General features: G+C 35.4%; 16 protein-coding genes and 4 pseudogenes across 20 annotated transcripts; 14 read left to right on the forward strand and 6 right to left on the reverse strand.

Annotated features, from left to right (window-relative positions):
- Positions 1-1,361: 1,361 nt before the first annotated feature.
- On the reverse strand, positions 1,362-3,161 carry LOC125218047 (uncharacterized). Of its 2 annotated transcripts, none has more exons than XM_048119643.2 (3): positions 2,558-3,161; positions 2,244-2,450; positions 1,362-2,152 (listed from the first exon to the last, which is right to left on the reverse strand). In XM_048119643.2, the coding sequence occupies exons 2-3, from the start codon at positions 2,343-2,345 to the stop codon at positions 1,850-1,852; spliced, it is 405 nt and encodes a 134-aa protein (XP_047975600.2). In that variant the 5' UTR covers positions 2,346-2,450; positions 2,558-3,161; the 3' UTR covers positions 1,362-1,849. The 2 variants fall into 2 exon arrangements, with proteins under 2 accessions (XP_047975600.2, XP_047975599.2); XM_048119642.2 differs by having other exon boundaries at positions 1,363-2,152; positions 2,244-2,389; positions 2,558-3,159.
- A 10,246-nt stretch (positions 3,162-13,407) lies between these two features.
- LOC125218056 (uncharacterized) lies at positions 13,408-14,763 on the forward strand. Its single transcript, XM_048119653.2, has 3 exons — positions 13,408-13,546; positions 14,158-14,310; positions 14,391-14,763. The coding sequence occupies exons 1-3, from the start codon at positions 13,415-13,417 to the stop codon at positions 14,580-14,582; spliced, it is 477 nt and encodes a 158-aa protein (XP_047975610.1). The 5' UTR covers positions 13,408-13,414; the 3' UTR covers positions 14,583-14,763.
- Positions 14,764-15,313: 550 nt separating this feature from the next.
- Positions 15,314-18,028, forward strand: LOC148933776 (uncharacterized). The gene has a single exon (XM_089064987.1). The coding sequence runs from the start codon at positions 15,314-15,316 to the stop codon at positions 17,924-17,926; it is 2,613 nt and encodes an 870-aa protein (XP_088921113.1). The 3' UTR covers positions 17,927-18,028.
- Positions 18,029-18,539: 511 nt separating this feature from the next.
- Positions 18,540-19,214, reverse strand: LOC148933777 (uncharacterized; annotated as a pseudogene).
- A 1,280-nt stretch (positions 19,215-20,494) lies between these two features.
- Positions 20,495-23,639, reverse strand: LOC125219233 (filament-like plant protein 3). Of its 3 annotated transcripts, none has more exons than XM_048121148.2 (5): positions 23,396-23,639; positions 22,960-23,081; positions 22,583-22,787; positions 21,088-22,289; positions 20,495-21,013 (listed from the first exon to the last, which is right to left on the reverse strand). In XM_048121148.2, exons 2-5 carry the CDS (start codon positions 23,068-23,070, stop codon positions 20,702-20,704), a joined length of 1,830 nt encoding a protein of 609 aa, XP_047977105.1. In that variant the 5' UTR covers positions 23,071-23,081; positions 23,396-23,639; the 3' UTR covers positions 20,495-20,701. The 3 variants fall into 3 exon arrangements, with proteins under 3 accessions (XP_047977105.1, XP_047977104.1, XP_047977103.1); XM_048121147.2 differs by having other exon boundaries at positions 22,583-22,790; positions 22,960-23,093; XM_048121146.2 differs by having other exon boundaries at positions 22,583-22,790; positions 23,396-23,638.
- Positions 23,640-24,679: 1,040 nt separating this feature from the next.
- NPQ4 (Chlorophyll A-B binding family protein) lies at positions 24,680-26,418 on the forward strand. The gene is made up of 4 exons (XM_048120731.2): positions 24,680-24,923; positions 25,006-25,116; positions 25,727-25,970; positions 26,055-26,418. Exons 1-4 carry the CDS (start codon positions 24,729-24,731, stop codon positions 26,297-26,299), a joined length of 795 nt encoding a protein of 264 aa, XP_047976688.1. The 5' UTR covers positions 24,680-24,728; the 3' UTR covers positions 26,300-26,418.
- Positions 26,419-35,928: 9,510 nt separating this feature from the next.
- LOC125219835 (two-component response regulator ARR17-like) lies at positions 35,929-40,677 on the forward strand. The gene is made up of 5 exons (XM_048121908.2): positions 35,929-36,321; positions 36,395-36,540; positions 39,510-39,587; positions 39,679-39,746; positions 40,304-40,677. Exons 1-5 carry the CDS (start codon positions 36,207-36,209, stop codon positions 40,572-40,574), a joined length of 678 nt encoding a protein of 225 aa, XP_047977865.2. The 5' UTR covers positions 35,929-36,206; the 3' UTR covers positions 40,575-40,677.
- A 5,399-nt stretch (positions 40,678-46,076) lies between these two features.
- Positions 46,077-46,893, forward strand: LOC125223698 (protein DELAY OF GERMINATION 1-like). Its single transcript, XM_048126960.2, has one exon. It carries the CDS (start codon positions 46,077-46,079, stop codon positions 46,809-46,811), a length of 735 nt encoding a protein of 244 aa, XP_047982917.2. The 3' UTR covers positions 46,812-46,893.
- A 5,200-nt stretch (positions 46,894-52,093) lies between these two features.
- Positions 52,094-54,736, forward strand: LOC125218378 (UDP-galactose transporter 1). Its single transcript, XM_048120032.2, has 5 exons — positions 52,094-52,385; positions 53,302-53,551; positions 53,662-53,869; positions 54,076-54,307; positions 54,394-54,736. Exons 1-5 carry the CDS (start codon positions 52,275-52,277, stop codon positions 54,622-54,624), a joined length of 1,032 nt encoding a protein of 343 aa, XP_047975989.2. The 5' UTR covers positions 52,094-52,274; the 3' UTR covers positions 54,625-54,736.
- A 292-nt stretch (positions 54,737-55,028) lies between these two features.
- On the reverse strand, positions 55,029-56,351 carry LOC125223978 (uncharacterized). The gene is made up of 3 exons (XM_048127303.2): positions 56,025-56,351; positions 55,384-55,508; positions 55,029-55,302 (listed from the first exon to the last, which is right to left on the reverse strand). Exons 1-3 carry the CDS (start codon positions 56,313-56,315, stop codon positions 55,152-55,154), a joined length of 567 nt encoding a protein of 188 aa, XP_047983260.1. The 5' UTR covers positions 56,316-56,351; the 3' UTR covers positions 55,029-55,151.
- A 7,437-nt stretch (positions 56,352-63,788) lies between these two features.
- LYM1 (lysm domain GPI-anchored protein 1 precursor) lies at positions 63,789-66,761 on the forward strand. Its single transcript, XM_048120185.2, has 5 exons — positions 63,789-64,550; positions 65,461-65,578; positions 65,649-65,810; positions 65,884-65,915; positions 66,196-66,761. The coding sequence occupies exons 1-5, from the start codon at positions 63,908-63,910 to the stop codon at positions 66,477-66,479; spliced, it is 1,239 nt and encodes a 412-aa protein (XP_047976142.2). The 5' UTR covers positions 63,789-63,907; the 3' UTR covers positions 66,480-66,761.
- Positions 66,762-67,401: 640 nt separating this feature from the next.
- LOC125222864 (uncharacterized) lies at positions 67,402-69,724 on the forward strand. Its single transcript, XM_048125710.2, has 6 exons — positions 67,402-67,772; positions 67,858-67,963; positions 68,278-68,489; positions 68,581-68,608; positions 68,775-68,883; positions 69,447-69,724. The coding sequence occupies exons 1-6, from the start codon at positions 67,509-67,511 to the stop codon at positions 69,526-69,528; spliced, it is 801 nt and encodes a 266-aa protein (XP_047981667.2). The 5' UTR covers positions 67,402-67,508; the 3' UTR covers positions 69,529-69,724.
- Positions 69,725-69,831: 107 nt separating this feature from the next.
- On the reverse strand, positions 69,832-72,747 carry LOC125222863 (WAT1-related protein At1g44800-like). The gene is made up of 7 exons (XM_048125709.2): positions 72,480-72,747; positions 72,329-72,391; positions 71,672-71,788; positions 70,840-71,077; positions 70,589-70,747; positions 70,254-70,405; positions 69,832-70,169 (listed from the first exon to the last, which is right to left on the reverse strand). The coding sequence occupies exons 1-7, from the start codon at positions 72,689-72,691 to the stop codon at positions 69,980-69,982; spliced, it is 1,131 nt and encodes a 376-aa protein (XP_047981666.2). The 5' UTR covers positions 72,692-72,747; the 3' UTR covers positions 69,832-69,979.
- A 6,193-nt stretch (positions 72,748-78,940) lies between these two features.
- Positions 78,941-80,765, forward strand: LOC125219091 (Thioredoxin superfamily protein). Its single transcript, XM_048120958.2, has 3 exons — positions 78,941-79,232; positions 79,473-79,562; positions 80,585-80,765. Exons 1-3 carry the CDS (start codon positions 78,975-78,977, stop codon positions 80,660-80,662), a joined length of 426 nt encoding a protein of 141 aa, XP_047976915.2. The 5' UTR covers positions 78,941-78,974; the 3' UTR covers positions 80,663-80,765.
- A 27-nt stretch (positions 80,766-80,792) lies between these two features.
- Positions 80,793-82,543, reverse strand: LOC125219089 (transmembrane emp24 domain-containing protein p24delta4-like). The gene is made up of 4 exons (XM_048120957.2): positions 82,207-82,543; positions 81,293-81,505; positions 81,145-81,221; positions 80,793-81,049 (listed from the first exon to the last, which is right to left on the reverse strand). The coding sequence occupies exons 1-4, from the start codon at positions 82,417-82,419 to the stop codon at positions 80,905-80,907; spliced, it is 648 nt and encodes a 215-aa protein (XP_047976914.2). The 5' UTR covers positions 82,420-82,543; the 3' UTR covers positions 80,793-80,904.
- A 7,708-nt stretch (positions 82,544-90,251) lies between these two features.
- LOC125220017 (uncharacterized) lies at positions 90,252-91,155 on the forward strand. Its single transcript, XM_048122125.2, has one exon. It carries the CDS (start codon positions 90,346-90,348, stop codon positions 90,979-90,981), a length of 636 nt encoding a protein of 211 aa, XP_047978082.1. The 5' UTR covers positions 90,252-90,345; the 3' UTR covers positions 90,982-91,155.
- A 1,825-nt stretch (positions 91,156-92,980) lies between these two features.
- LOC125220699 (putative late blight resistance protein homolog R1A-10) lies at positions 92,981-93,975 on the forward strand (annotated as a pseudogene).
- A 1,287-nt stretch (positions 93,976-95,262) lies between these two features.
- LOC148933778 (putative late blight resistance protein homolog R1B-16) lies at positions 95,263-99,465 on the forward strand (annotated as a pseudogene).
- Positions 99,466-116,565: 17,100 nt separating this feature from the next.
- LOC148933779 (putative late blight resistance protein homolog R1B-16) lies at positions 116,566-119,232 on the forward strand. Its single transcript, XM_089059827.1, has one exon. The coding sequence runs from the start codon at positions 116,621-116,623 to the stop codon at positions 119,102-119,104; it is 2,484 nt and encodes an 827-aa protein (XP_088915953.1). The 5' UTR covers positions 116,566-116,620; the 3' UTR covers positions 119,105-119,232.
- A 4,744-nt stretch (positions 119,233-123,976) lies between these two features.
- On the forward strand, positions 123,977-126,966 carry LOC148933780 (putative late blight resistance protein homolog R1B-16; annotated as a pseudogene). Its single transcript, XR_016136612.1, has 2 exons — positions 123,977-126,628; positions 126,750-126,966. The product of XR_016136612.1 is annotated as a putative late blight resistance protein homolog R1B-16 (transcript).
- The last annotated feature ends 15,710 nt before the right edge of the window (positions 126,967-142,676 follow it).

Consider the following 142,676-nt stretch of genomic DNA (forward strand, 5'->3'; position numbering starts at 1 on the left):
ATGAGTTAAAGAAGATAGAGTAAAGTAAGAGAGAGGGAAAAGTAGAGATAAAGTTATTTCTATTTTAAGAAAATGTTTCATTTTTAATGGGACAACTCAAAAAGGAAAATGTTTCATTTCTAATGGGACAAAGGGAGTACATGTCATTTCGATTAGGGTTTGTGTAAGTTTATTGCGCTTAAAATTGTCTCAACATCTCATATTTTCCAACTTTTCGTTGCATCTTTTCACAATGGTAGAAGCAGGAGATTACTTCACAAAATTAGCAATCAATCAATGGAACTAATATAGATGTAGATGACGTACGTTTGATTAAATTGGTCAAAAACTATTATTGACCAATAAATGCAATATGGAGTATATGACAATTCATTATTGATTCCTTCAACTTTTAAGAATCATCCACCAACTCCTGACTCCTCTATGAATGCAGCTATGTTAGTATTCTCGAAATTATTGCATCAATTTATTGATAGTATTCACGATTTTAGCTATTACGTACAAGTTGTAGTAAGTCACTAGGTACAAGTTCTATTCTAGTGCATATTTGCATTACATCATTTATTTATGGAGTACTACTACTTTTCAGTTGTAAGAAAAAGCAACATGAAAAAAGACAAAATATATTATTGATCTCTTCATATATAAGCTCACACATTTATCCACAAAATTATACATTGATCTCTTCGGATATAAGCTCACACATTTTATCCACAAAATTATACATCACTTATACATTTATCTACAAAATTATTTCACAGAAAGCTACCAGCCACACGACACCTTATAGCATTCCCGATCAGCAAACTCCTGTCACGCCTTTACTTCCGTGACCAAAAGAAATCAATCACTTGTAATGATAAATTACATGAGTTATATGGTAATGATGCGCTCAGTTGGGAAGACGCTTCCCCTCCAACCAATAAATCGGGGATTCGAGTTCACATGAAAATAGACGGAAAATCATTATTGATCTTCTTCTTTAAAAAAATTACATGAATTGTATTAATGGACTACATGGCCCACGTGCCCAATCTTTTTTATGCAAAAATTTCGCAGCGGTGCAAGCAGGATTGAGAAGAAGAGTGAAGCCGGAGCCTTGTTCATGGCTACTCTACTTCATCAACACTAGCGTCTCCCTCCTTCATTCATCCATCCATGAGCCATCACCTCTGCAATTCCAGCTATGAATTAGGGATTTTATATGCTTCCTGACCTTATAGTATACATGTTCAATTGAATTGAAATCTGCGCTTGAAATTGCTGATCCAAAGTGTATGTAATTTTAGTTATCCATGTTCATTTGTACATTGCTCAAGAGTATTTGGCAAGCCTTGAATGTCTGTGGATTGTGAGTGAGAGGAAAATGTGTTTGGTTGGTTGGTTCTGAAACCGTGTTGAATAAGTGATGCACGCCATACATCACGGTGCATGGAGCGAGCGAGCATGAGTTATTTGCTTAAAATGAATAAATAACGGAACAGCAGGAGGGAGAAGAGGCAGCGGCAACAGAGGCTAAATTTCATTCAGTCATGCAAAGTCTTGTGTGTGATCATTGAGGGTCGAGTGATTCTCTCCGAATTTTCTTTCTCAATTTGTGACTGTTACATTGCTACTGAATTCCATTCCGTTTCTTCATCTTAATTTTTCTGAGTTCATTTACAGCATCCTGAGAATTAAAAGTCGGTTTTCAAGATGATCAACCATATACACAGTCAGTCCTACTACTAAAGGGAGAGCTCATTGACTACTTCTAAATGCTACATACAAAATGTAGTTGCGCTTCTCACTTCCGATCCATTGGTTTAAACCTCCAATCCTCGACCTTATAGGCTCCTTCAAGACTTCTTCACTCCCAGTCCATTAGGGACTCGGAATCAGAACACGAACCCCCACCAATACACATAACTCCGGCACCATCACCATCAGAATGGACAGCAACTTGTTGAGGTAAAAACCTCCACTCCTCGACCAAATATTCTACTACACCACGTCTTTGTTTTGATACCATCCCTTGGACAGTCTTGACGACATCAAGAAACTTAAAACGACCATTAATTTGCTTCACAGTAAATGTTAGAAGGCTCAACTCATGTGGTATGTTCCTCACATTATTTATAAAACTGCCCACCGCGTACATTTCTCCATGACACTGCATCACACACCCCAACCAACAAAAACTGATCAAAACACACACACTTGTAAATGTGTGAGTATATAGACAGGAGAATCTAGCTACTAACCTTGGCATCAGCATTAATTTTGTTAACAATAGCTTCCATCTTTACCCTCAAGTTATCTCGATAAAAAGCATTAGCCAGCTCAAAGTCTTCGTCAAGCGCCATTCCCGTTCCAGCATGAAAGAAGGGCAGGAAACAATATCATACCCCTAGCAGGCAGAAATTTCAAATTAATTGCGAAAAAACGATACAATCGGCAATATCATATCCCTGCAAGTACCAGATTCAAATTCATTGCGAAAAAAACGATTAATTGGCGAATTGGGGGAAAATAAACCCTAATTTGAGAAAAGAGGAAAATTGAATTAATCACCCACCCTGCTCTGTCGAAGTAGCCGGAAGAAATCCTTGCATTCAGGCATGTAAGATTTATGATCCTGGTATGTACCGAGAGATTTGCCCATGAGAAAGTAGGGTTGAAGCAAGCCATATTTGAGTTGCGGGGAATCCTCCAGCGGCGGCCACTCCGTTCCCCAATCCCGTTGATCAACAACCCCAAATCCAAATCCACCGTTTAGCATCGTCGGAAAATTGACAAAAAGATCACGCAGAGGTTTTACACTTAGAGCAACTCCAAGGGTAGAAGGTAAATGAAAAGGGTATATCATGTTTATACCTTCTCAAAAATTGCAATATGCCTTTCCAAAAATCAATCAACTCCAAGGATAAAAAGTATATAGAAAGATATATCATTTAAAAAAAATAAAATAATAGTACAAACATTAAAAAAACATAAAGTGTAATGAAAAGAAGGTAAATATGGTGGTTATATGATTTTACCTCTCCATCAATGGAGAGGTAAAGATACCTCTTCAAAATGGAAAAAAAGTATAATACCTTCTCAAATACCTCTCCCCTTGGAGAATGTTTTTTCATAAAGAAAAGGTAAATATAGTAGTTATATTAGTTTACCTCTCCATTTACTTCTCTCCTTGGAGATGCTCTTACACTCATGGATTGTTGCCTAGTTTTTCTTTTTATATTCTTTTTGCCTTTTCCTTTAATAAAAAGCATTTTTCCATATATATCAAATTCGGCCATATATATGTTTTGCCATCTACAAATAAATATAATAATTTACTAATACTATATATATTATCACATGTCAACATATGTGAAATTTGTGTTTATTATGTTAATTAGATTTAATTGTCTAATATCACATTTTTTTTGTAATAGTATCGGACTCTTATTACGATATCGTGTGCAGATTGTGTTCAAAATATCATTTTTTAAATAGAAAATTTCTAGTTTTAAGAAACAAATAATACTAGGAAAGAACTTCCATTTTTTTTTATAAAAAAAAAAAGAAGTTTTTAATTTTCTAATTTTAAAAAACAGACTACAAAATGAAAGAATTTATAATTTGATAAGAGGGAAGAAATATATGGTTTTTAAAGGTCCAACACACACGGACGAAATTGGGCCATGAATAATGTAGAGTATTCTCTCTCTTAATTTAGGTTTTTTTTCCCAATTTGATGATTATAATACATGTTGATTTAGGACTCAGTTTCATAAAAAAATAGATATGAGAAGATATGTAAAACAAGATAAGAAATATGGACTTTATGTCAAAATATGCAAAGATATGAATTTTTTTCGTTGGTTGTTTGATTGAAAAGAAATTATCTAAATTTGTATAACATATAAATATAACATGGCTTAACTTGAACTTGGTGGGTTATATAAACATGGTTAAAGCTATAATTTTAGTAAGATTGGATAGAGCTCTTGTCTTATATTGGGTTTTGAATTAAGCTTAACTATGATATTAAACAATTAGAAATATCCGTATATAGTTCTCTATCTCAGTATTACTAACTTATCAAACACGCCCCGTCTCCTTTTCTTTCCCCAATATGATTATTATGTATAGTGCAAACTTAATATCCTATTTCTCCCTCTGTGTTTAGGGTTTTTTCCGCCAATTCGATGATCATAATACATGTTGATCAAATCTCCTCTTTGATTTAGGGTTTCTTTCCCCAATATGATTATATATAATGCAAATTTAATCTCCTCTTTCTCCCTCTGAATTTAGGTTTTTTCCCCCAAATTCGATGATTGCACCACTACGTGCTAATATAATCTCTAAGAGCATCCGCAATGGTCGGCTAGCGACCGGCTAGCCGATTCGTCGCGCTAGCCGAACCATTGCAATCGGCAAACACGAAATCGGCGAGCGGATCGGCGTGGGCTGGCCATCGGCTAGCCGCCATTGTGGCGGCCCGATCGGCCAGCGCCGATTTTTGATTTTTTTTTTTTTTAAAAATCATATATAAACGCGATTTTCGTTTCATTTTCATTTGCACCACTTGTTTTAACGAGTTTTCTCTCTCTTTAACTTTCTGTACAAGGGCATCATCGAGCGATGAGTAACGCGGGTGGTAGCGGTAGTGGTAGTGGTGTGGATCCTGAGGAGTACGAACGGAGGATGAACGAGGCTATGGAGGCCTACATGAACCGCGGGATGGAGCGGTACATGCGTATGGTGGAACAGCAGGCGATACCTCGCCCTCCACGAGTTGTCCACCACCGAGCAGTGATTGATCGGGATCACGTAGCTGCACATCAGCGGCTGTACGAGGACTACTTTGCAGAGTACCCGCGGTTTCCCGCCAACATGTTCCGGCGGCGTTTTAGAATGCGCAGGGAGTTGTTTATGCGCATCGTTGGGGCATTGGAGCTTCAATATCTGTGTTTCCGCTTCAGGCACGATGCGGCTGGCAGGCCCGGCCACACCCCTATCCAACGGCGGCAATTAGGCAGTTGGCCTACGGAGGCGCGGCAGACATGTGGGATGAGTACCTCCACATCGGTGAGTCGTCAGCCCTGAAATGTCTGAAGGAGTTCTGTGGGGTGTGATCAGCATTTTCGGTGAGCAGTACCTTCGAAACCCTACTCCCGAAGATTGTCAGAATTTGATGCAGATGCACGGGGAGAAGCATGGGTCCCCGGGATGTTAGGCAGCATAGACTGTATGCATTGGGAGTGGAAGAACTGTCCGACTTCCTGGAAGGGGGCCTACACGACCGGCTACAAGTCAAAGAACCCCACGATAATCCTCGAGGCCGTAGCTGATTACCGGCTGTGGATCTGGCATGCGTATTTTGGGGTAGCCGGGTCGAACAACGACCTCAACGTCCTGAACTCGTCTCCCCTCTTCAACGAGAAGTGCCAGGGCGTCGGTCCAGCCGTCTCTTTTGTGGCCAACGGCAACCAGCATGATATGGGCTACTACTTGGCGGATGGGATATACCCTCGGTGGCCGGTCTTTGTGAAGACGATCCGACAAACAAGTGATGAAAAGAAGGCCTACTTTGCGCAACGACAGGAGTCGGCGCGCAAGGACGTGGAGCGCGCATTTGGTGTGCTCCAGTCTCGATGGGCGGCAATTAAGGGCCCAACGCGTTTGTGGGATGTCGGATGCGTTTCCGAGATAATGTACGCCTGCATTATCCTGCACAACATGATCGTCGAAGACGAAGGCGTACAAATGACTAGTTGGGTCAATGACGATGAAGCCGGTCCAAGCCACGGAACGGCCAACCCTAGTGTACGTCAGGGGGTACCTCTCGATGAAGCCGGCCGACTCAAGGAATTTGCCAACATGCGCCAAGTGGATGCTCATATTCAACTCCAAAAGGATATAATTGAAGAGTTGTGGGCACGGAGGATTGCACGACGATAGTTTTTTTTCTTTATTATGCATGTAATTTTTTTTTATCTATGTAACTTTTTTTAATGCAATTAATGAATTTTCCCGTATATGGGTCGTAAATTTAATTCCGTATTTTAATCGTAATTTTAATTCCGTAAATGTAGTATATTTTGAATTGTTTTTTATTGCGGCTGGCCTATGACTGGCCTAAATCTGACGTGGCAGGTGGTTTTTTTAGTATTGCTGACGTGGCAGGGGAGAGAATGGCTAGCCTATGGTTGGCCTAAGCACCATTGCGGATGCTCTAATTCCGCATCATCAAATTCAATCATCAAAAAATTGACAAAATTTACGCCTAGTCGCTTGGATGGGTTCACAATTGAATTTACACTGGAAGATTGATCGTGCGGTGGATATGCGTAGTTTTTCAATTTATTCCTTATTATATTTCCTTCCAGGATACTAGTATACAGTATTTGTCAAATCTATTTTTTTTAAGAGTAATATTTTCAAAGTTTACTTATACGAATACAATAATAATAATAATAATAATAATAATAATAATAATAATAATAATAATAATAATAATAATAATAATAATAATAATAATAAAGGTTATAAAACAACATTGCAAATATATCAAAATAACAAAATTTTGTAAAAGTCAGTCAAAATTTAGCTTACTTATAAAAGTATAGATAACCCCCCCCTATTATAAGGCCCTTTTAAGGGGTGAGTGGCTCATTTCTAATATGGTATCAGAGCGGGTTCAAGCCGGTGATGAATTTATCTCTTTATCTCTTCTGCCCATTTCTAATACGGTTCACCAATCTCTGCATTTTCTCGGAGACGAAAGAAGTTGTTACCTCAAATTCCTTTGGGATTTTCTAGGAATTTTACCGCAAGCCATCTCGATCCAAAACCTGGCTAGCTCGAGAGAATTATTGTTTTGGAGTTTGATTTTGGTTTCTGCTGCAATCTTATATCTATACATGATTTTTGTGGAATTTCGTTTGGATGATTTGGAATTATGCTGGTTTGTTGCGCCAACTTTTCCAAGTCATTTTTCAAGAGCTTTGTGGATAGTGTTTCTGTTGGAGAAATATTTCAATTCCGAATTATAAGAAACAATAGTTTATGTGTGATCATTTAATTTAAAATAAAAGAATTTAATAGATGACAAATTGATTTGCGCTGCCTCACTCTGTCGATCCCATATTTTTCTCTCTCTTCATCCGCGTTACATTGTCGCAAATGATGATGGGAATGTGTTGCCAGACACGGCAGTGGCCCTCCTCTCGGCCGTGAAATTGATCGAGAGAAAGTAGATGACGTCGACAGTGGTATCAAAATTGGGTTTAAATTTTATGGTATAGTTTGGTTAATTCATAAATATTGTGAAGGAAATAATAAAAGAAAATATGAGAAAAATTCAATAATTCCATATTCGAAAAAGTTCGCATGTCTCGAGCCTAAAATGTCAACGAATTTAGTCCCAAATTCTGAAAGATCAGCAAATATGATCCAATTTTTCGAAATCTCTTTTTCCGAATATGATCCCTAGCTTTTTTAGAAAGGTAAACCAAGAACACGCGTTCATGAAATATGAGAGGGATTTAATTTATTAAGGTTTAAACCTCCCCTCCTCAACGGTGAGCGAGTAGTCACGCCTACAGTGTACCATTGCTTGGGCAGTGAGGACCTTAGCATCACCAACTTTGTTGATAGTAAATGTGAAAAGGGTGACACAACTAAAAGCAGAACGCACAACATTCACAATTATTTCTTGAGGATTTACTTTTAATTTTCTAAATTTTAAAATGATTTGAAATTCGCACGTTGCTTACGAATCGAGCTTGGAAATCGAAGTCATAGCAACATCGTCACAATGTCTCCAATCATACAAGTATTATCCCTCGCCGGCTGAACTACATTTATATATCTAGTATTTCTTGTTGCGGACATTATTCAACAAACCCATATTTCACCAGGGTTGCGGCATAAATAATGTGACCATAGCAAAAACTAAACTAGCTACAAAATTAAAGGTCATATATAAGTCTTGAATTATATGTAATAAATAATATATGAATAAAACAAATAAATAATTATCAGTTCGGCCTTGATCTCATGTTTCCAACATCAGACCAAGTTTATCAGATGAAGTCAAATGATAATAAGTATGCACTTCCAACAGTAAATATAGGCGACGTCGAAAACGTCATGTGTCAGTGTGACTTGAAATTCGCACGGTGCTTGCGAATCGAGCTTAGAAGTTGAAATCATAGCGACATCATCACAGTGTTTAATGATGGATTTTGGTCATCTGACATCGTTCAGGGCGCGCGAAAAAGACATTTTATTATATTTTTGGATTTATTTATTTAATTTCCTAAATTGTAGAATGACTTGAAATTCGCCCGGTGCTTGCGAATCGAGTTTAGAAGTTGAAATCATAGCAACATCGTCGCAATGTTTAATGATGGATTTTGGTCATCTGACATCGTTTAGGGCGTGAAAAAGACAATTTATTATATTTTTGGATTTATTTTTAATTTCCTAAATTTTAGAATGACTTGAAATTCGCACGGTGCTTGTGAATCGAGCGTAGAAGTGAAATCATAGCAACATCGTCGCAATGTTGAACTATGGATTTTGGTCATCTGATATCGTTTAGGGGGCGAAACAACAATTTATTACTTTTTGGGATTTATTATAAATTTCCCAAATTTTATTTTATTTCCTTTTTAATACCTAGATTTTCTAAGCGCTTATAAATAGCGTCTCTCATTGTTTTAACCGCATACTTTTGTTTATAATATTAATCTGAAAGGGATGAAATGAGGTGAGAAAGATGAGGATTATGAAGTGGAGAATTGAATCCTTCTTATTTCGAAGGAGAAGCAACAATTGTGACCGGTCAAATTTACAGCTCAATGTTAATAGTATTTCAACACTCGTTTACATCCTTGGGAAAAGAATATAGCCTACCCAGCGTTGGACTATTAGATTGACTCTCATTATTCATTTATCGTCGGTCGTTGCATGAATAGAGGATTAATTATGTACTTTTAATAATTAGTGATAAAATCATCTACAATTATGTAAGTAAAAAAATGAATAAAAATGAAACAAGCGTCGCGCTGTGTTTTAATCACATTTTCATGTACAGCTTTATTTTCTACTATGTCTTCTTACAAATTATAGATAAAATTATAAATAAAGTGTTGTGGGTAATTTATATAAATAGGTAGGTAGGATTAAAAAAATATAAAAATTTGGTGAATATGAATTATTTTGGGTTTGGATTTTGGAGTAAAAGGATAGAGATGACTTTAAGATTAACTTTAATAGTGTAATTATAAGTAACGTTTGGCACCTTCATGCTGGAGCATGTTAGTATCATTTTTTTGATGTTACGATTTTTTAGAAAAATACAAATGAGTATCTCGATAAAAATGGATTATGGCGTATGCAAATTTTAGGACATTCTATTTGTTAGTTACTCCCTCCGTCCGTTATTAGGAGTCTCATTTATGCGTGGCACGAGTTTTAAGAAATGTAAAGAAAAGTGGGTGAAAAAAGTGAGTGGAATAGAGGTCCCACTTGTATATATTAGTTTTAAATGAAATGTGAGTGGAATAAGCTAGTGGAAGGTGGGACTCTATTACTATTTATGGTAAAAGTGAACCAGGACTCTTATTCGCGGACGGACTAAAATGGAAAAAATGGAACTCCTATTCGTGGACGGAGGGAGTATTTAAGAACAACGGCAAGTAGGTTCACTTTTTACGGGGATTCAAAATTATTTATGCTACTTTTTTTATTCTCGTAAAATTTTTAATTATATTGCGAACTACATCTCCATTTTACAGGTCAGTTTCTTATAAGACTCCAGAATTTTAATATAAAATTAATAAAGTAAGAAAAATAGAAAAATAAAAAATAAATTAATAAAAAATGAGTCACACATCATATAGAGAAATATATTTTTAATGTCTATTTTTTTATAAACAAACAATTAAAGGAAATAGTTTCTAATTTTTAGAAATGGAAGAAATACTGTATGAAAGTTTCTAATTTATTTAGTGTGCCACTAAAGAAATTGGGCCATGAATAATGTAGAGCCCAATTGTAATTATATTGTGGAGTAATATATAGGCGGTGTTCGGTTGCCAAGATTAAATCACATGATTAAATATGTATTATATTTGGTTCATGAGATTGAACTCTACAACTTAATGTTGGATGAATAGTCTCATAATAATTAGTCATAGCCTCCCTCTCCAACTGAAATAATCTCACAACTTAATCATATCTCATACTTTCTCCGTCCCATTAAAGATGACCCACTTTCTTGTCCCAACCAAGATGATCCATTACTTAAAATGGAAACCCCTTTATCTCTACTTTATCCCATCTCTCTTACTTTACTCTCTCCATTTAACACACAAAATAAAGTTGCATAAAATCCCGTGCCATCCAAGAAAGGGATCATCTTCCTTAGGACGGAGGGATTAATTATTAGTCATGGCAACCGAACGCCACCATAGAGAGAAAGGCGCGCATCTCTTCATTGTTAGACCGATGATGATATCAATTTATGATATATTGGGGATCCCCTCAACGGCGATGGCGCCGTTTTACAGTAATCCCGATCCTTTTATAAAAAAAATTAGGCGTGGAGCCATGGCCGCCACGGCAGTGGAAAGAAGGGGATCTCAAGGATTCCTTAGAGCATCCACAGTAGGGGCGGCGCGCCTGCCGCCCCGGAATCGCCTTAACCGCGGCGAACTATAGTGGAGGAAGCTTCTGGCGCAGCGTGGACATCTGGGATGAGGCGGAAGGCCCTCCGCCACTTACTCCCCGAGGACGCGCCGAGAGTCGGCTAGCCGCGGCGGTGCCCGTGGCGGTCTATTGTGCGGTGGGTGAGCCGCGGCGGCGCCGATTCTGAATTTTGATTTTTCTATTTTTTTTTCGTTTTCAAAAGGAAGAGAGAAAGAGAAGAAGAATAAGGCAGAAGATGAAAAGTAGGGTTTTGAATGGGTTAATTTTAGGCTTTCTTAAATGAGGAAGAATATAGATTAATTTTGGGCATTTTTAAATGGGTTTTGATTACTTTGGGAATATGAGTCCAATTAAAATGATTTGGTTTTTGGCCATTAGTTTTTTTTTTAATATTAAATTATGTATTTTTTCTAATTATTTTTTGGCCAATAATTTTAATATTCATTGAAAAAATAAGTAAAAAATAAAATAAAGTTAAATGTGGAAAAAAAAAAGTGTCCAACTAAATTTTTATTTTTGTGGCTGTAGAAAAAAAAAAGTGATTTGTCTGGGAAGTGTCCTCCATGAAGTGATGCTCTTACAATTAGGGCTGGCAATTTTTGACACGACACGATAATCCGACACGAATCCGCACGAAATTATTGGGTTTGGATCAAGTCTTATTGGATGCGGGTAATTATTGGGTCGACCCACTAAGAACACGGACAAAATCGGGTCGGATGCGGGTTGGATGCGGGTCGGGTCGGGTAACCCGTTAAAAATTAATATTATTATTTTTATTTTGAGTAAAGATAAATTTGCAAAAATTTTATACACAAAATGCCCTTCAAATTTTAAAAAGAATAATATTAATTTATTTTGATTAGATAGCATCATTAATTACATATTTTTGTGACTAATTTGACCTTATTTATAATTTTTCATTTTTCATTTGTATTGTTGTACAATATGTACCAAGACCCTTATTAAAAGATGAAATTTTAGAGAGAATAACCATCCATAGTATTTTAATGGAATAATAATGGAATAATTTTTTATTCATTTTATTTAAACTATCACAATGATATAAAGATAAATAAATTGTTTTTTTTTTTAAAGTATAAATTAGGAAAACACTCTTTTGTTAGGAAATTCTCTCATATTATTTTTAAAACCATTGATATTTTATCATTAATTTCTAACTTTTAATTTTGAAAATAATATTATACATATTGGTTGATTATTCTATCTAAAATTATTAACATTATAATATGAGTCATTCAATGATGAGACATTGTTGGACTCAACACATATAATAGTAATACAACATTCAAATGTATAGCACTTGCTCCAAAAATTGATAAGATCATGAAAAATTATTAGTATTACTATATGATAAATCACAATATTTTCAATATTTCATTTACTGTATTATTTTAATATTACTTTTATAATTATTTTCATAGTGCGTAATAATATCATAATAGAGATGGTATGATGATAACATGTGGAACCCAACATGTAAGTTGTAACATATCCTTTAATTATATGACTGCTATATAAATTGATATATTTAAATATTATGATAAACCACAACAAATTTTAGACCCATATTATAAAATTAATTTATGATTAATAATCTGTTATATATTATACTGCATCAAATGATACATAAGAGCTAGTTCGACGATAGAAGGTTGTTGCTATCAACGTCTAAGCGTGTGACACTTCAAGTATATTAGTTAATATATTCAAAATATATAATTATGTCTTCATTCATGTAATTTTGGATAATAATATTAAATGACCATGTAATGACCCTACTTTGCATATTTCTTCATGTGTTATAATATATAGAAAATATTTGAAATTACAAACTTCAAATTATATTTCAAATTACAAAAATTAAAGTAGTCGAAAGAAATGAAATAATACAATGTACGTGAGAGATCCAAGTGAAAAATAAAACTAAATCAATTAGTGTTTAGAATAAAGGGATAATTTGAATAAATTTATGAAAAATAAGTTTATACTTATAGATACAAAACGTTAATTCAGATATTATGTACTAGCAAAACTAATCAACAAATAATTTTATAATATAATTTATTTTACTATTATATCCTTTTTATTTTGATTCAATAAATTTAATTTAATTTTTAGTATTTTCACTCTTTTTTGTTTTGTTCTTTTTACTTCTTTAGTTCTTTTATCTTGTTTCAAATTTTTTTGTTGGGTTTTGGAACAAAAGTTATGTATTTGGAACAAAAGTTATGGATTTTGTTGGGTTTTTTTGGATTTTGTTGGAGTTTTGTTGTTTAAAATGGAACATCTTCATGCTATATGGCTTTTTAAAGTCTTGATCATTTTTTGAAGCAATATGTAATCGTGTTGTTATCGTGCTTAGGTTGTTGTCGTGTTGTTATCGTGTCGGGTCAACCCAAAGTGGTTCATGTTGGTATCGTGTTCAGGTCGATATCGTGTTCTTATCGTGTCCAGGTCGATATCGTGTTCTTATCGTGTCGGGTCAACCCAAAGTGGTTCGTGTCGTTATCGTGTTATCGTGTTCGGGTCGTGTCCAGGTCGTGTCCGGGTTTGAAGGTGGCGGGTTGGGTTCGTGTTCGGGTTTGGGATTTCCTTAACAGGTTGGGTTCGGGTTTGGCCTTATTGGGTTGGGTCGTTATCGGGTTGACCCGATAACGACCCAATCCGCACGATTTGCCAGCCCTACTTACAATGCCGTATGTTTGGATTGCTTGGCCCCTACATGGCAATGGAGGAATCTCTGGGAAAATACGAGAATCGTAAATCTATTATGACTCCAGACGAGTACATGGAATGCTGGAATTTCTTCCGTCTAGTTCGAGAGAGCAAGGTAATCTGATCTCCTCTTTCTCCCTCTCAATTTAGGTTTTTTTCCTCAACTCCTTGATTATAAATTTATAATACATGCTGATTTAATCTCCTCTTTGATTTAGAATTTCTTTCCCCAATATGATGATTCTGTGTAGTGCGAATTTGACCTCCTCTGAATTTAGGTTTTTTTGTCCCCAATTTGATGATTATGATTTATGATACATGCTGATTTAATTTCCTCTTTGATTTAGGGTTTCTTTCCCCAATATGATGATTCTGTTTAGTGCAAATTTAATTTCTTCTTTCTCCCTCTGAGTTTCGGTTTTTTTCCCCTAAATTCGATGGTTGCAACACTACATGCTAATATAATCTCTGAATTTAGGCTTTCTTTCCCTGATGATTATGCTTAATGCTAATTTAATGCTGATGATTATGAATATATGGTTAATTGTTTTGCTTCCATTTTAGAGACTACTACTAGATTCCAGTGTCACGTTTGTTTATGATTTGAAAAATTATTTAGCAGTAGCATGTATTTATTGATATTTAATCAAATCCACTACCTGCACCTATATCATTCGTTTTGTTACTATAAAATTGAGAATTTTAATTATGATATGTTTGTTTCAGGGATATGATATTCAATCCTTCCCTTCTTGCATAGAGGACTGGGTTAGCCATGCATTGGCACCAATCCCCATGGATCTTGTTTGTGGATCTCGCCGACCCCTCTATTGTGACGAGATTGCACGTGCACTTGAAACGATCAATGCTGAGGCCGTGGTATGTAATTATATATATTGATGAGTGTAGTCTGCTTGTATAATCGTCTTATCATTTGCATTTGAATAAACCTGCTGCAGTGGCATGGCGAAGCGTATGAGTTTGGTGAACATGTGAATGTTGTGAAATCCAATTTTCATCCTGTGACCCTTCTCACATTTACTGTGAAGAGAGTTGGTGATGGTGAGGTCGAGACCGCCCAAGCAATGATATTCCGTAAGCGTGACTGCATAAGGCTGAGTGTCATGGAGTGGAGGTTTAAACCCAAATAAATTCATGTATGTTGTTGGTTTAAATATACATTGACAAGAACCACTTGTAAGATGGCGATAACAAGCAGAATTCAGAGAAGAATTACACTAATGATCCAAAATGGTGTAGGAAGAGAACGAGGTGTATGTATGAACAATTGTTGCTACAAGAATCACGATTTTATTTATTCGTAAACCAAAACCCATGTTTCCGTACACGGGTTAATTCTATTTGTGTTCTAGGCTACAATAGCCATTCCATCTTAATACTGCGTTTTTTTTAGCTTCCCAGTTTGGGAGAAACGCATGTCCGTCATGCGTCTTTCGTTAATGAAACGCATCAGATACATGCGTCTTAGGGAAAGACGCATGACCCTCATGCGTCTTTTAATTTTTTAATTTTTTTATTGAAAGACGCATTACCCTCATGCGTCTTTCCCTAAGACGCATAAGTGTCATGCGTCTCTATTTTGAACATAAATCGCGACAGACAGAGGCAAAAAACCATTCTGTGAAAGATGAGAGAAAAAAAGGAGGCAGCGCGATTTTGAGCCAATTTCCGGCGATTTCGTTAATTTTGCCGGCGATTTCTTCCATCTTGTCGTTATATTTAGGTAAGTTTATCTCTTACTCTTAATTATTGAATAATATTGTTAGATTAGGTTGGTTTTCCCTGATTTATTAAATTAGGGTTCATAGGAAAAAAATTGTCCCTAATTTTTGTATTTGTTATATTTTCTTATGCAGAAATCATGCAAATATTTGTGAGTTTGTATTGGGGTGGTAAAATAGTTCAACTTCCACACTTGGGTATTTGTTATGATCCACCTCGGGCGAGAGGCTCCATTATATTGAATTCGTGCGTTTCGTATTCTGAATTAGTTGCAATGATATGTGGTGCAATGAGAATAGATATGAATCAACACGTCATTCAAATATCATGGAGACATTGTCTAGTCTTTGCATCCACTATGAGTTATATATGTACTGAGATTTACACTGATCAAAGTGTGGAGTTTATGTTCAACGATGCTCAAAATTCTACTCGTTGTATTGAATTGTTTGTTGAGTATTCACCTGTGAGAAGTTCAGAAATCACACCAAGTGTTGATTATGGCGTTGTTGATTGTGGTATTAGATCATCGGCGAGGGTTGAACATGTGAGCTCTGATCGTGATATGAGTGTTGCAGATGCTGTTAATGTTGGTGTTGGAATAAATAACGACTTAGATGTTGCAGATACCCTTGATGATAATACTCGCATTGTACGAGATAATGATGAACCATTGTCGCCAGTAACATCTGAGGCAGATGCCAGTCTAAGTGAGGATTCTCTTGGTGATGCTTCTTATGATGAGATAGTAGTTTGTAAACCCGTTGTGCAAGGTGAACAACCACTTCCAAAATACGTTCCCAAGGGGATGAAATTCTTTCGCAGCTTACCAAGTGGTCCTTCTGAGGTACCTGATGAAGTTGGTAATGAACACAGCAACATGTACTGGGATGAGAGACATCCATATCGGATTGGTATGGGAACAAAATTTGACTCCAAGCTGCATGTGAAGACGGCTATGACTATGTGGAGTTTGTGGCATCAAAGACAGTTTAAGGTCGTTGAGAGCAAGTTAAGAAGGTGGCATGCCGTATGCAAATTTCCAGCGGGAACGACAGAAGATGGGATAGCTATTATCAGCGAGACCGACGCTGAAAAAGCGAATGAATGCTCGTGGAAAGTCTCTGTTACACAAAGGGCTCATGATGATCTTTGGGAAATTAGGAAGTGGGTGAGACGACATACTTGTGAAGGTCATATTGTGAATAGAGGACATGCTAACTTTTCATCAGCGATGATTGCTTTGTGTATACGACATCAAATACAAGAAGATGTTTCTTTCAAGGCCTCGAACATAAAAACCTATATTCATGAAAGATTCAATGTGGTGATCAGTTACAAGAAGGCATGGTATGCACGGAGAAAGGCTTTAGAGATTGTCTTTGGTGGATGGGAGGAATCATTCAGACAGTTACCAAGCTACATGCTTGAACTGCAGTCACAGAATCCAGGCACAATTGTTGAGTGGAAGCACAACGAGCTGTTGAGTCACGGACGTAAAAAGGTGTTCAGTTATGTTTTTTGGGCATTTGGAGCTGCTATACATGCTTTTCAGCTGGCCCAACCGGTTTTAACAATTGACGGGACTCACCTCCGAGGAAGATTTAAAGGTAAATTGCTTGTTGCTTGTGGTGTTGATGCTAACAAAAAATGCTTGTCTATTGCATATGCCATTGTTGATGAGGAAACTGGCGACAGTTGGACATGGTTCTTGAAACATGTCAGAATTCATGTGGTGAAATACCAGAGGGAGGTGTGCATCATATCGGATAGGCATAAAGGAATTTTCAAGGCTATGGATTCTGATGAATGGAAAAAGGAGCCGAAATGTCACCATAAATTTTGTTTGATCTATGTGAGGGAAAATATCTTGCAGAAGTGCAAGGGTCCTACTGTGAAAGGCATGGTGTGGGCATTGGGTGCTACAACTCAAGAGCGTAAATATAAGAGAAGGCGGCGTGCACTGCATGAGGAAAGCCCTGATGCGATACGACAGCTGAATAGGGCCGGAAAAGAAAATTGGTCTCTTTGTTACGATGATGGACTTAGGTGGGGGGTTACCTCAACAAACATGTCGGAGTGCTACAACAATGTTTTGAGGGATGTAAGAGAGTTGCCAATTAGAGCTTTGATTGATCTCAAATTTTGGAGAACAGTGGAATGGTGGGCACAAAAGAAGACAAAAATACAGCACACCGAAGGTCGGTTAACACCGTGGGCGAGGGACAAACTTGCTGAGAATGATGCCAAGGGGCAAAAACATCACATTTCTGTACTTGACCGAGGATTAGGACATTACCAAATTCGAAGTCAGGCACGGTTAGAAGATGGGAAGCCAAAGGGCAACAATGTACAGAAGGTGCAGTTTGAAGATTCTAAGTGCACTTGTGGGAAGTGGCAGACGTGGAGAGTTCCTTGCTCACATGCTTGTGTAGTTGCTAGAGATAGAGGTATCGCTATGTTTGAGCTCATATCTACAAAATTCCACAAATCTACATGGGAAGCACAGTATTCTAGTCCTCATCCATGGGATGCACCAAGACACGAAGATTATTGGGCTAAACCTGGATGGAAATTGGACATCACCCCTGAGCAGTTGCTTCCTCGAAGGCGTGGCCGTGGTAGAAAGAAGAGGATACCTAATCAAATGGATGTCCGCGAGGAAGGTGAACCGAAAGCTCCCCGCCGTTGCAGGAATTGTGGGCAAGAGGGACACGATCGAAGAAATTGCTCAGTCGGTCGTGTTATGTAGTTTCTAGCAGCCTATATGCACAAGTAAGTTTTTATAATATTTCTTGCTTTAAGTAGATAATAATGCTGACATAATAACTACTTTCTTGCAGTGTCTTGAAGAAATGAAGGTTTATGCTGCTATTTGTGTCACAGTGTGTGTTTATGTATTTGTTTTCTATAATTGTGAACTTTTGTAGACAAATTCCAGAAAACAGGGTCACAAAAAATGCAGTAGCGTTATTAGTGTTGGACTACTTTTTCTATAATTGTGAACTACTTTTTTTTTTTTGTTTTTTTCTCACTATACCAAATCATATTAGTATTTCCTTAATTAATATGATTAGCTTATTTCCATCATAAAAAAGTATTCAATTAAACTATAACTAATCTCTACCATAAGCAACTTGATGTTGTTGCTGTTTATTTTTAAAACCACGTAATATGATGATTTTTATTTTTAAAAAATTTGGCAAGAATTCATCTTAAAATATAACACCATAAACCTGTTAATCACGTAACAAAACAACACTATATAATGAAAAACAAGTTCAAGAAAAAACCAACACAAAGTTTTAAAAAAAAAAGACAGAAGTACACAAAATATACATAACATTACATCCTTCCATAAAGAGCTACTTATACGACGATGGTGTGTATTTCGACGGTTCAATCCCCTTGTTCTTCCTGGATGAAAATCTCTTCATCACTTTGCTCACATACTTCCCAACCCCGGTACGTGATGAACCCTTCGCAACTGGTCGAGGTTGTACGTGGATGTTCTGAACCTCTTCTTCCTCATTTTCCTCTTCTCGGTCATCATTTTCTTCTTCAAATTCATTTTCTTCTTCTCCTTCTCCTTCTCCTTCATCATCATCTTCTTCTTCAACTCGTTGAGGAGCCACGAACTGATAATTTTGGAAGTATGAATCGACTGATGTTCGGGCTCCACTCCATTGCGGCTCATTTTGGCTTTATGAGTATGGGCGACGACTCCAATCAAGCTCAGGTTGGCTTGGGGAATAGAGGGGACGCCCCCACTGTGATTGCGACTCCTGGCTTGGATAGAAAGACCATTGAGGTGGGTCATACTCTGGATTCATAGGCTCTGGTTGCACATAATCCCACTGCTGCTGCGACATCCTTATCTGTTTTGTGTTACCGTGCCCACCAGTTCGAGCACCCCCCACTCTATGACTTCGACGTGGTGGAATGTCTTGTGGTTCAAAAGGTATGACCACATCACGGTGTTGGGAAGCTGGGTACTCCATGACATCGGCGTGGTTCGTTGACTGAAGGACTTGCCTAGCGACCTTCATCGACTTCCCACATTCGATCACGCCTCCAAAACCAAACATGTTAAGCCAATGCCTCACATTGGCATGAATATCCACATCCCATGTCTTACTTTCCGTCCGGCGAACTTTGAAAATATGTGATGTGCCTTCCGTCAGTAGTTTATTTGATATGTGTTTTTTCTGAAGATATAGAACTGACGGATCTTCAGGTCCATATAACAATTGCCCTCTAAAACTTGAAGTTGTCATCTAATCCTACAAGATTTCACAAAACAATAATTACAAACAAATAATTCACAAAACAATAACTACAAGATATCATTCTAGTGTGCCTGTTTAATACAGTTGCTCCAATAATAAACAAACTTTAGTAGAACTTTTATCTCATACTATGCAACTGAAGGCATAATGGTTAGGGGCCTAATGATGGTTAGGGGCCTATCCCACAAATAAATTAAGAATCCACCCAATTTAACAACCCAATGTAAGATGAATTTCTCACATTAATTTCTGAATTTCGTCCATAAATTAGAGATAAAAGACTTAACAAAAATCTCAAGATTCAACAATCATTCTTCACTAATACGATGAATTTCACAACTTCAATAATTGGATAAATTTCACAAACATATAGAATCAATTGCTTGCATATCATCAACAAACACCCGTTACAATTAACAAAACATCAAATTATCAGCCTAATTGAACAATTTAATCAAAAACCCTAATTTACAAAATCACCTAAAACCAAAACAAAAAAGCCAATAACCAACCAATAAGTGAAGAATGTTGAAGGATTGAAGAAAACTTACCAAAATAAAACGAAAAATTGGAAGAAGTCGCCGAAAATCGCCAAGAATCGCCGCTGCCGTTTTTCCCCTGCTGCGCGTTCTGCGTCTGAGTTCTGGAGGGGTGTCTAAATTCAAAGTAAAGACGCATGTGCGTTATGCGTCTTACCTATAGACGCATGTGCGTCATGCGGCTTTTAAAAGAAAAATTTAAAAATTGATAGACGCATGATTGTTATGCGTCTTTAGTTAAAACGCGTAACCCTGATGCGTTTCATTAACGAAAGACGCACGACGGACATGCGTTTCTCCCAAACTGGGAAGCTAAAAAAAACGCAGTATTAAGATGGAATGGCTATTGTAGCCTAGAACAAAAATAGAATTAACCCTTCCGTACACCTTCTCGTTCAATAAAACATTCGCGAATTTGTTTGTTCTTAAAAGTCATTCAAGCAAAGTATATATCTGTCACTTGCATCCATTTGTCTATGTGAATTAAAGAAGTAAAACAGAAGTACAATCATAGCTTCTTAAATACAGTAATAATCTAAGAGCGAAACAACCAATAAAAATGACAAAAATGAATAGGTGATGTTGAAGAGTGTGTCCCAACTGTGGAGTATGATATGATTTGAATGACGAGAAACATATAATTAGCATAAAAAAGAATGCAAAGTTATAGAGTTTCTACTTTCTATCTGTAAAAACACACTACTCTTGACCATTATAATGATCTGCCACGCTCTTACTTCGAACGAAAAATTTCCCAAAACTGTTCCAATTCTTGGCAGCTGTCGATGACGAGGATCGTATTGAATCCTTGTTCCCATTCGCATCGCCATTCGAAGGTAACCTCCAAAGCTCTCCTATGTCTGAACTCGATGGATCTCTAGAGAATCCCGGTATGCTTGAAGTGTCGATGAAGAAGTCTTCTAACGTCGCTAGAGACTGGAGCTGCCTCCCGAGCGATGCAATCGTTTTCTGGCACTCAGCAAGCTTATCTGCAGCGACAGCCAGATCCTCCTGCGATCAGAAAAAGTGTTATAATTCGATACTGCTAATGATTCTATACGCGTAAAAGGCGTAAAAGTAACTACCTGCTTGACTTTTGGTTCGTTGTTTGTGTGCGTACTTTGCTGGAGCTCGAATTCCCGGATAATTCTGGTTAGTTCGCTCTCCAGTTCTTGGCATTTCGTCGTTAGTTGTGCTGATAGCTTTCGTTCTTCTTCTATTTCCGATTTTAGTGAATCAACACTTGAAGTCATAGTGTTGAGCTGTGATTCGAGAGACTCTTTTGTCTCGTAGGCTGCAGTTAGTTCGTTTCTTAACTCGGTCTGATGAAGCTCGGATTCGTGGATCGTGCTGGCTAGTTCGCTCTCCAGCTCCCGACACTTTGTCTTGATTTCAGCTGATATATTTCTATCAACTTCTAACTCTGCCTTTAAGGAATCAATGCTGGAAGACATGGTTCTTGATTCTTCTTCCATGGTGCCAAGCTGATACTCAAGTGACTCGTTCGTCTCGTACACTGCAGCAAGCTCGTTCTGCAGCTCGTTGCACCTTATTTCAGCTTCTATACTCCTGCTCTCAGCTGCCTTGAGGGCATCTAACGTTTCGTCTAAAGCAATCTGAAGTTCTGATCGCTCTGCTTCCGACTTTTCCAACGTGTTTTCCAAGTCAGCTACTCTCCGAGTCATGGAGTCGAGCTCGGGTATCACTGGCTCGTCCGAAGAAGCTTGTTCAGAAACCGATTCACGCGCTGCAAGGCGTTCCATCTCGAGAAAATCATCCATCATATCAATCTCGAGAGAGCAGGCAGCAATGCTCTTGTTGGTTGATGATGGAATTTCATTCTTGAACTGAAGTGGAGGCGATTTATGCGCCACAGATTGGAGCCTACGACACTCGGCCTCAAGCTTAGCGACCTTTTTGATGCTCTCGAGATGCACCTTGCTAGCAGTCTCCGCAGCCCGGGTGCTCAAGTCCCTCTCGATGGCCACAACTTCCAACTCTCCGCGACAGGAAACGAGCTCGTGCTTCAAGGATGAATTCTCCTTCTCCAGATCAAGTATCCGCCTCTCGAAATCAGCCCTCTTCGCCTCCCAGTCTCTGCTAGTCTCCGCCAAAGCATCCGCGATTCGTTTCTCCTGCTCGTCCCGTGCTTGCCTCAGCTGCCGCACACACTCCTTCAGGGCGCCATCGAGATGGCTGTTCTTCACATCCAAGCTCAGGTTCTGCTGCACCGCGACGTCAAGCTGCTGCTTCACCGCTGCCACTTCATTTTCTGCCTTTTCCCAGCCTTACATGTAAACAAAGTTAAAACAACATTGCAAATACATCAAAACATCAAAATTTTGTTTCTCTTCATAGCCTATCTTAAGACATTAATCGGGCTCCTTCAGTTTGGAAGATTATATCTATTTCATGTCGGTTCATGAGATCGAAACCAACAACATAACAACAAAATTAATCTAACAACAAAACAATTTCATTTTCCCGCGATTCAATCTTAACGTATCTCATAGTATATCTCGCTATAATACTGTCAAAGCAATCGAACGAGACCTTATTCAATAGTGATAGAATGATTACCAGCAACAGCTTCTTCAGCAACTTTGGAATGCTGTTTAACCAACTCTTCCTTTGCACCAACATTCACAAGAGCAGCTGATAGCTTTTCGGTTAGTATCTTCACACTTTCCTTCACTTCATCATCCTCATCAATATCGATCTTCTTCGCTTCGGATGTCACCTCAGGCGACTGCATATCTTCATTTGCTGATGCTCGTATCGCCTCCTGCTGCAACGAAACACGGATTATCCATTTTGTTAGCAACAACAGAGTCCTCTATTCCTTCACATGATTGCAATGTGCCAAGAATCTTCAACACTAACCACTAAACACTAAAAAAACAATCTTTTCAACAAAAACTACACAAGTTTTCAAGAACTCAAACAATAGAAACTACCTGATCTTCTGAGAATCTCTCAGAATGTGAAGAGATGGATTCTGAGCTCTCACTTTCACCACCACTCTTCTCAGAAGATTTCTTCTTCCATGGCCATTTCCTTTTCTCCATCTTCTTATAATCTGCAGATTTACCTAACTCAGTAAGTCAAATTTCCCAGAAACAGATAAATTCACACCATAAATACTCATACAAACACTATCACAAAATACAAAATCTTACAGCTGATTCAAAATCAAGTTTCCCAACACAACACTAACATTTCAATCAAAGGATTCTATGTCTCAACTCATGAATGGATATGCCATAAAAATTCAATCTTTACAAACCCCAGCATTCAAAATGTTCGAATTTGAAGAATTCAAACTAAAATTACTAAAATGTTCAAGAAAGGTAAAAAGATGAATATAACAGTAATTCGCAACAGAAATCTTACATTAGATAAAAAATCAAGGAAATCCCAGTTGCAAAGATCCAATCTTGGAATGAATTTCCACACAAAAACGAATGAATTTTACTACTTTCTCAAGAACTCAGAGGCTGTTCAAGTTGTGTTCTGGTAAAGATATGGGGAGCATCTTGTTAAAATAAAAGAATAATAATTTTCATTTATTATAAGGTTTTGGTATTTAAATGATCGAGGAGCAGAGCATGTGATGGTGACGGGATACATGTTTTCAAAGCGAAGAACGAGACCACTTTTGCAGCTTTTCCTATGAGTGTAGTAAATTAAATAGTGATTGTGTTATTTTAATATGTTGAAATTCATTTATTTGGATTTTAAGGATGAGTTATTCCCGCCCAATAAGGTGTTTTCGTATGCAAATCGTTTTCTCATTGGTTGTGTGTTTGCTTCTACTTTAGACTTTGGTTGGTTGGTTGGTTGGTTTAGTTGGATGGATTTATAATGCAAGAATCGAGATAGTATTAATTGTTCGAGTATAGTATATAAAATCTACTCTTTCTCTCTGTCCCGAGTCAATATTTTATTTCAAAGTTAATTGCTAGTAATATAAAGTCATAAAATTTGATAAAAATTCTACTTGCCACTTTCAAATTTGAACAAGAAATCACAAAATTTGAAAGAAAAAAAAATCTTTTGTACCACATTGGTTTTTTTTCGGACAAAATCGATGTTAAATTGGTACACACATTTGATGATTTTGATAAGTTGGAAATAAACAATGACATGAATGTGATTTGGTACACATGTAAAATTTATTTCAAATCAATTGTTTAGATCATAAGAGTCCGTTTGGTTTGCTATATAATAGCATTTAGCTGATTTTAAATGTGAATAACTGGCGTTTGGTTTGCAATATAGCAAAACTGTCTGACCCGGCTAATTGATGAAGGCCCACTCAAAAAATGCTGAAATGCACATTTTACATTCCTGCTTCTACACCTCCGATAGCCAAAATGGATTCAATAAAGCAAATTTTTTAATGGGTCCATCCCTTTTCATGAGTAACACTATATGGCAAACCAAACTAACCCTAAAAATATTTCAATTTGAAATTGGTTTCGATTTGCACATATTTTTCATTTCATCATTTGAATAGTTGAACTAGAAAATATATATACTTGATTGTTAATGAATGTCTCGTGGATACCTTCACTACCATCACTCTTCCTCATACCCTATCCACATCACTCCCAATTTGTGTGACTCACAAAACCTCACTAGATTTTGTGCAATAAATAAAGCAAACAAACCTTAACCATTCACACACACACACACACACATTACTAGTATTACTACAACTACCATGGCTCAAACAATGCTGCTCACTGCAAACCCTTTGTTGAAAGGTGATCAGCCATCGCTCATCCAAAGGCTTAAACCTCAATCCTTCTCTAAGCTTTTGCTCTCTCCGAGAATTGCTAATTCACCTCTTTCTTCCTCTTCTACAATTGTTGCTATCTTCAAATCCAAAGCCAAAGCCCCTCCTCCTGCTAAGAAGGTTTAATTTAATGTCTCAACTTTTTATTTTTTGGTTGAATATAACTTCAATCTCAAAGGGTCTTTTTTTATGGTTTTTGAAGGTAGTGGTGAAGCCGAAGACTGAAGATGGGATTTTTGGAACATCGGGTGGAATTGGTTTCACTAAGCAAAATGAGCTTTTCGTTGGCCGTGTTGCTATGATTGGATTCGCGGTAAGTTAATCGAGCCGTTTCTTTTCGATATGAGATTTAAGGAATTAGGTTGGTTTTTGCGAAAGAATCACTATTTCATTTACTTGTGAGGTTTTAAAAAATATGAATTGATTAACTTGGGAATGAATTGGTTTTAATTTGTTTGTATTATGATAATTACTATGATTTCAATTTAAGTATTCCCTCGCTTCCTAAAAATATGAACTTTTGGAATGACAATGTTTTTAATGCAAAATTAGTAAAGTAAAAGAGGTGGTAAAAAGAAAAAGTGTTAATGGAAAATGAGTCACTCCTAGAGAAAGAACTTTCCTAAAATGGAATAACGACCCAAAAAGCCTACAGGCTACATATGTACTACTTGTTGGGTTGATCATTTTTCAATTACGACGGCCCATATATAATATTGGGTCAGTTCAAGTTTCAACCTACAGCCGTTGACCCGTTCTAATATCACGATAGAAGTTCATAAATTTTCATTTTAAAATTAATCAGTTATAAAGTGAAGTAACTCATCAAACTTATAATAATAGTACTATTACCCATGAATCCATTTATTTCACTTGGCTGTCCAATTTTTCATTGTCTAATTCAGTAATTCATATGATTGCAGGCTTCTCTATTGGGTGAGGCAGTAACTGGGAAAGGAATCCTTCAACAACTAAACTTGGAAACTGGGATTCCAATCTATGAGGCAGAGCCTCTTCTTCTTTTCTTCATCCTTTTCACCCTTCTGGGAGCCATTGGTGCCTTAGGAGACCGTGGCCGGTTCGTCGACGATGTCCCGGCCACCGGTCTTGACAAGGCAGTTATAGCTCCTGGAAAGGGCTTTAGGGCCGCCCTTGGCCTCGGAGACGGTAATCTCCCAACTTTCCCCCCATTTTCTCAATCCCAACACCCGTAAAAATTCGATATATTCAATTTTTTAAATATGTGAACAGGTCCTTTATTTGGATTCACAAAGGCAAATGAATTGTTTGTTGGAAGATTGGCTCAACTTGGAATTGCTTTCTCTTTAATTGGAGAAATTATAACCGGAAAGGGAGCACTTGCCCAGTTGAACATTGAGACCGGAGTCCCGATTGGTGAACTCGAACCACTTTTGTTGTTCAACATCGTCTTCTTCTTCGTTGCTGCAATTAACCCGGGGACGGGAAAATTTGTTACCGACGAAGAAGAAGATTAAATATATATCTACATATTTTTAACTTTTCTTTAAGTTTGTGTGTAACGTTTTGTTAGTGAATAGTAGAACACATTTTAATTGGTCATTTTCATGTTATATATTTGTCGACTTAAAAGTAACTTCATCGACACATGCCTTGCCTATTTGGTAATTCGTTTCATCTCCAGCCAATGGAGAAAGGGTTTGAGTCATTATGACAATGTGAGTTATCAGTAATTGCTATTAATTTGCTTAACTTAAAAATGAAAATATTTTGTAAAGTTTATAGCTAGACCACTAATTAATTAAACCAAGGGTTCCATTCCTATATTTCTTCTGTTACTCTAATGCAGACGAAGAGTATATACAGCTATGCATAATAGTATAATACAACAAAACAAATCCCCCATATTTCTACATATAAAATAAATTATGGAGTAACTATTTTTATTACTATATTTTTAAATAGGGAACTATAGTTACAAAATCGAAGCTTGGGCTAAAATTATCCTAGAAATATTTCACTAAAAAATTCTATTTGGGCCAATACATAACGCCATCAAATCATTTAGGCCCAATATACGTGAGTTTTGCCTCTACACAAAATGGATGGATAGTTCAACGATAATTGATTTCCGACAATCGTAAAAAGATAAATTTCATGATTTTAAAATTTAACTTCAACAATTTAAATATTTAACATTTTCTTGATTATTAATATATAAAATGAGAAATCGAATACACACAGAGACGGAGCTAGTAAGGAAGGGATCACGGGCCGGCCAATAACTTTTTGTTTTTTTATAAAAAAAAGGGTAATTTGATAAATTCATTATTTTTTAATAAATTTAATATTTTTTGGTATTCATCCCAATTTTTCCTGGATTGAGTCGTGTTTTTCCCTCTTTGCAAACAATGGTTACCATCTCTGAGTTTCTACTTTTTTTTCTGTCTGATAATAACGTCGGCGCCTACGTGACTTTATCTTACTATATTTTTCTCTCTCTCTCATCACTTTTATCCCCTACCGCAAACGCCGCATCTGCTTCGGGTGATGCCCTGCGATTTTTATTAGTAGCGAAGCCAAAAATTTACTTCCTAGGCCCTCATTGGCAAAATCATGGCTTCGTCACTACCTACACCCATATGACTACGTCCTCAAGAAAATTACTCTCTCCGTCCACGAAAATTCGTCCCGGTTTGACCGGGCACGGGTTTTAAGAAATGTAATAGAAAGTGAGTTGAAAAAGTTAGTGGATTGTGGGTCCTACTTTTATATATTAGTTTTATAATAAAATGTGAGTGGGAATGAGTTAGTGGAATATGGGGTCCACTACCATAAATGGTAAAAGTGAAATGGGACAAATTTTGGGGGACGGACGGAAATAGAAAACTGGGACAAATTTTCGTGGACGGAGGGAGTAATAATTATTGAAAAAACAGAGAACAAAGAAAAAGCAAGAAGAAAAAGGGTATGGCGCACTATTTTATCACATGAGATATTACCGCAAGCAAGAGCTAGAGAAAGGACTAGGCAATAGCATTGTGCATAAAAAGATTTACAAATATTGGTGTTCAATTCTCCAAATTTTAAATAAAAGTCATTCGTGGAAATGGAGCCCACAAAAATTTGGGACAATTTTGATCTTTATAATTTGATAGATTATGTTTTGATCTTGTCTAGGTATACTTTCACAAAATATCACAGCAACAAAAATGACCAATAACACAACTTTAGTGACACCATGGAAAAGTCCCAAAATTTACATCTTTATCCCGAAAAATTTAACTACCAACACATGTGTCTATTGTTTTTTTTAGTGACTCAATTTTTGTAAAACCAACACATTTAACTATAAATTTTTGAGACACATAAAACTACTGATTTTTATTTTTTTTTACATTTTGAGTCTTTTTTTAGTGACTCAAGATTTATATTTTCAAACAAGGGGAAAATTTTGAAGTCACAAATTTATGTGTCATTCTCAAGGAAAAGGGAAGTGGGCTCAATCGAAGAATTTGCCCACCAAGATATAAAGAGCAAATTGATATATGAGACGAAAACTTTGGGCATGCCCCAAATATAGACATGATTGGAACCACTAGAGAATAATTTTTCTTGGAATATCACATGTGATTCTTTTGAGGTTTTATTTTTTCCCCAACTTGATCACATGTGAAAGCTTTGTAGCATAATAAAATTCTAAAGAGAAAAGGGAAAGATCAAAGATTGGTTATTAAGTCAATAAGAAGATACTCTCATATTTTGGTGATATCATCTCATAACAATTGGTTGATAACTTGACATTATATGGGCCAACGCTAAATATTTGTTTTTGTAGGGCAATATATTCTGAAATTTGAGTTATGAATTTTGTGAAAATAATTATAACGTGTTTTATAGTGATGATATTGGCTTTTATTACACAACCGATCAAACAAAAACACTGAAGGGAGAGCTTTAGCAGCATTCGTCGCTAAAATTGATATTTATGTCTAAATTATTTTTTTATGTCCGCCCCTGCACACGTGGCTATCATGTCAATAGTACAATATAAAGATGAAACACCACATTAGTGTAGAGAATCCTATCATCCATATTTGAGTCAAGATTTTAACTAAAAATCCATATAAAAAGTGCATCATAGTCAATATTCCAAGATTAATTATGGGAAATGTGGGAGCAAAGGACATGCTTCACTTTAGTTTGAAGATCACACAAAAGATTTGCTGAGATAAACAAATTATATCTTCCCCGATTGCATGCATTGATTTTATTGGCTATGCTAAATGTTGAATCAATTGCTTTTTAAAAGAAAATATTATCCGTGACATTTCGAGTAACAAAGATCTTTGTGGTTGAAAATGATGAATTTTGAGATACATTTAATTTCTTGCATGTTTCGTCTGTAAATAGTGTAGATGAGATATGTTTCTTGCATGTTTTGCTATAAATAGTAGCTTCTCCAATACATTATTCCATTTTTAGGGGATTTTTCACGACGATTCACATAAAATATCAAGAATTCGATGATGTCATATGAATAAGAAATCAATGCATTAACTAGTAATCCCCTTGTTAAGACCATATGTGTCTCCATGTTCATTTATTTGTCTTTCATTATGTCTTATTTTGTTATTTTGGAATGTTCATCATTATATATGTCTAAATTCAAGTTTATAAAATTTGGTTGGTATATTTAATTATTAAATAATATTTAAAAATAGAACTTGCATTAATTGCACTAACTTTTTCATCTGCATTCGGTCGCATTTTTTAAAATTCATGCCGTCAAAACATAAGACTATGTATTTGCTGAAGGATAGAGTAACATCATCAATGAAGATAGCTTGTTTGCAACTTCACTCTATTAATTGTTCGATATTATAATAATAAACGTGCATCGCATATAAATCCATAAAAGTATTTCATGATATGTTGTATTGATTCTAATGTACTTAATAAATAATTACTAAGAGATAACATAAATTCTTGAGTTTTTTTTCTAAATAATATAGCATGTGAAATATTTCTTCCCAAGATCTTCATCTAAAAAAATATGTATATGGTCAAACAATGTGTTTGTGACAATTATTCATTCAAAAATGATACTATTGAACAATAGGATAAATGTAATACACTATTTAGAAATAGGATAAGTGTAACCTTTCATAGTTTAAGCATAATGAACACGCTACATTTATAGGCGTGCAACGATGAAATGAAAGATAAATAATTTTAGTTTAAATCAAATTCTTTTTAAAATATTAGTTAATTGATTTCGACTTGGAATGTTGTACGAACAAATACTATTAATCTATTATGCATCAAATTTCACAAAGAAAGAAGAAAAATCTAAATGGTTCACCGTTCAAGATTATATGCTAATGGAAATTATATATATATGACCTCTAAACAATGAAATGTTGATCGAGTAAAAAGTTCGATTTCATACAAATTAGGAAAAAATACTAAAAAATGATAACTAAAAAATGTGAATTTACATCTAGATATTAAATATTGATACGGCTTTCAACTTTTTTATATGTAATATTATCTTGAGAAAATTTGTCACTTTTATCATAATCATTGGATTAACTTATGATCAATTCATAACTTTTAAATCCTTCGAATTAAATCATAATTTTATTATAATCCATGATCGTTTTACGAAACTAATTTTTGGTAAAAGAAGGGCTTCATAATTGCCCATAAATTAGTCTCATATATGGCAAATTAAAATAAAGTTACGATCACTATACAAAACTTAATGTATGTTTAAAGGAAAAAAAAATCAAGACGCAATTATTTATGCGGGAAAATTTTAGAATATAACAACAATTTAGGATGCAAAAGAAACTGTTCATAAATTAATGATAAATAAATTTAATCATTTGCATTTTTAGGACACTCTTATTTGTGTCCTCTAATTTTAGTTGGGACACCAATAATATGAACGAAGCGTGGTGCTATATTTGTGTCCTCTAATTTAAATTTAGAAATATAAATTAGCAACTTTATTTTTATAATTAGAAAATGTCATTAACGGGGTTTTTGCATTGGAGTGGATTTTAATTCACAGTTTAAAAGGTTTGGGATTACCAATTACATACAATAAACTAAAAATATTATTTAAATACACAAATTTCCAACTATCTCACAAATGATTTTGTTATAATTTGATATAAATGCATATATTTAAGAGCTTTGAATATGATTGGTTGGTTGTCCTCACTATTCTCTATATACGTCTAGCTATTTATCGAACTAAGTTTACGGGAATGAATGAATGATCATATCACTTAAATTTCGTCATCTGTTTATATCGAAACGGTTCAAATTAAAAAGCATCATTCATGGCAAATAATGAAACAATTACTACTTTTTTTACTAGTAGTTCTCACTTCTCAATATTGTAGAAGAGGTCATATATATAGTTTTGGGTCCAAGATACACTTTATGGACATAAAATTAGGGCCGGAGAAAAATACCTAAAAAATGATATATCGCTCGTATCGTATTGAAAAATATCGAAAAATTATCGAATTTTCGGTATATTGTAAATTTCGATACGATAACGCTATGAATTTTCTTATATCGCGATATATCGTTTTATATCGAATATACGATATATATCGTACATATCGAAACATATTGAAATTTAAAATTATAAATATATATAAATCTATTTAATTCATTAATATATTTAGAAAATATATATATGGAACCCTAATAAGAACACTATTTATTTTATTTTGTTGAAGTTTTATTAATTTTTGTGTTATTTTTCAATTTTGAAATTATATTTTTCGATATACAAGTATTCGATACGAAAACGATATTTCGATATATCATTCTTAATGATATATCGAATTTCGGTACGATATATCGAAATATTGATAAGATAATGATATTGATATTATCCATATCGAAAGTTCGATATATCGAAACTTTCGATACGATAACGATATGAAATTCTTTCATATCAATATTTTCGATACGATACACGATACAACATTTTCGATACGATATATCGTATCGACCCACCCCTACATAAAACTAACAAACCATAAAAATGGCTTAAACTCCGAATTAATTGGAGGAATGCAAAGCCTGGACCACGCATATTAGACTTCGGTACGTGTAGTTTGAATTTTCCATATTCAACTAAACATACCAAACTCTTGTATACTTGGCATTGGCTTTGGGCGCCATGGTACGTGCGGAGTCATGGCACGAATTTTTCTTTTCCTCAATGCGTACCAAAGTCATGTGTGCCCTATCTTGACTTGCCATGTCAACCCTTGTATGTATATCATGTATTTATTCACCATGATCAATAATCTTTATTACTTTGGATCAAGAAACCACAAATGTTAAAAAGAGGATTTAGGTTGTTAATCCTAAAATCTCATCGTTGTTGGAGTAGAATAAATGAATGACACTATATGTGGAGATACTTGCTGCTACCATAGTAACGAATGTTGTTTGAGGTATACACTGATTATGAAGAAAACATAGGATTTCAACAATAACGATCAGCAAAGCTCATCTTCAATTTCCCGCTGCAACTGATTCCTCCCATAGATTTAACACTGAATAGACAAAATGTAATTGAATATATTGATAACACTCCTAGTATTTTTGTAAAAAAATAAAAATATAACATCTTCTTATTGGAAAAGATAATAAGGAAAAGGGATGAAATTGTAATTGATTCAAGTGTCGGAGAGATGTCGGAGCGGGTGAAAATAGCAGCAGGCCATGTGTCGGCTTCATGATGGTAACACGTGGCAGAGAGCAAAAGTAGGGGTCCCAAATTGTAATTTTCCTAAAGTCTGAATGGTGGAAACTTTGCGCAGTCTGAGAAGGAATTAAACTTTAGATAATTGCAAGCCCACCCCCTCTACCCTCCTGGGCCCCACCGCAGATTCCACTAATTCCAGATTTCACTTCAAAAAGCCGGGGACCGCTAAAGATTTGTTTATTTTCAATTTGGCCCCACACAGATTTACAAAATATTTGCTGGTGGGTCCCTGCACATGTACCTTTTTCTCTATTTCTTGTCTCCCTCACTATAATTGCATAAGATTTTGATTCTCAACCCCCAAATCCACCCCTCTATCCACGCTCTGTCTCACTATTTCTAAATAGTCTAATTATTACTTTTGTCCTAATTTATAGGACTGTAATAAACTCGGATTTCAATTTACATGTCAAACTTTAATAGTATCTAATATATGTAGATTATTGAATTAGTGATTTATTCTTATCTTGCACCAATTAAGATTTTGACATTTACATAGATAATTTAATTACGTGACACTGTTGTTAGATGTTATCCGAAACTACGTAGTAATATTGTAGGTATTGAAATTTGAAAGTACATTATTACGTGAAATTTACTTCTATTATATTTCATTTTTGCCGCTATCAATGTTATGTTTATCTATTTATACATTCATAATTTTGTGAGAAGAATGGTTAAATATTTTAAATGATTGTGATCTAAAACCCAAACACAAAAGTTTGCAATTTTTCATTTTTAAAAAAATGCCTCACACACAATAAGGGATATGAATGTACACTCATTAATGAGATTAGGAGAATCTTAGTGTACACTCATTAATGCTCCCAAGATTGCCCATAAAATGGTTGAGTTTTATTTATTCATATGTTTGTGAAATAATTACCCATGTTCTCCTAATTAATTCTCACCCTAGAGCTATAATTTGCCCCACTCTCCATCTATTTCATGGGAAATATTCATTTCATGGACCCTTATTACAAATTCATAGAATAGGGTACATTTGAACAACACGAGGTCGATGACAATTTTATAAATATGGGTAAACACACATCATTTATGCATATATAACTTTTTGTAGAGGATGTCGGTTAGTTTTTCAATTCCTTTTGGATATGGTCATCAAATAGGTAGCATGTGTAGTAGGATATTGTATTATTGTTATTTATAATGAACAATATGCATGATAATTTAAATTGATTAGAAGGCCATGATCAATGGAAGTAAATGTTCTATATAGATATAAATGTAATAAGTGGGCACTAATAAAATTCCATAGTTAAATGATGTCAATCTTCTTATTAGATTTGGGTCGACGCCGCCCAATTTAGGATTTTGATTTATTTTTTGTTTTCAATTATGATTCTATTTTTTCTTGCAATTTGTGTTTTACATTTTTGTAATAGAAGAGTTTATTGCTGTATTGTTTGTTATGCGAGTGTCACTTGCATTTGTTGTTTGGTCTTTACTTTGCATTGATGTTGTTGTTTGTTAGTTGGTTTATGTCAATGGTTAGTTTTTTCTATCATTCGTTTAATGTTTTTTGTTGTATTAATTTTATTATTATTTATATTGTCATCATAATTTAAGTGTATTTTATATTTTAGTGAGTAATTATAAAATGTATGCTATACTATTTATCTTTAAGATCAATTTGATAAGGTAGATAATTCATTGTTAGTGTTACATGACTATATTACATATCAAAATAGTAGTACTAACATATATTTTCATAAAAAAAGATCTACGGAGTACTTCATAATAATTGGGTAAAGGCTTATAAATACAAGAGTATAGCCCATAAGTGGTTCAACCCATGAGCTTAAACAGTCAAAAAAGTTTCAATTTTTCTACTTTTGGTGGTCCAATATCAATAATATTCCCACGAGAAATCGACACCGAACTGATTTTTTTTAAAGAGTGACATGAATTATTAGTTTTTCCATTTAATTTATTAGGTGACAAAATCGTGGTAGAGTAATGTGGAGCTATAATTGGTTGTTGGCAAAATCTACTCATTATTGGTGCAGTTAGATAATTAATTGATTGAATAGTTAATTAATTAATTAAAAAATAAGAAAAGTGTGAAAAAAAAAAAGTCAAGAGGTGTACATTGTTTTTTGGAGAGATATATGTAGTGTAACGTCCAAGCAATTAACTTAATTAGGTAGTCAATCACTTTAAAAAGGTCATGGGATTGGGATCTCACCCAAATCAAATCTTGATTCTATTTTTAAGACAAAATGAGCACACAACATCTCTCTTGATTTTTTTAAGAATCAGTCCTAAGATCTTTTTAAGGCTTTGCAATTTGTCTCATTTCCTTTTGTCACACTTTTATACCAAGTCGTGTGTGTGTAAATATTCAATGATGTCGTGTCATCTGTGTGATGAGTTTCTAGCATTTCAAATTCTTTTGAAAACTAAAATTCAGACTAATTTAAATCATGATTTATATATATATATACATATCGTGCGAGATAAGAAGTCACACTTATTCAGTAATAAAGGTTTTAGAACGATTTTAGATATTTGTTATTGTGTATTAGTGTATGTAAATCAAAGCTTGATGATCTTTTTGTACATTACATATTAATGCTTTGATTTTTATGCAATTTGTTAATTTGAGTTATTTTGGTAAAAAATTATTGTCAAATTTAGAAGAATATTACCATCGTTCTAAGGAATGCTCAAATGCAAATAACAAACTTAAAAGATAAACTACACAAGGATTGGAATTAAAATGCATCAACTAGAAATAGGAAATAAATATGGATATCTCAGATCACGAAATTTCGCCTTGTCAATTTCAAATTTAAAAATTCTAGTAGTTAGATTGTACTACACGTCTCAATTCAAATCGTTGAAACAACAATTATCCATCTTAATTCAAATTGATATTTATCTATATAACTCAAAAAGGCAAGTGTTTTGGCAAATTAAAATAAACAATTATTGTAAATTTTTTAATGTGTCACTAATTGTGAATTGAAAATTTAACTAATCTAATACTAGAATTGGGCCAAAATAGAATTAGAGTCTGAAATAAAGTTGAACGGTGATCGAAGTAGACTCTTAACTACTTATCGATATAAATGTTTAGGGAATTCATCAAACGAGTTATGAACACGAGTTAATAAAACGTGGATCTAGTCGCCGACGGATTAAAATGGCAAATCAAAACCCTAACCGCGAACATAAAGAATTAATACTAATTTAATTTTTTTTCTAGAAAAATAGAGAAATAGGGGTGGAGATGGGCCCCACAAGCTGATAGATAGCAGCATGAGTAGTTGTACCAATAAGAGTGTCCAAAAAAGAGAATCTAGTGAGAAAGATCACTCACACACATACACACACACTGCGTGTCTTGTTTGTGTGTCGTTGTAGTAAATCACTATCCTCTTACCATAACCATAACCATAACCATAACCCAACATTTCTCTGCACACACAGTTTTTGCTTCTCTACTACTCAATAAAACCCACACCTCTCTCTTTCTCTTGCACCATCCACACACACACACACACACACACATACTAGATCATAATAAACAAATTACCAATTCACCAACAACAAATTCAATCACACAAACACACAATTCTTGAAATTAATCAGCTATGGTTTCTGAAAGAGATGAAGAAGAGAAACACCTCTTCCATGTATTGGCTGTGGATGATAGTAATATCGATAGAATGCTCTTGGAGAGGCTCCTCACTTTCTCTTCATACCAAGGTTCAATTTTCTCTCTTTCGCTCTTTCTCCTCTCTCTTTCTCTCATACTAAAAGTGATGAATTTGTGATGTAGTCACTTGCGTGGAATCGGGAGATAAGGCACTCGAATATTTGGGATTGGTGGATATTCATCAACAAAATCAATGTGAAAGATCATTGCCATTATCTTCTCCATCTTCCACACAACTTTCTTGTGATTCTTTATCGTCAAAATCAGAGGTAAATACAATTAATTACCCTTTTTTAAATGTTTTTTCACAAACTCATTTATTTCCTTCATCTTATTTGTGCAAATTCACAAATTCATAATATTAAGGTCAAAGTGTCAGAAAAATCATGAATTTTGGTTTGTCCTGCAACTTTGCAAACCAGTCAGTAAAACCATAGATTTTAACTTTTTTTTTTGTCAATTTTCTCATGACGAAATATATATTCTGATTTCCTACTTAGACATATGTTGTTGATTTGGTACACACGTGTTTTAAATTGATGACATGGTTGCTTTATTTGTGAAGTGTGCTGAGAAAAATGATATAATTCATGGATAGTCTTGACCTCGTAGAGTTTTCAGAAGTCGCACCCTAATTAGACCCGAGGGAAAATTGAGAAAAACTTAATTCTACAATTAACTTTTTAAGTTGCGGGATGAACCCGAATTTATCCAAAATTCATGATTTTAGTAACAATTTGAACTAATATTAGTACTCCACCTGTTTTATACTTTCCAATATCCAACCGATAAACCAAAGGAGCCTGAATGTTATCTTATCATTGAACCCTCCATATTGTGCATATATCATATGGTTTCATTGCACATGGGAGATATCATAAGGTAGGAGTGTTTAACTTTGCAAGAATAATAAAAGTGATAATTAAAAAACATTTTAATTTTACCATGGTACTATTGAAATAATGTGCGGTGGAGCAGAGGTAACTTTTTTTTTCTAGGTTTTTCGAGTACTTCTCCTAAAAGAGGCTACAGTTCCATGATTGAAGGATGAAAATTTTGACAGAGTAAACATGCCAAAATTAGTAAAAGAAAGTTAAAGTTGGTAAAAACTTTGTGCTTTTAAAACCTAAAGCTGCCCCATTTTCCTCCTTTTTCAAATTATTAGAGCACTCCCAATGGAGTTCCCTAAAAACTCCCTTATTTCTCCCTAACTCCTGCCACATCAGCGCCACATCAGCACCAAAATTTATCCCCAGTTTTTAGCCAAGTGCTACATTGGTTTCTCCCTTATTTCTCCCTTATTTCTCCCTAACTCAACATTTCATTTTTACATCATTATTTTTTATATTATTTAATTTTCCCTACAAATGTATTTAATAAATAGACTAATAATGAACAATTCATCGTTGTATTAATCATTGGAAAATATAATACAACGAGAAAAAAAAAACTACAAATAAAAAACGCAAATAAACAAAGATTTAAAAAAAAAAAATCTAAGACGGAGGGGCCGGAGGGGCGTCGGGATCGAGCCCCAGCGTACTCTGCAGGTGTTGGATGCATTTCCAGAGGGCCGCCTTTTCTTCAGGGGTCCCGCCGCCGGTGAAGTACAGCGTGTACATCTGGGTCAGATTGGCGACATTGCTCGAATAAGTGGCTTTTTCTAAGTCGATGACGGATTCCGACGCGACTTCCGACGTTGCGCCCTTCCCCTTCCGCCTCCCCTTCGCCTTCTTCACTCCCTCCGGGCGCTCGTGCGGACCATCCCCACTCAAGTCGATGTGGGCCGCGCTCCCCTCGCTCTCCGAAACGCTAAGTCGCGAGCGCACCGATTTCCCGTGCAGCGCGTCGTGCATTCCCGTCCGGAATTTGGGGAGATCCTTCAGCTTATCGTAGATGTTCCAATACTTGAAGCCCTTCGTCGACAAGTACTGGCTACTATACATCCGGATGGCCTCATCTCGGACCATGTGCTCGTTCTGGCCACTCGTCATGTGAGTCATCAAGTTAGAATAAATACCGTTGAAGTGCCCGCAGTCCCTCATGAGGCGCTCCCAATGCCGACGGATCGCCTCGCTGCCATGGTCCTTCATTGAGGCAGTCTTGTGGCTCCTGTACTTCGCGGCAATCCGCTCCCAGAATATGATCTCAGTCTGGTAGTTGCTGCGCTCCGCGTCCTGTGACGTGTCCGCCCAGCAGTCGGCTATCAGCTCGGACTCTTGCAGAGTGTAAGTAGTCCTTACCCGCTTCGGCCTCTCATCGGAACCCGTATCAGTCGCAGCCGACGACGCCGGCGCCTTCCCCCTCCCGCTCCTAGAAGGCGGCTCGGTGGGCGTTTCTTCCACCTCGAAGTCCTCCGCGCTCAGTGTCGCGGCCTGAGATTCTTGGTCGCCTGGGGTTGATCCGGGGGTGTCGAACTGGGGCCGATACACATCGTCGGCTGGAAAGGGCATTCTGCCGGCAGAGTTGAAGTACGGAGAAAGTCTCCGCGCCGGAGGAGTCTGCAAAGGAGACGGACCCCCGTATGGAAGTTGGCCGGGAGGAGAACCCATCGCCAACAACGACTGCATCCACTGCTCGTTTGCTTCATCCGTGTTGGGAATTTGTGAACTCGACTCTTTCCCCTTACCCTTATCCTTACCCGATCGGGAACTTTTCTTCCAAAAGCTCATAATTTTGATGAAAATTGAAGATTGGGAGAAGAGATTGAAAATGGAGAGAATGAAGATTGTGGGTGATGAATGGAGGAAGTGGAGGAAATATTTATAGGGGTGGAATGTAAAATAGCCGTTGGGTTCAAAAAAAAAAAAAAAAAATTTTAATTATCGCCGATTATCGCCGAGCGTCGCCACAGTGGCCGGCGATCGCTCGGCGATAATCCGGCGTTAGAACGCCACTCGGCGAAGCAACGGCAACATTATCGCCGAATTATCGCCGACTTCGCCACAATGGCCGGCGATAATTCGGCGATAACCGGCGATTTATCGCCGAGAATTCGCCACCTCCATTGGGAATGCTCTTACTGTAGTAATATTCTCTCTCTGACATATGATAGTCAAATCAGTAACAATATTGAACTTTTAGAAAATATTCAAATTATTATTATTATTATTATTATTATTATTATTATTATTATTATTATTATTATTATTATTATTATACCATGCGTTTGTATTATTTTATTTTTTTTAATTCTACATAAGCAATTTAATTTTGTAAAATTGTGATCAAATTTCAGGTATCAAAAGTTAACCTGATCATGACAGATTACAGCATGCCTGGAATCAGTGGCTATGATTTACTAAAAAGAATTAAGGTTGGTTACTCTATAAAACATAATAAATTTAACAAAGAAATTTTTTTTGCTCTTACCAAAAGTATAATTTATTTGTAATTCATTTTTATAGGATTCTTCTTGGAAAGATGTTCCCGTTGTGGTTATGTCATCTGAGAATGTACCTTCAAGAATCAATATGTAAGCAAAATCACAACTCACTCCCTTTTAGTTATCATTTCAAAATTAATTTTCAGCCCTTTGTTTGCAAAAATCCAAAGGTGGATGCATCTCCTTTGTTGGATTTGTTGCAACACATATTTGAAATCCACGAGGGACGAATTTTTTTCGTGTTCGGTACTTTTATACTTTCTCTATTAACGAAAAATATTGATCCATCAAAATTAGTTTCATTTCTAATTATGAAGATTTTTTCACCACTTTTTCTCTTTCTCTGTCCCACTTTACCTATTTTTCTCTTTATTATGTTACTTTAACATTTACGTATCATATCATCCACAAATTAGACAATTTTTTGTAGACGAAGAAAAACATATTAATACTATGTTCTCGTGAAGAAGAGAATATAGCATTCATGATAACCATTCTCTCTCTATATTACTTCATCCGTCATATTTTAATTGATTCATATTTTGGTAAAAAACCAACCAATTTAATCAATTTTAATTTATTTTCTATTTATTAATAATTTCGAATTTTCTATAATTAATAATCTATGGATTATGATTGTTAAACAGGTGTTTGGAAGGAGGAGCAGAAGAGTTCTTATTGAAACCTGTGAAATTAGCAGATGTGGAAAAAATCCATTCTAATCTTATTAGTTCAACTAATTATAGTCCCTGCGAAGAAAACGGTATTGCCGAAATTGAAAAATCTAACAACGCTAAGAGAGAAGGCAGTGAAATTGATAAGAACTGCGGCAATGGTAACAAGAGAAAAGCAACCGTGGCGACATCACTGGATCTCTCCGACAGAAGGCCACGTGTCCAAGAACTGCCGGTTTCGTAGAGTTCTACACGCACGTTTGTTAGTGTATTTGGATACAACATACGATGGCATTGTATGGTTTTCATTTTGGCAACATGAAATGAATGACTAATTGGTACTACAACTTAATTACTTATGAATTATCTATATAGGGATGAATTCTCTTATGGGAATCAACTTTTTTTATATGATTGAAAAAAGAATGGACAAAGAAAATGCTATTATAAGAGGGTTTATATTACATTAATACGAACCGGCGAGTACATTATAGTGGGATAATATTATCTAATTTTCGATATTTTGTGTGAATATTATACAAAGCTCCAATCATAGCAAAAAACATAATTGTGTAACATCGTCGCATTTTCAGTATTTTATGTTAATTGTTGTGGAAAAATCTTTATCATCGGAATGCAATATGGATAAGTTAATTGTATCCAAATTCTGAACTCAAAATTTAGAATACATTGCTTATGCTAAAACAAATACTGAATGTGGGCTTAGGCTCTGTGATGGTGGGGCTGGGCTTTTGCGTGGGCCGAGGCCCCAATCAAATGGATATAACTTTTTTTTTTTGTTTTTAAATGGATATAACTTAGAGCATCAATAACGCCGACGGGCCGGGCCGTAACTCGCGAGTCCCGGCCCGAATTCACCGTTGGAGCTCCTTGCGTCCCGGCCCGGGACGGTCCCGAGGACGTAGTTGCGTCCCGGGGCCGCTCCCTGTTAGGTTTGGTATACTGAAAAGCATGTTTTGAGCAAGTTTCGCGCGAATAGAATCTTGCTTGTATACGTAAAACTCTACAATCCACTTTTAACCCGATTCAGTATTATTCGAGCAGTCTCACACGAATAGAATCACTATTATTATTACATTGTGTTTGCTTGTGCATTTATATGATGTTTTACAAACATTTAAATGCATAAGAAGTAAACAAAGTCTAAGTCTTTTGCTTAGTAGACCGGTTGTGGGCGTCGTCCACTTTAAGGTAACACGGTCAGATCTATGCAATGCTTTGCAAAAGAAAAAGAAGAATTTCACAACCTAGATAGGCTTTGGCTACCTATCGTGAAAGGTTGCAATGTCAGTCCGCATATTTCTAAGCCTTACTGAAATAAGATGACATTGGTGTGGTATAGCACTGAACGGATCTAACAGCAAGACGTGTCTTTATGCTATCTACTGAAAGACTAGGTCTTGATAAAATACTATTTCTTAATCTACATATGTTAGCATTGAGCAAAAGGTATTGATTATGCACTACTTTGACTTATCAAATGGTGCGGGTTTTTCGCAACCCAATAATCCTGATATATTGGGTAGTGGTGATTAATATCTAGCGGTGCTAGGATTGCTATTATGTTGAATCGTGCACGAGGTGAGTCTCGTTTGATAATGTCCTCAAGAGGAGCTTGAACAAGGTTTTATTATTCGGAAAACTGGCCAGTTGGAGTTTTATTACTCTATGAATAATAAATAAATGTTTCTTGCTAAGTCCACTCTTGGAATTAATAAGATATTAATTAATTAAGTCCATAGCAGACATTAATTAATTAATGGAAATTTATATCTTAAGCGCGAGAAATAAATAATAAAAGTGGAAACTCGGAATACTTGTAATTTCGGATTTGGATGGGGAGAGTTCAATATTACTTCTGTAGTGGCTGCTCGTAATATTCCAATATAAGCTTGTATTAAATTGTGGGTTCAATTTAATTAGTAAAAAGCTAATTGGGCGAGCCCATATCCAAAACCTTCCATAGATCCCTGTCTGGGCCCATAAGGAACTTAATATAAATAGGAGAATAAAGGAGACAGAATAATCACAATTTTCATACTCAAAATTTTCGAAAATTTCAAACTCTCCAGCTGAAGGAGATTTCGATTTCTACTCCTTTTCCCAAAAAGATTTCTTCTGTCTTCTTTATTCGAGTCCTAGTATTTTGATAAGATCAGCCCACCCTGATATCGAGATACAGTTCGGGAACCAGAGAGAAGATCCGTGGTCTAGTATTGAAGATCATCACGTGGAGAAGGAGCAAGCAATCGTCGATTCTTTGGAGAATCAAATCGGTAACTCTAAACCGTAGAAATCATGTTTAGGATTTATTTTCTATGAGCATGAATTATTTGCGTTCTAGCATGTAATTATCTGTTTAACATATGAATTGATTAATCGCATAATCAGTCAAATAGATCCTACGTCTGATTTATTTGTTTTGTACAAGTCTTCCGCTGTGCAAGGGGCACCAAACCCCAACACTTCCGAGTCCCGGTCCCAGCCGGCGTTATGCGTGCCCGTGCCGCACCCCATGCGGCCCGTCCCGGCGTTAATTGCGTTCGGGCCGGGCCGCAAGTCCCCACGCATTTTCAATTTTTTTTTTCCTATTTATACACTATATTTGCTCCATTGTTAATACTCTTCCACACAAACTCTCACTCTCAATCCTCTATCATTTCAAGACTTTTTGAGTTCTATGGATTGGTTTAACAGCGACCAGCCAGATGGACGATTTCGTGAACTCCCAGAACTGGCAAGTGCCGCCGACACCCGATCCAGATGCAACGCCTAGTCCCGGGCTGCCTACCAATATGGACATGGAATCGCCAGTTAGCACTGATGAGTACGATATCAGCGATATGGAGCCCGCTCAACGGAGGGGCAAGGGCAAGGGCAAGGTTGCCGATGAGGATGGGCCGAAGAAGTATAGTCCGCAGGAGACAATGTGTCTGACCAAGAACTATGTCGACGTCTCCGAGGACGCTGTGGTCGGCAACCAGCAAAGCGGCAAAGTGTTCTAGCTGCGGATTGCAGATAAGTACAACGCTGGTCGACCCGAAGGCTCGTTCGAGCGTACCTACGTGAAGCTACGCAAGCATTGGGGTCGGGTGCAAAAGGAGATTAACAAGTGGAATGGCAAGTGGACTAACGTAGTCCGGATGTGGCCGAGCGGGCACAGCGAGATGGACCTTGTGGACAAGGCCAAGGCAGATTACTTCGCGGACGGGAAGAAGCACTTCAAGTACTTCGACGTTTGGAAGCTTGTCGAGAAGAGCCCGAAGTACACTGGTGGGGCTGAAGCGGCGGCGAAGAGAACCAAAGTCGCCGCCGGACACTACACTTCGAGCGAAGGAGGTCCGCCAATCGACCTCAACGTGACAGACGATGACTTCTTCCTCTCATCTCCTGGTACTGAAAGGCGTCCGATGGGCACAAAGGCGGCAAAGAGGAAAGCAAAGGGGAAGGCAACTGCGAGCTACTCCGCTATGCCGCCGCCGCCACCCAATCCTTCCTTGGACAAGATATCAGACTCTATGTCGGATATGAGTATTACATTGCGGATGGGCCAGCTGACGGAGTTGACATCGAGGGATACCTCGAGAATGTCGGAGTACGAGCTCGAATTGCACTGTGAGATGATCGAATACCTTCGCGCACAAATGAAGAAAAAGTAGTTCTTTTTTCTAGGATTTGTAATTGTCTTTTTTCTAGGTTTGGTAATTTTCTTTTTCTAGTATTGGTATTTTATTTTTTTTGGATTTGTAATTTTCTTTTCTTATTTTCTGACTGAATAATGAATTTTTCCGGTTTTAATTGTTCAACGTATTCTATTTTACGATTAAAATATGTTGTGAAATGAATAGTTGTGGCCTGAGTTGTGGCCTACGGTGTTAATAGAGTTGTGGCCTGTAACTCCTAATTTAAGGGAATGATGATGTGGAGGAGACTTGCGGCCCAAATCCGGGACAAGGTTAAGGATGCTTTTAGGCAATCTAATGTGCTTTGTTATGAAAATGGATGCTTTGCTTTCAAAAAATATGTTAAAAACAAAATATGACTACTTTGTTTTAGAGAATAAAAGGATAAAAAAAATTGGATACAGAATGTGTGGTTGGTAAAGTTTGTGACCAACGAAGAAGGTACGACAATTAGATATTGACTGAGATGATTTTTGCGATATATGTTTGTAATTTTTTAGTTTGAACTCAAAAAGATCTCTTTAGTTTGAAATCTCCACGTAATTGGAGATTTGGACATTTGGTTATTTTATGTATGCAATTTTATTACGAATAAAAATGCAATTTTAACCAATCATGCGTAAGAATTAGTATAATAATTTTTATGAGTACTCCATTTTAGACAACTAAGGTCTATTTTGTGAATTTTATTGTGGGAGATATTCGATTCCTCGTCAATAATTGGTGCACAAATTCCTCGTAAATGATTCTCACACACATTGAAACTACAAATCTAACTCTATCTTCATCGATGGTTGCATCTTTATTACGTGTTCGGTCATAGTCCCCTCGATTTTTTCTCCAAATATAAATCTGTTATAAGAAATTTATATTTGTCTAAAAATAGAAATTTCTATTTCCCTTCTCCGATAAATATCTCCTCTATTTTTGTCGTTTTCCTTCTCTTTTTTGCTTACTTACCTAGCAAGAAAATACATTGATTTAAATACTCACAACAAGGTGAAATAGATAAATTTTTTAATTGTGGTATTTACTTGAAGTCCGTGGGTGGCATGTGCTACTTCGCTTGCATACAAACAAAATACAACGGTTTTGTTAAGCATATATATGAATATTAGTAGTAATAAAATTTTGTGCAATTAGGTAAATTGAGGAGTTTGGCAGCATTTGCATAAAATGAGCTGTTCCACTTATCTGGCACAAATATTATTGTTAGTGTTCTTGGATCTCATTTACTAATAGAGAGAGAAATTTATCAAAAACAGAGAGATTATTAATTTGTATCTTCGGCCTCAAGTGTAAAAATATGATTATTAGATCTACCATTCTAGTTTGAGTTTCAATGTTTTGAATTGAAAATCATTGAAAATCATCGATTTCGAATTGAAACCACAATTTAACGCTTTATAAATGAAGCTAGCAATTTCAGGACGACGATTACGAATTATGAAACACAATGGTCTTATCGGATCTTCTGGTCAGGCTCTGTTCCACTATTTTCGAACATGAAACCACTTGTCAATCCATAATTTCTTCCAAAAACTTGCAAAAAACGAGAGAAACGCATTGGTTTTTAACCCAAACCGCTAGTTATCATTTTAAAACCGGAGCGATAATTTCAGAAAACATAAGAGTTCTGTTTTGCCATTTCCGTCTGTCTCAATTTCAGAGTCCTATTTCACTTTTAGCATAAATGATAAGTAGACCCTACATTCCACCAATTTATTTCACTCACATTTTATTATAAAACCAATATATATAAGTGGGACTCATATTCCACTAACTTATTAAACTCACTTTTCTTTATATTTCTTAAAACTCATACCCTAACTAATTAGGACTCTTAAGTTGGGACTGAGGGAGTAATATTTTTCAACCGTAAATCCGATGATAGCAATATTTTGTCTAAAATGAAAAAACCGATAGTTTTGAACCGTCATTTTATCGATTAAAATCGGAACCGTAAAATAGACTGTCGGACCGGTTCCGGTTCCACCTATAAATGTGTCCATGTCCCCCGCAATCCAACCGTGCACCCAAAGATGGGAGAAGAAAACTTCCAAGAATTCTACACAAAGTGGATCGGCGAGCAGCGGCAGCAAATCGGCATCCTCCTCCTCGCCTCCAAATCTCCTTCCTCTTCCTCTTCGTCTCCGCCTCTCTCCGTCTTAGTAACTCGCACCCTCGCCCACTACGAAGAGTACTACGCCACCAAATCCAAATGCGCCAAAACCGACGTCTTCCTCCTCCTCTCCCCGCCGTGGACCAGCCGCCTCGAGCACGCCTTCATCTGGATCGGCGGCTGGCGCCCCACCGCCGCCTTCCACCTCCTCTACTCCAAGTCTGGCCTCCAGCTCGAGGCCAGACTCTCCTCTGGCGCCCAGGCCGAGGCTGCTGGCCTGGGCAACCTCTCTGCGCGCCAGCTGGGGCTCATTGATGAGCTGCAGCGGAGCACGGTGAGGGAGGAGAGGAGGATCACGGAGAAGGAGGCGAAGCAGCAGGAGACGGTGGCGGATGCGGAGATGGTGGAGCTGAGCGGTGCTGATGTTGTGGAGGAGGAGAGGGTGGGGTTGGCTTTGAAGGGGAAGGAGGAGGGCTTCGAGAAGGTGCTGAGGAGCGCGGACCGGCTGAGGATGGAGACGCTGAAGGCGGTGGTGGGGATATTGTCGCCGATGCAGGCGGTGCATTTCTTGATTGCGGCGGGGGAGCTGCATCTCAGCCTGCATGAGTGGGGGAGGGAGAAGGATGAGAGAGATGGTGTGCAATGCAATGCCTAGCTTTTGCTTTTCTTGTTCGTGTGGGTTGTTGGCTTTGAATGTGAAATCAAGAAATGAATAAAAAATGTTCTTCATTTCATCATTGTTTGAGTAATTTGATGGTGATTTCTCTCATGTTGCCAAGTGATGTGAAATTCGGATCCATTGCCAAATGATATGATTCGAATCATTCGATGATGGTGACGGAAAGTCGTCGTGGAACATAATGTAACTGATATGGTAGAAGCGAACCCTCACAAACAGAACTCATATAGATATGTAGGCAAGAATGTTGATTGAGACACTATGATCCAACGATCCAACTCTAATTTCAACTTAAAAGAAACGATAGACAACATAGGAATATGTTTGTGCACTTTTCATTGGTTGATTAGTTATCATTGTGTGGTTTAATTGATTATTTATTCAGCAAATATATTTCATTTTATTTATATTATTTACAATTTAGAGTTTATTAGAATTTCAAATTGTGAATAATTCTTTACATGCGTATACATAATTGGGTAATGTAATAGTTTTCTTAATTTTTAAAAATCAGGGATTGTATAGTAAAATTGTACTAATAAACAATTTACTAGTATTAGTTATTTATATACTACGTTTGTACTTTGTACACCCGAACAACAACAAAAGAGATTTAGCCTGGCAATGTGATTCAAAGCACATGCTCTTGCAAATGGTGCATTAGAGACTTCGAAACGATGGAATCCATTTTATCTCTCGATTTTAATTTTCTCTATTCTCGAAGGGGAATAATGTTGAATCCGCTAAGGAAAACTGCTTTAATTTTCAGAAACTACCAGCCCGCATGCTAAGCCGAACTCCCCCACGTGCTGTGTGGAGGCTACGACCTTCGGGCGCCCGCAATAAGAGAGATTTCGGAAAAAAAAGGGTTTAATTTCGCAAGCCTTTCGAAATTTAGGATTAAATTCGCTAACCTTTTGATATATGGGATCGTGGCATGCAAATTTTTCGGAAGAATGGATTTTCGATTTTTTATCCATTTTTTCTTCTTATTTCTTATTTTTCCTTTTATAATATTTATAAATAGACTAAATTACCCCTAATAATTATACTCCAATTTTCTTTTGAATTCTTGTGTATAACTCAGCATTTTGCATCAGATTGCATAACTCAGCAACTCCAATTATATTTTAACAAAATAGGAACTGATAGGCAAATCACAAATCCAATTAGAGATTCAGTATAACCCCATCACATTCCACATTCCACATTCAACCAACAGTGGAGAAGAGGCGGAGAAATTTATGGGACTGTTGAAGGAGGAAGTGGCGGCGCGAAGCACGCACAACAGCAGCTAGGCGGGGACAATGCAAGTTCGGCAAGAGCCTTGAGCGCGACCAACGGCGGCCTTGGGCGAGCTCAACTCAACCTCGATTTGGTCGGCGCCACAGTACAGCCAGTCGGTGGATTCGCGAGTCTGAAATGTTGGACGATGGTTGCATCGCAGTTAGGGATTTGAGGGACAGAGGCGGAAAGTGAAGGCTGGTGAATACAGAGAGGACGACGGCGGCCGCAGCAGCGGTGAACCATCGGTATTTCAGGCGGACTGACGACGGCGAAGATGAGTATAATGTATAATCTAGGAGGAGGGTGGAGGGAGAATGGGAGGAAGAGGATGATGGTGGACTAGCGGTGATTAGCGTGATTTTTATGAATCTGGTGGAAATAAAATTATTGGAGCAAAAAATGTGAAAATTGGAGCAAAATATTAGGGGTAATTTAGTCTATTTATAAATATTATAAGAGCAAAAATAAGAAATAAGAAGAAAAAATGGATAAAACATCAAAAATCCTTTCTTCTGAAAAATTCGTATGTCACGATCCCATATATCGAAAGGTTAGCAAATTTAATCCTAAATTTCGAAAGACTTGCGAAATTAAACCATTTTTCCGAAATTTCTCAGTACGAATAAATTGTGAATATCTTCTTTATCACTATTGAAAATTTTAAACGAAATAGGAGTACAATTCATCAAAACAATTCCTAATAGGTATAACTAATTGTAGGAAAGTTTAGTTAAGGGTATCGTGCATATACAATTATGAGTAAAATATAATTGAAATATAAATTTTTAACCAAAAAATATAATAAATTCTTAAATAGATGCGACCAAATAAAGTATCAATATTTATCAAATATAACTAAGGATCAAATTCAATTATACCATTACTTAAAAGTAATTATAGTTTAAAACATCAAACAATTAATTACACAACCCTTCAATATTACAATTATGTTAAGAACTTTAAAATAGACTAATATAACTAATTATAGAAGGTTTTAATTAAGGGTATTGTGCATAAGTGAAAAACAATTGAAATATAAATTCTTTTACAAAAGTAATCAACAATAATATACTTTTTCAAAAACAAAAAATATATTTCCTTGTCAATAACATAACTAACTAAGTAAAGAACCAAATTTTCCTACCATAATTCATCATTGTATATAGGTAAACTTATTATACAAGAAAATCACGCCCCAAGATTCAAATTTCCATATTAACATACAAAACCCTATATATAAAATGCAACCAATACATGCCACAAAACAAAAACAATTAGTTAAAATGAGTACTCTCTTCGACAAAGCAAAAAGAAGCAAGCGCCACGCAGAAAAAAAGGCGGCGTCTTCGACATCTCGACCACCACCACCCCTAGAGCCGGAGCCCACGCCTTACGGATGGGAACCGAACAACGGAGAAAGAGGATTTATAGGCTATTCCAACAATGATACTTGCAACTATAGTAGCAACACTATCCGCCGCCAGCACAGCAAACCCCTCCGAGGTTGGATTACGGAAGCTACTCCTCTTACCAACACGGACGAAGATCAATGCTTTATCATGTAGTTAGGGTTTTTCTTCACTTTTTATTACTACGTGGTTTTTGTGTTTCTTAATTTCCTGAATTTCATTTAGTTTTTGGACTTGAGTATGTTGTCTTTGTTTGTTTTTCGAGATTATTGAAGGATTTTAATTTACTAATTACTACTATTATTTTGTGGTTTTTTAATTTGCGAGTACTATATTTTTTACAATTTTGGGATAATTGTTTCAAATTGTTATGATTTGGGTAATTTAATAGTTTTCACGATTTTTAAAATATAGAAAGAAAGATATAAATAAATAAATTGAATGACGAAAGGAAAAGATCGAGGCTTTATTAGGTATGATATATTCCATGTTTATTATAGAAATTATGGAGTCGTTATGGAATATATAAACCCTCAATGTTTAAAAAATCATTTCCATTTGACAGATTTTAACATCAATACTCACACCCAAAATTCAATTAGACTCACATTTTCGTATTAACGTAATCTGTGGTCCCTATACAAAATCCTCTATATAAACACTTGCAAGAACTTATAATCTAAGATACCAAGCCAAAAAGAACGGGTTTTTTTGCAAAAAGAAAAGCAAGAAAGGCTCAAAATCCGAGGCTCCCTGATAGGATTAATTAGGTCGCGAAGTGATGTTAAACGTTACTCCCTCCGTCCCAGATAATTCGACCCAGTATTCCATTTCGAGCTGTCCCGCATAATTTGTCCCATTTCACTTTTATCATTTTTGGTTTGGATCCTATATTCCACTAACTCATTCCTACTCACATTTTATTATAAAACTAATACTTTAAAAGTAGGACCCACATCCCACTGACTTTTTCAACTCACTTTCCATTAGATTTCTTAAAACCCGTGTCGAGTCAAAGTGTCCCAAATTATCTAGGACGGATGGAGTTAGGCCATTCGCAACGCTGTCTCTTATCCGTCTCTTAACCGTCTCATCTCTTAACTATTCATGGGCCCCACTGTACTTTTCAGCTCATCTCTTAACTAAGAGACAACACCTGCATCCCTCCATCTCTTAACCATCTCTTATCCATCTCTTAACTATTCATTCAATTTCATTTTTTAATTTTTATTTCCAACAAATTCAATTAATAAAAACACACTTAATTAAATAAAATAAAATCACAATTTAAAGGCCTAAAAAATTATAAAATACATAATTATAAAATACATAATTAAAAAATAATATAATTAAATAAAATAAAAATTACTACCTCCGTCCCCCAAAATTTGCTACACTTTGACCCGACACGGGTTTTAAGAAATGTAATGGAAAGTGAGTTGGTGGGATGTGGGTCCTACTTTTAAAGTATTAGTTTTATAATAAAATGTGAGTAGGAATGAGTTAGTGGAATAAGGGGTCCACTACCAAAAATGGTAAAAGTGAAGTGTATCAAATTTTCAGGGACAGACCAAAATGGTAATATGTATCAAATTTTTAGGGACAGAGGTAGTACAATTTAAAGGCCTAAAAAATTTAAAAATGCATGATTAAAAAATACATAATTAAATATTAAAATTTACAAATTTTTTTTTTTCGAATTTTCAATTTTTTTTTAAAAAAATAAATATATGACGTCATAATTCCGACGCCCACTCGCGGGCCGGCGAGTGGGCGTCACGCCATCGCTTAGCGCGCGCCACGTGGTCGCACGCGTCGTCTCGCCAGCTCGAGGCCGGCCTCTTCCGAACGCGTCGGGCGTCGAGACATCTCGTCTCGTTGAGACGAGACGGGAGCCGCAATGCTGTCTCGATGCCGTCTCGTCTCGTCGAGACGAGACCGAGACCGCAACGAGGCAGCGTTGCGGATGCTCTTAAAAGTTAAATCTCACAAATTATATAGCATTTGATTAATGATAAAGGTTGTTTAAAAATTATATGGTGCAGAACCCTTTGTCTAGGCAAAAAAAATTCCTAAAACTAAAAGAAAATTAAATGCATAAGAGCTAAAAGAATTTTTTGAACTAAGGCCAATAAATATAGTTCCCCAAGAGCATTATTTGGGGATGGAGGCTATATTTGATCTAAGATTTTTTTTTGGATTAGAAATTTTTGATCCCATCCTTTTTAATTTATCGAACTATTCGTAGATTAAATATTCACAAATATATCCTAGATGAAAATACTTTTCACTAAAAGTGGCAAAAATCTAGAAATATTTTTCGTTAAAAGTGGCCAAAATATAAATTTTACCTCTCCAATTTTCACACAATTTGCGTGTAATGTGGGCTTAATGTGCAATAAAGACGTGATTAAGTTAGTGAAGAAATGAGAATCCCATTTTCCTCACACCTTTTGCATTCCACCAATTTTAAAACGCAGTAACAATAATTAACACCACAATTACACTCAAAATAAAAGAATTATACACAAAATTACATTTAATTTTCTTGAAATTAAAACACTTGAGTTCATCATGCCACATCAGTCGGGCAGGCTACCCCCAGCCTATCCCGTCGCCAAATTGTGAAAATTCATCTGGGTTTTTCTCTTGGGCCCGTTTGATCTGAATTTTCCATCTCATTTTCTGGAAAAGTTTGAATTTTTATTCGGAATTTTTTATCTGGGTGATTTGTAAAAAAGTTATGGAGGAGGGTAGGTTTTGTCAGTGGAGTGTAATCCGATCGGTGTTGGCTATTCTTCAATGGTGGGGTTTCAATGTCACTGTTATCATCATCAATAAATGGATCTTTCAGGTTTGATTCTTGATGCTTTGTTAGAGAAATTGAAGGGAATTTGGTCTTGAATTTTTTAGTTTTGGTTTGTATGTGGAGTGGGTTTCTGGATTTGCTTCTTTTTGGGGGGTTTTTTGCTGAACTTTAATCGGTGGGTTTTTACTGTTTCTTTAAATTTTGTTGATTCTCAGCTGGAATTATGGTTTCTTGCCTTTCTGTTATGCTTTATAAATTGAGGAATGGAGTAATTTATAATTCTTGTTAGAAGTGTTTGTTGGAATCATTTTAGTACTGTTCTCAATTTTTTGAACATTGTGATTCTGTACATATTCTGAGTATTTTAGAGCTCTGTTATCAGTTGATGTATCATTGAAGCAATTCTTGATACTGTGTGTGTGCGTGTTATTAAATCACATTTCACAGTAATGATGAAGCTTCTTTCCAACTGTGTGTGTGTTTTCTTGAGATCATTTTTTAGTATTTTACTGCTTTTGGGATGTGATCTAGTTGAGCCATTACCTCATTCAAATTGAAGAAGTTGTTTCCTCTTAATTTCAGTCCTAGTGTATATTGCTGCTACTGTTGGATGGCATTAGGTCAATATCTTTCAAGTCCCCGAGCAATTAAGATGGCTAGGGAAACGTTGATCCATTTGATGCGTTTAGTCCTCATTCAAATTAAAGAACTTGTTTCCTCTTTGATAGTATTAGATTGATATCTTTCATGTCCTTGATTGGGAAGGGCGAGGTGACATTTTGGGTTACCTATATCAAACGAATCTCGGTTAGATTAGATTGATTGTTTGTCATCCCATTGTGTTTGTTAATGAATTTACCTCACATTGCTATGTGGAAATATAGATGATGAATGTCTTTGATTGCAGTTGTCTTTCCTTGTCGTTTATCATAACCATTTCTTATGTTGTTATACTTGGCAGAAACTGGACTTTAAGTTTCCATTGACAGTGTCGTGTGTTCACTTTATATCCTCGGCCATTGGCGCGTACCTGGTAATTAAAGTGTTAAAACTTAAGCCGCTCATTTCAGTGGATCCCGAAGATAGATGGAGGCGGATCTTTCCTATGTCATTCATATTTTGTATCAACATAGTGTTGGGGAATGTTAGCCTGAGATACATACCTGTTTCCTTCATGCAAACCATAAAATCTTTCACCCCCGCAACGACAGGTGAGTAGTAGGAGTGCTGTCATTGGCTTCGATGAGTAAATTATTCTTGTGTTTTTGTGTTGACGATACAATGGTAAAATGCTTTCTGTTTTCTCGTGCTCTTGGAACAGTGTTATTACAGTGGCTTATCTGGAAGAAGTACTTCGACTGGCAGATTTGGGCTTCGTTGATTCCAATTGTTGGAGGGATTCTTCTCACGTCCATCACGGAGCTCAGTTTCAACATGTTTGGGTTTTGTGCTGCTTTGTTTGGCTGTCTTGCTACTTCCACGAAAACCATTCTTGCAGAGTCTCTGTTACATGGCTACAAATTTGATAGGTAATATACGTCGTTCCAGCGTTCTTCCCATCTCATCATTGTCGTTTTTCGTTCTCAATTCTATATGATCAAATTGAGCTAAGTGTTTGTGCTTAATTTGGCCAAATGATGCCGGATTACTTGTATTGATTGTTCGTTATCAAAGTTTTTCGTTTTTTCCTATGTTCGACTTTCGAGTCATCTGTTCTTTTTTGTTCCGTTTGCAGTATAAACACAGTGTATTATATGGCACCATTTGCAACGATGATCTTGGCCGTGCCTGCCTTGTTGCTCGAAGGGTCAGGTGTCGTGGTGTGGCTCTATGCATGCCCTTCTCTTTCCTCGTCTCTCGTCATCATATTTGGGTCCGGAGTGTTGGCCTTTTGCCTCAACTTCTCCATCTTCTACGTCATCCACTCCACCACTGCCGTGACCTTCAATGTTGCCGGAAACCTCAAGGTGAGTGTTTCGTGCCTTCTCTCGCCACATTTATCGTACATATATCGAGTATTTTGACGAATCCAGTTCCTCTCTTTCGTACATAGGTTGCTGTTGCCGTGACATGTTCGTGGCTGATCTTCCGCAACCCGATCTCTATGATGAACGCAGTTGGATGCTCCATAACCCTCGTCGGATGCACATTCTACGGGTACGTGAGACACATGCTCTCGTCCCAATCGCCCGGAACCCCCCGTACGCCTCGGACGCCCCGGACCCCACGAAGCAAGATGGAGTTGCTCCCATTAGTAAGTGACAAATTAGATGACAAAGTTTGAACCTTGTTTGTAGCAGAAAACAGTATTACTTGTAGAAAATGGAAGATTTCTTCTTCCTTTGTTTTTGGATAGACTATAATCAAATGGAGAATGGATTAAGATTATTACATAATCTTGTGCAAGAAATTTCTACATGCTTTCAACTCCCTTCCTACCAAATTTTAATGTGTCAATTTTCTTTTTTGTAAAAATCTATCAGTTTATTTTCTTACTTTATTATATACTACTCTCTTCTACTTTATTCTTTATTTTATTTTCTATTTAATTATCCACACTATTTTCTATTCACTTATTTATTTTAAATAGAGAATTGGAGTAAGATGCAAGAAATTTCAAAATGCTTTACTCCCTTCATTCCAAATTAAGATGCTGAAAACAAAATCCATCGAACCAAAATCTATCAATTAATTTAGAAGGAATGGAGTATTATTCGAAAACTAAGCAAAATGATAGACAAACATAGGGATCAGCTGTCATAAAAAATTACAGAGTGGTGTTAGTGGAAGAGAGAAGAGAGAGAAGAAATCCTAAGCTAAAAGCCAGAAATTTTTGTGCCATCTTGTGGTGATGAGGTATCCACCAACTGCTTTGCTCTGCTTTCTTACACCTATTGCCAAACACTCCAAATTATTGATGCATTCTTCCACAAACACCTCTGAGCTGCTCTTCAAACACAAGCTGCCAATTTTGAATTAATTCAAAGTTAAAAACATAATCTTGAATATTAAATTAGTACTTATTAATTTATATTAATCTCACCAGTTGAGGAATGGAGAAGGCTGCTTCTTCTGGCCTAGGACTAGAACAGAAACTTCAAGCTTCTTAACCTGGCTTATTACAGTATCCATTTTTGGTCCTTGGATTACCAATGCTTCCACTTCAACCTATGTTCAGTCAAATTCCCACCCAAAAATAGTGTTAAATTATGAAGAATAAGAGGCAGTTTCAAGATTAGTTCGACAAATCACAAAATTTCAAATATTCACAAGTATCCCATATGAATAAATTTGGGAAAAAATGAAACTGAACAGACGGATGAAATCAATGGTCTAGTTTGAAAGCAAGGTAAGAAAGCTGCAAAATTGAGTCAAGAATCATCAAGCACTTTCACTAGTCCAAGAAAAAACTTAGGACAAATTGCCAAAAAAATTTCTGAGTCAAACAAATCATAAAATTCATAATTTTCTCATTTCGAAAAAAAAGTAGTTGTTTCCAATCAAATGACAGTACTAGTTCCTTAATAGACCACCTCAATTAACTTTTAAATTCACTAACCAACCATAATTCAATCAAAATATAACTTTTCCGACAATTTAGGAAAAAAATCCAAGTTTTGAAAGCTAAGAGCCTGTTTGGAAGCAGCAGCAAAAAAAAGCGGAAATTACGGCATGAAAACTGACCTCGGGCTTACACGCCTTACACAGAGAGCCGAGTGAGGTGGCGAGGTAGTGAGAGGAGTAGGCGTCGGAAACGACGTGGAGAAGAGTGAAGATGTCGCCCTTGTCGGCGACGTGGTTGAGGGCCCACATCATCGCGTGTTTGGTGTGCGAGGACTGATCCACCACCACCATCACCCTCTTCTTCATCGCAAACATCCCATTCTCTCCGCCGCCGCCCCACCGCTTCGATGCTGACTCCCACATTTGGTAGCCGCTGCCTACCTGCCGCACAAATGAATCGGAACTCCCCATTTTTTGTGTTTTCCTGATTTTTTTGGTTTCTCTCTCACTCTCTCAAAATTGCACTGCACTCTGCATGTATTTCATTACATATAGGGGCTTGCTTGTCTGTGGGGCCCGCTTCTGGATATCAAATAAATTTAAATTTTTTTTTTTTATTATTATTATTTCATTTTTGGTTTGAATAAAGTTTCACGTGTGTTGTCCTCTAGAGTGTTGGAGAATATCAACCCATAAACAAAGGGTGCCCATTATACGTGAAAAAGATTAAGAGCGTCCACAACGGTGGTGTGGACTAGACCGTGTGCCCTAGTCACACTTTGTTTATGGGTGGCTAGGGCGAGGGCTAGTCCACCATCACGTATAGCTAACAGGGAAGACGGGAAAAAAAGCGCCCTAGGACGAGCACGCTAGCCAATTTTATTTTAAAAAAATTTCATACCCATTTCATTTTTTTTCTATGTTTTTTTCTTCAATTCATTTCATTATTGTTTTTTTTCTCGGGATAGCTAGAGCATTGACTCTATTGCTAGATTGTTGCTTGGTTAGGGCATTGGCTAGACCGTTGCTAAACTATGATAATGTGTTAAGAGGAGTTTTAGACTGAACTATTGCTAGCTAGTCCACACCGCTGTGAATACTCTAAATTTTTATTCATTCATAATTGTGATATTATCTCAAGTCCATAAAACAGAATTCGTTAAATTATGATCCATCATATATAATTGTGAATTTGTGATATTATCTAAGTTCATAAAACAGAATTCGTTTTAATTTAAATAATTTTGCGTTGATTAATTTAAAATTTATTGGAGAGTCACGGGAATCACTGAAATGAAAATGGTAAGCAAATAAATGATGGATAGTCAGCTTTGCTGCTGAAATTTGAGCATCTTTTTTTCTGCCCATCAATCACTATCACAAATCTTTTCACAATTTCATTTCCTTCTTTCATCAATACAACCTACCAAAACTATTCACCATGCTCACGAGCTTCTTCCTTTTCTAATTAAATTATGAATTTTCTTTATTGCCAAATCAAAAATTGGATAAAGAAACATTTATATGGAGATTTGTACGTTTGGAATTCCACGGCCATCCATATGCTGGCAGACTTAAATTCAATTCCAAAACAGTTAAATTTTCATTTATCAGATATACTATATCACATCATCTAATCCCAATTCAGTCACGGATTATGAGGTATAAGCAACGTCATTTTAGTCCCATTTTAACCATTTTAGCTCAACATAATTAATATCTATAAAAATAAGACTAATTTAATCATTTTGAAATATACATCTTTTAAAATTAAATTAATCTAAATATAGAAAGTGTTTAAAAATTAATTATTCTATACATTATACTTTATAAGATGGATTCCACAATTAACTAATACTCCTTCTGTTATTCTTTTTCTTTTCCTTTTCCTTTTTGTTTTTTTTTCTCATTTCTATTTTATTTTATTAATTACTACCTCCATCCCTGAAAATTTGACACAATTTATCATTTCGGTCCGTCCCTGAAAATTTTGACACAGTTTACCATTTCAGTCCGTCCCTGAAAGTTTGACACACTTCACTTTTTACCATTTTTGGTAGTGGACCTCATATTCCACTAACTCATTCCTACTCACATTTTAATACTCCATAAAACTAATACTTTAAAAATAGGACTCACATCCCACCAATTTTTTTGACGCACTTTCTATTATATTTCTTAAAATCCGTGCCGGGTCAAAGTGTGTCTATATTTGAGGAATGGAAGTAGTACATATTAAAAAATTTGTACGGAGTATAATTTATAAGTTTTTTTTAGGACGGGGAGTTCTAGCGTAATTTAATTAATTCAAGTCGATTGCATTAGTACTAAATAAATGTAGTATTAGTCGAGAAAACTCTGAATCATGTGAAGTGTCCTGTTTTTCAGGTGTTTTAATGATTTTGTTTTCTTAGGCACCATTTAATCTCTATGACCTATCCTACACCTGCAAAATTAATATTTAATGTCTCTTTAGGCCTGTGCACAGCTTAAATACCGATTCTCAAACAAAACCCATCCATTGGATTATGTAGCTTAGAGCATCTCCAATACAGGCTAGCCAACCGGCTAGTCGATCCGCGTCGCTAGCCGTTCGGTTAGCCGAATCATTGGAGGCGGCAGCGGGCGACCAGCGAAAATTCAGCGTGGGCTAGCCGAACGCGCGTCGCTAGCCGAAGCGCTGGCCGCCATTGTGGCGGCCCGATCGGCCAGCGACGATTTGTTTTTTTAAAAAAAAAAAAAATCTATATAAACGCGATTTTAGTTTCATTTTCGTTTGCACCACTTGTTTTAACGAGTTTCCTCTCTCTCTAACTTTCTGTACAAGAGCATTATCGAGCGATGGATCACAACAACGAGTCCAGTCCAGCGACGAGTGGATCTCAGACTTCCACGGTACCCGTGGGATCTGGATGGGGCCAGATGGGCGGGCAGATGGGCCCAGGGTTTAACGTCCATTGGAATCAGCTGATGGGGATGATGGCCGGAGCGTCAGGGGGTTGGAACATGCCGTGGGGTATGCCGGGCGGCGGGCAGGGGCGGGGAGGTATGCCCCCGATGCAGCAGCAGATGATGCAGCAGATGATGGGTATGCATCCCGGGATGCAGGGGTCACCGGGGGGGACACGGTCTATCGTCCCTCTCTGGATTTTTTGACGGCTTCGTCTCACACGTCGACCCCAGTGGAGACGCAGTTCACTGGCGATGACCTTTTGTCATTGCATGACATGGGGATCGATCTCGGCGATCCGGACACTCCCGTTCCAGCGGGGCGGGCCGCGGCGAAGAAAACGAGGGGGAAGGGCAAGGCGGTCGGCGAGTCATCGCAGCCCGTTGGTGACGACACCCCGGCCGAAGGAAGTGGACGGAGGATGAGTACGCCGGGGTGGCCAGGGGGTGGTTGGAGGTGTGCGACGATCCGCTGGTTGCGAACAACCAGCGGGTCGTCAACATGTGGGCGAAGATTAGAGCTGCCTACATGAGGCACTGCCCGCACGGGAAGGACTTCAGTGGGGAGGAAGTCCGGAAGGGGTGGGAGCGCATCAGGGCCGCGGTCGGCCGTTTTTCGGCGTTGTACGCCAACGCCCTCCGTCAGCTCAGTAGTGAGCAGAATGAGGAGGACGCCCGGAGGATAGCCGAGAGTCAGTTCCCCTTGGCGGGGAAGTACAAGGATTTCCACTTCTGGGAATGCTTTGAGTTGCTGAAGGAGTCCGAGAAGTTCCGTGCGGGGTGCGACGCTGGGTGGCCGAAGAAGCAGAGGCTGAACTATACCGGCGACTATAGCGGCAACAGCGGCGGATCCCACGACCTCCCCCCGGATGCTGAGGAGTTTCCATCCCCTCCTTCATTCGCTGGTCGCCCTCGCCCGGTTGGACAGAAGCGGGCGCAACGGGCTGCGAGGGGAGGATCCCCCCTATCGCCCCATGAGGTCCAGTCCGCCGCCCTCCCACCCGCCCCACTCGAGTACACTCTCTATTCGCGTAACAAAACGCGGGAGCAGATGTACAAGGTCTTCCAAGAGTGGAAGAACGCCACTGACCCCACGGAGAAGATGTTTCTCACTCGATGCTCGAGAGCATGCGAGTTGATTTGGATATCGCGAGGGCACTACAGATGGGGGTTCCGACGTGGGGTCAGATACCCCGGGTGGCGGCAGCGGCGGTGGAGACGACGACGATGAGTAGAGAGTGGCAGGGCTCGTGTGTGGAAGCCCTTTTTTTAAAAAAAAAATCATGTATTTTTTTTTAAATCTTTGTACTTTTTTGAATGAAATGAATTAATTTCCCCGTATTTGTGTCGTAAATTTAATCCGTAATTTAATCGTAATTTTAATTCCGTAAATATAGTATATTTTGAATTATTTTTATTGCGGCTGGCCTATAGCTAGCTTATGGCTGACCTAAATCTGATGTGGCAGGTGGATTTTTAGTGCTACTGATGTGGCAGGGAGAGAGAGGCTGGCCTATGGCTGGCCTATTTGCATTGGAGATGCTCTTATAGTGTAATACATATAAAGTTATAAACTGTCAAGAACAAAATTTAAGAGATAGAAATAGAGTGATTTATTTTTATTTTGTAATCATTGTCCATAAATATTATTGGCAGGATATCTCAAAATAATATTCACGTGATATGGGAATATGAACTGAGTTTCTGATTTATTCACGGCTGATTAACTTGGATTAAATTAAGCTAAATTAATTAATCTGTAACTAATTGCTCTTTTTTTATTAGTTAATTTAGATCAATTATATTAATTAATTAGATAGTGACTAGTTGAGTTTTTCACTATAAAATAATTGAAAATACATTTTAAATTGCATAATTTAACACATGGGAATATGAATAGGGCCCAACCGCAGAGCTATGGCCCAACATGTGCCTGTGATGAATGATTCATTGTGGTAACGTTACACTATCTAATTATATCTCTATGAGTAATTCGTATAAACTTTCTTGTCTAAGTTCATTAAATATCCAATTTATTTGATACATTATAGTATATTTTATTCTATATTATTAACCTTAATATTTTTCAATTTTGCCTTCAATCAAGCATAGAAGAATATTTTCCAATAAACATCACTTAGGCCCTAAATATGGGCCTTTGACAGCCCATATCTGTCACAAGCATTTCTGAACCCATTAAATAACACAAAGAGAGATGCAAATCTACGTAGGCCCAACAAATAATCATAGGAGTTATTCATTTTTTAATTTCTGAAAGATACGTTTGATATTATGTACACGTATTCTGAATTTTGTAGGCCCAACATTTATAGTCATATTGAACCTGTGTATTAAATTTATAATATCACGAGTAAGAGTATTAAAATGGACTTAATTAAAAAATTTGAATATAGTCATGGCTTGGAGTGAAAATAGAAAATAAAGGAAATGTAAGACAAAATTTATAACATTGAAAGCTGACTATATGATTAAAATCACACAACGGGATTATTACTTAGAAATTTGTATTTAAAAATTTTCTGTAAATTCAAATATAAAATCATGAAATTGTACATAAAAAATGTGGTGCGATACACCTCATATCTTAGTCTTTTACCTACTGTCCAAAGAAATATGTTCCCTACCACTATTACCCCTTTTTACTACTACATGAAAAAAATGGAAATTCGTACTTATGTAATCAAAAGTATATGATGTGTGCATCTTATTTTCACTTTCACATCTCAGATCACGCCCCAAGGCATGAGGTCCTTTTTGGACTTTCCGCCCAAATAATAAATAGGAGTATATTTTTTTTGAAATTTTCATCCAAGTATTATGAAATAAGTATGATATTTTCCTCATGTTTGGATCCTTGAAAATTGAAATGGTATTTTATAATCATGCAAATTGCTAGTAAAGTCATGACTTTCGACGTAGTTTGGATTTTTCTGTAAACTTTAAATGTTGCATAAAAAGTTATGAACTTTATCAAATTGTGTAAATTTCTCATCCGACCCGACCCGATAGATTTCTGACACAATTACTTATCTTACGTGGCGTGCTGGTAATGTGACTTGGCAAATGATAAATTTAGGATTCAATTCGAATTGAGGAATTGATGCTACTTTTGTTCTGAATTTGATATGTGGAATTCGATTTGTATATTTACATTTGTTATACTTGTATGTCTGTAATAGTCCAAAGTCAGATATTGCAAAGATAGAAGAGAAATAATGAGAGTAAGTGGAGACTTATCAAGTTACGCCTTCAGCGCGCCACGTAAGATAAGTAATTGCGGAAATCTATCGATCGGGTTGTGTCGTATGAGAAATTTACACAGTGTTATAAAGTTCATAACTTTTTATGCAACAATTAAAGTTTATGGAAAAAACCAAACTACATTGACAGTTTTAAGACTTTACAAGCAATTTACCATTTATAATTAATCTTATTAAGTGCAATATACACGTTACAAATGTGACAGTGCAAACTCGAGGAAGTTTTAAATTTGTACTCTATTTAAAATCAGAAATACAAACACACCCGAACATATCTTTGCTCGACCCACCCCCCACTCATTATAGTTTTAAAATTTTAAATTTCTAAATCCTAATCTACCCAACACATCAACCTCCAATTTGTTCGGCCAGAATCGCCAGATGGAAGGAAGGTTACAATAGAGGCGATGGGGTGGGGGAAGGCGACGAAGACAACGGTCGATGAGGCAACATGGAAGAGAGAAGGAGAAGATAAAAGGAGGTGTGCAACATGGAAGAGAGAAGGAGAAGACAACCGTGGATGAGGCAACATGTAAGACCTTGCAAATGCGTACCTCTCACTATACCTCTAGTCGCAACTCTCATTTGCTATATCACCATTTTCCTTAATTTCTATATTAACCAACAACTCCTACAAATTTATAACCCATGACTCTCCTCATATTTTTCTCCTTAATTTTAATTTATTAATTTCTTTTTTTATCACCAATTAAGTTATAATAAAATCTACTAATATTAGGTCATCCACAAATAGGGTGGAGGATGCGACGCCCTAAGTCCCGCCATACTCCGCCACATCAGCATTCTATCATCCGCCCCTTCCACCTGCAATAGAATGGACTGCTGCCCTAAGTATTTTATTTAATATTTAAATATTTAAACAATACAAAAATTGGAAAAAACAACTTCATTTCATTGAAAGTTCAAATTACAATATATCAATTAATTAGCAAGAATACATTTTTTTTTAATGTTTGCAAATTCATTAATCCTATTTTTTATATTTGCAAATGTTCAAATAGCAAGAATAAAAATATAAAAACACCAAAGGCATATCCTATTGTCAGTATTTATTTTTTATTTTTTATATTTTATGCTTGCAAATATGAAAATCTCTCATTATTGAATTTAGAGAGAAATTGAGATGGGGAAGTGAGTGGAGTGAAATATGTGAAATGAAGTAAAAAAAATGGTGATATATACATAAGAAAATACAAAAAAAAAGGGTAAAAAATGTGTGCATCGTTCGGCTTATCCTCCGTATCCCCCACAATGGGGTGGAGGATAGGCCGGAGGATGAATCCTCCGTGTCATAGTCCGCGGACGATCTATCCTCCGCGGAGGATAATGTGTGCTTAGTCCGAACCTCTACAGTGGCGGACTAAGGGGCGGAGGATGCATCGTCCATCGCATCCTCCGCCCTATTGTGAATGCTCTTATAAATAACACAATTACTCAATTAAAAATCATAAAAAGTAGAAAAGGAAATGAATTTGTATTTATTGAATTTGAAAATCAACCCAAAATTTCAAAGAATTACAAAATCTAATTGCTGTGCGGAGCCCTCCCTAAAAAACGTGACTTGTTAAAACAATTGAAAACGTCAAAAAATGAACAACAAGTGTACCCCACAGGATGTGGAGAAAGAGAGGGCAAAATTGTAAAATTGGCAGATGTGCATAGGATCTTCACTTTTGTACACGATGATCGAGAAGCTGACCACTGTCTGAATTCCCACTCTCTCTCACACGCCCCTGAAACCTCTCCCACACTGTTTCAAAATTTCAGCTTTCTCCCCTCTTTTGATCCCCAATTTCCGCCCTCCCCACCAAAATGCAGCTCCTCGCCGCCCTCCTCCTCCTCCTCACCTCCGCCGCCGCCAAATCCACCATCGAGCCCTGCTCCAACTCCGCCGCGTGCCCCGCCCTTGTCGGCTACACCCTCTACACCGACCTCAAAGTCTCGGAGCTGGCCTCCCTCTTCTCCGCCGACCCCATCTCCCTCCTCCTCGCCAACTCCATCGACATCTCCCTCCCCGACGTCGAGAACCACATCCTCCCCTCCCAGCTCTTCCTCAAAATCCCCGTCTCCTGCGCCTGCGTCGACGGCATCCGCAAGTCCTCCTCCGTCACCTACAACACCCGCCCCGCCGACACCCTCGCCTCCATCTCCGCCGCCGTCTACGCCGGCATCGTCTCCCCCGACCAGATTCGCGACGCCAACCCCACCGCCGACCTCTCCGACCCCTCCGTCATCGCCGTCGGCACCCCCCTCTCCGTCCCCCTCCCCTGCACCTGCTTCAACAACTCCGACAACAACCTCCCCGCCGTCTACATGTCCTATGTCGTCAAAGACGTCGACACGCTCTCAGGCATCGCCGCCAGATACGTCACTACTGTTAGTGACTTGATGAATGTCAATGCGCTTTCCTCCGCCGAGATTAAGGATGGCGACATTCTCGCCATTCCTCTCTCTGGTTAGTTAATTTGGTCAATTTGTGGTCTTTTCGAGCTCAATTTTGAATTTGACGAAAATGGGTGCTCTTACTAAAATGGGGTTAAAGTTGTGAAATTTCTTTTAGCAGATAACCCTGATTGGTAATGTTGTGTTGATGGCCATCTATGGAGTTTGATTAAGCTAATTGATGCTTATTTGAATGCGTAAATTGTGTTGATGGGCATTGTTTAGTTCTCGGTTCACACGGCTGTCATATCGGATACGATTTGGCCCAAAAGATTCCATCTTTATGGTTTTTTCGAGCTCATTTTTGAATTTGCGTGTTTTCTAGCAAGTTGTGAAATTTCTTTAGTAGTTAACCCTGATTGCTAATGATGTGTTGAGGACTATCTATGGGGTTTGAATGCCTAGTTTAGTGATTTGTGGGAGAGTCCAGACTTAATGAGGTAATAAATGAAGGAGGATCTTTGTTGGAGGCTTTGTTTTGAAAGAATGTAACATTCCTTGACTTTTCTAGACAGTCTTGTTTGCTATGTTTTGTTGGTTGTTCTCTGTATATGGATACTTGACTTGGGATCAACTTATTCCGTTTATGGTTTAGTTGCTTGTCGTTGTAGTTTTTGTGTGTTTGTTACGAACCTTAGTACTGTGTCGAAGAACAGCTTTCGTGTACTTTATGGGTGATATTATGCAACTTCTGCTTTACACCTGATCTAAATATATAATCTCTCGTTTATTGTCTCCCTCTCATGTAATCTGAGGTGATTGACGGTAGTAACAAAAAGTGATCACTTAAGGCTGTTTTTGTGTTGTTTTGGTTACTTGTTGTGCTTTGCTCCGCTACTCCTTGTGCAGCTGATATACTCTGTCTATCTTGTTTGGTTTCTACATCGCCTACTTTAACTTCGTTATGCGCGTTTTTTTTATAGCCTGTGCTTCAAACTTCCCAAGATACTCCTCCGACTACGGCTTGGTTGTGCCAAACGGGAGTTATGCTATAACTGCTGGCCACTGTGTGCTGTGCAGCTGTGGGCCAGGCAGTCGCAAGTGAGTGAGCTTTTCTAGCACTAAGAATCAGAGCGATGTATAGCTAATTTCTAACGGCTGATTTCTGCAGCTTATACTGCCAACCGGCTCCGCTGGCAGTGTCTTGTTCAAGCATGCAGTGTAGATACAGCAATCTGATGATCGGAAACATTACCGCACAGCCATCAAGTGGCGGATGCAATCTCACTTCTTGCAGCTACAATGGTTTCGTCAACGGAACCATTGGTTCAACGTATGTTTTTCTGCACTTGATCGTTCCTAGTAACGTGACGACTCTGAATCATCTTATTCTTTTTCATGTGCAGGCTGTCAACGTATCTCCAACCTCGATGCCCAGGTACCGTCGTTGATCCTAATCCGACTTATATGTTCATATAAATTTTGGTCTTTCACGCAACTTTAACTTAAAAATATTAATCGCGAAAATCACGAGTTTTGAATTTGTTCACAATTATCCCAGACAGAAAAATTCTGGTTGCCTATGTGCAATATATTGTTGATGTTATTCAATCAAGGAACGTTGTTTCTTCTTGAATAGATGACATCGTTTTGGCGGTGACGTCCCGATTAATTTTTGTTCAATTGCCATGTCGGATAATCGTTGCTTCTTTGCTCAGGGCCTCAACAATTTCCGACACTCATCGCTCCACCTACATCGCTCCCGGATTCATACTTTGCACCAGCGCCATCACCATCAGAAGCCGGTGGCATTCCATCAACGAACCCCAGGTCCGTAGTACCCTCGACTGGCGTAGCTTTTGGACTCCCGCCAGCAGGTGGACCAGCCGGAAGTGCCTCTGGGGCCTCGGACGCTCGCTCACTGATGGATCGAGTAACGGCCTTTCCCGTTGCCCTCGTGTTAGGTCTCGCTGTCAAGTTCGTACTCTCATCGCCCTTATAAACTCCGATCTCCTCATTCAACTCGTGGGATGGGACCTTATTTTGGTTGGTTTAGGTCTCATGGAATTCAGACAATTGTTGTTGAGAAAATCAGCTTTGGCTGTGCCATTCCTTATTTTCTTTAAAATTCTGCTGTTGACACTTTGTAGAAGAATTGATGTGTAGCTATTGTCCTATTTTCATTTTTTTTTTGTATCATGTTTCATTTAATCCAACAACATAATTTTTGTGGATCGAGTTCCTAATTGATAATGTTTATTTGAGTAGATTCCTAATTAATGAAGTTAGGAGTTCTAATTTGTCCTATTTATAAAGTTAATTGTCTAATAATGCAGGAGTAATATAGAAAACTGAAGAAATTGGATTATTCTATTAAAGTTTTGTATAGACTATAGAGGATGCAAAAATATAGAAGAAATTTGGATTATTATACTTATCCATTTCAAGTTACTCGAGTCGTATTACATTAAAGTTTAGTATAGAGAATGTAAAGATATAGGACTCCCTCTCTCAAACTTTACTAATTTAATTTATCTTTACTTTTTCTTTATAAAGTCAAAATAATTTCTTAAAATCTAGGCAAAAATAAAATGACTTTATAAATAGTGAATGGGAATGAGTACTATTATTTATTCATAAAGAAATGATGTGGTTTATTTGAAAAATAGTATATTTAGACAATCAAATATGTAATGGCAAAATCTATAAACAAATTCAAATGATATAGTGTGAACAATTGAAGAATTAACCCCATAGTATCAGTACTCAATTGAAAAATTAACCGAACTGCCAATCACTTGTTAATAAGAAATAATAGCAAAAGGCCAAAAACATATGGGAGGGGTAATACAGGATTACCTCATAGTATCAGTACTCAATTGCAATAATCCAACTCTAAAGTAGCCATCAAACATTTATCATTACCATTTTTCATAGCCAATTATACGAATTCCGTAACGCAATCACCTTCAAATTTGGGAAAATTCCAATCCTCAGAAACCCTAATTTAGAAAATCAGGAGATAGAAGACATGGTTGGCCACGTTTCAATGGAAATGGCGAAGACGGTGATTGAGGTAGCTGACGTGGCGTGGACCGCCGTCGAGAGCTGCCACCACCACCGCCACCACGACGCTCCGAAGCAATCGCCGCCAGAATCCAAAGAAGGAGCTGATTTGGATATCGAATGCACACGAGCGGAAAACGAACGCCTTCGTCTATTGCTCGAGAAAAATCTCAATCTTCTACAGGAGATATCGAGTTCACCTACTTTGATGCATAATTGCCCCTCCGATGTATGTAATCAATATTCCTTCATTTACATATTTTGAATTGGGGGAAATCAGTGATGAGTTTGTGTGAAATTTTAATGAATTGCAGCTCAATGATCGGATTTTGGGTGCTGTTAAGTCAGAGAGCTTCTTAAATGAGCTTGATTTGCTCCGTCAAAACTCAACTTGCACATTTCCTTTCGATGAGCCATCAGGTTTTGCCTATTTTCTTTGTAAATTAGGGAATTATGTTTAACTTGAGGTGCTGGAGCAAGTTCGATTCCTAGCAATATATTAATGGAATGCATGCTAAATAGTTCTCCTAGTGTTTTTGGTTCAACATGATAGTATGTTTTTTATTCTCTCTCTGCAACTGTTGAAAATTTGTGATTCGTTTAGATATCAGTGGCATGTATGATATATCTGTGCAAAATCTGTAGTGATATGAAGTGGAGATACTAGTCTTGCTCTCGAAGAGTATACGTGTTTAAATTGATGCGTCTTGTTTCCCTTTTTGAAATGTAATCAGGCGCGGATTTGGGGAAAGCTGAAGTATTGATAAAAATGGATCACGATGAGCCAAGCTGGTGGGTGTGGGTCTCCGATGATATGGTCCATAAAAACACTGAAGAGAAGAGTGGAATCGACAATGAAAATTATGTAATTGTAACTGAGGAGCATGTGGTGGATGGAATTGCTACCTTTTTGGCTAGATGCATATTGGCGAATCCAAAATCTGTGGTTTGTTAACCCAACATTGTTCCACTTTTCCTTTTATGACACTACATATGGATTAGCCTCACAATTAATGCTCTTGTTTTTGGCAATGCAGAATTTGACTCCTTCAGAGCTACAGAAAGGTAGGATCATTTTCCAGATTCTGAGAGCAATTTGATGCTTACGCACAATCACACACACAATAGTATTGTTGACCTGAAGGCTACTATAGTATCCTCGCCACCCTACCCATCAGGCGAGCATGTGCCATATTTGGTGCCTATCTCATATGTATTTTATATCTTGCAGCCATGATGAAAGCGCTGAAAGGCATGAATAAATTCGAGAAAATGCTAGACATTTGGCACGCAGGGATGTTATTTTACACCCTAGCCATGTGGGGTCTTACACTAGCGAGGTAAGCTCCATAATTCTAAGACCAGCATGGTGTAATTTTACTTGCACTAATGTCTAGCTCAGAGTTTGATCCTTTGATTAGTCCAGGCTTTTCTAACTCCCACACAGCTTTGATTTGGCTAGTCTCGTTGTATATGAATGCTAGTCATACCAAAGCATGTGATTTTAATTGACGAGGATAGTATTTCATCGTGATAATTTTCAATAATGATTCTCCATTAGGTTAGCAAACAACAGTGTAGATGTGTATGTTCATTCATTTTATGGATGTGATTTAGTTGATCTTTTCCCACATTTCATTTGATTAATTGAAAGAGATTCTTATTTTTAGATGCAAGTTGTCACTGCAAACTTACATTGAAGAAGTATTACTATCGATCTTCTTTCATAGCAACCTCTGTGGTTTTTCATTCTATCATACTTAGAAGGAACCAAACTGGCCGTTTAAGTAATTTGAAACGTAAAAATGCGATTTCTTTCTCTCCTGGCTCGTGATCTTATTCACCTTTTCTTGAGTTGTACAGAGAGTAAGTCGATCTTATCAATTGCAATTTCATTGTGCAGTTTATACCAAGGTCGTGCTATTCTGAGACTCGCTGCACTTGGGGTTCACCACTCGAGCAAAGCAGCTCTGAAGATCCTGTAAGAATTGGACGTATGGCGATTGTAATGACTTTACTTTCTTCAAATGTGTACATGTGTAAAAAATGGTTGCAAGAATTGGATTGCTCTTGTAGTCTTGTGTATGTTCCTATTATTTGTTCTCTTCATGTTTAACTTCTGTAAATATCTACTTGCTGTCATATTATCAAATGTACATACAGTGTGCACAAATTGCATGATTATGCTGTCTGAAAATGAGTTTTTTTTTTCATTAACAATTACTATCATTGTTCATATTATGAGAGATTAATTGCTGCAAGAAAATGACAAAATAGGTAAACATAGATTAAGGACAAAACTTGGTTTATTGACACAAAACCAAATTACATTAAGCAAAAGCAGCATGAAAAACACCATACTGAACAATTGAAATCAAGTCAACCACATCTTCCACATGAGTGATTGAACATTAATTGAACACAAATCTCTCTTCATCAAGGCTCTTCATGAAGGGAATTAATCTTCGTTTTGAGAGTAGTTCCATTCATGTTATTGTCAGAAGCACCCATGTCTATGACCACCGGTAATTGTTGCGATTTAATGTCCTTCGCAGCAGAGTCCTCCTTCGTTTTGCCCCACACCACGCAGTACAGCCCACTAACTATGATCACTGCTCCGATCACACTGTCAATATTCAAAGTCGATGTTAGTGTTGGACAAGCGATAACTGTTCAACGTGGATAGATAGACAGACAGATAGATAGATACCTTCCGAGATGGAGCGTCTCGGCGAGAATGATGGCTGACAAGAAAGCAGTGATGATCATGCTTAGGGGGCTAAATGATGTCACAAACACTGGACCTTTTGCCTTATTCACCACACTTTGCAAGTAATATGCTATTCCTGAGCATACAAGTCCCTGCAAATTCAATCATATATATTCATGTCAATTAATTAGCAAAAGTCTCATTTTTTAAGCCCGAATAAAATTAGCAAAAGTATTGTTCGGAAAAAATAGGTAAGAAAATAAAGAAAATGAAAAACATGATTATTGATCGTGGACAAACGTATTACTCCTACTATAAAATAGAGATGGACTGACCGAATATGTAGCAGCGAGCAGCCGAGCGTCAAAACCAATAGCCCAGGCGCTCGGCCTCCGCTCCATTATCGCTGCCACGATGCCACCTTCCACCGTCCCCATCAGACAAATCAACGTCGTCAACGACAGCTCGGCCGGGTACTCCTTCAACGTATTATTCTGTCCAAATATACCAAAATTTAATGAAATCAAATTATATTTAAAACTATTTTTTTTAAAAAAAATATTAAAATGACGAATATATATATTACTTGTAAGATGAAGAAGGCGGCCCAGCCGACGATGCAGCCGAGCAGCATGATCGTGCCGGTGACCCAGTGCTGATCGGCGGCAGTGCTGGCGGCCTCATGGTGGCCGCCGTGAGAGAAGAACAAGATGTTGATGGCGGGGCCTTTGTACAGTGTCATCAGCATTGCTCCGATCACCGTCACCGTCGTTCCGATCACTTTTGCTAAGCTGTGGACTTTTTTCAGATTCACCTTTTCCAACCTGTCACATATTTTAATTTTATTTATTCCAATTATAAGTATTGTTTTCTGAAAGAAATGGTTTAAACTTAATTTGATAGACTAATTTTTGTGAAGGGATATTATAAATATGTTACTATATCGCAAGGTGGTTCATTTCAGAACTTTTCTTAAAATTAGAACACATAATTATATCAATTCTAAAATACATCAATATCAGATGATATTGACTCAATATTGTTTGTTGATTTATTAATATCATTCAATACAAAAGAATTGATATTATTTTCAACATTTAAAGTTTTCATTTTAAAAAATTTAATCATTTTTCGTATGATGTCAAATCTTGCCTAACTTCTTTAAACAATACACCACGAGGATAATTAAGAGGTCTATCATAAAAAGAGTTTTGAACTTTTATATCATTCGCACGTGCAAAGCTTTTTTGTTTTAAAGAGATGATGATTTATGTTAGATTGCATTATTTATGTCGCAACGATTTACTTTGAGAGAGAGAGAGAGACGACACCTGAGCCATAACTTTATTTCTAGTTGCTTATTCTACCTGGAATAAATTAAAAAAATTAAAGGCGAATATATATTAAATTGAATATACCTGAAAACAACAGCCATAATGAAGGTGACGGCGGGGAGAATATTGACGGTCGCCGCCGCGAACGTTGCTGACGTGTACTGGATTCCGACGCCGTACAAGTTTTGGTCCAAAACTGGCCTATATTTATTTTTTAATTGTCAGAAATTAATCCATCTATAAATGCAACATTAACACGAGCAATTTCGTAGATTGCATTTCTACACATTCAAGAAAAAAGAAAATAATCTCATTTTACGTAGCATGAAGTAAAACTAATGATATTATAAGAAGGAAATAAGAAATTAAAAGTTAATTATGTAGTTATAAGAAATTTGATGTTAATCCTAAAACACAATATAAATAGATAAATCAATAGACATATGCACACAATTTGTAGCGAAATAATTTAATTTTAATATTCTTATTGGGTGTTGGAAATATTCTTATTTATGCACGCACTTGTATATTATATCAAATCCTAGAGTTATAGTTCAATATTTTTTCAATTCTTTTTATTTCATGTATGGTATCACGTGCGATAAATAACATATTTACCGATTTTTAGTATAAATTGAGCAAAAAAATGTAGACAGACGGAGAGAGAAGGATTAGTGTAACAATTAACTTATAAAGAAAACAATAAGTGATATGATTTATTAGTGTGTTTAAGGACATTACTCCAAGAAACCAAGCAGCATTATCTTGAAGAATATTGATTTCGTCATCTTGGGCCTTATTTTCCTGCAGATAAGTAATATAATCACGCTCAAAATCGATATATAATTAATTCCAAATAAATAATTAATTCAAACATAATCCAAAATCTTACTTCTCAAAATAGTATGCAAAAGGAGCAAAAAACAAGGTTGCAACTGCGTGACGATAAACAACGAAAACCCAATGACTAAAACCTCTCTTGAAAGAGAGCAAGAGAACAATATGCATTCCTGCATACCCAAATTGAAGAGAAATCATAGCCAAATATGGCTTCATTTTGTTGAAAGTTTCACCAAGAACACACCCCATTTTTTGCTCAGCCATTTAATTAACTCTTTAGACTCTTGTTCTCACTCTAGAAAGAACTCATGCATTGATGCACAAAAATGGGAGGCTCCCTTTTTATACACACAAAAAGATAGGATAAAAGGGAGGAAGCTTTGCATTATTTGAATATGTGTACACCACCTTTGCATGGTGGCACTCACTTTCCTTTTCTTTCTTTTTTAAAATTATTATTCACCTTTTAGATTCTTATCACGTAGTATTGAGTAGAAGTGCATTTAAGCCCGTTACGATACGATACCCTGTCATCAGTGACAGATACAGGAAACGAAACTCGTGGGTTGTAAAATGAAATCACACACCAAAAATGACATTTGGTTGGTGATAGTACAAAGTAATACTCCATCCATCCGCCATTAGAAGTCTCATTTATTGGCGGCACGAGTTTTAAGAAATGTTAATAAAAGTGAGTGGAAAAAAGTTAGTAGAATATGAATATGAATCCCACTTGTATATAATTTAAATGAAATGTGAGTGGAATGAGTTAGTGAAATGTGAGACCCTATTAACATTTATAGTAAAAATGAACTGAGATTCTTAATCGCGGACGGACTAAAATGGAAAAATGGGACTCCTTTTCGCGGACGGAGGAAGTAGAGATTTCTCATAAAATCTAAGTTCTTAATAATAAAATTTATTATCAAAATCATAAATTTGCTTCAAAACAGTTTTTCTAACTATTAGTCTATTACATAACCCTAACAAGTAAACCAAATTACGTGAAATTAAAATTAAATCAGGAAAATGGTAAAATGACGTTTTGTTTCCGCCTCCCACATGATCTCTGATTGCCAAAAATAGGGTGTCGATCTAAATTCATCAGCTCGTTTCACAAGTTTCGAGTGAATTTCAAGTAATTATGTGACTATGGATTTTCCAGTCTCGAGCGAATTTTAAGTCATCTACGATCTTTCCTATGTATCACTATGTCATTAGGTTACTATCGACATCTATATTATTTTATTATAGACGTATCAATTTTATAACAGAAATAACTCAGACGCTCAAGTCAGCACAATTACAATCAAGAAGGCCTAATTAGGTGCTCTATTAATGATGAAAAATTGACCAACACCCATACAACCTGCAACTACTAGAAATGAATTAACATTTGAAAGTGATTATGAAGGAATAATATCTTGATGGAAATGTTTTACTAGTTCTATTTGAAATTGACAAATACCAACAAGTTACCAACTGTTATACTAGTTCTATTTGTTAGACAGATTCTTATATAAGTTTCATTTCTAGAATATCTTTTAACTCAATATTTGATAAATCAAAGTCATTGATAATCAATAATAATAAATATTGTATGAAATTTTTGTACCATAAAATGATGTTAGGGTTTGGGTAGTGGATGGAAATGTTTAACTGACGATATGGTTTCCTTTTGTGGATGACGAGTGGACACTTTTCTTGAAAATGGCTTATTAAATTATTACTTATCTTTTTCGATTTTTTCCATCATAATTCTTTCTTAATTATACATGATCAGTGGACTCTAGTATCAATGTATCATCAATTTTTTAAACTTCTAACAAAAATTATATATATGTATAGAAATTAGTAATAAATTTCTAGTACTACTAATTAGTGAATTAAGATTAATATATAGCTCGTTTATGTGGAAAGGGAGAGTAATGGATATACTATCATAGTTTCTATCACATCTTTTAGATGTATTCGGATAAGTGTGTCAATGGTACACCCAATAAAGCAATAACCAATTTCAATATATATTACTCCATATGGATAGTGATGATATAAATGTTCCCATATATATTTTCGATAATTTCTGATTTTTCCTACAATTATTTCACTATCTGAATATATTCATTTTAGTTTCGTCTGTCCACAACTAATACATGTCATGTCACATTTTTTCATAAATATTTTAATAATTTTTTTTCCTCTCGTATTCTACCAATTTCGCATTAGTACTATTATAGTGGACGGAAGGGTATATACTATAGTAGTACTATTAGATATCGTTTTCTGCAAAAATATTGTGAAGAAGTACGTGGTCGATACATTTTGAATAATTGATAATAAAAAGATGCGAAATAAATATTAATAAATGTGTGAACAAAGTTGCAGGATAGGGAATGGAAAATAAAAAAATAAAAATTATGTCAATTTTCATGAGATGGAATACAAGTTGAGTTTTTCAATGTATCGATCGATAGGGAATTATCCTCTTTAAGCCTTACGTTGCGTGAGGAAACCTACTTGAATTATTTGGGAATACTTTTTATCATATAATATATACAAATATACACAAACATAAATATTATGGTCCACTGAAATACCAGTATTAATCACTATTAGATCATGTTGATTACTTAGACATATTTTATTTCGTCACAAATCAATATTTCGTGTTGGAAAGAATTGAAAGATACCAATGAGATAGTAGGTCATCTTGTGACATTTGGTAGAAAACGAAATTAATTGAGGACAATTTTTAAATATGCTGAAACATTCAAATCTTTCGCAAACTATTTAAAAAATCTGATTATATGTCTTCAATTTCGACTATTTATTATTCAAATTATGCGAATTTATATCGTCTTTTTTATGTATCGATATTCTTCATATAATTAACTGTTGAGAATAAATAAAATGCATTTTCTTTTGCACATACGTGTACGTACTCTAATTAAAGATTCTTTAATACATAATGTGGAAAAGAATATACATGGGACCAATGAAAGCTAGCTTGATTAATTAGCTACAAATAGTTAGCACATTTAAATATTGAGATATTGTTGATAAAATTTTAATTGGAGTTCATGTAGCAGTAATAAACTATTAGTAGCTCTTTATTTTACCTTTATTAGATGTCCCATTTACACGTAATATTTAGAAGAAAAAAAATGTGGCAGAACAAGAAAAAAAGGGGAAAGTTCTTTTTATAAGAATGAAATAAAATTGGAAATAGTAGGCTACAAAAGTTGGGAGACAAAGGCAAATGAAAGAAAACTTTGGTGCTTTCTTGGTAAGATTCCAATATTGTTGAATTGTGTGGAAAGCACAAATTGAAAGCCTTTGATATCGGCACTGATCATATCCGTAGCTATTATTGATACAATCATATAATTAAAGATATTAGATAGAATATTCAATATATTATGATTATGGTTTGTTGTTTAGTCATTTTGTCTTTGGATCTTGCATGTTGTGTGAATTTGCTATGTGTTTTGTGTGATTCGTTTGAATGAGTGTGTATTCTCATTTAATTATATTGACAAAAATATACTCCGTATTTTTTTTTGTCTCACGTTACTTGAGTCAATTTATTTTTACATTTATTTTTTAAAAAATACTAATAAATAGTTAAAGTGGAAAAAGAGAGAGTAAAGTAAGAGAGAGAATACGAACGAGAAGACTTTTTCACACATTATTCTCTCTCTTACTTACTCTATCTCCATTGTATCTATTTATTATCATTTTCTCAAAATAAGTGTGGAAAATAATTGACTCAAGTAACGTGAGACAGATGGAGTATTTATATATAATGAAAGATACTTTTGTTTGACTTATATTTGAAATTTTAGAAAACTATAGTAACCTAACATACATTTTGAATAAGTTTAGACTATTCACATGCAATAATTGACGAATCATATATAAGTGCGATAAAGTAGAATACAACAAAATCGTTTCGAAAGTCTCTTTAGAGAGAGTTTTGGTTAGTTAGGGAATTAACCTCTTTTAATTCGTTTCAGTTATTGTGATATACTGATATTTTCTATAAAGAGACGTAGGTCAAAAAATTCATTAGATTAGCATATTCTTTTAATGTGATTAAAAGCTAAGTACAAAAGGTAGAGAAATATAAATATTTAACAAAAGTTTTTACCATTTATATAAAATACTATATTTAAACCAAGACCTCTTTTATTTTTGGGTAGACTATGCTTAGTATATATGTAGTCTGCATTTTAGGTTGTTCAATATTTATATGTTCCACATTTTATTATCTAGGTAGATGGAACCTTGTAATTGTGTCGATCTACGTTATTAGTATTTGATCTTTAATGTTGTGATGAATTCACTACTCTCTCTTTGATGCACTAGGCTTGATGGCGGATAATGCAGTGCTGCTCGTTAGCTTTTATTATATAGTTCCGTACTAGTTTTAAAAAAAACTTGTTTATTTGGGATTTTTGTTGTTGTTTATACTTCACTGCTAGTTGGTCATTTTTTAGCTTTGTATTATATCGAAATAAAGGAAGTTGTACTTTGTGAATTAGTTAGCTAGAGAGAATAAAATGGAAAGAACAATAAAATAGATAAGTAAAAAGATAATACAGTAAAATGAATTATTAAAGTTAATTTTTGTCAAATGAGAAAAAATATACTACTCATTTACACTGAGACATTCGAAAAACAATACATCTATTTTGTTGTGGCATAGACGGAGTATCCATATATATCGACAAACATATTGTGCTGACAATCCACTGATTTTTGTCTCAATTATAGACACTACTGGAGATTTCCTTTAGCATTTCGAGATCAAAAAGCCTCTAGATTCAATTGATTAAAATTCAAAGATTTATCTATTTTTGTCGTCAAAATTTACACAATTTATGTCTTATGTCTCACATTTTTTTTTCAATAGTATCCACTGTTCTATTGCAATTCTGTATTATATATTGCACACAATTAATTTTTAGTGTACAAATTTCAGATTCAATGTAATGTTCATAAATGAAACAACATCAAATGTGACATGTATAATAAATTTCACCAACAAAGCATAATCTCAAAGATAAAATATAGTAGTAGTATATATTTTAAGTTTGAGTGTATAATAAATAAGAGAAGTTAATAAAAAAGCCCATAATTAAATTGATGAGGCGAATCGTTAGTGTGTAATTTATAAAGATGGTATTAAATATTACAATATAACTTGAAAAGCATTTGGTCAAACCATTATCACAACAAGATAAGATCACCAACCCTACTTGTTTAGTGGTTTATAATTGACCAACATGTTTGTTCTATGTGTAAAACACTCATAAGCCATTCATATAATTTAATGCTTCAACAAAATAATATCTCAAAAGTATGCTTTTTATCAAGATCCATAATTTAATTGGTAGTACTATTTTTAAAATTATATGTCCTTGGTGTATAGTGATTCTTAAGAGATAAGTTAAATGACTACCAAAGTATGTAGCTATAATTTTTTGTATGAAGTGGGAAGAATAAAATCAATTTATTTTATAGAAATTACGCAACACAAACACATTTACATGCGGTCTCTACCGTGCACGCATAGTGAGTTCATGCATTTTTCAAATTTAGGTGCGGGAGGCGGCAGTGGAGACGTCGACTAGTAGCGGACGCAGGATTTTAATGTTGAGGGGTCCAATTATATAGTAACTAATCATGGTATTTTTTTTATAGTGGTGCGGTCAAAAATTTCGACATTATTAAGATGTGATGAAGATATATAAGTAATGAGATAAAATAATTAAATGAGATGGAAACTAAAAATGAATAGAAGAGAGTGTGTGCATCGTGTCTTTGGATATACAAACACACACGTACATTTGAAGTTTCTTGAAAAATTAAATAACTTGGGCCATATGATGATATTTCTACTAACGGGAAGTTCTATATATTAAGGAACATAATTAGTGAAATTTTGACCTATTAATAATATCTCTAGCATTCTAAAATGGAAAAAGTAGGCAAATTAGGCGAGAAAGTGGAGTATTTTTTTATTTTTATATTTTTCTTATACATTTGAAGTTATTTGAAGAGATATAATGATAAAATAAAAATAGACATTATAAAATACAAGCCATATATTTGTATAACATTATATGACGATAAATCTATAATTTTACAAATAATTTTAATATTAAATAATAAACAATAGTTTTTTATCGAAATATCTAATTAACATAGCAACAAACTAAAATATATAAACTCTTTCGATAATTATCTCTTTTTACTTTCATTTCCAACATTAGATTAACACATCAAAGTTATCGTAAGATTACTAGATGCATTAGAAAATTTATTTGAAAAAATAAATAAATCAAAAATCCGATTCAACCGTCATCGATCGATTAATAAAAATTTAAAATAAAAAATACTACTACCACAGAAGAAAAAGGAACACGATTTCTACAAATTAAAGCTAAAAGCGCATTTGCACTCTAGTTTTCAATTTTTCATCTCACGAGAAATAAAAGGAGACTAAAATCTTTTCGAGCGAGAAAGAGATATTGAAACAACAATGGCGGTCAGGATAGCAATCGGAACAGCCACAAAACCTCAATTCATTCATCATTTCCGATCATCCATCAGTTCCACCGCCGGAAATTATAGATTAGCGGCGTTCAAAGCCTCAGCTTCCTTTTCCTCTTCGCCGGAACCGAAAAAACTGATACTTTACTCAAAGCCCGGATGCTGTTTGTGCGATGGCCTCAAAGAAAAACTCGACGCCGCATTCTCTCTCTCCAGCCCCAATTCAATCGGAGACATCGATTTGCAGGTCCAATTTGAATTTCCACGTTTTTCCCCCCTGTAAATTCACTTCTTAATTGATTCCAAGTGAGGTTCAAAATGCGGATTTTGTGTGTTTGTTGGCTTTGTCTTGTTTGGAAGAAATAGAAATTGTGTATTATTCTGAAAGTAGTGAGATTTGTAACTGTTAGCTTGAGTTTTGATTATTAGAAAACTTGATTTTGGAGCTCAAATCCTTGTGAGAGTAATGTGACTTGAGCTTGTGCAGGTGAGGGATATTACGACTAATCCGGATTGGGAGAGGCTTTACCAATACGAGATACCGGTGTTGGCTAGAGTCCGGGAAGATGGCGTGGAGGTTAGTTTTTTCTTATTGCTTACATTGATATTGAATCTTGTTTGAATTTGTTGTAAGTATTCAAATGGCTCTTAAGCATCGATTGTTATTTGTTTCGTAGCATAGTTTGCCGAATTGAGCTGTTAAATCCTTGGATATATCAATATGCAAGAGTAGAATAAACGGGATGTAGGTGGAGTGAAACAGTGGAATGGAGATGATATATGTGTCTATTCTAGTACTGGCTTTGGCCCTTGCAAATGGAATGAAACAGCAGTCGAGTAATGCTACCGCGTTATTGTTTCTCACCTTGGTTTGCTTGAGTTGAACATTGTGGTAATACTGGTAGATGGAGATGAAATTATTAGGGCATACTGTATAACTTTTGGAATATACGAAGTTTAGAATCTCTGCTGACTCTATTGATATGGTTGTCCTATGTGTAGAATGTTCTCACAGAGAGAGGGGAATGCGTTAGTCTAAAGCGTTACGGTCTGTCTAGTGGAGATCATATTCACTTTGGTACCGTTGTAGGTAGAGTTGAAGGATAGAGGGACATTACTTTAACTTTGTTGAAACAAAAAAATGCCCTTTTCTTCTTTTCTTGAGGTAACTTTGTTGTAGCTAGAGAGAGAGAGACGTGGAATGCACTTCGTTGTACTAGCTAAAGTGTTGTGTCTGTCCGGTGGAGAGTATGCATCTTTGTCGAAATAAAAAAAAATGCGCTTTCTTCTTTTCTTGAGGTAATTCAGTGTAGCTACAGAGACAGAGAGACGTGAGCTTCCTTGCACTAGCTAAGGCGTTATGTCTGTCTGTTGGAGATAAACTTGAAGGAGCGAGAGACATTACTTTAGGCTTTGTTGAAACAATTTTTTTGGCCAAAGTTTATTACTTTCTTGAAGCAACTTCGTGTGGATGCTGTTAAAATAGCTAATTTCTGTCACTTCATAAATTCGATGCATCGTCTTACTTCAGTAACGTGTTTCATGCTCACAATTTACCCTTGCGTTTCTTGATCAAACTGACCATGTTCTCTGTTACAGGAGACACTTCCTAGATTATCTCCCCGTCTTGGAGTCGAGCTCGTTCAGAAGAAGATAGCAGCTGCATTTGATCAATGAACGGGATACCCTACTGTGGTCTAGTCTCTCAAATGGTGTAAGAGCTACAAATGTGTAACCTTCATACATTTACTATGCTTAAGATGACGTGGTGTTTTTTTCAGTTAAAATCAGATTAATTGATTCTGAATTTCACAGAATTAAATTTCTGAAATAATTGAAACAAATGTATCAAATGTCACATAAAACTCTTGCCCTTTTCTTCACTAAACTCTTTCCTAAATCATTGGATTTGTGTTTGTCTAAATGAGTTTTTTCTTGCGGAAGTATCGCCTCAAATACAACAACTGGAGAGCTGAAACAACGATGCAGAGACCGAGAGACGCCTGGCTGTACCGTGCCACACGAGCGTTTGTTTGAACACTCGCATACCTAATCCCCAAATCCCTGCACGAGCATGAACATCAAAATCTAAGCATTCCATTGCGTCCCTTCTCTAGCGAAGAAAACGAAGAGCATATGTGATGGATGAATCATCTTACTTGCTCATCAAACGATTCATGTTGTCTTTGATGGCCTGCACATAATCCTGAAGCTTTTTCATCTCAAGATCCAAACCCTACACGAACACGATCATCGTTAGTTTCATTAAATAATCCTCTCACCATTGATAAGTAATGTGTTATGTACCTCAATTTTTTCCTTCTTTACAACAGAGTCCCAATCCTTAGTAGCAACTCCAGTTTTCCAGTCTAAGCCGACCGTGACTGTGTTACCATTGTGATCGTCGTTGTCGACTGTGAGGCATGCTGCGTAGGTCCCTGGCTCGCTGGCCGTGAAGGCGAACCGGCCGTGCCCCGACTTCTCTTTCTTATACAGGTTTGATCCGTGTGGGGATGACACCTAACCATGAACACCAACTCTTCATCATACAAACTAGTATTTGTTGAAGATCACAAGGTCTTTTCTCCAACTTTGTCTAACTAATATTCTACCAAATTCTCTTTTATTAAGTCAAGATTCATCACTAACATGACTATCTTTGAAAGTTCAATCCAAATTATTGAACCTATAACTATGATAATATCCCAATAAATGGATAAAAAGAATAACTATGGGTCAAAACATGAAATTTTCAATAAGTAAGGATTAGTAAAATTTTCTAGAACAAAATTCCTTATGCGTTATACATCAAACTTCCTATATAAACAAAAAGCATCGGGATAATTACAATATTCATACAAATTTGCATAAACTATACATATAGCTTCATTCGCGTTTCTTTGTAATATATTTTGCCATGTGTTTAAATGTCGTGAACCTAAAAATTGAAACATGAATGGCAACATCCAAACATGAATGGCGGAATGTAGTACTACAATGAAGCTCTAATAAACTTTTCGTATCATTTATACAAACTTCAAACTTTTTATACCAAAATAAAACAATATTGAAATATTTTGTATGAAAAATATAATAACCCCAAATAAAGATTTATTCATTTTTCAAATTTGATATGCAAATGATTCAAGAACGTATCCTAATTCTCATAAAATCTAACAAAAAAGTCATAAATTTAATTAGAAATTGAAAGAAAGAGAGACCTTGATGGTGAGGGTTGGATGTGTAGTGTAATTATGATCGCCGTCACCGTAGAATGAATGGTAATCGCCCAAAACGACGACGTTTGTCTGCAATTCCTCGTAAACGCACTTCCACCCCGAACTCGGCATGTTCAGCCACACGCCACGCGCCGCCGGAAGCAACGCCGCCACTGCTAACATCAACGCCCAAAAACACCGCGCCTCCATCATCATCGGAAATGCACCTTTTTCTGCGCCGGAAATTTTGTTTTTTGTGGGAATTGAAGAGGGTTTATGAAGAGGTGACGGGAATTAAATTGTAACGGAGGCGCGTGTGGTTGTGAGAGTGGGATTGGGCGGGGGAGTGACGGCGCCACGCAGTTGTGTTTTCCTCTCAGCCAATTAGAAATGCCGAGGTATGGACAGGTGTACGGTTTCGGACCATGATACGGTCACTGTCACGCGCTTGACTTTTAAGTGTACGATTTTAATTTCATTAAAATAAATTAAATAGCAAAAACACCTTGACGGAAAAATTGAATATAATTCAGACGTTATGTTTCGTTAATCGATCTCTAGCTTTCATAGGAGTTGGTTACTTTTTTCCCCCTTTTTTGCCTCCTCGCTAAATTTATTAATTTACATATAAGCAAATCTAATAATGAAACTATTCAATTTTTCCAGACAAAAAAATCCAAATAATTTCTAATAGTTTTATGAATAAGTTGTTGCATGCCGTTAATTATAATTTGTGCCTTAATTCAAGAAAATTTATGTATAAGTAATTGAAATACCATATCATATTTTTTTTTATCTAAATTCTTAAATTAATCTCTCAATATTTTGGAGATATTTCAGATATATTTAATGTAAAATATTTGTGTATTTTCAGCATTCATTTGATTGATATAATACTATTAACTTATGCCATGTGGCATACCTTACGTGAGTATCATCTCGTAAATGTATGTTTAGCCTTGTTTGTTCTGTTTTATGCATTTAGTTTAATTTAATGCATCAAACATTATTACTGACATTTTTTATTTGTATATTTTTTATAAAAGTCAAAGCTTAATTTGTCATTTTATCAATGACTTCAATTAAATTAATAAAATGATAAATCAAGCTTTGTTATAATGAAAATAAAAAAATAAAAAATACCAATAATAATTTTTAATGTATTTGAACCAAGTAATTAAATGTTTAAAACTAAACAAACAATGACAAACATACATTAAAAGAGCTTGGTGCTTAGAAATAGTGCTTATATAAGATGGAGTATCTAGCTAGTGTACCATTTACATCGAAAACGAGCAAATCCTCTATTTATTAGACGGACAATCTTATATTCACCAATTTATCAATATTTGAGATCTATTTCAACAGTGAATTTACGTTGTAACAAGAAGACTGTATAGTTGTACTCCAATTCTTTTAGTAGTATTATTACTCCTATTAAATAATGTATCTTCAACCAAACTCTTATAATCGATGTGACATTAAAACACGAGTCAGTCCATAAGATATTTCTCTACCACCCAATATGTTATCACGAAGGTAAATGGGGAACCATTATTAACTCTCCTAAAAAAAGGAAAAATAACACATGCACTCACATAACTCTTTCAATTTTCTCTCTAAAATTCCTCACTCATGTTGACATGGATTTTTCCATTTAGATCTTTGTTTTTTGTCCATAGGTGTTTCAGATCTGTAGATGGGCTATTAATTTGCAGGAAATCAATTGTTTGGTGATACAAAAATTGATTCTGGTTTTTTGTCTGTGTGGCATCAAGACATTAAAATTTAGAGATGGGATTCTGACACTGTGTCTACAAAATGACATGACAAAGTGCATACATGTACATTTCTATGTTTCACTTTGCATATAAATCATTGTGCATTTGTAATTGTCTGCCTCAGTAGTAGTAATATTTTTTCTCTATAGTTTATGAGATTTAGTCCCAACCAAAAGCTCATCATCAAGATATCATGTCTCCACAATCCTATTATGTGCAATAATACTAAAATTAAAATGTAGCTCTTGACAAATACCACAAATTACAACATTTTCAGATATGTTAAACCCTATTAATATCTGGAATTGCCACTTTCACAACCAGGTTGGGGGCTTCAGCACCCCCAACTATTTTGATTTCGTCTTCTCACGATATATGTTAGTTTATCCATATATTTATGGAGAGAGATAGAGAGAAGCTTCTTGGTAATTTCTTGGTAACATGTTGCCTCTTGAGAGTCTAACAAACATCAAGATTCAGTGCTTCTGTACTGCACTTTGGCCATCCATTTTCCCCTTTTAAAATACTCCTTAATTCTACCGTCTATAAAAAATAATCTTATTTGTGAGTAACATGTATATACCGTGTACACAATAAGTATATATTGAAAAAAAATGGATAAAATATAGAAAAATGATAATTGGATTTTCACAAATAAAAATGAGATTAAGTTAGCATACTACTTTTAGAAAATATTATAAGATTATCTTTTATGGATAAAAAATACTACTAAATCAATTTCTACAATATAATAAAATATGAAGAGCAATAAGTGTGAAACACAAACATTTAATAGCCAACAACACCAATATCTGTAAGTTGAGCCCATTTGACCTTTAACAAAACTCCGTCTAAAGGTTAGCTGGCTTGCATTATTAATTTTTCTGAAAAAGAATTAATATTAGTGCCTCGTTATAAATAAAAATATACATGTACTGGATCAAGTACGGAAGGCAACAACTTCCCACACTTCCATACATTTCAGTGAATATTGTTTAAATATTTGCTGGATCAATTGCCAAGAAATTTAGGTAATTTGCAATTTTAAATTCCTATAACTTCGTGTGCATATGATTCAAGAGATAGAAACACATCTCAATTGATAAGACATTTTTTTAAAAGATAGGAGCTTCAATTCACTAATTTTGTTAGTTCATGAATAAAAGTCTTATTTCACTTTTAGTATATATGCCATTAACTTATTAGAATTATATTTCAATATAAAACTCAATATAAAAAGAGACATATATTCTACTAAATTAAAAATCACATTTCTTATAACTTGTACTCCTTGAATTGCAAGAGTTAGAGGACTCGATCCTAATACCAAACAAAGGAGTAATATTTTGGATATATTCCAAATGCATTAGCCATACCTAAAATAAACAACACAATTTAATAGAATAATTATTGTATGTAAAAATAAAAATATAAGTTCTCCATTCATCATCTATTTGTAACAATCTATTTGCCACATCAATTTATAGTAATTTTTTACTTAAAAAAGAGGTGAGCTCCTTATTTTCTACTCATAACACATCCAACAAATTAAATTAATCAAATTATTATAACTCGTGTGAGTCGGCATATAATAAGAAAATTGTGGAGAGAGGGAGAGAGAGAATATATACAATAATTACAATAAAATTTAAATCTATCAAGTGAAAATTCCTAGTAGTTTCCAAGAAGCTAGCCCTTTAGCATGTGAGTGGCTTTATACAATAATAATGCTGTCAGCCACCTGAAAACATACCAAACAGCAACTCAAAATAAATTAAAATTTCAATTAACGTGACTAATTGGGGTTTTATTTGATTTAGTGATGATTAATGTATGATTCCCTCACTTAATAATAGCTTGTGTTCCCATTTGTGTCTACTAGGAAGCAAAGATGTACGGATCGACCCGACACTTTCCTCCTTAAACATGTTCTTAACTTGACAATATAATTATGATCATCAAATTCATTTAAATATTAAGTATATAGTATTATAATATATTAAGTACATATCTTTTGTTGGTTGAGAAACAAATCAAATTATTAGCATATGCATTGAGTTTGAGAGTGATCTCATTTTTAAAGTAATTAATGCTATTTACATTTCAATATTCATTATTCAGAGTCATATTTCAAATAAGATTCAACTAGAGATTTAAATCCAAATGAATAATATTATCCGTCCCAGAGTAATCGTAACACTTGGAGATGACACATCGATGTTATTAAGTGTGTTAAATATATAAAAATATATAAAGAAGTACTGTAAGTAATAATGAAGATACATAAAAGGTTGAATGTGTTTATAATATATAGTTTATTTTTTAATATAGAGTAATGTGCATTTTTGTGAGAAAAAAAGAGGAAAGTGTCACATTTACTCTTAAGAAGAATGAATTTTATATGAAATATAATGATATATCAAAATTTAAAGAAAAATATTTAAATCATGTTATAAAGCTAGGATTGACGAATTTAATATGAATAAAAAAAGTTTGGCCCTTCGTAAAGTGTTTTAATTACAAGTAGGGTAGGATCTTACTTTCAACAAAGCTCATATATTGAAAGTTAAAGAGTAGAATGTATTTATTTTCTTTTATACAAAAACGTCAAATCACTCAATGATCTCCATCTAATTTCATTTAATTTGATTATTAGTTTGGAATAATTTAGAATTGTTGACTGAAATAGTTATGGCAACTTAATTGTTTGAAAGAAAATCATGTAACACGTTATTTGTAAAACCAATCCTATTTATAGGGCACTAAGTTGTCTTTACATTTATACTATGGAGTAAATATTTATAGTTGAGGTTGTTTAACAGTTTAAGGATGTGTTTTTACTTCAATTTTTTGTGTTCATTTACAGTTTTTCTTCTATTACCGATTTGGAATAGCGCGTTTGTTTTCATTTATATGTTGATTTCGTTGTCTTTTTATGCTGCTTGTGTTTTGAATTGATGAAATAGTGCGTTTGTTTTCATTTATATGTTGATTTCGTTGTCTTTTTATGCTGCTTGTGTTCTGAATTGATGAAATAGCACGTTTGTTTTGTTGACTTGGTTGTTTTATATACTCTACTACTTTTATTTTGAATTGGTTCTATATCATATGATGCATGTCATTTCATGGCTCGAGCATTTGTACCGCGTCCAAAGAAATTAGTCTTTTGGAATTAATTAAGTTTTGGGTATTTGGCCCTGATTTCTACTCGCAATAAGTGTCACCAACTTAATTTGTTTATCATTACTATCGCAATGACACCATATTATGTCCCTTACGTATGCAGTATGCTAATGAATTTTGGTTTGTATTTTCATAATTCATAATTTATTGGTAGATATTAAAATATTCATGTACATTGCACCTGCACATTGTGCATAATACTTTGGATAAAATTTTATAAAATATTGCATCCCTAATAATGTTAAATTTTCAAAAACATATGCATTTATACAGTCATATATAAAAGAAAATATTTATATAAATACCATCAAACTCTGTATGAAGTTTTATATATATGCCGCCAATAGATTTTCTATGTACATAGTACTAGTATTTATTTTCTTTTTCTTTTTCATTTTGATATTAATTATTCTTTAATTATATAACATAAATTATTGTGACATCAAATTTATAAATTACATAAAAAAAGTTCAATTTATTTTTTAACTTCAAAAAATTGATGAATAAATGAATAGAGCGTGCTTTATTTTATGTAAATTGTAAGCTTTAGTATCCTTATAACAATTTATGAGTATTAAAATAATAAATAACATTGAACAATGGCGATGTAAACTAAATGAATATGTGTTACATAAAATATACTCTACATAAATATATTGAGAGACATTGGATCAAATAAAAACCAATTTCAGATATATCGGTCATTCACCATCAATAGTCTTGGTGGTAAACAATATGAGTTTTATTGATAGATTATATAAAGAGCAAAAATGGTTAAATATTATAAGTTGAAATGAATAAAGAGAAAATAGAGAGGGAAAAAAGTAGAAAATGGAGAGAAAAAAGGCAGGACAAAGTTTCCAAAAATAAAATGAAACTTTATTTTAGACGGATTATAATAAATAAATAAAAATTGAACAGAAAAAATATTAATTATAAATTATTTTCAATCATAAATTCAATACTTTGATGAATAGAATAAATTTGTACTTATGAATTCAAATCTCATAGACAATGAAATACTCCCTCCGTCCCATAAAAGTTGAGACAAAACTTTTGGGCACGAAGATTAAGAATTTATATTAAGTAAATAGGAGAGATGAAAAAAGTAGGAAAGATAAGAGAAAGTAAAGTAAATGATGGAATAAATTAAGAGTGATTAGATATTTTGTCTTTAGTTAAAAAAGGAAATGACTCAACTTTGTTGGGACGGACTAAAAAGGAATACGACCCAACTTTTATGGGACGGAGGGAGTACTATCAATTTTTTAATGCTTCATTTCCACAATCTGTATATGGATCTTATCAATATTGTTTTAATTTTTTTTTCCTCTTTTTTTTTTGTATAATTTTTCTTTGCTAATTTGGCAATAAAATTTATACTGTTCCTAAAATATTTATTTCTATTGGATGAGAGAGTATTAATCATCATTTCATAATAATAAGGCGTACATAGTTTTTTACTGTGAGAATCTGTTGAATAACAGTCTATGGGTAGCAGTGTGTGTATGTAATAATATTGCATGGGCCCACATGAAGAATAGTGTGTATATAATTATATTTCCTTGCTTGAACCGTACAGCAGCTGAGTACACTTTTTTAATAAAAAAATATATCCAGTAAAATCATATACTCCTAATTAATGGTATGAATGAACTTCAAATTTGCTTGAGAAAAATCTTACTACTAATTAACTGAGGTGTATTTTTATTCTCGTGAATATATTTTTCAAAAATTAACGCTATAAATGCTATTTGTATCAATGTTATGATTATATTCGACAAAAATATAATTATTATACAAGTACATCGCATGAGTATAACACTGTATAATACGCTAGAAATAGAGATAAGTGAGAGATGCTGTGAAAACGCGTTATAGAGTGAGATGCATGACAGAAAAGCACCAGCTGTTTTAAATTTATAATTTTTTATGTTTATTTCTATGGATTTTATGCTGACATGCACACTCTCTTTAGTAACCATCCTCGAACCTTCTTCATTTTCATTTTATTGTTTTTTTATTCTTTTTTCTACTTACTATATATAAACAATCTCACGCGGACATTTATATTTATATACTTATCTATAATTTGTGTATCATTTTATTAGAAACATTCATATGTATATGATATCATGTCAAAGAGATGTTTGTTAGTTCTTTGTTCTATAGTTTATTCAATTCCTCACTTCATGTAACTAATAGAAAAAATTTAAGATTTCTGCAGCTATTTTTAATAATCTAATTGTGAGAAAGTAATGGAATTAAAAAAAGATAATAAAATTAAATTAGAAAATTTTGTCAAATTCTTATCAGATTCACACCGTCTGAAAAATGAATATTAATAAAGTTTTAATATTTTTTGATTGCCAACTCGTGGAAATGTAGGTGAAATCGACGATTATGTGATGATCGCAATTGCCTACATGGACCAGATGAAGAAGGGGAAGTTGGCACTAAGGGTAAGGAGACGGGAGGTTTGGGAATTTCGACTGTCACATTAATGTTGGTTTTATTTTAATTTGGACATACTAGACAACTGAAAAAAATAAAAATTGTACTCCATATAATTTAATATTTTGAGTTAAATTATGAAACTGAAAAGAATTTAATCTAACTTGATAATGTAAATGACTCTCATTCAAAAAAGAATAGCATTCTTCTCAAAGACTTGTAAGAAAGACTTACAAAGCCCTTGAATTTCCAACTTATTCTTGACTTAATTAAGATACGAAAGCATACCACTCAATCTCAACTAGCTATGTTTCAATAAACACATTTGACATTTCCCCTTAATCCTGTATTACTTCTTACTGCTGATTGAGTTAATAAAGCATTAATCACCCAATTGTAGACCAAGAAGCAGTCAAAACCAATAAAATAATCTTTAACAATAATAAATCTAATCTAGCACAGTAATTAAATCTACACAGAGAAAAAAGTCAGTACACTCTCATGTTTCATGACATACATTAGCTTCATCAACCAAAAAAAAATAACTGGAAAACATCTGTCTCCCATTTTCATCCCTGGCTAATTCTAATTACATTCAATTTCATTGACTAAATTAAATAACCCCCACCCCTTTCTATAAATATCATGAATCAAGCCTATTCCACATCAAACCAACTTCACTCAAACACCACCCCAAAATAGAAACTAAAAAAACACACTTATAATGAAAATGGTGAAGAAGGAATCCAAGATTCCGTCGTCGTCGTCGTCGAAGAAGAGATTCAAGGGTGTGAGAATGAGGACATGGGGATCATGGGTGTCGGAAATCAGAGCTCCGAATCAGAAAACAAGAATCTGGCTGGGCTCATATTCGACGGCGGAGGCCGCCGCCAGAGCCTACGACGCCGCCCTCCTGTGCCTCAAGGGCCCAAAGGCCAATCTCAATTTCCCCAAATCAATCCAAACCCTCAGCATTCCCGACGATCAAACCGCCCCCATGTCGCCCAAATCCATCCAAAAAATCGCCGCCGCCGCAGCCCTTCTAGAAGCTTCCGAAGAAACGAATCCGCCTTCGCCGGATTCTTCTTCTTCTTCGTCGTCGTCATCATCATCGTCGTTGTCGCCGTCGATTTCTTCGTCTTCGATTGATGATGATTTGATTCTATTGGCTGCTGCTGATTGTGACGGCTGCGGCGGCGGCGGTGGTGGTGAAGGGGAGATGGCGTGGTACAACTTTGAATCCCCCAAGTACTACGAGATGATAGATGGGGTATTTTTTGATTCGAGTATGGTGACTGGGTCTGGGAGTGATTACGGTTGTGTTGAGGAAGAAGAAGATATTAGATTATGGAGCTTTTGATTGATTGATTGAAGAAGAGGAATTTGGACGATTTTTTTATTTGTTTGATGATCTTCACATTATTTCTTGGAGACATTGCTGACAGCCACGGGATTTTTTGTTCTATTTTAGTATGAATAAGTTTATTGTGAAATTCCAAGGATTTTACAATGAAATTCTCTTTTGGTGATTTAATTCGTGTAATCCAATACACAAATCATCTTTCATATATTTAGTTTAATTTAAAGTATTTTATTACGCAAAATAGTAGCTTTGCTTTATGACTTTTATGTTACAGCTTTGGAAATGATTAATTTGTATGGTTACCTTAATCGAAAGTTCTGTTCTTTTTAGAATTCTTTATCACAAAAAAAATTATAATCGAAATTCTTAGTGTATTTTTGTCGCGTATAGGTTGATAGTTTCAACATGCATCCTTATAATTGGATTCTAAATCAATAAAAAAGGTAACAAAAATCTAAAAAATGCCTAAGAATATCAAATGAACAAGGTAACAAATACAAATTGATTTTTTTTATATAAAAAATAAAAGGTTGAGTGAAAGAGCGGAGTCAACAAAGCAGTCGACAAATATCAGCCACAAAAATAAATTCAATAACCAACAACAAAGACGAAAAAACAACTCTTATGCGTTCTAAGCATGCCGATGAACACCTCCGATAAATCTAAAAGCACTAAAGTGAGAAATAAAATTAAATTAAATTTAAAAAAACAAAAGAAAAACAACATACACAACCCGTCAACAAATACAAAATGGCAATTATTGTTATAGTAATAATTATAAGTATTATTGAACTCTCTATAATTTATTGTTATTATTATATATTTTTATACATTTTGTTAACAAACAAAAACCACAAGATATGATGCCTACTCCCTAAGCAAACGAGTAAAAAGTAGCAATAATTGTGATTAATAAACAAATTGCTAGTGTTTGAAATTGTAGGGTAGCCCCTCTTACATTGTACTTGGCCTTTTGAAGATATATCGTGGGCCATTACCCTAGTTTTGGATTTAATAGAATTTGTATTTTTCGAAGACAAGAAGAGCATGGTCAATGGAAAATATGAGATATTATTTGATATAGTATACTATGTTTTTGAAAAATGTAGAGATATGTATACAATTTGTGCATAAATTTATTTTGATAGCAATGATTGTAAGAGTGGTATATTTTTATCATTCAAATTAAATTAAGCCTTTGCAAAGTATGTTTGGTTACTATATACCAAACATAGAACTACCACGAGTGCAGGATTTAAAACTAATGCTCCATTCATAAATATATATCTCACTTGTAACTTGATAGTTTTAAGAAATAGTATAAAGCGAAGTTGGTACTCGGTAAAATATGTTAGTGAAATGTGAATCATACTTTGATTTATCCAAAAATAGTAAAAGTGAAAATATGGAGTAACATTTAATGGTGAATATTCCAAAATATAGAATACGACGGGAGTATTATTTATAAATCTTGGCTAAAGAAATGTTAGAATTGAAATTACATTGCCAAGTTAAATAATGCATACAAACAATAGTAGTATGACACTAATGTGTTGTCGTTAAGTGATACTATATGTAAGTTGAATTTTTATTCTTTATTTATGTTTTGCTTTTATAGTATGGTTCAGATGGCAGGTTAATTTCATCGTATAAATTATCATCAAATTTGGTACCATATTATTAAAAAAAAATGGTACTACTATCTTATTTGATTAGGTCTATGGGAAACATTTTTGCTACGGCCCATTTATATTTAAGAAGCCCAAAATAGATCTCGGCACACACAAAAACTCAATTAGATTTACCGGGCTCTCTTCTCTCTACTTTTAGGCCCGTTTTCAATATCAATGCGATTCAGATTGTGTTGCATGTTGAAGAGAGAGACGACAACCATGGTGATTGGTGAAGGAGGAAATTCGAGAAAGACATCTCATCTGCTAGATTAATGTACTGGACCCATAATTAAAGTGGTGTAGGTGGGGATGTGAGGAGAGAGAGGAAATGAGCAGTTGAGTTGTTATAGATTCAATCATCTTTTTTTGGACAGTGAATGTGATCAACATACTGATGAGTTGAAAATACGTTGTATAAAAGCATGTTTGGTAGAAAATACTTGATTGTGTTAGATGATATTTGGAGCACCAAATTCTGGGATGAGATAAGGATGTACTTCCCAGACAACAACAACGGGAGTCGCATTCTGATCACCACTAGGGAATCTGATGTGGCGAACTATGCTGACTCTTCGGGGTCGCAGCATCAAGTGCAACTGCTTAGCGAGTCTGAAAGTTGGAATCTACTTCGCCAACTCTTGTTTGGAGAAGAGGAGTGCCCTCTTGTATTATAAGAGATTGGTCGAAAGATCGCCAAGGATTGCGGTGGGCTTCCTCTAGCCATAAGTGTGATTGGGGGGCTGCTATCTAAGATGGAAAGATCAGAAGATGTTTGGAAGAAAATTGGGGACAATGTAATAGCAGCAATTTCTGGAAACCACTTGCCGAATCACTTGAAACCATGTTTCTTATACATGGGAGCTTTCCCTGAAGACTACATAATTAAAGGTTCCAAACTCATACATTTGTGGATGGCAGAAGGATTTGTAAAATCAAATGGAGAAAGAAGTTTGGAGGAAGAGGCCGAGGATTGGCTAAAGGCACTAGTAGAGAGAAATCTATTTATGGTTAGAAAATACAGAAGGAATGGAAAACCAAAACGTTACAGCATGCACGATATGTTGAGGGATATATGCATAAGAAATCTGCTGAAGACATATTTCTTCATGGTCCCAACAAGTTCACATGCTCTAATCCACGCCGCATGCGTTTTCACACATTAGGTGAAATGGAAGATGTTAATGATTCAATAGAGTCAATGTCACTAACTCGATCCGTCATATCCCTTAATTTTCTCAATCTCTTTATTTTACTAATTTTGCGTTAAAATCTTGTGATATACAAATATGTCTATTTTTGGTGGACTATTACTGTTGTTATACACTGTTGACAAATGAAAAAACAAGATAGTATGATGTTTAAGAAGCCCAAATTTAATGTTTAAGAAGCCCAAATTTATTTTTACTATTAAATTGAACAGTTTGCATTTCTATGTTTTTATAGTTTCTGATGAATTTACTGATTTCAGCATCAACGTTTCTGTTGAATTTACTGGAACTGATGTCAGCATAAAATATTTTGTAGAACTATTTTGTTGGCTCGTTTTTTATTACTCTCTCCGTTCCGCGGTAGTTGAGTCATTTCTTTTTCTACACTCGTTTTAGAAAAATGATAATAAATAGTTAAAGTGTAGAAAAAATAAAGTAAGAGAGAATAATGTAGTTAGACTTATCTACCTTATTCTGTCACCTACTTTACTCTCTTTCCATTTTAACTATTTATTATCATTTTCGCAAAACGAGTGCAGCAAAAGAAATAACTCAACTACCGCCCTTATTCTGTCACCTACTTTACTCTCTTTCCATTTTAACTATTTATTATTATTTTTGCAAAACGAGTGCATCGGAACGGAGGGAGTATATGACTACGATTGTAAATTATGTTAATTAATTTGGTAATTGATAGTTTATGCTAAAAATTCTGCTCTCCATGAGTTGGAAATACATTTAGGTTAGATTTATAAGCTGCTCATATATATCTTGGCAGTAGATTCAGTCTACTTTGATATCTTTTGGTGGTATAACTATGATTTTATTCAGAATTTTCACAATTCAAATTCATTTCTTTGAGATATGAGAAATAGGAGACTTGCTATGAAAAAGAGCCAGTACTGGATATATAGAATTGCTGTAAACGTTGAATGCTTCTTCCAAGATCACATCTCAGTTCATCTATCTATCAACATCATAACATGTTACCTTAATAAAATTATAACCCAACTACACAATATTTTATCATACCAATTTTATATTATTGCTCAAGTCAACAATGAGCAGTTGAGTTGTTTTAGATTCAATCATCTTGTTTTTGTGCGATTGCAGTTTTGCAACAACCTTTTTTCCTTTGTGTTTCCAAGCAACAAGAGATCTGAAAACAATGGCTTACAATCTTCAACCACTCATCACCATTCTTGAAGGAACCCTTGATCCTCACCAAACGCGATGGATCGTTGATGAAAACAACCCTCAACTCCATTCCCTTTACAACAAAGCTACTTCTCTTCAAAAGCTCCTTGATAGTAAATCTTCACTCACCAAACTAGACAGCCAAATAAGAGAAGTAGCACATCAAGCTGAAGACATCATTGAATCTCACATGATTCATCACATGTTGGTTCAATGATGTCTTCTGCTTGAATTCTACATGGTTGATTAAATGCATTTATCTATGCTCACTGAGATTTATTTTTTGCACACCGGATCTGCAGCAAGTAGCAAGAGATCTTGATTCTGTTATGGAGCAAGCGGAGAAGCTCATGGAGATGGAGGATAAGAAGATGCCGCGAGAGCTTCATTCTGCTATGGGACAAGTGAAGCTCGTCGAGAAGAAGATGCGGTCTAGCAGTTCATCATCCAGTGTTGTGGTAGGAATTGATGAAGATCTGATGCAGCTCAAGGATCGGCTGACCCGTATGGAGAGGAAGCTGGAGATCGTCCCCATCGTTGGTATGGGTGGAGTAGGTAAAACAACTCTTGCCCGGAAGCTTTATGAAGATCCATTGATTGTTTGTCACTTTGCATATCGTGCTTGGACCACAATCTCACAAGATTACAATATGCCACAAATTCTGAAAAGTCTTCTTCGTTGCATAACTGGAAAAGAATATGATAAACAAATTGATGAGTTAAAAGTCATATTGTATAAGAGTTTGTATGCTAGAAGGTACTTGATTGTATTAGATGATATATGGAGCATGAAATTATGGGATGAGATGAGGATGTACTTCCCAGATAACAACAACGGGAGTCACATTGTGATCACCACTAGGGAATCCGATGTGGCGAACTATGCTGACCTTCGAGTTTGCAACATCAAGTGCAGCTGCTTAGCGAGTCTGAAAGTTGGAATCTGCTTCAGCAACTTGTGTTTGGGGAAGAAGATTGTCCTCCTGAATTGCAAGTTATTGGTCGAAAGATTGCCAACCATTGTAGTGGGCTTCCTCTAGCCATCAGTGTGATTGGAGGCTACTATCTAAGATCGAAAGATCAGAATATGCTTGGGAGAAAATTGGAAACTATGTAGTTGCAGCAATTTCCGAATCAGACGAGCAATGCTATAATATATTGTCTTTAAGTTATAACCACTTGTCGAATCACTTGAAACCATGTTTCTTATACATGGGAGCTTACCCTGAAGACTACAAGATTAAAGGCTCCAGACTTGTGCAATTGTGGGTGGTGGAAGGATTTGTAAAATCAAATGGGGAAAGAAGTTTGGAAGAAGAGGCAGAGGATTGGCTAAAGTCTCTACTAGAGAGAAATCTATTTATGGTTAGAGAATACAATAAGTACGGAAAAGCAAAGAGTTACAACATGCATGATATGTTGAGGGATGTATGCATTAGGAAATGTGATGAAGACAAGTTTTTGTATGTGATGAATGATCACAAGGTCACTTTCTCTAATCCTCCACGCAGGGTGAGTCTGGACATATCAAATGGAATGGACGGTGTTAAGGGTTCAACAGAATCCATGTCACTTACTCGATCTGTTATATGCATTGGTTCTAGGTGGGTTGAGTTTCCACTTTGTATCTTTTCCACATCAAGATTGGTAAGGGTGTTAGATTTTATGAATATTGAATACCTTGAGTTCCCAAGTGAAATATTTGAATTTATCAACCTACGCTTCTTAGGTTTCAATTGCCTAGCAAGAATACCTAGAGGAATATCAAGATTGTGGAATTTGCAAACCTTTATTGGTGAATGCGTGTTTGAGGTACCATCTGAGCTATGGGAGCTCTCTGAGTTAAGAAATCTAAAGATTCATGGAAGTTGGTTGTTAAAAGATGAGGAAATGAACTGTAGTGTTGCTAAGAAGCTACAGATGATTTCAATTATGTATTTGAGTGAAGAGGAAACTAATTTGGATGGGATCCTCCAAGGCATTCCAAATGTCAAAAAGTTGAAAATTGAATGTTTCCGCGAATTTATTGTTAGGTTTGGTATACTGAAAAGCATGTTTCGAGCAGTTTCGCTCGAATAGAATCTTGCTTGTATACGTAAAACTCTATAATCCACTTTTAACCCGATTCAGTATTATTCGAGCAGTTTCGCACGAATAGAATCAGTATATTATTACATTGTGTTTGCTTGTGCATTTAGAAGATGTTTTATAAACATTTGAATGTATAAGAAGCAAACAAAGTCTAAGTCTTTTGCTTAGTAGACTGGTTGTGGGCGTCGTCCACTTTAAGGTAACACAGTCGGTTCTATGCAATGCTTTGCAAAAGAAAAAGAAGAATTTCACAACCCAGATAGGCTTAGACTACCTATCGTGAAAGGTTGCAATGTCAGTCCGATTATTTCTAAGCCTTACTGAAATAAGATGACGTTGGTGTGGTATAGCACTGAATGGATCTAACAGCAAGACGTGTCTTTATGCTATCTACTGAAAGACTAGGTCTTGATAAAATACTATTTCTTAATCTACATACGTTAGCATTGAGCATACGGTATTGATTATGCACTACTTTGACTTATCAAATGGTGCGGGTTTTTCGCAACCCAATAATCCTGATATATTGGGTAGTGGTGATTAATATCTAGCGGTGCTAGGATTGCTATTATGTTGAATCGTGCGCGAGGTGAGTCTCGTTTGATAATGTCCTCAAGAGGAGCTTGAACAAGGTTTTATTATTCGGGAAACTGGCCAGTTGGAGTTTTATTACTCTATGAATAATAAATAAGTGTTTCTTGCTAAGTCCACTCTTGGAATTAATAAGATGTTAATTAATTAAGTCCATAGCAGACATTAATTAATTAATGGACATTTATATCTTAAGCGCGGGAAATAAATAATATAAATAATGGAAACCCGGATTACTTGTAATTTCGGATTTGGATAGGGAGTGCAATATTACTTCTGTAGTGGTTGCTCGTAATATTCCAATATAAGCTTGTATTAAATTGTGGGTTCAATTTAATTAGTAAAAAGCTAATTGGGCGAGCCCATATCCAAAACCTTCCATAGATCCCTGTCTGGGCCCAAAAGGAACTTAATATAAATAGGAGAATAAAGGAGACAGAGTCAACACAATTTCATTTATTTGAAATTTTCGAAAATTTCAGCTCCTCCAGCTGAAGAGAATTTCGAATTCCACTCCTATTCTCAAAAGGATTTCTTCTGTCTTCTTTATTTAAGTCCTAGTATTTTGATGAGATCAGCCCACCCTGATATCGAGATACAGTTCGGGAACCAGTCAGAAGATCCGTGGTCTAGTATTGAAGATCATCACGTGGAGAAGGCGCGAGCAATCGACGATTCTTTGGAGAATCAAATCGGTAACTCTAAACCGTAGAATTCATGTTTTAGGATTTACTTTCTATAAGCATGAATTATTTGCGTTCTAGCATGCAATTATCTGTTTAACATGTGAATTGATTAATCGCATAATCGGTCAAATAGATCTGTGTCTGATTTATTTGTTTGTACAAGTCTTCCGCTGTGCAAGGGGCACCAAACCCCAGCAATTGGTATCAGAGCCAATTTTTGGCTCTGATTATGTGGATTAATTTCATGTTATGTGAATTGCTTGAATGCATGAGTTTCTTCGTTGGTTTGTGTGTTTGTTTTTCTTGTCACAATAATGAAGAATCGTGTTCGATTGCGTTGCCATTTCGGCAAGCCACGCCGTCGAGCATAGCCGTGATGTGCTGGAAAGTTTTTCCAATTAGATGTAATCAAAAATTAATTATTATGTAATTGACCTGTTTTGAATTACTATGCAATGATTAATTGCCATGATTACATGACTCTCATCTCTAATTGTTTGCTGCTGCACGAGAATTGCTTAATTCTCAATTTGAAATTGCGGCTGCGGTGGTTGATCGTTGTTGATCGGCGGACACAGAAATTGCTGCAATTTTGACGATCGCGGGCTAGCAGAATTTGGGTTTCGAGTGGGAGCCCCTTGTGGGCAGTTTCCCGGGCTCGGAAAACCACCAAGACAGCAGCCGCTGCGCAGGCAGCGTCGAAGCAGCAGCCATGAACGGAGAGGTTTTCCCAGGCTCGAACGTCGACGGAGATGGCTGCGTTGTGCACGATTTTGTGACAGCAGTGACGTCTCCGAGCATCGACAGTTTTTGTTCGAGTGGGAGGCCTAAGGTGGGATGCGTGAAGCGGTGACGAGGACGACGCAGCAGCGACGTCGTCACGCAGGCAGCAGCGGCGAAATTTGAGTGGGAGCACGGCGACGCAAGATTAGGGTTTCCCTATGCGTGACGTCGTTTTGTCTCGTCTCATGACTTCGCCTTCCAAAAATAATTAGGGTTTCCTAACCCTTAGAATTAATTTTGGAAAGTATTCGAGATTAATTTGGAAATAAGATTTGAATATATCTTTTATGGATTTTATATATTATATGAGATTTAATTTATGAATTAAATCATGGATTAATTAGATTTTTTCCTTATTTAAATGGATTTATATGGATTTTATTCCTAGATGAATCCTAGTTATATTTGGAAAATAATAATCTAAGTTTTTATCTATATCCTATAGATTTATGTGGATTTATTCCTAGATGAATCTTAGTTGGATTTAGATAATGATCATATTATTTTATTCTTATCCTATGAATTTATTCATAGATAAATTCTAGATGGATTTGGATAGTGATAATGTAATATTTTATTCTTATCTTATAGATTTGTATGGATTTGTTCCTAGATAAATCTTGGATAGATTTGAACAATGATAATATAATATTATCTAATTCTATGGATTTATATGGATTTACTCCAAGATTAAATCCTAGATGGATTAGGAATAATATTAATATTAATTTATTTTATCCTATGGATTTGAATAGATTTAATTCTATTAAGACAAATCCTAGATGGATTAAAATAAGTGTTAATCCAAGTTATCCTTATCTTTTGGATATATATCCTAGATAGATTAGGATGTTAATGATATATAAGAAAATCCTTATTTAATTGGATTTAGATAAATTTGTTTGTCTAAGAAATCCTAAGCAATGTTTGATATATTCTAGATGTCTATTCTAAATAGTATTAAGATTTGTATAAATCTTGGTTGATAGGATTTTATTTTTATCTTATGGATTATGATGGGATTGTTTCTATCTAGTAATATCCTAGTGCGATTTAAATAATGATAATCCTAGATCAACGTTATCTTGAAATGTAGGATTTGATTTTATCGAAATAAAATCTAGAATAATCCTAAGTGGATTTAGATAGTTGACTCTATCTTGATAAATCCTAAATGAATTTGGATAATTATTATCCAAGATAAAACTTAATTATTTAAATGATTCTCCCTTGACTAGATTAAATAATTTTCGATAATTATCATGTGTGATTAAATGCCATGCATTAAATGGATTTATCTGTTTATTTGGTGTTTATCTTTTTTAAGTGGATTATCTGCTTTATCTGCTTATGTGATAATTATGCAAAAACCATATAAAAATATCTAAGTGATGATTACAACAAGTGCGTTGTATACGGTCTCCATCGATTGGTTTGCAAATTTATGAAGCCATTTTCTAATATTATCGCCACCCATGCTGTGGGGACAATAATCCTAAGAAATAGCAAGTTCATAAGGGCAGACTTCTCAAATATAAATAGTATGAACTAGAAAGTAGTTTCTAATATTATCGCCACCCATGCTGTGGGGACAATAATCCTAAGAAATTACAAGTTTCAGAAGTTCAAACAGAATTTATGAGATAGCTTGGTTTTGTTATCAGCACATGAGCATTGTTATGGGAGTGTGTTGTAGAAACAAGATTCTGTAATGCTAAATCTGATGGTCGAGCTTAGGCAACATTTGGCGGCCATGCCGTGCTGCGGTCTCTGGACTATTCGTCGGTGTTGTGACCAGTAAAATTGCTAAAATTTTAATGCGTATTGACCTCTGCTTGAGGGTACAAAATTTTAATTTTACAGTTGCAAGATACATAATTGTTTTGTGGTTATTTGCGATTATGTATTGAGCATGAGTATGTGATAATAAGTTTATTTGCCAAATCTTCATTATGTCATTTAATATTTGTCTGCGATCCTTAAAGAAAGTAAACTCGAATGCCTAAATTAAGTAGACCGGAAATAAAAATGGATAAGATTCTCATCGCTGAAAGCTTGGAGTTTATACTCAATGATTCATGTCCTCCATTTCCTCGACATAATTCCACGAAGAATGTTCGAGAATGCATTATGCATGTACTTGACAAGCTCTTTGAGGAATAAGGTCAAGCTATTTTCCTTTTAAGTAGCTCGACAAGTCTTGGTTAATGACGATGAAAGATTGATATAAATAGAATCTGTCAAGACGATTCGATTGGAATATCCTAGAGTGATAGAATGTTTTGAGGATCTTTTGATCACTCAAATAGTTTCTGACACACAAGTCATCGCCTAAAGTAATAAGAAATGACTACAAGAAGGTTTAACTGAAAAGTAGAAAATCTTCAGAATAATAGTCATTATATTACTGTTAGAGGAAAGTAACATGATAGATGACGAATTCATAAAGGCTGCATTTTCTTAAGTCCTAGTTCATTTGAACAAAAGACTAGATATGGAAATGGGAGAGCCTGAATTGTCGTCAAAGTTTGTTTAAAGCGAGAAAAGATGCTTTGTGAGTTGGATTGACCTATTTTATAGAAGGACAGTGACTTACATGACAATGCAACTTCTAAGTAAGAGATCTTGATCCAGTTAGGTTTTTGTTGCAGTGGGAGCTATTAATGCTCAAATATTGTTTTATGGTTGATGCTTAAGGCATCATAGTATTAAAATAATATAAGTGCGACAAGGTTGAGTATTCAACAACACATCAACTTCTTAATCATTGAATGATAAGGTATTTATGGCTCTTAGTCATAAGGCCAAGAAAATACTTAGCAATTGTTCGAACTGATCTAGACTATCAAGATTTTAACATTTCGTTAAATAGCTTGAGAGTTGAGAAAGTCTATTTGATGCACTATGAGTTAGAATCATTTGATTTTTCAAGAGATTCAGAATACTTATAGAAGTGCAACATAGAAAGACTAGCAAGTCTCAATGGTTTGCACCATAAGGAGACGAGCAAAGGGTTATGATCAGTAGTGGGAGTCTAATCTCAATTAACGAATCCAAGCATTCATCTAATGAATGGGATAGTTATGTAAGAAGGGATCAAAGTCTTTCTAAGACAAGTTTGATTAAGTGATGAGTTGTACTCATTAAAATCTTATCATTGATGGGATAAACATTAAAGAAACTACCAACATCAGTACCTTCTACAAAACACGAGTTGTGGACTAGAGCGTCTCTAGTCTAGCACATCTCAAGGTGTAATGTTGTTCCAACACGTATTGGAAAAGTGTCCAAGAAATTGGAGTTGTGTACTGAGACATGTTTTAAGGTTTGTCCCAAATGATGTAAGATTATAAGTTCTGTAATCTTCAAAGATATAATTCTTGTATGAAGATCATGAGATGAACTGCAAGCCTAACAGCGTGATGACTCTCAAAATAAAGAGAGAGATATCAAGATTTTCCACATTACCAAGAAGTCATACCATTAGAAACTTTTGCACTAATAAAATCAACTTCAGTACCTAAGATTGTAAGAACCATGTCGTAGTGGGAGCGTTCCACTGGAACACAACAAGTTCATGGGTCTAAGAGTGTCGTAAGACTCAGTCTTAGATTAACTTGAACATAATCCCTTTAACTACAATGTAGTATTGGTTAATTTGGATAATCATCTTTGAAAAGGTGATTGATTCCATATTACAATCTATGATAGACAACATATTTTACAAGAATTGCAGTACTACCTACAGGCTGTGTCAGTCAGTGGGAGCAAGTATCTTTGCAAGTGTAAATGTGGATCTCAAATGGCTAGACAATGACAATGGGTTATGCCCAAAGAGAATTATCTTCTCACTATCGTTGTGCCAGGATTTAATCGATCATATTGTCTATTAGAACTTACATAAATTAGAATGTATGTATTATGATTGTCAAGACAGCCTTCTATAAATAGAAGTCTTGAGGAAATCATCTACTAGAACATTCTAATGGATATGTAATTAAGGGCAAGAAACGCATGATTGGAAGCTAATATAGACCTTCGTGGTCTTAGGCAAGCATCTAAATCAGAGTATATGTGTTTTATCGAAATTGTCAAATATTTAGAATTTGACTTGTGTCCTTAACAGTGTTGTAAGCACAAGGAAGTTGAAAGTGCATTACATATGGTATTATTGGTACTCTACGATGATAAAATCTACAAAAGTTGCAAACAACTAAGATTGGCATCTGGCGTAGGAAACTGGTTGTCTGCCCAGTTTAAGATAAAGGATTTAAGAGAAACTAAATACATTCTTAGCATCTAAGTCCTTTTAAGATTGCTAGAAAGAATGTTGAGATTCTCTTAGGAATCCTATATCTACACATTGCTTGGAACATTTTAGCATTAGAAATTCCATGAAAAGGTTTATACCTTTCAAGATGGAATTGTGTTGTCTCTAGTCAAGTGTCGTTTGACGCTTAGTGAGATCAAGAATTATGAGACTAGTTTCGGAGATAGTTGTCTCATGAATGCTATAATGTGTACTAAGTTTGATATTAGTTGTGCTTATGCATTGCAAGTATATATCATATTAACCATGGCAAAGGATTTTGATTGAGGTAATGAATATACCCTAGTGCTTGAGAAAGACTAGTAACTATATTCTAGTTTACCAGTCATTCATGTAATGTCCTTGGGGTTACACTGACTTAGTTTTATGACTAATGAGTGATCGAGTAAGTCATCCTCTGAAAATGTGTTTACCTAAGGAGTTTCTTCCTAATAGCTTTAATCGTAAGTTTGAGTATGCCTATGAGTATTACATTTGGAGTATGACTCTAGTAAAGGCTAACTCAAGGGACACACGATCTAATAAAGCTAAGCAATCACGTAGAGAGATGAAATTAATTAAAGATCAAGTACGCAGCAAAGACATTATGGTGGAAAAGATATGATCAGAGAACAACCAAGCAGATTTTTCACATAAAATGCCTTTGTGGCAACATGTTCAAACATGATGTGAAATGAATGGTGGTTCGATATATCTAGTACCAATACCTGCTTTGTGTATAAGTGGGAGAGTTTTTGGCAGTGGGTATACTCGAAAGCATGTTTTGAGTATAAGTGGGAGATTGTTAGGTTTGGTATACTGAAAAGCATGTTTCGAGCAGTTTCGCTCGAATAGAATCTTGCTTGTATACGTAAAACTCTATAATCCACTTTTAACCCGATTCAGTATTATTCGAGCAGTTTCGCACGAATAGAATCAGTATATTATTACATTGTGTTTGCTTGTGCATTTAGAAGATGTTTTATAAACATTTGAATGTATAAGAAGCAAACAAAGTCTAAGTCTTTTGCTTAGTAGACTGGTTGTGGGCGTCGTCCACTTTAAGGTAACACAGTTGGTTCTATGCAATGCTTTGCAAAAGAAAAAGAAGAATTTCACAACCCAGATAGGCTTAGACTACCTATCGTGAAAGGTTGCAATGTCAGTCCGATTATTTCTAAGCCTTACTGAAATAAGATGACGTTGGTGTGGTATAGCACTGAATGGATCTAACAGCAAGACGTGTCTTTATGCTATCTACTGAAAGACTAGGTCTTGATAAAATACTATTTCTTAATCTACATACGTTAGCATTGAGCATACGGTATTGATTATGCACTACTTTGACTTATCAAATGGTGCGGGTTTTTCGCAACCCAATAATCCTGATATATTGGGTAGTGGTGATTAATATCTAGCGGTGCTAGGATTGCTATTATGTTGAATCGTGCGCGAGGTGAGTCTCGTTTGATAATGTCCTCAAGAGGAGCTTGAACAAGGTTTTATTATTCGGGAAACTGGCCAGTTGGAGTTTTATTACTCTATGAATAATAAATAAGTGTTTCTTGCTAAGTCCACTCTTGGAATTAATAAGATGTTAATTAATTAAGTCCATAGCAGACATTAATTAATTAATGGACATTTATATCTTAAGCGCGGGAAATAAATAATATAAATAATGGAAACCCGGATTACTTGTAATTTCGGATTTGGATAGGGAGTGCAATATTACTTCTGTAGTGGTTGCTCGTAATATTCCAATATAAGCTTGTATTAAATTGTGGGTTCAATTTAATTAGTAAAAAGCTAATTGGGCGAGCCCATATCCAAAACCTTCCATAGATCCCTGTCTGGGCCCAAAAGGAACTTAATATAAATAGGAGAATAAAGGAGACAGAGTCAACACAATTTCATTTATTTGAAATTTTCGAAAATTTCAGCTCCTCCAGCTGAAGAGAATTTCGAATTCCACTCCTATTCTCAAAAGGATTTCTTCTGTCTTCTTTATTTAAGTCCTAGTATTTTGATGAGATCAGCCCACCCTGATATCGAGATACAGTTCGGGAACCAGTCAGAAGATCCGTGGTCTAGTATTGAAGATCATCACGTGGAGAAGGCGCGAGCAATCGACGATTCTTTGGAGAATCAAATCGGTAACTCTAAACCGTAGAATTCATGTTTTATGATTTACTTTCTATAAGCATGAATTATTTGCGTTCTAGCATGCAATTATCTGTTTAACATGTGAATTGATTAATCGCATAATCGGTCAAATAGATCTGTGTCTGATTTATTTGTTTGTACAAGTCTTCCGCTGTGCAAGGGGCACCAAACCCCAGCATTTATATCCAAGGAAACTGATCTTAGTCATCTTCACAAGCTCGAGAAATTAAGATGCGTTAGTTTCAGTTTCCGTCGTCATTTCAAAGTTACATTTCCTTGTGGCATCAAAAATCTTCATCTGTGCAGGGATCAGATTAGGGTCGGATTCACGAATTACCAAGACCTCTTTGTTCTTCATTAAGGGAGCTCAGTCAAACTCCAACCACGCGACTGATATGTATACAAGTTACACAAAAGAAGCCCTCACAACTATTACAATCGTAGTAACAAGTTCTATCTAGGGTTCTTGAGTAGCCTTGACTTCTTGGAGTACCTACACACTCAAGAAACTTGTTAGATCCACAACACAAGATCCTTTCGGATCAAATACAAATAAATCACACAAAGAGAGACAAAACAGAATAGATCACAACATATGGCTCAGAGCCCACCACATAGCCAAGATCTATTCTACTAGAAACCAAATCCAAGGGAGTAACGGTGAATCAACTGGAGTCTACCCTCACACCGTCGATACCTTCACCACACCACTCCTTTCCACCGGATTAGTTCACTAGAAACACCTCAGAACAGAAACCCTAGTTCTCACACAACAAGCAACCGAAGCAGTTGCCCTCCTACACCACAATACTCGAATATCCACTCAAGAATGGTGAAGATCCTCAAGGAATCAGCCGGCAAAGCAATCGAAGATCGAAGAGAGAAAGTCAGAGAGTTTCAGAGATTAGAGAGAGAGTGTGAAGAAAAAAAATGAGAGTAATAGACTTCGCACGGCTCAACTCTCACATAACACACAAACACAACAAACCCTCAATCCAATGGCCAGCAGACTCAATCCAGGTGGAGGAGACACGTGGCAACAATCCAGCGGTCCTCAATAAGTGATTGGGCTTCTGGGGTAAGTCCAATAAGGATAACAGCCCAGACACAAATAAACCAAGCCCAAAGAATAGAGGCCACATTAATTCAACATACTCCACCTTGGACTCTTATTCTAGGAAACCAATCATAGACTAAAGGTTTAGGCATTTTCATCATAGCCCACAAGGTTAGATCCTGACACCAGAGAGCATTAATGCTCATTAGTCAAAGAAATAACCAAAGTATTGCCTAACAATATCACAAGAAGATCACCAGAGGTAAACCAACTAGTCTTGTAGGTCTTTCATGCCTAGTGATCTCAAAGAGCTAAGGCTCACAAAGTCATCTAGGACTTACCCCCGGGACATGCATATCCTAACCACAATCAAAATGCAAAATCCTAATGCAAGTGAGCAATTTATCAACAGGCAAGCATTTAGTCCCCATATCAGCAGGGTTTTTGAAAGTGTGCACCTTTTGAAGAAAAATTTCACCTTTTTCAACAATATCTCTAATGTAATGAAATCTCACATCAATATGTTTTGTCCTATCATGAAAAACAGGGTTTTTACACAACTGAATAGCAGATTGAGAATCAGAAAACACAGTAGGAGATTCATTCACAAACTTAAGTTCAGAGAGAACTCTCTTTAACCAAACAACTTCTTTCATTGCCTCAGTGATAGCAATATATTCTGACTCAGTAGTAGACAAGGCCACAATATGCTGCAGCTGTGATTTCCAACTAACACATGACCTGCAAACAGTAAACACATAGGAGGTAGTTGACTTCCTCTTATCTCTGTCATTAGCATAGTTGGAATCCACAAAACCAGTTAGTAAAACACCATCATCACATTTAGAGTAACACAGCCCATACTTGGCAGTGTGCTTAAGATATCTTAGAAGCCACTTCGAAGCCTCCCAATGAACAGAACCAGGATTTGCCATATATCTACTAAGGCAAGACACAACATAGGCAATGTCAGTGACTCAACTTATTTTTAACACAAGTATACCCACAAGTGTACGGGGCTAATGTAGCAAATAGCAAGCAAAGAGTATCGTATCCACAAAGACAATGAGTGTCAACCTAATTACCACGAACCAACCTCAACTACTATCTAGATGAATCGGAATTTTGGTTTTTCTAAATCTATTTAAAAGCAAGGTAAAAACAATTAAAAACAACTAGAGAACTAAAAGCAAATAAGAAAACGGATGTAGATCAAAGATGCGAAGGGTAGAATCCTACGGGATCGATAACAACTATCCTATGCTCAACTAACTTCCTAACTATGCCAACAAATGGTCTCAAGGGTTATTAAGCTATCACTAAGGTAAAACTATATCTTTTCTCAAAGCATATAATTTGTAGATTGCTACCTAGAACCGAAGTCTCCTTCCTAGAACTAAGGCAACAACTCCTAATAGCTCCTAAGATACTTAGCTTCATTCAAAGGCTCAAATCTCTCGATTATATTGGCAAAGACGTCAATTTCTTCTCTTTCAAATTAAACTACTCACTTCTCAGTTCTTGTAGTAAAATCCACATGCATTTATAAGGTGATCAGTCAAATAAATGTATAAGCACAGAAGAAATCAAAATAACCACATGAGCCAAGGCATAGAAAAAGGAAATCAATTAAACATAAGAATCATTGTATCTCCCCCGTAGAACTCTACGAAGGATTTAGCTACTCATGTTCAACACAAAAGTCAAAGAAATATTCAAAAACATTGTTTGAACAAGAATAAAACTAAAAGTAGAAACTCCTAGAATTGGATTGGGCGGATTGGAGGCCTCGTCTTCAATCTTGCGATGAATACTCGTCATCTGCTCGTTCTTCTCTTCTTCCTAGGTGAAAAAGTGGTATTTTTGGGGTAGGAGGCGTGTATGTTGTGTTTGGAGGCGTTTCCTAGGCATATATATACCTAGGGTTGACTTTGGGCCCGAAATAAGCTGTCCGACGAAGCTGGCGGGTCGCCAGGTTGGGTGTGCGTCGAAGCTGGCTAGTCGCCAGCTGCTTACGGCGTTTTTTTCGTCTTTTGCTGGCGGGTCGCCAGGTTCGTTTGCATGCGAACCTGGCGGGTCGCCAGCTATGTCACTGCTCTGCGCAGTCTTGGTAAAACGGCCATAACTTCTTCTACCGAACTCCGATTGAGACGTTTAAGATATCCACGCGAAGCTCTTTCGAAGACGAAGAGAATGGTATGCATTACATGCGAATCGGACTTCAAAATCTCTAGATAAGCTGTCTCGAACATTGAGCAGCTGCACATCCACATATTTTGTATATTTTTCTACACATTCTTCACAAAATGGTCAAAATACCACATAATAGAGAAGTTGCTATAACCATATCTCAAAGTACACAATATATGATCAAAACCAAGTAAAACTACTCTCTAAAATCATGTAAAATCCAAGTGAATCAGTCAGGCCTAGTGCTGACCATCAAGTACATCACTGATCCAATAGCATTAGCATAAGGGACTTTCTTCATGGCATCAATATCAAACTGAGTCTTAGGGCACAAATCTTTACTCAACATAAAATGAGCAGCAAGGGGAACAGAAGCAGGCTTAGCATCAAACATGTTAAATTTCTTCAACACTTTATACACATAAGGTTCCTGATGCAGAACAAGAGAACACTGTTTTCTATCTCTCACAATGCATATACCAAGAATTTTCTGAGCATCCCTAAGTCTTTCATATCAAAGTTATCACTTAAAGAAGATTGCACAGCCTTAATAGTTTTCAGACAAGGTCCCATAATAAGCATATCATCCACATATAGCAAAAGAAACACAGGAACTAAAGCAAGATCTTTAATATACAAGCATGCATCAAAGGTACTTCTAACAAAGCCTAACTTATGCATACAATTATTGAACTTGATGTTCCACTGCCTGGGAGATTGCTTCAAACCATACAAGACCTTCTTCAATAAACACACATGATTAGGAAACTTGGGGTCAACAAAGCCTTCAGGTTGTTTCATGTAAATAGGTTTATCTAACTCACCATGCAAGAAGGCGGTCTTAACATCCATCTGTTTTAATTCCCAATTAAAATGAGCACATAAGGCAAGCATTAATCTCACAGTGGTAAATTTAACAACAGGGGCAAAAATCTCTGTATAATCTACCCCCTCTTGTTGGGTAAAGCCTTTTGCCACTAGTCTAGCCTTGTATCTAAGGCCCTCCACCTCATTTTTCAATTTATAAAGCCACCTGCAATCAACCACAGATGCACCAGGAGGCAAAGGTACAAGAATTCAAGTAAGGTTAATTTTTAAAGAGTGCATTTCCTCCATCATGGCTTTATGCCACTGACTCTAAAATTTAGATTTAGTAGCTTGCTTGTAAGTTTGGGGTTCATCCCCATCTGACTCATGAACATTGAAAGCTAAGTTTATAAGAGCAACTAAACCAACAAAGCCATCAAACTTAACAGGTTTCTTAACATTAGTTCTTCTAGCTCTATCTCTAGCAAGCACATAATCCTGTAAGTTAGGAACCTCAATGGCATTCTGAATACCAGCAGGGCTATTAATCACATTTTGAACAGGGGCAGGAGGAAAATTTCTAGCAGGACTATCATGCATATCAGACAGGTTGTCACAAACATTTTGAGCAGTCACATCATTTTGAACACCATTTGGGTGTCCTTCATTAGGTGTCTCATCAGGCATATAGGCTGGATAGGTGTTCCAGAAGGGCTGCTCCACCTCACTTGGAGCATCATTGAGAGACTCCACAGCAGTGAGTGAGTCTGTGGACTCCACCTCACTAAGAGGCTCATTTTCCACATCTATGGGATCTGGGGTACTTGTCAATCTTAAGCAGGGGAATTCATCTTCATTGAAGACTACATCTCTGCTTATGATGACTTTAAACCCAGGTTCATCCCTAAGCCAGACCCTATAACCTTTAACACCCTCAGGGTACCCTAGGAAAACACCTTTCCTAGACCTAGGCTCAAGTTTATCAGACTTGTGATGCACAAAAGCAGAGCAGCCAAAGACCCTTAGGTGAGAAAAATTAAGAGGTTTTCCATAGAACACATATTCAGGACACTGACCAACCAAAGGCACAGAAGGAGACCTATTCACCAAATAAGTAGCAGTTAATAAAGCCTCACCCCAAAATTTTTTAGACAAACCAGACTTAGATAGCAAGCATCTCACTTTTTCAAGAAGAGTCCTGTTCATTCTTTCAGCAACCCCATTTTGCTGGGGAGTATATGACACAGTTTTATGTCTTTTAATTCCAAATCCATCACATAAGTCATCCATCTGATTATTGCAGAACTCCAGGCCATTATCAGTTCTAATAGCCTTGATTTTCTTACCAATTTGAGTTTCTATCAAGATTTTCCAAGTTTTAAGTTTTTCAAAAACATCAGACTTATGTCTCATCAAAAAACACCAAACTTTTCTTGAAAAATCATCAATCACAGATAAGAAATATACACAACCAGAGTGAGAAGACACAGGAGCTGGACCCCAAACATCATATGCAAGTATTCCAGAATGCATTTACTCACATTAGCAGGTGCAGGAGTAGAAGGGAAAGAAACCCTATTGTGCCATAACATGGTTCTATCATTTTTAACAACGTTAGCATAAGCTTTTTCACATGAAAGAGGCACAGCAGTACAGACATATAAACCACACTTTTTGTTAGCTTTGAACAAGCACATAGACCCTTTGCAAATTTTCATGCAGCCTTCCCCCCACTTTCCCCCCATACCCTCATTTTCAAGAGCAGTACAAGACATCAGGTTATAACACAGATCTGGAACATATCTTACATCCTTCAAGTTAAGCACATAACCATTTTCAAACTTCAAACACACAGTGCCAATACCAAGAATTTCACATTTCTTGTCATCAGCCATTGACACAAAGGTTTTAGTTACAGGTTTTAGCTCAGAGAACACTTCCTTGAAAGGACTGACATGATAAGTACACCCAGAGTCACATAACCAATCATTAGAAGTAAAGGGGCATGCAGGGGAAGCATTCACAAGAGGCAGATCATGCACCATGAACACAGAATCATTCATGTTATCATAAGTAGCAACATTGACAAGAGGTTCAACCTGGGAATTATAATTCTGGGATTTATTTATTTTAGGTTTAGTGCACTCCTTTTTATAGTGCCCTACATCCCCACAGTTAAAGCACTTCCTATAGGTCTTAGGATCCTTACTTCTGGACCTAGATCTATACTTTTTCTTGCCATTATTACCTGAGTTAGAGCCACTACCTGATTCATTTCCCCCTCTAGTTTTAGACCTACCTCTAACATTAAGGACTTTGTTATAGGCATTCTTATCAGCAGCTCTTTCCCTAAGTTCAAGTTCCTTAGATTTTAGGGAGCTAACAATTAAATCCAGAGGAGCAGAGTCTCTGCCATACTTAATGGCAGCTTTTACATCACTATAAGAGTCAGGAATGGCATTCATTAGGGCAATACTGGTATAAGCATCTATTGTGGTGTCACCAGATCTTTTAATATCTTGAACAAGCTTCTGCAACCTATCAACATTATTATCTATGTCCTTAGTAAGGTCAAGCTTAAACTTAAAACAATTTTTCAAGCAAATACATCCTTGAGGACATAGAGGTTTCAGTGAACAAAGTATCAAGTAATTTCCACATTTCAGAAGCAGATTCAACATGATCAACTTTTCTAATCACAGAATCAGACAAATTTAGCACAATAGTGGCCCTAGCCAACTCATTCATCTCATCTTTCTTATCCTGAGCAGTATCCTCAGGTAAGGAGCCATCAACAACCTTGAAAACTTTTTGTTGAATCAAAACACATTTCATTTTCTGTTTCCAGATAGCAAAATCATTTTTACCATTATAAGGAACCACACCAACAGGCTGAGACATTTTTACAACAAGTTTTGCAAGAACACAGGAGGCAAGGCTAAAACACACAAACTTACACACCTGAGAACACACAAACATCCACCAGCAAACACAAAACCAGGTACTAAGCTTTCACACAACAGAAAGGACCTCAAATCCTTGACTGTCACGAGTAACACTGGCCAAGGCTATCCCAACTCGCAATCACTCACTTGTGGAGGGCGTAGGGGGTCACTTGGGCAGTATAGGTGCTTGGTGGTCAAGTAAAATGAGATCACAAGAACACAAAGCACAAGAACCAGCGGAAGCAACACAGAAAGAACAGAAAGCACAGAGAGACCTAAGTCTTTGCCAGAGACTATCTACCAGAAAACAAGATCCCAAGCCTATAGTGGCACTAAACAGAAAAAGTAAAGAAACCAGGAGATAAAGCCAATTTACCAGAGCGAACCCTCACTCGAAGGAGGATTCCACTTGCCCACCTCCTTATGCGACTTGGCGTGCCGCCCTAATCCCCCCGTGGCTCTGATACCACTGTAGGGATCAGATTAGGGTCGGATTCACTAATTACCAAGACCTCTTTGTTCTTCATTAAGGAAGCTCAGTCAAACTCCAACCACGCGACTGATATGTATACAAGTTACACAAAAGAAGCCCTCACAACTATTACAATCGTAGTAACAAGTTCTATCTAGGGTTCTTGAGTAGCCTTGACTTCTTGGAGTACCTACACACTCAAGAAACTTGTTAGATCCACAACACAAGATCCTTTCGGATCAAATACAAGTAAATCACACAAAGAGAGAGACAAAACAGAATAGATCACAACATATGGCTCAGAGCCCACCACATAGCCAAGATCTATTCTACTAGAAACCAAATCCAAGGGAGTAACGGTGAATCAACTGGAGTCTACCCTCACACCGTCGATACCTTCACCACACCACTCCTTTCCACCGGATTAGTTCACTAGAAACACCTCAGAACAGAAACCCTAGTTCTCACACAACAAGCAACCGAAGCAGTTGCCCTCCTACACCACAACACTCGAATATCCACTCAAGAATGGTGAAGATCCTCAAGGAATCAGCCGGCAAAGCAATCGAAGATCGAAGAGAGAAAGTCAGAGAGTTTCAGAGATTAGAGAGAGAGTGTGAAGAAAAAAAATGAGAGTAATAGACTTCGCACGGCTCAACTCTCACATAACACACAAACACAACAAACCCTCAATCCAATGGCCAGCAAACTCAATCCGGATGGAGGAGACACGTGGCAGCAATCCAGCGGTCCTCAATAAGTGATTGGGCTTCTGGGCTAAGTCCAATAAGGATAACAACCCAGACACAAATAAACCAAGCCCAAAGAATAGAGGCCACGTTAATTCAACAATTTGACTGCATGTAAAATAGGATTGGAAGTGTTAAGGTCCGTAAGCAGTGTACTACATGAGCTGGAAGTGCTCACGATATCTGCATGTGAATTTATAAACGAGGAGAAGACATCATGTGAGGAAGAGTGGCTGAAGACATACGAGGAAAAGTGGCCGAAGGAAGAGTGGGAGGTAGCAGAAGAAGAAGAAGATGTGTTCTGTTCACTGCAGTTTCTGTGTCTTAAACATTTGAATCTTGTGCGTTGGATAGCCGATGAGACCAACTTCCCTAGACTCTGCCACCTCCGTTTACATGAGTGCAAGCATCTAAAGGAAATCCCAACGCTCCAATTAATCGAGTTAGTAGGATGCAGCAAATCTGCAGTGGCATCTGCAGAAAGGATTGTGGAGGAGCAATCTGAATACGGAAACGAAGATCTCAAACTTCGCATCACATCGCACTTCTGAAAGGTAAGCAATTTTGCAATGTTTTGAATGCAATGCGGTTTTAGATATCAGAAAGTTTTCCAGTATATCCTAGTAATATTTGTCTTTTCTTATGAAATAAATCTGGTTGTCCCTGTTTCATGATTTATTATTTTATGAAACAAATTAATTATAACAATGTTACATATCTTTTCTGGGATGTACATAGATACATGTATTGCTATTCTGTAGTTATATTTTGGAAGGACTATTCTAAACTATCTTACTTGGAAACCATTTCTACAACTTGAGGATTTTGAATTCCTCATGGAAATTTTTTATCATCGCCGAAGAACATCATATTAAGTTGGCGTCGTATTAGAAATCTATCATTTCCCGATGTTTATGATTGGAATATCAGAAAACTAGTTCTATGTGAGTGTGGAGGACTCACGTTAAGTAATTGCAGTTTTGAAAGTGAGGAGGAGATACGTGAAGAAATGTGGAAGTTAGCATATGGAGATGAAGTGTCTAAATCTTCAATATTTGAGGCTTGCGCATTGGATAGCCGATGCCACCTCCGTTTATATAGCTGCGGCTGCGGGTATCTAGAGAAAATCCCAACATTCCGATTAATCGAGATAGATGAGTGCAGAGAATCCGCAATGGTCTCTGCGAAAGAGATTGACGAGGAGCAGCAATCTGAATAGGTTAGTGGTGTCAACTGTATCTTCAGTGTCAACTTTCAGCTTACCTTTTATGCATTTCTTGATTGCCTCATCTCTTGTGAGTAGTTGTGAACTGTTTGATTTTTCAAGGCTATTTTGGTGCTTCCAACTAATTTAAACTTAGTGGAGATAAAGACTTGCTTTATAGGTTGAAGTTTAAACGCTTCTCTCAAGATCATAGCTACGGATTTTATTCAGAATTTTCACAAATTAAATTCATAGGAGACTTGCTATGTAGAAAAGCCAGTGGATATATAGACTTGCTTTAAACGTTAAATGCATCTTTCAACATAATAATTGCTGCCGCCCTTAGTAAAAGAATGAAATCCTTACAATGTTGTTTTAGCAAGTACAGCCATTATATTTAAGTTTTATACTACATAATTCTATCTAAAATATTCAAACTCGCAATATTTTAATCCCGATATTTATTGTATGCTAGTTGATTTTTATTTATTTATTAGCTTTTGTTTTATTCTATATCAAATCATAGAGTTTATAGTGTCGGCTCTATAATATCACTACAAAATACTAGTAGTACTATTCATTCGAGAAAATAGCAACTCTAACAATTCAATCACAAATAACAATTTCACACATTGAATATGGCGCGTACCGCAACTTTATTGTTACTATTGTTATACACTTTGTTAACAAACAAAAAAAACAAGATAGTATGATGTTTAAGAAGCCCAAATTTATTTTTACCCTGAAATTGGTTCAACGATAGTGTTCAATGTTCATGTTCTTCTTTGATTTTTTTATTCTTGAATTTTTTTACTCTCTATAGTTAGTTTGCTTCTGATGAATTTACTAATTTCAGCATCAGCGTTTCTGTTGAATTTACTGGAATTGATGTCGGCATAAAAAATTTTGTGCTACTGTCAGTCTCGTTTTTACTCTATTTTGTTGGCTCAGTTTTTATTATCTGACTATGACTGTGAATTCTGTTAATTAATTTGGTAATTGATAGTTTATGTTGAAAATTCTGCTCTCCATGAGTTGGAAAAACTTAGGAAATAGATTTAGGTTAGATTTAGGGGAGCTGCTCGTAGATGTTGGCTGTAGATTCAGTTTACTATGGATTTTATTCGGAATTTTCACAATTCAAATTGATAGCTTTGAGATATGAGCAATAGGAGAGTTGTTATGAAGAAGAGCCAGTGGATATATAGGCTTGCTTTAAATGTTGAATGCTTCTTTCAAGATCATATCTTAGTCTTTCAATATCATAGCATGTCACAGATCATAATTGATCTCCCTAGTAAAAAATGCAAATCTTTGACAGATTCAAGGCTAAGTACAGACAGCTACCTTAATAAAATAACAATTTTATTTGTTGAAGGTCAACAATGAGCTGATTGTCAGGAATTTCAGTTGATGAGGTGTTATAGATTCAATCATCTTGTTTATTGTCCAATTGCAGTTTGCAGCAAGCTTTCCTTACTCTGTTTTCCAAGCTAGAAGATATCTGAAAAATGGCTTACAATCTTCAACCCCTCATCACAATTCTTGAAGGAATCATTGATCCTAACCAAACACGATGGATTGTTGATGAGAACAACACTCAACTTCAATCCCTCCTTCGTAAAGCTACTTCTCTTCAAAAGCTCCTCGATAAATCTTCACTCACCAAACTAGACACCCAAATAAGAGAAGTAGCACATCTTGCTGAAGACATCATTGAATCCCACATGGTTCATCACATGCTCAATGGATATGATTGCATCATATTCACTTTATCCACACCTGATCTGCAGAAAGTAATACGAGAACTTGATCATGTTATGGAGCAAGCGAAGAAGCTTGTGGAGATGGAGGATCAGAAGATGCCGCGAGAGCTTCATTCTGCAATGGAACAAGTGAAACTTGTGGATAAGAAGATGCATTCTATCAGTTTATCCAGTTCCAAGAGTGTTGTTGTTGGAATTAATGAAGATCTAATGCAGCTCAAGGATCGGATGACCCGTATGGAGAAGAAGCGGGAGATCGTCCCCATCGTTGGTATGGGTGGTATAGGTAAAACCACTCTTGCTCGAAAGCTTTATGAAGATCCATTGATTGTTGATCACTTTACATATCGTGCTTGGACCACTGTCTCACAAGATTACAATATGCCACAAATTCTCAAAAGCCTTCTTCGTTGCATAACTGGAAACGAATGTGAACAGTGTACTGATGAGTTAAAAGATATGTTGTATAAGAGCTTGTATGGTAGAAAATACTTGATTGTGTTAGATGATATATGGAGCACAAAATTCTGGGATGATATGAGGATGTACTTCCCGGACAACAACAACAGTAGTCGCATTGTGATCACCACTAGGGAATCTGATGTGGCCAACTATGCTGACTCTTCCAGATCGCAGCATCAAGTGCAACTGCTTTGTGAGTCTGAAAGTTGGAATCTGCTTCACCAACTTGTGTTTGGAGAAGAGGATTGTCCTCCTGATTTGCAAGACATTGGTCAAAAGATTGCCAACGAATGCGGTGGGCTTCCTCTAGCCATCAGTGTGATTGGAGGGTTGCTATCTAAGATGGAAAGATCAAAAGATGTTTGGAAGGAAATTGGGGACAATGTAATAGCAGCAATTGGTGAATCAAATGGGAAATGCTATAGTATATTGTCATTAAGTTATAACAACTTGCCGAATCACTTGAAACCATGTTTCTTATACATGGGAGCTTACCCTGAAGACTACGAGATTAAAGGCTCCATGCTCGAATATATGTGGGTGACAGAAGGATTTATAAAATCAAATGGGGAACGAAGTTTGGAGGAAGTGGCAAAAGATTGCCTAAAGTCTCTAGTAGAGAGAAATCTATTTTTGGTTAGACAATATAGCAAGTATGGAAAACCAAAAAGATACGGCATGCATGATATGTTGAGGGATCTATGCATTAGGAAATGTGATGAAGACAAGTTTCTGCATGTGAAGAAAGGTTTCAAGGTCACATTCTCTAATCCACGCCGCCTGAGTTTGCACATGTCAAATGTAATTGAAGATGGTTATGTTCCAAAGTCCATGTCACTTACGCGATCAGTTATTGTCAATGGTTATACAAGGGATGAGTTTCTATCTGGTGTCTTTTCCACGTCAAGATTGCTAAGGGTGTTGGATTTATTGGATATGGAGTTCAAAGAGTTTCCAACTGAAATATTTGAATTTGTCAACCTACGCTTCCTAGGTGTGAACTGCAAGTCAAGTATACCAATAGGAATATCAAGGTTGTGGAATCTGCAAACCTTGATTTGTAGTTGGGGGTTTGATGTGCCATCCGAGCTATGGCAGCTCACGGAGTTAAGAAATCTCAAGGTGTATGCAATTAAGTTGTTAAAAGATGAGGAAATGAACTTTAGAGTTCTGAAGATGTTGCAAAAGATTTCAACTGTGAATCTATCTCGAAAGGCATCAACTTGGGATGGTTTCTTCAAAAGCGTTCCGAATATCCAAAAGTTGGTGATTGATGGTGAATACCGAAGGCTACCCACGAAAATTGATCTTAGCCATCTTCATAAGCTCGAAAGTTTAAGATGCTGTCGTATTATAACTCTATCCTTTCACAATGGTTCCGATTGGATTTGCAATGTTATATTTCCTTGTAATATCAGAAAACTAGTTCTGTATGAATGTGCAGTAAATTCGGGAGTGTGGAGGACTTTGTGTGCACTACAGAATCTGGAAGCGCTCACGTTAAGGTGGTGTACTTTTAAAAGCAAGGAGGAGACACGTGAAGAAGAGAGGGGGGTAGCAGATGGAGAGGAGTCTGACAGCGATGTTGAGTATGAAAGAGAGTGGGGAGTTGAGTTTGAAAGAAAGGGGTGGATATGTGAAGAAGAGTTGAAGGTAGCAAATGGAGATGGTTTTGAAAGTGAGGATGAGACGCATGAAGAAGAGTGGAAGGTAGGAGATGGAGATGATCAGTTTGAAAGCGAGGAGATGGAGAAGTGTAGAAGGTAGCAGAAGAAGATGTGTTCTGTTCACTGAAGTTTCTAAATCTTGAACAGTTAAGCCTTACGCGTTGGATAGCCGATGAGACCAACTTCCCTGACCTATGCCGCCTCTATGTATCTTACTGCTTTAGACTAGAGAAAATCCCAAGCGGCATTGGAGAAATCCCAACACTCCAATCAATCGAGTTAGATGGATGCAGAGAATCCGCAATAGCCTCTGCAATAGATATTGAGGAGGAGCAATCTGAATACGGCAACTACCATCTCAAACTTCATATCGGATGTGCGCATTATAATACGAGTGATGATATGACGGAGCATGAAGCGGAGGGTGACAGCCAGTAGGAGGCCGAGGCTGTTGTTGAGCAGGAAGCCCATTGCGCTCCGGACACAACTTCCCAAGTATCTTCTGGATTATGCCTAGTCCATGCATGGCGACGTCTTTCTGTTTTTTTTTTTTTTTTTAATTATGTATCTTTCCTTTTTGAAATTAAGTCGGGCCTAGAGCCCCGTTTGGGTTTTCTTTACGGTTCTTTTCCGAATAGACTAGCAGGTCGAACCACCTAGGTTAGTGATACGAAGGGCTTCGTATCTGACCGGAACAGGGAAGAGCACCGGATTGCGGCGCCGCCTTTTCTCTCTAGGGTTGAGAGAGAGACAAAAACGTGCGTGAAAAGAAAGGAAAGGAATTAGGAAAATTCTGTTGTATTGATTCTTGAGGGTTTCAATGTACAGAATTCCTATTTATACTAAGGACCCTAGGTTTGGTTCGACTCGATCATTTCGGGAAAGAACCAACAAGAAAACCCGAAACGGAGCTTATAAAATGCTCGACTCAAAAGTCCCAAATTAAAGTAAAACAATAAACTTAGCAAAAAGTCCAATAATAAAAAATCTAACGCGAAACATAATCCCCGAACCATGCCGGCCTCCTTCTTAGCCTCAACGGTCGTCCCGACTCTTCCGTCTCATCCTCGCTGCTCTCCTCTGACTCCGGCAGATCTGGTGTATCATTCAGGTTACTCTCCGGCGAGTCTTCCATAGCTGGTGCTGCCTCCGTTGATTGAGTAATTGTACCCATATCAGTTAGGTTTAAACATGGCTTTTGTTTCATTATTCCTTAAGAAATCTAATAACCAAAATTTATGATTTTTCTCCCGAGACTTTTGACTCCTTGTTAATTTTAATCTAAGGCTGCTGTGCTATGCATGAATGCAGATTTTTAGTGATTACTTGTTTTTGATAGAATTGCATGATCCAGCTACATGTTGTGTTTCAACTTTCTTCAGTGATCTTTATTTCTGAGTGGTACCATCTTGTGTTGTGCTTTTATGAGAAGATGTTGATACATTCCATCTGTTAGGTTAGTGGTGTCCACTGTATCTTGACTACTTTGCTGTTTAGACTGATTGTGAGTTGTGAGCTGTTTGATTTTTGATGCTTGAGGATACAAAACTTATACTGTAGTAGGAGTAGTATATTTCATGAATAGAGATATGCTAAATTTGAATTTGTCCCTAGATTTTATTCCATATGTAGTCAAGATATGTGTACTGTGCAGTGTGTGTGGGTCATGACCTCGCACTTACTAATAACAGAGCCAATGTCTCTAATTCGAGCTGCTATATGCATAGGTTTTGGCTAAAATCAGCTACCATTTGGTGTCTTTTCTGTGTCAAGATTGCTAAGGGTAATGTATTTCATTTATGTCAAGTTCACTGAGTTCTCAACTAAAATATTTGAATTTGTCAACTTACGGTTCTAGTTGTCGACGGCGGTTCAAATGTACCTAGAGGAATATCAATATTGTGGAATTTGCAAACCTTGATTGCTCCTTTTTGCGAGTTTGATTTAGCGTCTAAGCTATGGCAGTTCTCTGAGTTAATAAATCTGAAGGTGTATGGAATCGAGTTGTTAAAAGATGAGGAAATGAAGTATAGTGTTATGAAAAAGCTGCATATGATTTCATTTATGAGGCTAACTGAAGAGGATCAACTTGGGACGGTTTCTTCAAAAGCATTCCAAATATCAAAAGGTTGGCAAATGATAATGACAACTGAAGGAAATCCACGACATTTGATCTTAGCCATCTTGACGAACTCGAAATATTAAGATGCACAAGTATCATAGCTAGGGCTGGGGAAAAATACCGAAAAAATGATATATCGCTCGTATCGTATTGAAAAATATCGAAAAATTATTGAATTTTCGATATATCGTAATTTTCGATATGATACGATATCGTATCATAAGTTTTCGTTACGATAACGATATGAATTTCCTTATATCGCGATATATCATTTTATATCGAAAATACGATATATATCGAAAATTATCGATATTTTATTTTCGATATATATCGATAAATTTTCATATATATCGATATTTAACGATATATCGAAATATCGATACGATAACGATATGAAATTTTTTTATATCGAAAGTTCGATATATCGAAACTTTCGATACAATAACGATATGAAATTCTTTCATATCGATATTTTCGATACGATACACGATACAACGTTTTCGATACGATATATCGTATCGACCCACCCCTAGCCATAGACCGTCCTAACGGTTCTCATTGGCGTTTCTAAGTTATATTTCCTTGTCATATCAGAAAACTAGTTGTGGATGAGTGTACAATGAATTCAAGTGTGTTGAGGACTATGTGTGCACTACATAAGCTAGAAGTGCTCACGATAAAATCATGCACATTTATGAGCGATGAGATGACACGTGAAGAAGAAGAGTGGGAGGTAGCAGATGGAGATGTGTTCTATTCACTGCAGTTTCTGTATCTTATCAAGTTTGATGTTGTGCGTTGGAGCCAATGAGACCAACTTCCTTAATCTACGCCACCTCTATATTCGTAACTGATGGAAGCTAAAGGAAATCCCTAGCAGCATTGGAGAAATCCCAACACTCCAACTAATCGATTTACTATTCTGCACCAAATCCGTAGTGGCATCAGCAGAAAGGATTGTGGAGGAGAAATCTGAATATGGCAACTACGATCTCAAACTTCGTATCTCAAAAACCCACAATCGGTGATCGCACTTCCAAAAGGTAAGCATTTTTGCAACATTTTGAATGCAATTTGGTTTTAGCAACAGGGGATTGGCAACTTCATTTTTCTTTATTATCAGAAAGTTTTCCAGTATATCCTATTTATCTTTACTTCCATGAAATAAAATTTGTTGACTTTTCCCTGTTTTATGAAATAAATTTATTGCTACATATCTTTTCTTGGATATACATAGAAATATGTAATGTTATTCTCTTTTTGGTATTATAAGATCTGTGATTTTGAATGCAGCTTTCAGCAACCATTTCTACAGATTTTAAATTGTGTTACCTCCTTATTTCATATATTTATGTTGTTCATACAACTCTGTCTCTGTCAAGCTTAAATTTTATGATTTCTTGAAACGACCATCTTCTCTTGTCCCTGGTCTAGTGGTATTGCTTGTTATATAGAAATGCTATGTTGTGTTAATTAACTAGTCATGTCCGTTCGTGTGTTGCTCATTTGCTTATGATTCTCGTGTCCTCGTTCATTGTTTGGGCTCGAGGGCCGTTTTTTGCGGGAGCATTTTCTTTCGTTTTGTTTAGAATGCTTGGAATAGGTGGAGAATTAGTAATATCCTGTTCATAAAAATCAAATGACAAATCAATCGATCACATCTACATACACAATAGTACTATATTTTACTTTATTAAAAAAAATAAACATATTTTTAAAAGGAACTCACTCAATCACTCTATTCTGTGACTAAAATTGAAGAGTGACAGTGTTCATGTTCTTTGATTTATTAATTTTGATTTTTTTACTATGATTTGTATTTCATTTCTGTTGAATTCACTAATTTCAGCATCAAAGTTTTTGCTCTGCCGGCGGCAGTCTCACAAACCCAATTCAATTTAAAGGGCCCTATTCTCTTCTGATTAGGCCTGATAACATTATTTATCAAGTGTGGTATAGGTTGGACAGAGCCAAAATTACATTTCAAATTTAGTATAAAGTCCAAATAATATTATACTATCAGTTTATTATGCCCTTTTTGTTGAATTTTCTGAACTCTGAAGTTTTATTATTTGTTCACCACAAACGAGCAGGAAAAATGAGATAAATCTATTGAATTAAAATATGGTTGTTTATGGTTTGTACTATATGGGATCTAATGGGCTCCGGGTTTGGGCGGGTTGAAGGGTATCGGGCTGAAACTTAATGGGCCAGAATATCACATTAAAAAATTAAAAAATAATTATTCATAACTTTTCGTCACCACTCTTCTTATCAATTACTACCTTCATATTTTAAAAATTGAAACATTTAAAACGGTACGAATTTTAATGCACAATTGATACATTTAATCTGATAGGATAGGGGTGCGGTGTTCATTCTATACAATTTAGGCATTACCCAATCTGATTGTTTGTGTATTCATTCAAATTCTGAAATAGTTAATTCATGTATAGTAGTACTTATAATTTTATGAAATCATAGATTATTAGTAAAAATTTTGAAACAGCCATGTGGAGTAATAATTTTGATTTTAATCTAAATGTTCCCACAATTCGCTCACGTATCCACTCCACATTCCACTATGAAAAAAGTATTAAAGTGACAGTCATATAGTAGTAATAAATACTTTTCCCATTTTCTAAATATAAAAACTTTGTAAATGCATTAGTTTTAATATAAAATTAATAAAATAAGAAAAGCGAAAAATAAATAAATAAAAAGAAAGAAAGAGAGAGAAAAAGATTGAGATTGACAATGAGCTGGCTGTCACTAATTTCCATTAATAATCAAGTTCGCTTAAGCTAAGTTATTTTATGGAGTATATTATATTATTATTCTCAATATTCATGTCTTTGTGCCGATTGCAATTTGCAACAATCATACCTTCCTCTGTTTTCCTAGTGAGACGATATCTGAAAAATGGCTTACAACCTTCAACCACTCATCACCATTCTTGAAGGAATCCTTGATCCTCACCAATCACGATGGATTGTTGATGAAAAGAATCCACAACTCCGATCCCTCCTTGATAAAGCCACCTCTCTTCAGCACCTCCTTAATCATAAATCTTCATTCACCAAACTAGACACCCAAATCAGAAAAGTAGCACACCAAGCTGAAGACATCCTTGAATCCCACATGGTTCATCACATGCTCTCCGGATCGGATTGTGTGAGGTTCACTCTTTCCACACCAGATTTGCAGCAAGTAACACGAGATCTTGATTCTGTTATGGAGCAAGCGGAGAAGCTCGTGGAGATGGAGGATAACAAGATGCTGCGAGAGCTTCATTCTGCTATGGAACTAGTGAAGCTGGTGGAGATGGAGGATAAGAAGATGCCGCATAGCAGTTCATCGAGTTCCAAGAGTGTTGTGGTGGGAATTGATGCAGCTCAAGGATCGGCTGGCTGGGATGCAGACAAAGCTGGAGATCGTCCCCATCGTTGGTATGGGTGGCGTAGGTAAAACCGCTCTTGCCCGAAAGCTTTATGAAGATCCATTGATTGTTTCTCATTTTGCATATCGTGCTTGGACCACAATCTCACAAGATTACAATATGCCACAAATTCTATTAAGCCTTCTTAGTTGCATAATCGAAAAAGAAGAATTTGATAAACATAAGCATAAGAGAAGGCTTGGGCTAAAACATATATTGTATAAGAGCTTGTTCGGTAGAAAGTACTTGATTGTATTAGATGATATATAGAGTACGAAATTCTGGGACGAGATAAAGATGTACTTTCCAAATAACAACAATGGGAGTCGTATTGTGATCACCACTAGGGAATCCGATGTAGCGAAATATGCAGACACTTTGAGTTCGCATCATCAGGTGCAATTGCTTAGTAAGTCAGAAAGTTGGAATCTGCTTCGCTAACTTGTGTTTGGAGAAGAGGATTGCCCTCGTGAATTGCAAGAGATTGGTCGAAAAATTGCCAACGATTGCGGTGGGCTTCCTCTAGCCATCAGTGTGATTGGAGGGCTACTATCTAAGGCGGAAAGATCAAAAGATGTTTGGAAGAAAATTGGGAATGATGTAATAGCAAAAATCAGATGGGCAATGCTATAGTGTATTGTCTTTAAGCTATAACCACTTGCCAAATCACTTGAAGCCATGTTTTTTATACATGGGAGTTTTCCCTGAAGACTTCGAGATTAGTGGCTCCAGACTCGTACAATTGTGGATTGCAGAAGGATTTGTAAGATCAAATGGCGAAAGAAATTTGGAGGAAGAGGCTGAGGATTGGCTAAAGTCTCTTATAGAGAGAAATCTATTTCATGTTACAAAATACAAAAAGAATGGAAAACCAAAGAGCTACACCATGCATGATATGTTGAGGGATGCATGCATTCGGAAATGCGCCGAAGAAAATTTTTTGTTATGAAGAATGATCCCAAGCTCACATTCTCTAATCCACGCCGCGTGAGTTTTGACACATCAGCAAAAATGGAATTTGTTGATGATTCAACAAAGTCCCTATCACTTACTCGGTCTGCTATATGCATCGGCTATAATCAACTACCGTTTGGTGTCTTTTCTGTATCAAGAATGCTAAGGGTATTGTATTTCATTGATGTCAGGTTCACAGAGTTCCCAACTGAAATATTTGAATTTGTCAACCTACATTTCTTAGGTGTCAGTCCTCAATCTAGAATACCTAGAGGAATATCAAGATTGTTGAATTTGCAAACCTTGATTGCTCCTCTTTGCGAGTTTGATGAGCCATCTGAGCTATGGCAGCTCTCTGAGTTAAGAAATCTCAAGATGGTTGGATTGTTGTTAAAAGATGAGGAAATGAACTATAGTGTTATGAAGAAGCTGCAAAGGATTTCAGTTGTGGGGCTCATTAAAAAGGTATCAAATTGGGATGGTTTCCTCAAAAGAATTCCAAATATCAAAAAGTTGGAAATTGAAGATCACCCTCTAACTAAAGCATCCACGGCAATTGATCTTAGCCATCTTCACAAGCTGGAAAAATTAAGATGCGATTGCATCAGAAGTATATCCTCTCCAGACGGTTTTGGTCGTCGTTTCAGAGTTATATTTCCTTGTAATATTAGGGAAGTAGTTCTGTTAAGATGTGAAATTATTTTGGGAGCGTGGAAGACTCTGTGTGCACTACATAAGCTGGAAGTGCTTGTGATGTTTTTCTGCAGATCTAAAACCGCGGGGGGCGAGGGAGACATGTGATGAAGAGTGGGAGTTAGCATATGGAGATGAGTTCCCCTCACTGCACTTTCTATATCTTGACCATTTGTTTATGGTGCGTTGGATAGCCGATGAGACCAACTTCCCTAACCTATGCCGCCTCTATCTATCTAACTGCCGGAGTCTAGAGGAAATCCCTAGCAGCATTGGAGAAATCCCAACGCTCCAATTAATTGAGGTAAAATATTGCACTGAATCCGTAGTGGCATCAGCAGAAAGGATTGTGGAGGAGCAATCTGAAAACGGCAACGAAGATCTCAGACTGAGTATCACAAAACAATTTCGAAAAGGTAACAAACCATTTCTGCAACTTGAATATTTTCAATGCTGTGTTGTTTCAGCAACAGGTGATTAGCAACTTCACTTATGTTTAATAACCTATTTATATTTTTTTCTTCTTTAATTTGTAAGATGTTTAAGGGTAAGGGAGTGCGGGAGACTATGGAACGAGCCCGAACGCCGCAACTTCCCAAGACTTTTGACCAGTTGTTAATTGTTATGGAGGGTGCTAACATTGATACTATATATGTTGTTTATTAGTACTTGATTTTAAGCATTTTTTTGTACCCTATTTGATTATTCACCATATAATCAACCTTTTATGGGAAAAATTACAAAGTTTAGTCAATTTCTGATAAAAAAAAAAAGTTGATTATATATAACTTTGATATTTGGTGGAAGCCTTAATCTGTAGCTTTTATGCAGATTTGTAGTATATTAAGAAATTATTTGAATTTGTGCGAAAAAATGAATTAGTGGAATGTGAACTTCACTTTTATATACTTCCTCTGTCCCAAAATAAGTGACCTACTTCTTTTGGGCACGAGATTTAAGGAATGATATTTAAATAAGTTAAAGTGGAGAGAGGAAAAAGTAGAGGAGAGAAAAGAGAATAAAGTAGGTGGAGAATAAAGTAAGAAAGATGACTTTTTGCTAAAAATGGAAATAGGTAAGTGGGACACCCCAAAAAGGAATACAAGTCACTTATCTTGGGACGGAGGGAGTATTAATTTTATAATTGAATGTGAATATAATGATTTAATTAAATGGTAGGCCCACTTACTTAAATGAAATAAAGTAAATGAAACATTAAATCGCGGACAATCAAAAATAGCAAAATGGGACTATAAATCCTATAGGGAGGGGTAGCATATATTGACTTCCAAATCATTCATAATTTTTCTTATATCCAAATCAATAAGATAACTAAGGAAATTTATATAATATAATTGGTTATTTTAAAATTTGCCCAAAATGGATCTCGGCCCGAACATCACATTAATAAACCCAATTCGATTTAAGGGCCCTATTATCAGCCCGATATAGATTGTGATGCCAGTTGAGGAAGAACGAAAAATTGTTATCAAATTTTTATTTAAAGTCCAAATAATTTCATACTAGTGCATTATGCCCAAATATTTTTGAAATTTTTTAACTCAAAACATAATACTATTATTGGTTTATCACAAGCATTCTTTATCCTTTGGTTAAAAAGCCCAAGAAACTTCTAAACCCAAAAACAAAACTATTATGCTACAAATGAGTTAAACTTGTTAGTTTCTATGGAATTAAAATATGGTTATTTTACAATCATATTGTACGTAAATTCGGATTTTGGTTTCTCATAAATCGGAAAATCGAACACAATTTTTAATTTTAATGGTCCGATTTTGGATATATTGTCCACCCTACTGATAATCATCGATTTTTCTCCTAAATAATACTACTAGTAGTAATGTCGTATGCAGCATATTTTTCAATATGTATTTAAACTTATAATCGTGTGAGAAATCGATTTAATGTCTATTATATTTAAAATGTTAAATATTGCAAGTCATAATTGAACAAAACCTAAATTAAAGCTTTAATAATAGCAATAATATTAGTTCAACTAAAAAATCACCTGCATGTTTATTGACTGATTCTATCAACTACTAAAAATAACTTTATAATTAAGTAATTAAAATTTATTAGTTGTCGATTTTCATGTTATACATTTGTATTATCTTGTAATCTCAAGTTTTTTATATAATATGGTGCAATCTTTAGAGTCAAACTAAGTATCCCAATTCCTATGTAAAAAATTATTTAATGATTTAAAGTGATATTATATCTCATTTATATACTGCAAAAAGTCAAAAAAGTATGTGCTCAATTAATTAGGTGACTTACCACACTCATTAGTCACAACAATCTCTAATCTAACTTTTGAAATAGGATAAATTTTAGGATTTAGAAACTGCTCCATCTTGATAATTAAAAGGACCATTATTATACACATAGTCAGAAAGTGCACATATGGATTAGTGTTGTTACAATTTGACTAAGTAGTCAAAGTTGATGAATCGATATCCTCTTAATATTAATAATAATCATAATAATGGTATTTCGTATCAATTTTATTAATTCTTCCTACGGGTTTGTGTTAAAATGACAACCCCTCTTAAAGTGATACCGTGACACCACTTATACAACAATATTATAAACGATACACAGCAATATTATAAACCATACACAACAATCTATAAATTGATGTATAGCGTGTTGGATATTGCTGGCCAAAAAAAATTGTTATATAGTGTACAAAATATTGTTGGCCGTCTTTTTCAGATTTTTTTTTTTGCCACGTGACAGCTTATTATTCGTCCACATATAGTGTTATTTTAAGAAGTGGTGGCACCCTAACACTCCCTTCTTCCTACGTATTTTATCTTATATTTATATACATAAGAGCCAAATTTTGGTTTGATCTATAATAATTTAAAAATAGAGTGTAAATAATTTTGGTTTAATTATAAGTTGGACAAAAGATAGAGTGTAAATAAAAATATTAGACATGCCGTCTTTCAAACAAAAGGATTATTCATTTCTTATAACATCATTAATTTTTGCAAAGCTCAATACTTTAATGAGTTTAATAAAATGATTACGTGGCGTACTCTTCTTGCCTATTATTGACACAGGGAAAATAGGGCCACAATTGTTCAAGTATTATAATAATTTTTCCGAAGTTTTGTAATTTGTTTGGACTTATTCCAGCAATATAAGAATATAATTTAAATAATATATATAATTTAATAATAATAGTTAAATTAATTATATAAGACGATCATGAAGCAGAACTTAGCTAAAGAGGTTTGTCTTTTCAATAGGTCGATGGTTCAAAATTCAAATTATCACGAACGTAAATAAGGAATTATTATCGATCGAATATTTTTTAAAAAGCTCGGATATAAGGAATTGATTAGCTATTATTCCTTATATTATAAGGAATCATGTTATATAATTAATACGCCAGGCTAATATAATTATAACATGAATAATAAATATTCCACATCATGGATAAGGTAGAAAGGCTTGAATTATCAGAAAATGATAATGAATAATAAGCAATTGATTGCACTAATAATGTCACCTCAAATTGAAGGATTTGGATTTATATAAATATATAAATGTCAATGAGTTGAGTAGATTGTGAACCAATGTTCATCCGAAACAAGTGTGTATTATGACGCTGAAAACGACACTTCATTAAATTATTAGAGATGAATCATTAACATTAAATTTTCAAATATAATAAAGGGAACTGAATTATTCTCTCGTATATATATTTATTTCAGTCAGATATGTAGAGTTGATTGAGGAGAAAGTGTGGGTCTATACAATATAAAAAATCGGGACTTCAATCGCTAACTTTACTTTTAATTACCAATTACAGCTAATTTAAAACCATAAGATTTATAGAGATCTAATAGTCCATAAATTGTCACGTATAATTTTATTTTATTATTAATTAAATTTAAAAAAATAAGAAAACTACCAAAATTAGGATTTTGAATAAAATTGTCAATGTAGTAATGTAGTGAACTAAACATATCAATATGATTCATTGAATATGTCAACACAATTTAATATTGACAGTATATGTATTATATTGAATTATTATGGTAGCTATATTGACATTAAGATGCCTACTTGATATTTATGAAAATTCAATAATTTTTTTAAAATTTTGGCATTGGAACATATGCAAGTGAGATCTTGTTAGAATTCTTATAAAATTATCTTTAATTTGATATATTTTGTGTATAAAAATAATATAAATTGAGATAGTTATAATCATTTAAAGTTTTGAGATATTTTTTAAAAGTTAATTATAACTAACTTTTTATTAATCGATATTAATACTTTTTATTGACATTTTTTGTGCTTCATATAAATATTTATATATTCGTGGTGAATGATCGTGTTCTTGATACAATATCTATCATTTAGTTGTATTTAGCCATTTAAGAGTGAGTTAGCCGTATATATAACACATCTCTATGTAAAATAATAATACTACTATTGATTACAATTAACATACTCTTCATAGTATTAACTTGAATACATTGGAGAACTATTAAGTAAATTTTAAATTTTAAATTTTAAATTTTATATTATTATTATTGTTATTATTATTCTCTTTTAATATAGAAAATATCAACCATCTCAAATCTCTAAACTCTGAAAGTAAATCGAGCAAATTGAAATAATATATGGAAAAAGAAATTATTATCCCTTAAGACATGGCACCAGATCCAACGCATCAAACTTCCTAAATAAATTTTAAAAAAATCATCTCATCAACCTTCAATAAATAAATAAATAAATAAAATTGAAAAAGGCATCTAGAGTAATGTGATTTTTCAGAGTTTGAACCCCCAATGGGTAACAAAGGTAACACCACTCTTGTATTATAATCCATCAATTTCATAAACATATGGATTTAATAACTTTGAAATGCAAGGGGAGTGCTACACGACATTGCACACTAACATACATACTTTAAATAATTTTAAAATGATTGAAATTTTTTTATAGCATATGTAATGTTCGTTTTATAAGGTAAAGATGTTACTAATCAAGAATGTCTTTTGACGCAAACTCCCTAGGATAAGAACACAAAGTATAATATCATATAAAATGATATTTAAATTATGGAATTTGATCAGTTTTGAAATTTTAATTCTATGAAAACAATGAAAAATTTGGATTAGTTAGCAAGTAGCGAATTTTTTTTATTGAAATTTATCGAAATTATATGTAGATGTTGCCATGTGAGTTGTCGTTTACATGCATGAGACAACGTCGTTTGGTTGAAAAGCACATTAATATATTACACATAGACAATTGAATTTTTTTTCTTAGGTTAAATTCTAAATAATTTTAAACTTTATAATTTTTCTGACTGATTTTAAAATTATGTGACGGATCATTATTCAACCAAACTAAGAAGGTTTTTTCCACAATTTTCCATAAAATAGTAAAATGATAATCCCATGGATAAACTTTATATGCATGTTGGGGTGATCGAGTAATTTTTTACAATTAAAATTGCAAGAGATTTGAATATAGGATGGTGAGTAAAGCGAAGACCAATATTACATGGCTCGATTTCAAAAATTGAAAAAAGAAGTAAAAGTAGTTGCTTTTCTCATGATATACTACAAAAACACAGATTGCGGATCAAGCTACAAAAAAGTAGAAGATATTCACCTAAATACCCTAGCCGCTTATATTTCTTCACCTAAATACCCAACCACTAATGTTTTTTTTTCAATGAATGTAAAAATATTCAAAATCAGTATCAATATGCAAAGTCCACTAATTAGGATGACAATTCAAAATGCACAAAATACGAGGTTCACATGTCTCTTTTAACAAATATATCGATCTCGCAGCATACAACATATTTAGACAATACACACAACATTCAACGTAATATACTTTTATTTATTTTGTGTATTTTACCATTTTATAAATCCAATACAAGACCAAAGACATTTTAAAACAATAACAACTTCGAAGATAAAATTATATTCTATAAATTAATAAAATAAAATAAAATAAAAGTGATCCATAATATCTTATGAGACCACAACAATCATTCTTTGTGTATGAGAACATTAATTTCTTTTTGCAATTTATGATGAGAGAGATCTCAATATTTTCTTTTTTTGGCAAAATATTTCAAAAGCTTAGTGCCAAAAACCACGTCGCAATTACGTGAGAAGCATATCTCAGTCGAATCCGACAAGCCACTTGCTTGGTTAGAATCTTATAATTTGGATATATCAAGAGTCAAGACCATCACAAAGGAATAAGGATAAGGCCAAATATCATTAGGGTAGAATTGAATCATATCTTTTATAACAAGGCTATATATTTCTTATCGTGTAGTTGTATAATAATAATTGAGATAAAACGTATATAAATTATATGCATATAATAATCTTAGATTCAAAATAATCGGACTGATTTTAAAATAATTTTACTTTTATGAATAAATTAACAAAAAAATTTAAAGACTGAATTATAGTGGATTCGTACCCGAGATCTTTGTTATATAATTTCCTTATTAAATTGGTTTTCTTATATTATTCCCTCCTCCCATAATAATACTCGAAGTATTATAAGTTATAACGTAAAATAGATCAATTTTAAGAACGAGAAAATATGATTAACGTATTACTCCCTCCATCCACGAATATGAGTCCCATTTTTTCATTTTGGTCCTTCCATGAATAGGAGTCCCAGTTCATAATTACCACGAATTGTAAAAAGACCTCACATTCCACTAACCCACTCCACTCACATATCATTTAAAACTAATATATACAAGTGAGACATATATTCCACTAATTTTTTTCCACTCACTTTTCCTAACATTCCTTAAAATCCATGCCAGATAGAAATGAGACTCCTATTCGTGGACGGAGGGAGTACTAGTTTAGAGTGAATAAATAAAAAAGTGAAAAAAAATAATGGATCATGTTACCAAAACTGCAAAGAGGCTAGTACATATTTGGAATGAGTTATAATAAGAAAAGTACTAACATTCAAATGATTTGGTTTTTACCTTTATGATAAATTTATTTTTAGTTTGATTTGAATATAATTATACTAATATCCAAAGGAAAATAACCTTTTTTCTGAATCCACAAATATTTTATTTAAAAATAAATTTTTGTAATTATTCTATCCATCGTATAATAAGACTATTTTTAATTGTGAACCATCCCACAATATATATATATATATATAGGGGCATGTTAGGGTGCCACCACCCCTTAAAATAACATCATACCACCATTTCTAGCCAATCATTTATACACGTGGACGAATAATAAGCTGCCACGTGGCATTTTTTTTCAAGGATAAAAAAAGACGGCCAGCAATATTTTATACCTTATACAACAATTTTTCTTGTCCAGCAATATCCGACACGCTATACAGCAATCTATAGATTGTTGTGTAGTGTTTGTAATATTGTTGTGTAACGTTTATAATATTGTTGTATAAGTGGTGTCACGGTATCTTTTTAAGAGGGGTTGTCATTTTAACACAAACCTATATATATATATATATATATATATATATATATATATATATAGGGGAGCATTAAGGTCCTATTGCCCCCTTAGTGTCTATTTCCTTCTTAATATCAATCATTAGATTGATGGAATGGACGAACTAGATTAAAAGGGCAGATCTGATCCCGTTTTGCATTATTTGGTCGATTTGGTGCATTATGGGGGTAGAATAGGAAACACAAGATTTTGTAGATGCGTTTCAAAACTGCAAAATCCGAGATTTCAGCATATTGATATCATTCCAATTTTGAGAGACCATTAACCTTCCACTCTCTCACCGTCACTTCGTCTCTCTCTTCTCCCTCAATTCCCCTCTCTTCCAAACCCCTAGCCGCCCCAAAATCGATCAGAAAAACCGCAATACAAGTCGTTTTTCACCGTAAATATTTTCTGATCTCGACATTAGTCCATCGTCTCGGGTTTCTCCCCATTCTACGGTTTATTTGGCGACGTCAAGCAAGCCATCGTCAACAATTTCTACAAAGGGATAAATCCGTTAAGTTTTCGACAATTGATTGTCGCAACATCTCCACTATTTTGAAAATCCGAGGTTGCTTTCTTTCATAACATAAATTCAATATTAGGTCTCTCTATTGTATGTCGTTCGTTGATTCAATTTTTGGTATTCTTTTTAGTGCTTGTACAAATATTCTGTCAATTTGCAGATTTTGGTTTGGTGATGGATTTCAATTTTGATTTGCTACACTATTAAATTTAGGTTTAAGTAATTCTTTGATGAATCTATTTAGTTCTGATTTTAATTGAATGGGTTGTTATTGGGATCCAATTTTTATCAAATTTGAATCTTGATACAGTTAATGTGGTCATTTTCTGTGCATAGTTGTGTGTTTCTGTGAAATATTTTGTTACTACATTATTATGATGCATTATTTGTTCGTTGTAGTACATCATTGACCATTTTCTTGCATTTGTACTGTGTATTCATTGAGAAATTGTGCATTATTGTCAATATGGTGTATATCTAAATTTTGTGCAAATGTGAAACGATTGGTTCACACTGAGATCATGCATTATTTGTTTGTTGGGGGACATTATTGACCAATTTCTTGCATTTCCAATTTGTGTCATATTGAAAAATTTGCTTGATGTTGTACATTACTAAGCAGTATGTTGAATTTTTGGTTTGTATGCATTTCACGGATGTACATTATTTGGTTCATATTATCCATTATATGGTTGATATTGTACATTATTGAATAATGGTGTCTACGCATTAGAATATAAGTTATATTATACATTGGTTAAATTTGAATTTATGCATTATTTACTCATTTTTTTAACATTAATTAGCAAGATTTGTGCATTATAGAATACTCATGTGATACATCTCTGTGTCTTATTTTGGACAGCAACTAAGCAGCGTCGGGTTGATTTTGAGAAAGCGGTAGACGATGTTCTTCCAATCACATTAACCCAGAAGCTTGGGCATAAATTAGCCGAGGACAAAGCAGAGACTAGTACAAATGTATAAATATTTTCGTGTAATGGATTATATTTACTCAGTAATGGACGATTTGTGTCCTGTAATGTATATGTTTCTGAGACATTTTTGTTCTAATTTTATGAGTATAACTTATAAACATAATGTGAAAATATTTCAGTGTAATGGATTTTATTTACTCAGTAATGGACGATTTGTGTCATGTAATGCATATGTTTATGAGACGTTTTTGTTGTGATTTTATGAGTAGTTTTAACTGATAAACATAATGTACAACTATTTCAGTGTAATGGATTTTATTTACTCAATAATGGACGATTTGTGTCCTGTAGTAATGGACGATCTGTACATTATTCACTGATTCGTGCACATTATTAGATACTATTAGTACATTATTTATTGTACTAAAAAATGAAATTTAATTCATGTTGTGGTGCTATAACCTAGACCCATGGGTTGCTAAACCCAAGAGGAATGATTCAAACTCTCTGCCATTTGTGATGGTTCCGTTTGTGAGAGGGTACTATAACCTAGCCCCATGTATTGCTAAACCCAAAGGGCATGAATTCAATTTCCTTTCAACATTATTCTATTCAATCTGTACATTATTAACTGGTCCGTGTACATTATTAGATACTATTAGTATATTATTTATTGTACCTGAAACGCATTAAAAAATAAAATTTCATTCATGTTGTGGTGCTATAGCCTAGCCACATGGGTTGCTAAACCCAAAGGGAATGATTCAAACTCTCTGCCCTTGGTGACGTTTTCGTTATTCGGTCGGTACTATACCCTAGCCCCAAGGATTGTTAAACCCAAAGGGGAATGGATTTAATTTATGTCACACTTCAAACCCATTGTAATGTACATTATTCGAAGCTGGCATATACATTATACAACTATAATCGTACATTAATACAATCTACATTATACACTTAATATAGTACATTACTTGTCGAAAATTTACAAGTTGTAACTGACGAAAAGAAAACACGTAATCTGTAAGCAATAGATGATTTCATGAAAATAAAACGACAATCGATGAAAAATAAATCTGTATACAAGGATGAACTAATCACAAACAAATACAGAAAACAATATATGTCAATTAAACGACTAATACAATAACTTTCTACCAAAATTGGTGAATAATCAATTAAGTAACTGAATGTATAACCTTCTTCCATTGTTGACATGAATGAAACGAGAATGAGTGAAATCTCAAAAAATGGAGACAATAATGAAAAAAAGCAGATGTGTTGAATGGAAAAGAGGATTCGCGACGACAATCAAACACTGCAGATGTCTTCATTGGAAAAGAGGTTTTGCAATGATAATTCGGAGATATAATCTATCAACAAATTATTATGGGACGAGAAAATAAAAAATTGCAGATGTATTCAATGTAGAAGACGATGATAATTCTGGTAGAGAGTGATTAGAATTGGCGTGTAAGGGCCGCGAAGGTAGAAGACGGCAGTGTCGTAGGCGCGGGCGGCGGCGACGTCAGTGGAGTAGGAGCCGAGCCAGATTCGAGATCTCTTGTTACAAAGTAGAACACCGGCGTCTACAATGAAGAGATAGATGAGAGAGAAAATCTAGTTTAATTTAGAAAAAAAAATTAGAATCAATCTTCATTAATCATGTGTTAATATTAGAGGGAGAGATTTATGGAATGAAATAACCGATGCCTAATGCCTTCCCAAAATGACCTTTTTGAATTTTTTAAATATTTTAATTAAATACATGTGGCACTATTTTTGGCCATTAGATCTTCAAATTGTGTGGCCAAGATTGAGAAGGAAAAAGAATAAAAGATGCAAAAAGGATGTGAATACATCCCTATATATATATATGATCATGATCAATTGAGATTATTTAGGCTAATTGAGAAATGAGATGCAATATCAGCCACTCATTTTTATTAAATGAGTGGTCTAGATTTTGCCACACAATAAATATTATTAGATAATTTTTTATGAAAGGGTAAAACTGTCTTTTCACGTTTTAATTTAGGGTTCTTCATCCTAATTCGTCTCTGATCGCGATTCTGGTGAGATTTCATCTATTGAATTATACCAATCATTGAATCTATTTTAACGATTGATGATTCAATTGATTTGCAAAATTAGACTCAGACGGTTTCAATGATACCTGATTTGCGATTCAATTTTCGAAAAACAGACGACCTATTCGACGGATTTCTTTGTTGATTTTGACGTTTTTCGGTCGATTTTACCGACTTTGATTCTGTTTTTATCATTTATTTGTTGATGCCCAGTCAAATTTGTTCCTAATTAGTTTTTTTTTATTTTCTCATCTTTAGGTTCGATTTCAGTTCGTAATCAAAAGCTAAGTGTTATTTGATGGATTCTTCATCTTATTCCGAGTCTACGTCGACGAATGGTGGAGGTAGTTTGGTTTGATTTTTATTAACATGATTTTTTTGTGTTATGTTGGTGATTTATGCTCTGTTGACATGATTTATGTTGCTTGGTAAATATTCTGTGTTGTTGCCATGCTCTTTGTTTACTTTCTGTTTCATTAACATTATTTTGTTGTGTTATGTTGGTGATTTATGCTCTGTTGACATGATTTATGTTAAATATTCATCGTGTGTTTGAATTGGTGTATTCTAATTAAACTGGACATTTTGATCCTGGTAATTTGAAGCTTGTTCTGATATTTTGGCTTACATAACTTATATCAATTGTCTAAGAATTTTACAAAAGTGCAGCCACCTCTTTAGATATAACTATAGGGATAATTTTCTGATTTATGTGAAGCTACTTGAGAAATCAGCTCAATAATTCTTGACCAAGGAAATAAACGTTAGTCTAAGTGGATCAATGTTTGGTTGGATTTTCTTGAATGTAAAAGTCCATATGATATAACCATAATCAGAGTCCTTAACTTGACTTAAAAAAATCAGTTAGTTATTGGCTAAGCAAAAGACCATAAATGCTGAGAAGGTTGACAAACATGGTTGAGTTTGGAATCTATGGATACTTTAGGTGTAGACTGTTTAACCTTTTTTTCTTAATCAGTTGTGAGCTTTCAAGGGAGAAATATGGGTTATGAGCTCTTTGTTGACCTTTTGTTTCATTAATATTATTTTGTTGTGTTATGTTGTTGATTTATGCTCTGTTGACATGACTTGAAAATCTGTTGACATGATTTATGTTCCTTGGTAAATATTCTGTGTTGTTATCATGCTCTTTGTTCACTTTCTGTTTCATTAACATTATTTTGTTGTGTTATGTTGGTGATTTATGCTCTGTTGACATGATTTATGTGTACTTGTTAATTATTCTGTTGACATCGTGTGTTTGAATCGGTGTATTCTAATTAAACTGGACATTTTGATCCTGGTAATTTGAAGCTTGTTCTGATATTTTGGCTTACATAACTTATAACAATTGTCTAAAAATTTTACAAGAGTGCAGCCACCTCTTTAGAGATAACTATAGGGGTAATTTACGTAAGTCTCTTGATTTGCGTTGACGTGACTTGAAAATCTGATGACATGATTTACGAATGGTGGAGGTAGTTTGGTTTGATTTTTATTAATATGATTTTTTTGTGTTATGTTGGTGATTTATGCTCTGTTGACATGACTTGAAAATCTGTTGACATGATTTATGTTAGTTGGTAAATATTCTGTGTTGTTGTTATGCTCTTTGTGGACATTCTGTTTCATTAACATTATTTTGTTGTGTTATGTTGGTGATTTATGCTCTGTTGACATGATTTATGTTACTTGTTAAATATTCTGTTGACATCGTGTGTTTGAATTGGTGTATTCTAATTAAACTGGACATTTTGATCCTGGTAATTTGAAGCATGTTCTGATATTTTGGCTTACATAACTTATAACAATTGTCTAAGAATTTTACAAGAGTTCAGCCACCTCTTTAGAGATAACTAAAGGTGTTATGTTGTTGATTTATGCTCTGTTGACATGACTTGAAAATCTGTTAACATGATTTATATTCGTTGGTAAATATTCTATGTTGTAGGGTCTGTTATTCCAATTTGCAAGCCTGAGTTGAGGCCTTATGAAGGTCAAAAATTTTCTTCCCTTGAGGAAGGAATTTCCTTTTATGAAAAGAATGCTCAGGAGTGTTGTTTTGATTGTCGAAGATTTGGAAATAGGTCTAGTGGTGGTGTTATTATTTTTCAGTATGTTGTTTGCAATAGACAAGGATTTCCTACAGTAGATTCGTTGGATGTTGATGTTAGTGTATCTGAGGATGGTAATGTGTCTGATGATGATGAAGTATCTTCAAAGAAGAGACGTAGACGTGGCACCAAAAGGTGTGGATGTGGAGCGAGAATTAGTTTTAAGTTTTTTTCTGATTTTGGTGATAAGTATTACCTTATGCATCAGTTTGTTGAGGAACACAATCATACTATGGTTGACAAAGATCATAAGAGATTTATGAAAGGTAATCGCAGTTTGAATGATGTTCATCACAAGTTTGTTGAAGATTGCACCAAAGCTAACATCGGTCCTACCTCTACTTTTAACTTATTAAAGGAGTTTTTCGGTGGTTATGATGTTGTTGGGTGTACGTTGACTAATGTTAGGAATTGTTCACGTGATTAAAGAGAAATTTAAAGAAGTGGATGTGCAAATGATCTTAAATCAGATGCAAGAGAAGAAGAGAATTTGTGAAGGGTTTTTTTACAAATATCAATTATCACCTGAAGATAATAAGTTAGTGAGCTTATTCTGGTCTGACGCTGAGTCTCGGAAGTATTACCACATGTTTGGAGATGTTGTAGTATCTGATACAACATATTCAACAAACAGGTAGTTTATTTATTATACTTAGTAATTGACATAGATAGTAGTCGACATGGTAGTTGACATTGGATACATTTGTACTTTGCATCATTTCTGATTTAATAGTTGACATAACATATACCTATAATTGACATTATTGATGTTTTGTGTTGATGTATTTGTTCAATAGGTATCGTATGGTGTTTTGTCCATTTACCGGGAAAGACAATCATGGGTGTCCTATTGCGTTTGGAGCTGGTTTCGTATCCGGTGAGAATTGTGATGCGTTTTCATGGCTTTTCACCGTATTTGTTGAATGCATGGGTGTTGCTCCAAGAATCATAATCACTGACCAAGATTGGGGAATAAGGCTTGCCATTGAGAAGGTATTACCTGGTACAAGGCATCGTTTGTGTATGTGGCATATTATGAGCAAGTTATTTGAGAAGATACCTAAATCAATTTCTGATAGAGAAAAGTTTAGTAAGGAGTTTAAGTCTTGTGTTTGGTCAGAGTTGTTAGATCCGGATGAGTTTGATATATTATGGACTAGTATTGTTGAAAAATATAGTGTAGAAGATCATAAGTGGTTTAAGGATATGTTTTTGATCAGACATATGTGGATCCCAGCCTTCTTTAAAGATGATCTGAAAATAGTTTTTTTAAGAGGTACTCGAAACCGTTGTTCAATTTTGCTGACTTCACTCTTTAGTATAACAATGTCATTGATGTTCAAAGGAATCAAACTGAGAGGCTTGACTATTATGATTCTGTAATCACTCCAAAATATGTCAAAGATTTAGCATTTGAGAAGCAATTGGCATCTGTTTACACAGATAGGATGTTTAGAGTGGTACAAGATTTGATTGTTGAGGCTGATTAGAGTTGTCGGATGATTAGTATGTCCACATTGGGGAACATCGAGGTCTTCAAAGTTTCTGATGCTAGAAAGAAGATCTTTACAGTTAGACATGAGATAGAGACTGAGTCATATGAATGTGAGTGTAAACTATTTTTAAGGTGTGGTTATCTATGCAGCCACCTTTTTTTCATTCTCAGAAACAAAGATGTCAACAATTTTCCAGAGAAATATGTTGGTAATCGTTGGCTTAAAAGTGAATTACTAAAGGCAGTTCATGGTCTCACGATTGATGAAAGTGCGTCTGACAGAGGTATGCAAACTGTTTTCTATAGATATTTTAGTTTAAGTTTTAGCATGTGTTGTATAAGCTGTTGACATATCTTATATTGACTGTTGACATCTTATATAGGCTGTTGACATTTTATATGTCTGCAGGTTCTAACAAAGATGACAAACTACAGATTGCTAATAGGTGTCATGGACGTTACTTTGGTCTATATCAACATGCTTTTAGGAATAAAGATCATTTGATTGCTTTGGATAATTTGCTTGCGGGTATTGGTCCTCAAATCTTTAAAGACGACTATGCTGGATCGTCTTCTCTTGATAAAAATGATTCAATCATGAACATATATGGTATTGCTGTTCCTGAAGAAATAACTGTCCATGCTCCAGATGTGGTTAGTACAAAAGGAGGTGCAAGTGACAAGAAAAGCAGGATTAAGTCAAGCATAGAGAAAGCAATTGAAAAAGCAAATAAACCTCATAGGCGTTGTGGAAAGTGTCACAAAGTTACTGATCATAATGCTAGAAGTTGTGGCAGAAATCAGACATGATTGTTTTTTTTAATAGTCAAAGTTGTTTTTTATTTGTTGACATGACTACAAATTATTGACATTTTCTCGTTTGTTGTTTATATCTGATTTTAATCTCTATTGACATCTATTTATGATTCTGTTTTTTTAATTTTAAGATTTGTTTTCTGAGTTGTACACCTTTATACAAAGTGTTGACATTTGTTTATAAGTTGTTGACATTTCAATACAAGTTAGAAATGCCTTGCTTTCATGCTCCTTTATGTTTTTAATGTGCACATGTCAACAACTTAAAAATTAATTCAACTATATATACTGGCCATGTCAACAAGTAATATAATTATGTCAACTATGGTGCATATCGTGTCAACGGCACATATCAGTCATGTCAACTACGCTACATATCGTGTCAACTACACGTACAAGTCATGTCAATTATGTTACAAGCCATGTCAATAACTAATATAATTATGTCAACTGTGGTGCACATCGTGTCAACGGCATATACTAGTCATGTCAACTATGTTTTAAGCCATGTCAACTACACATACAAACCATGTCAACTATACATAGAGAACATGTTAATATCAGTATTACAATTATATCAACTACACGTTAGAGTCGTGTCAACTATATTACATTGTATTTTAACTACTCATAGAATCATGTCAATAAAAATTATAAGTCATGTCAACTACGTATAGACCCATGTCAACTACGTTACATACTATGTTAATTACGCACAGAACTATGTCAACAATAATTTTAAGCCATGTCAACAATAAAAATAAGTCATGTGAATCATAACAAAATTAACAGAAAATATACATTTTCATAAGTTCAAAAGTTAGAAACCACAATAGTAGCTGTTTTGAAATCCATCCCAAAACAAGAAAGCTAACAACATTAAACGTTAAATACATCCCAAGTTTTGTTTCACTTATTTCTATTAACAAACCACTTTTTGTATTTGTTGTTTAAACTATTCAATT

This window comes from Salvia hispanica, chromosome 1 (genome assembly GCF_029641045.1).
Source record: "Salvia hispanica isolate PSC_SH4W2 chromosome 1, Shi_PSC_v1, whole genome shotgun sequence".
NCBI lineage: Eukaryota > Viridiplantae > Streptophyta > Magnoliopsida > Lamiales > Lamiaceae > Salvia > Salvia hispanica.

Bases quoted from the DNA above. Each gene is read 5' to 3' on its own strand.
- LOC148933779 (XM_089059827.1), top strand. From the start codon at position 116,621: ATGGCTTACAATCTTCAACCCCTCATCACAATTCTTGAAGGAATCATT.
- LOC125219835 (XM_048121908.2), top strand. From the start codon at position 36,207: ATGGTTTCTGAAAGAGATGAAGAAGAGAAACACCTCTTCCATGTATTG. The intron at 36,322-36,394 runs GTTCAATTTTCT...TTTGTGATGTAG, and splicing joins CACTTTCTCTTCATACCAAG to TCACTTGCGTGGAATCGGGA. The intron at 36,541-39,509 runs GTAAATACAATT...ATCAAATTTCAG, and splicing joins CTTTATCGTCAAAATCAGAG to GTATCAAAAGTTAACCTGAT.
- NPQ4 (XM_048120731.2), top strand. From the start codon at position 24,729: ATGGCTCAAACAATGCTGCTCACTGCAAACCCTTTGTTGAAAGGTGAT. The intron at 24,924-25,005 runs GTTTAATTTAAT...TGGTTTTTGAAG, and splicing joins CCCCTCCTCCTGCTAAGAAG to GTAGTGGTGAAGCCGAAGAC. The intron at 25,117-25,726 runs GTAAGTTAATCG...ATATGATTGCAG, and splicing joins TTGCTATGATTGGATTCGCG to GCTTCTCTATTGGGTGAGGC.
- LOC148933776 (XM_089064987.1), top strand. From the start codon at position 15,314: ATGCAAATATTTGTGAGTTTGTATTGGGGTGGTAAAATAGTTCAACTT.
- LOC125219089 (XM_048120957.2), bottom strand. From the start codon at position 82,419: ATGATGATGGAGGCGCGGTGTTTTTGGGCGTTGATGTTAGCAGTGGCG. The intron at 81,506-82,206 runs GTCTCTCTTTCT...GTTCATGGTTAG, and splicing joins ATCCAACCCTCACCATCAAG to GTGTCATCCCCACACGGATC. The intron at 81,050-81,144 runs GTAAGATGATTC...ATGCTCGTGCAG, and splicing joins ATGAATCGTTTGATGAGCAA to GGATTTGGGGATTAGGTATG.
- LYM1 (XM_048120185.2), top strand. From the start codon at position 63,908: ATGCAGCTCCTCGCCGCCCTCCTCCTCCTCCTCACCTCCGCCGCCGCC. The intron at 65,579-65,648 runs GTGAGTGAGCTT...TGATTTCTGCAG, and splicing joins TGTGGGCCAGGCAGTCGCAA to CTTATACTGCCAACCGGCTC. The intron at 65,916-66,195 runs GTACCGTCGTTG...TTCTTTGCTCAG, and splicing joins TCTCCAACCTCGATGCCCAG to GGCCTCAACAATTTCCGACA.
- LOC125223978 (XM_048127303.2), bottom strand. From the start codon at position 56,315: ATGGGGAGTTCCGATTCATTTGTGCGGCAGGTAGGCAGCGGCTACCAA. The intron at 55,509-56,024 runs GTCAGTTTTCAT...GACTGAACATAG, and splicing joins GTAAGGCGTGTAAGCCCGAG to GTTGAAGTGGAAGCATTGGT. The intron at 55,303-55,383 runs GTGAGATTAATA...CAAAATTGGCAG, and splicing joins CCTTCTCCATTCCTCAACTG to CTTGTGTTTGAAGAGCAGCT.
- LOC125218056 (XM_048119653.2), top strand. From the start codon at position 13,415: ATGTTTGGATTGCTTGGCCCCTACATGGCAATGGAGGAATCTCTGGGA. The intron at 13,547-14,157 runs GTAATCTGATCT...TGTTTGTTTCAG, and splicing joins GTCTAGTTCGAGAGAGCAAG to GGATATGATATTCAATCCTT. The intron at 14,311-14,390 runs GTATGTAATTAT...AACCTGCTGCAG, and splicing joins CGATCAATGCTGAGGCCGTG to TGGCATGGCGAAGCGTATGA.
- LOC125220017 (XM_048122125.2), top strand. From the start codon at position 90,346: ATGAAAATGGTGAAGAAGGAATCCAAGATTCCGTCGTCGTCGTCGTCG.
- LOC125218378 (XM_048120032.2), top strand. From the start codon at position 52,275: ATGGAGGAGGGTAGGTTTTGTCAGTGGAGTGTAATCCGATCGGTGTTG. The intron at 53,552-53,661 runs GTGAGTAGTAGG...CTCTTGGAACAG, and splicing joins TTTCACCCCCGCAACGACAG to TGTTATTACAGTGGCTTATC. The intron at 54,308-54,393 runs GTGAGTGTTTCG...TTTCGTACATAG, and splicing joins ATGTTGCCGGAAACCTCAAG to GTTGCTGTTGCCGTGACATG.
- LOC125223698 (XM_048126960.2), top strand. From the start codon at position 46,077: ATGGGAGAAGAAAACTTCCAAGAATTCTACACAAAGTGGATCGGCGAG.
- LOC125219233 (XM_048121147.2), bottom strand. From the start codon at position 23,070: ATGGAGAAAAGGAAATGGCCATGGAAGAAGAAATCTTCTGAGAAGAGT. The intron at 22,791-22,959 runs GTAGTTTCTATT...GTTTCGTTGCAG, and splicing joins AGAGATTCTCAGAAGATCAG to CAGGAGGCGATACGAGCATC. The intron at 21,014-21,087 runs GTAGTTACTTTT...TTCTGATCGCAG, and splicing joins ACGAACCAAAAGTCAAGCAG to GAGGATCTGGCTGTCGCTGC.
- LOC125222864 (XM_048125710.2), top strand. From the start codon at position 67,509: ATGGTTGGCCACGTTTCAATGGAAATGGCGAAGACGGTGATTGAGGTA. The intron at 67,964-68,277 runs GTTTTGCCTATT...AAATGTAATCAG, and splicing joins TCCTTTCGATGAGCCATCAG to GCGCGGATTTGGGGAAAGCT. The intron at 68,609-68,774 runs GTAGGATCATTT...TATATCTTGCAG, and splicing joins TCCTTCAGAGCTACAGAAAG to CCATGATGAAAGCGCTGAAA.
- LOC125222863 (XM_048125709.2), bottom strand. From the start codon at position 72,691: ATGGCTGAGCAAAAAATGGGGTGTGTTCTTGGTGAAACTTTCAACAAA. The intron at 71,789-72,328 runs GTAATGTCCTTA...AAATAAATATAG, and splicing joins ATGCTGCTTGGTTTCTTGGA to GCCAGTTTTGGACCAAAACT. The intron at 70,748-70,839 runs GTAATATATATA...ATATTTGGACAG, and splicing joins CCGCCTTCTTCATCTTACAA to AATAATACGTTGAAGGAGTA.
- LOC125219091 (XM_048120958.2), top strand. From the start codon at position 78,975: ATGGCGGTCAGGATAGCAATCGGAACAGCCACAAAACCTCAATTCATT. The intron at 79,233-79,472 runs GTCCAATTTGAA...GAGCTTGTGCAG, and splicing joins TCGGAGACATCGATTTGCAG to GTGAGGGATATTACGACTAA. The intron at 79,563-80,584 runs GTTAGTTTTTTC...TCTCTGTTACAG, and splicing joins TCCGGGAAGATGGCGTGGAG to GAGACACTTCCTAGATTATC.
- LOC125218047 (XM_048119643.2), bottom strand. From the start codon at position 2,345: ATGGCGCTTGACGAAGACTTTGAGCTGGCTAATGCTTTTTATCGAGAT. The intron at 2,153-2,243 runs GTTAGTAGCTAG...TGTGTGATGCAG, and splicing joins AAATTAATGCTGATGCCAAG to TGTCATGGAGAAATGTACGC.